General features: G+C 46.2%; 1 protein-coding gene across 1 annotated transcript; it reads left to right on the forward strand.

The window, feature by feature from the left end:
* The first annotated feature begins 9,981 nt into the window (after positions 1 to 9,981).
* On the forward strand, positions 9,982 to 65,647 carry LOC122940847 (tumor necrosis factor receptor superfamily member 14-like). The gene is made up of 8 exons (XM_044297670.1): positions 9,982 to 10,319; positions 47,464 to 47,551; positions 55,279 to 55,398; positions 58,046 to 58,213; positions 60,941 to 61,039; positions 61,764 to 61,783; positions 62,476 to 62,512; positions 63,719 to 65,647. Exons 1-8 carry the CDS (start codon positions 10,251 to 10,253, stop codon positions 63,865 to 63,867), a joined length of 750 nt encoding a protein of 249 aa, XP_044153605.1. The 5' UTR covers positions 9,982 to 10,250; the 3' UTR covers positions 63,868 to 65,647.
* The last annotated feature ends 78,532 nt before the right edge of the window (positions 65,648 to 144,179 follow it).

The raw sequence follows: 144,179 nt of genomic DNA on the forward strand, positions 1-144,179 counted from the left end.
GGGGTGCTTTGCTGGTGACACTGTTGGGGATTTATTCAAAATTGAAGGCATACTGAACCAGCATGGCTACCACAGCATCTTGCAGCGGCATGCTATTCCATCCGGTTTGCGTTTAGTTGGACCATCATTTATTTTTCAACAGGACAATGACCCCAAACACACCTCCAGGCTGTGTAAGGGCTATTTGACCATGAAGGAGAGTGATGGGGTGCTGCGCCAGATGACCTGGCCTCCACAGTCACCGGACCAGAACCCAATCGAGATGGTTTGGGGTGAGCTGGACCGCAGAGTGAAGGCAAAAGGGCCAACAAGTGCTAAGCATCTCTGGGAACTCCTTCAAGACTGTTGGAAGACCATTTCAGGTGACTACCTCTTGAAGCTCATCAAGAGAATGCCAAGAGTGTGCAAAGCAGTAATCAAAGCAAAAGGTGGCTACTTTGAAGAACCTAGAATATGACATATTTTCTGTTGTTTCACACTTTTTTGTTATGTATATAATTCCACATGTGTTAATTCATAGTTTTGATGCCTTCAGTGTGAATCTACAATTTTCATAGTCATGAAAAAAAAAAAAACTCTTTGAATGAGAAGGTGTGTCCAAACTTTTGGTCTGTACTATATATATGTACTCTTCCAAATACCGCAGCAGCACGGCTAGATGGTGTAAACTGGGTGCAAATCCTTCAGGAAGGTCGGCTTCTCCTCCACTGTATATATATCCCAAAAAGCGAGGCAGCACTCCAGATGAATGTGAAAGGCTGAAGACCCCCAAACTTTAATTCCCCAGCAACGTTTCGGCCTTCTCAATGAGGCCTTTGTCAAGCCAGTGGCGGATCCAGTGCCTGGTCTCGGGAGGGGCACTTTCAGATTATTTTCTGTCCGCCGCCACAAAACAATGGTGCTTATAGAACAGACTACACAGTGTAGCGGTATACTGTATATTGTGGGGCACAGTGTAGCGGTATACTGTATATTGTGTGGCACAGTGTAGCGGTATACTGTATATTGTGTGGCACAGTGTAGCGGTATACTGTACATTGTGTGGCACAGTGTAGAGGTATACTGTATATTGTGTGGCACAGTGTAGAGGTATACTGTATATTGTGGGCACAGTGTAGAGGTATACTGTATATTGTGGGGCACAGTGTAGCGGTATACTGTATATTGTGGGGCACAGTGTAGAGGTGTACTGTATATTGTGGGGCACAGTGTAGAGGTATACTGTATATTGTGGGGCACAGTGTAGAGGTATGCTGTATATTGTGTGGCACAGTGTAGAGGTATACTGTATATTGTGTGGCACAGTGTAGAGGTATACTGTATATTGTGTGGCACAGTGTAGAGGTATACTGTATATTGTGTGGCACAGTGTAGCGGTATACTGTATATTGTGTGCACAGTGTAGAGGTATACTGTATATTGTGGGGCACAGTGTAGCGGTATACTGTATATTGTGGGGCACAGTGTAGCGGTATACTGTATATTGTGTGGCACAGTGTAGAGGTATACTGTATATTGTGTGGCACAGTGTAGAGGTATACTGTATATTGTGTGGCACAGTGTAGAGGTATACTGTATATTGTGGGGCACAGTGTAGAGGTATACTGTATATTGTGTGGCACAGTGTAGCGGTATACTGTATATTGTGTGGCACAGTGTAGAGGTATACTGTACATTGTGTGGCACAGTGTAGAGGTATACTGTATATTGTGTGGCACAGTGTAGAGGTATACTGTATATTGTGGGCACAGTGTAGAGGTATACTGTATATTGTGGGGCACAGTGTAGAGGTGTACTGTATATTGTGGGGCACAGTGTAGAGGTATACTGTATATTGTGTGGCACAGTGTAGTGGTATACTGTATATTGTGTGGCACAGTGTAGAGGTATGCTGTATATTGTGTGGCACAGTGTAGCGGTATACTGTATATTGTGTGCCACAGTGTAGCGGTATACTGTATATTGTGGGGCACAGTGTAGAGGTATACTGTATATTGTGTGGCACAGTGTAGAGGTATACTGTATATTGTGTGGCACAGTGTAGCGGTATACTGTATATTGTGTGCACAGTGTAGAGGTATACTGTATATTGTGTGGCACAGTGTAGCGGTATACTGTATATTGTGTGGCACAGTGTAGCGGTATACTGTATATTGTGTGGCACAGTGTAGAGGTATACTGTATATTGTGTGGCACAGTGTAGAGGTATACTGTATATTGTGGGCACAGTGTAGCGGTATACTGTATATTGTGTGGCACAGTGTAGAGGTATACTGTATATTGTGGGGCACAGTGTAGAGGTATACTGTATATTGTGTGCACAGTGTAGAGGTATACTGTATATTGTGTGGCACAGTGTAGAGGTATACTGTATATTGTGTGGCACAGTGTAGAGGTATACTGTATATTGTGTGGCACAGTGTAGCGGTATACTGTATATTGTGTGGCACAGTGTAGAGGTATACTGTATATTGTGTGGCACAGTGTAGAGGTATACTGTATATTGTGTGGCCAGTGTAGAGGTATACTGTATATTGTGGGGCACAGTGTAGAGGTATAACTGTATATTGTGTGGCACAGTGTAGAGGTATACTGTATATTGTGGGGCACAGTGTAGCGGTATACTGTATATTGTGTGGCACAGTGTAGAGGTATACTGTATATTGTGTGGCACAGTGTAGAGGTATTGTGTGGCACAGTGTAGAGGTATACTGTATATTGTGTGGCACAGTGTAGCGGTATACTGTATATTGTGTGGCACAGTGTAGCGGTATACTGTATATTGTGTGGCACAGTGTAGAGGTATACTGTATATTGTGTGGCACAGTGTAGAGGTATACTGTATATTGTGTGGCACAGTGTAGCGGTATACTGTATATTGTGTGGCACAGTGTAGAGGTATACTGTATATTGTGTGGCACAGTGTAGAGGTATACTGTATATTGTGTGGCACAGTGTAGAGGTATACTGTATATTGTGTGGCACAGTGTAGAGGTATACTGTATATTGTGTGGCACAGTGTAGAGGTATACTGTATATTGTGTGGCACAGTGTAGAGGTATACTGTATATTGTGTGGCACAGTGTAGAGGTATACTGTATATTGTGTGGCACAGTGTTTTTCTAGCAGGAGCAGTATACTGTATATTGTGTGGCACAGTGTAGAGGTATACTGTATATTGTGTGGCACAGTGTAGCGGTATACTGTATATTGTGGGGCACAGTGTAGAGGTATACTGTATATTGTGTGGCACAGTGTAGAGGTATACTGTATATTGTGGGCACAGTGTAGAGGTATACTGTATATTGTGTGGCACAGTGTAGAGGTATACTGTATATTGTGGGGCACAGTGTAGAGGTATACTGTATATTGTGTGGCACAGTGTAGAGGTATACTGTATATTGTGTGGCACAGTGTAGAGGTATACTGTATATTGTGTGGCACAGTGTAGAGGTATACTGTATATTGTGTGGCACAGTGTAGCGGTATACTGTATATTGTGTGGCACAGTGTAGAGGTATACTGTATATTGTGTGGCACAGTGTAGAGGTATACTGTATATTGTGTGGCACAGTGTAGAGGTATACTGTATATTGTGGGGCACAGTGTAGAGGTATACTGTATATTGTGTGGCACAGTGTAGAGGTATACTGTATATTGTGGGGCACAGTGTAGAGGTATACTGTATATTGTGGGGCACAGTGTAGAGGTATACTGTATATTGTGGGGCACAGTGTAGAGGTATACTGTATATTGTGTGGCACAGTGTAGAGGTATACTGTATATTGTGTGGCACAGTGTAGAGGTATACTGTATATTGTGTGGCACAGTGTAGAGGTATACTGTATATTGTGGGGCACAGTGTAGAGGTATACTGTATATTGTGTGGCACAGTGTAGCGGTATACTGTATATGTGTGGCACAGTGTAGAGGTATACTGTATATTGTGTGGCACAGTGTAGAGGTATACTGTATATTGTGTGGCACAGTGTAGAGGTATACTGTATATTGTGTGGCACAGTGTAGAGGTATACTGTATATTGTGTGGCACAGTGTAGAGGTATACTGTATATTGTGTGGCACAGTGTAGAGGTATACTGTATATTGTGTGGCACAGTGTAGAGGTATACTGTATATTGTGTGGCACAGTGTAGAGGTATACTGTATATTGTGTGGCACAGTGTAGAGGTATACTGTATATTGTGTGGCACAGTGTAGAGGTATACTGTATATTGTGTGGCACAGTGTAGAGGTATACTGGATATGTGTGGCACAGTGTAGAGGTATACTGTATATTGTGGGCACAGTGTAGAGGTATACTGTATATTGTGTGGCACAGTGTAGAGGTATACTGTATATTGTGTGGCACAGTGTAGAGGTATACTGTATATGTGTGGGCACAGTGTAGAGGTATACTGTATATTGTGTGGCACAGTGTAGAGGTATACTGTATATTGTGGGGCACAGTGTAGAGGTATACTGTATATTGTGTGGCACAGTGTAGAGGTATACTGTATATTGTGTGGCACAGTGTAGAGGTATACTGTATATTGTGTGGCACAGTGTAGAGGTATACTGTATATTGTGTGGCACAGTGTAGAGGTATACTGTATATTGTGTGGCACAGTGTAGAGGTATACTGTATATTGTGTGGCACAGTGTAGAGGTATACTGTATATTGTGTGGCACAGTGTAGAGGTATACTGTATATTGTGTGGCACAGTGTAGAGGTATACTGTATATTGTGTGGCACAGTGTAGAGGTATACTGTATATTGTGTGGCACAGTGTAGAGGTATACTGTATATTGTGGGCACAGTGTAGAGGTATACTGTACATTGTGTGGCACAGTGTAGAGGTATACTGTATATTGTGTGGCACAGTGTAGCGGTATACTGTATATTGTGTGGCACAGTGTAGAGGTATACTGTATATTGTGTGGCACAGTGTAGAGGTATACTGTATATTGTGGGGCACAGTGTAGAGGTATACTGTATATTGTGTGGCACAGTGTAGCGGTATACTGTATATTGTGGGGCACAGTGTAGAGGTATACTGTATATTGTGTGGCACAGTGTAGAGGTATACTGTATATTGTGTGGCACAGTGTAGAGGTATACTGTACATTGTGTGGCACAGTGTAGCGGTATACTGTATATTGTGGGGCACAGTGTAGGCTATATTTGTATAACAAACATATTTCACATGAAAACTTACAATTACTTGACTTGGCCCTTGGGGATCTCGGACGCCACTTCCACACTTTGGCCGGGGGCTCGGCGGAGCTGATGTTGTGTTTTATCCTAATGAGAAAGATTTCATAATAAGGATTTGGAGAAGGGGCAGAGGGATAGCAGAGCAGGGAGAGGCCGGTGCTGCTACTAGGGGGTCATACCATGGGGGAGTAATAAAGCCCACCATAATACCCCCGAGTAGAAATAATTCGCCTTATAATGTGACAGTGCAAAAAATACCCCCTTGTAATGCCCCCAGTTGAGCTAATGTCCCCATAGTGCCCCAGTATAAAATACCCCTATATAGTGCCCCTAGTAAATGACCCCATAGTGCTCCACACCCAGTAATAAGAGCCCCCCTGTGCCAGTAATAACAGCCCCCAGTGATAACAGCCCCCTGTGCCAGTAATAAGAGCCCCCAGTGATAACAGCCCCCTGTGCCAGTAATAAGAGCCCCCAGTGATAACAGCCCCCCTGTGCCAGTAATAAGAGCCCCCAGTGATAACAGCCCCCCTGTGCCAGTAATAAGAGCCCCCAGTGATAACAGCCCCCTGTGCCAGTAATAAGAGCCCCCAGTGATAACAGCCCCCCTGTGCCAGTAATAAGAGCCCCCAGTGATAACAGCCCCCTGTGCCAGTAATAAGAGCCCCCAGTGATAACAGCCCCCCTGTGCCAGTAATAAGAGCCCCCGGTGATAACAGCCCCCCTGTGCCAGTAATAAGTGCCCCCAGTAATAAGAGCCCCCAGTGATAACAACCCCCCTGTGCCAGTAATAAGAGCCCCCAGTGATAACAGCCCCCCTGTGCCAGTAATAAGAGCCCCCAGTGATAACAGCCCCCCTGTGCCAGTAATAAGAGCCCCCAGTGATAACAGCCCCCCTGTGCCAGTAATAAGTGCCCCCAGTGATAACAGCCCCCCTGTGCCAGTAATAAGCGCCCCCAGTAATAACAGCCCCCCTGTGCCAGTAATAAGCGCCCCCAGTGATAACAGCCCCCCTGTGCCAGTAATAAGAGCCCCCATGATAACAGCCCCCCTGTGCCAGTAATAAGCGCCCCCAGTAATAACAGCCCCCCAGTAAAAGTATTGTATATAATAAAAAATAAAAAAACACATACTTACCTCCATGTCAGCGATGCGATGCGATGCAGGCCTCTTCTGGCCTGTGTCTCACGCTGTATGGCTCAGGCAGCGCGATGACGTCATCGCGCCGCCTGCGCCGGCCTCTGATAGGCTGCAGGCACTTGGCCGGCAGCCTATCAGAGGAAGGGAAAGGGACACGCCTCTCCCTCCCCTACCGCAGCACAGGCAGGCATCTGTATCGCTGTACTGAGGACGGCGATACAGATGCCTGGAGATGAGCGCTTCCACAATGGAAGCGCTCATCTCCCTGTGCCCAGCCGCCGCCAGCTCGGGGGGGGGGGGGCAATTGCCCCCCCCCCCCTGGATCCGCCACTGTGTCAAGCTTGACAAATGCCTCATTGAGAAGGCCGAAACGTTGCTGGGGAATTAAAGTTTGGGGTCGTCACCCTTTCACATTCATCTGGAGTGCTGCCTCGCTTTTTGGGATATATATATACATTACTCACAAAAATTTAGGGATATTTGGCTTTCGGTTAAATTTATGGAAAATTAAAAAAGTTCACACTACAGTGATATTATATCATAAAAGTCGGGCATTTAAGTAGAAGCAGCAATGGTGAATTCCTCATCTCAAACAATTTATTGAAACAAAAGCCAACACCAGTGCTGGGTATACCCCCACAAAATGTCAGTGTCCCAGTAACTTGTCATGTGGCCTCGAGCTTGACAACAACGTCTCAGGCTACTTTCACACTAGCGTTCAGAACGGATCCGTCTGCATTATATTGTATAAAATTTTCTAAGTGTGAAAGTAGCCTCAGACGGATCCGTCCAGACTTTTACATTGAAAGTCAATGGTGGACGGATCCATTTGAAGATTGAGCCACAGTGTGTCATCTTCAAACGGATCCGTCCCCATTGACTTACATTGTAAGTCTGGACGGATCCGCACGCCTCCGCACGGCCAGGCGGACACCCGAACGCTGCAAGCAGCGTTCAGGTGTCTGCCTGCTGAACGGAGCGGAGGCTGAACGCTGCCAGACTGATGCATTCTGAGCGGATCCGTGTCCACTCAGAATGCATTAGGGCTGGACGGATGCGTTAGGGGCCGCTTGTAAGAGCCCCTTCAAACGGAGCTCACGAGCGGACAGCCGAACGCTAGTGTGAAAGTAGCCTTATGCTGTTCACAAGTCAACATATTGTCTGTTGAGGCATGGCATCCCCTTCTTGAAGGGCAGCCCTCAGGTCGTTGAGGTTCTGGGGTACAGAATTACGAGCCTCTATGTGGCGACTCAGCCTATCCTATAGGTTTTCAATGAGACTCAGGTCTGGATAAAGTGAAGACCACTCCATTTGAGGTCCCCTGTCTCCAGGAGCCATTGCTTAATGATGCAACCTCGATAAGCTGGTGCATTGTCCTCCATGAAGATGAAATTAGGCCTGTGTTGCCCATGCAGAGGCACAATGACTGGATTAATAATGTTCTTCAAGTAGTATGGGCTTGTCACTGTACCATTCACAAAATGTAGGGCAGTTCTGTGCTGACTAGGTACACCTTCCCACACTGTAACACCACTACCACCAAAGGCTTGTCTGGTGACAACAGTGGCTGATGCATAGCGCTTTCCTTGACGTCTCCAACATCATTGGTGGCCATTATTTCTGCTTAGCATGAATCGACTTTCTTCAGTAACAGCACTGAGACCCACTGGTCCCTCATCCATCGTAGATGCTCCCTGGCCAATGCAAGAAGATGACGCCTGTGGTCAGGTACCTTTGCAGGCTGTTCAGCACACAGAAAAACGCTGATGTAAATGGTTTTGAATGATCTGACGTGACACTTGGGTGCCTCTCACCTCCCTTAAATGTGCCTGTAGGAGGTGGCCAAAGTACGTCCACTTCTCTGCCTTTCTGTGATTCTTACAGTCTATCTGTATCTCTGTGACAACCTGCTGATGACACTCTGTGACACTCTAAGATCAGTGGTCACTTACGTCTGAGAACATCCTGCTTGTAGCCACACAATAGTGAGGTACTGTTGATCAATTGTTAGGTGTCGTCTTGGTCTCATGATGTCAAAATGTGAACACCATGATGAGGAGGACTGTTTAAATACCAATTCTAATTGAACCATGAAATTTATTGGGCGATACATGGATCAAACACCTGTTGTGAATTTAGCCGTTAAGCTCCCTGTTAGAGAACAGCAAGTTGTGCAAAAAGTACTGAAACATTGAACAATTAGACATGTGCATTAAAAGTTTAAATAAAGTCACATTAAGTTTGCCTGTAAAGGCTAGAGGTCATTTTAGGTTCATCAATAGGCTTTTTCTTTTTATCTTAACTCCTTCTATTTGTTCTTTTTTTATTTTCCAGTCGTGTATACTCCCAAATTATTCTGGCTATTTGGAATCTGAATGTTATGACAGTGGTTGGACTTTGGACTATTCCTAAGGGGTTGTACTGGCAGTCCCATGGTTTTCAACCTATAACTCCTAAGCAGGGATTTGGACTTTGCTGCAGGGGAACCACCAGGCCACTACTTCCTGGAGTTGTCTCTGTACGAATGACTGCTAACCCAAGGAAAAAACATGGTCAGGGACAGAACCAAGGTCAGCACAGGCAGAGTACGAGCGATCCGATAGACAGTGAAGGGTCAATACGGTGGTCTGGTCAGGCAGCGGAGGGTCAGTATCTGGGAAAGGTCAGTACACGGGAAGATAATTGAACACATCACACCTTTGCAGCATACTACCAAGCTTGACAATCTATTGCTCAGGCGCCCCATTGGGAACGGTACCTACAGGTGACTAGCCACTGGCTGGTGAGAACTAGGGTGCATGGGCTGACCCTTTAAGAACTGGGGGCAGCCCTACAGGGCTGAGAAGTGGAGGCTTAGTCGACAGGTAGGCTACAGCCTGCATGGAGAGACAGAGCTACCCTGCTGGCCGGACCCTCCAGGAAGAAGAGAAGAGCGAGAGGCAGGTCTGTGCCACTGGAAGCTAGAACAGGTGAGAGGAGCAGCGGTGGCCATGATCCGACGCTGTAACACTGACATTGCCTTTTAATATGACTACCTTCGTATGTTCTTCAGTATGTCCTGGGCTACAAAAATTCTTAGTAACAGACAGGTAAATGTGTCTTTTTGGCTTTAATTGTGAGTTTTTCTCCAGCATAGAGACAATAATTTTTAGCAGAGTTTTTAATGGCATTTTATTCTGGCATTTTTCAAATGCTATACAGAAGACTATGGGAAAAATGCCAGAAACCCCCGCAAACACTAAAAACACTTAATAGCAAAAATGCAAACATTTAATAATGCATTTATACTTTAAAGTAACATCTACAGTTGGTGCTTACAACATGCTCCAAAATGTCCATAAAATGCAGGGAAAACAGAAAGTGATAGTAGCTCATTAAGTTTGTGCTGCCTTCCTGGGGATTCTCTGTTCTTACCGGTGACTTTTACAGAGGATAATCTGCAATCTGTGATAATCTGTCATGAATCAGATCTCATTAATGTCAGAAGAAAGTCATTTCACTGGTTTCATGGAGTTATATCATATTACATGACTGCCTGGTAGACATTGGCTGACATGTCCTTTCCCTTTAAGAAGTGCCTTTGGTTCCTCTAGCCCTCTGTCCCGCCCCCTGGTGATTCACACTCCAGTTTGTCACACACTTTACTGGAATAACAGGAAGCTTTTGCCAAATTAAAGGTGGAGATTGAAAGTAAATGATGACATTGAGACGGGGAAGACAAGATTTCTTGGAGACCCTGCAGAAGAAGTAAGCAGTGAGACTATTATAGGATTCTTTAAAGTGGAAGGCGTCTGGAGACACTTGTTTGGCAGCAGATCCGGAGTCTCAGGGGAGTCAAGAAAGAATCACAACTTGTACAATGCATCTGACTATGTGACCCTTTAAATCTGGGATCATGGAGCTGCGTCCGTACCCCCGGCTTGTTCCACTGTTCCTGGGAATTATTTTAGGGAATATCCTGCAGGTAAGAACTTGGAAGAGCAATGACTATGTGTTCTCATGTGCAATTATTAGGGACCTCATGATAACGTGGGTCTACGGAGTACGTCATTAGTGAAAGATATATCTATCTCGAGTCGCTCCATCCATGATCCTACAGTGCTCATCTAGAATATATTGGTCACTGAGCTTAGATCTGGGGGTACGGTGTTAAAGGTTAAATCTAGTGGGTGGTACTGGAGGTTAGATCTGGGGGATGATGTCTGAGGTTATATTTGGGGTGGTGTTGGATGCCAGATATGGGGATAAGGAGTTGGAGGTAAAATCTAGGGGGTGGTATTGGAAGTTAGATCTGGGGGGATGGTGTGGAGATTAGATCTAGGGGGTGGTATTGGAAGTTAGATCTGGGGGGATGGTGTGGAGATTAGATCTAGGGGACGGTGTTGGAGGTTAGATCTAGGGGGACGGTGTTAGACATTAGATCTGGTTGGACGGTGCTGGAGATTAGATCTAGGGGACGGTATTGGAAGTTAGATCTGGGGGAATGGTGTGGAGATTAGATCTAGGGGACGGTGTTAGACATTAGATCTGGTTGGACGGTGCTGGAGATTAGGTCTAGGGGACGGTGTTGGAAGTTAGATCTGGACGGATGGTGTTGGAGCTTAGATCTGGGGGAGGTGTTTGAAGTTAGATTTGGGGGACGGTGCTGGAGATTTAATCTAGGGGACGGTGTTGGAAGTTAGATCTGGGGGACGGTGTTAGAGATTAGATCTGGTTGGACAGTGTTGGAGTTTAGATCTGGGGGAAGGTGTTGGAGATTAGATCTGGGGGGCAGTGTTGCAGGTTAGATCTGGGGGGGGCAGTGTTGGAGGTTAGATCTGGGGGGGCAGTGTTGGAGGTTAGATCGGGGGGCAGTGTTGGAGGTTAGATCTGGGGGGGGCAGTGTTGGAGGTTAGATCTGGGGGGGCAGTGTTGGAAGTTAGATCGGGGGGCAGTGTTGGAGGTTAGATCTGGAGGGGCAGTGTTGGAGGTTAGATCTGGGGGGGCAGTGTTGGAAGTTAGATCTGGGGGGACAGTGTGGAGATTAGATCTAGGGGACAGTGTTGGAGGTTAGATCTGGGGGGGCAGTGTTGGAGGTTAGATCTGGGGGGACGGTGTGGAGATTAGATCTAGGAGACGGTGTTAGACATTAGATCTGGTTGGACAGTGTCGGAGGTTAGATCTGGGGGAAGTGTTTGAAGTTAGATTTGGGGGGACGGTGCTGGAGATTAGATCTAGGGGGCAATGTTGGAGGTTAGATCTGGGGGAAGGTGTTGGAAGTTAGATTTAAGGGGGACGGTGTTGGAGGTTAGATCTGGGGGGGACAGTGTTGGAGGTTAGATGGGGGGGCAGTGTTGGAAGTTAGATATGGGGGGGCAGTGTTGAAGGTTAGATATGGGGGGGCAGTGTTGGAGGTTAGATATGGGGGGGTAGTGTTGGAGGTTAGATATGGGGGGGCAGTGTTGGAGGTTAGATCGGGGGGCAGTGTTGGAGGTTAGATATGGGGGGGCAGTGTTGGAGGTTAGATGGGGCAGTGTTGGAGGTTAGATCGGGGGGCAGTGTTGGAGGTTAGATATGGGGGGGCAGTGTTGGAGGTTAGATCGGGGGGCAGTGTTGGAGGTTAGATATGGGGGGGCAGTGTTGGAGGTTAGATATGGGGGGGCAGTGTTGGAGGTTAGATATGGGGGGGCAGTGTTGGAGGTTAGATATGGAGGGGCAGTGTTGGAGGTTAGATATGGAGGGGCAGTGTTGGAGGTTAGATATGGGGGGGCAGTGTTGGAGGTTAGATATGGGGGGGCAGTGTTGGAGGTTAGATATGGGGGGGCAGTGTTGGAGGTTAGATATGGGGGGGCAGTGTTGGAGGTTAGATATGGGGGGGCAGTGTTGGAGGTTAGATCGGGGGGGGGGGGCAGTGTTGGAGGTTAGATATGGGGGGGCAGTGTTGGAGGTTAGATCTGCTTGTTTACTCACACAAATTTAGTAATGCGCAGATGTAGCAGAGCTGAATCTAATCTAGCAATGTTGCCTGCCCTATTCCCTTTTGGCAGTGTTCACAATGTGCAGCCAGCCTGAGAGCTCAGACCATATCACATGCTTAAAGGGATTCTGTCACCTCCCCTCAGCCAAAAAACGATTTTAAAGCAGCCATGCAGCACAGCTTACCTGGATTAGGCTGTGCTCTTTTATCTTGAAATCCGTCCAGCAGTTACTTCAAAAAACGACTTTGATCAATAAGGAAATGCGTCCTGAAGGTGCCCAGAGGGGCATTTTTTTCTTCTTAGTGAGCCCAGTACCGCCCCTCTTTCAGTGCCCAGCCCGCCTTCCTTGTACTGTCTAACCGCCCCCAGCCTGCCACAGCCTCCCCTCCCTCTCCTCCCCCTCCCTCACGCCGAACGAACTCTCGCACAGGCGCAGTACCCACTGAGGGCTGCGCCTGTGCGATCATCAGGAGACTGAGGGCGGCAGCTTCATCTTCGTCACTGGGCATGCGCCGAGCCCAGTGACGTCCGATATTAGCTCTTTCCCTCAGTCAGCCTGGTAGGAAGCGCAGAGGATTGCCGATCGGCTGCTGCACCCTGCGCTTTCTCCAGTCTGCCTGCCACAGTGAAGACGGCCAGCGATTTCTTTCCCCACCCTCCCTTCAGGAAAGAAATAAGTATTTGTTGGGGCGAATTAGGTCTTATTATATTAAGTAAAGGCAGGCAGAGTGGAGAAAGCGCAGGGTGCAGCAGCCGATCGGCAATCCCCTGCGCTTCCTACCAGGCTGACTGAGGGAAAGAGCTAATATCGGACGTCACTGGGCTCGGCGCATGCCCAGTGACGAAGATGAAGCTCCTGCCCTCAGTCTCCTGATGATCGCACAGGCGCAGCCCTCAGTGGGTACTGCGCCTGTGCGAGACTTCGTTCGGCGTGAGGGAGGGGGAGGAGAGGGAGGGGAGGCTGTGGCAGGCTGGGGGCGGCGGTTAGGAAGTACTAGGAAGGCGGGCTGGGCACTGAAAGAGGGGCGGTACTGGGCTCTCTCAGAAGAAAAAAACGCCCCTCTGGGCACCTTCAGGACGCATTTCCTTATTGATCAAAGTCGTTTTTTGAAGTAACTGCTGGACGGATTTCAAGATAAAAGAGCACAGCCTAATCCAGGTAAGCTGTGCTGCATGGCTGCTTTTAAATCGTTTTTTGGCTGAGGGGAGGTGACAGAATCCCTTTAACTAACAGATATTTGCATATGTTCCGTTCCGTTGATGCAGCAGAGTTCATTTTGTTATTTACTCTCCAGAGCAGCTCTGATAACTCTTGGGTTGAGATACAACAGTAGGTTGATCTGCAGTTGTTATGTTGCAGTTCAGCTAAAATGACAAAATGACCTCTGCTCTGTATATGATACATGCATAGAGGCCAATGTACACGGCAAACCCATATGTGCCATTATATGGCTGTATGTATGGAGTCTGCCAGCCATTCAGTCTGCTGTACAGCACAACATTCAGCAAAGTCCTCTCTACTACATAAAAGAGTCAATGGTTACTATATGACACACACTCCCATATGAATAGGAAACCAGAGAGTTTCAGTATCTGCTCCTTGTCTATCCTCCACTCTGTGCGGTTCCAGATATAAGTAACATGTCAGGACAACTTACCTAGGTAATATATGTGTATGTAGTAGTGCTGAGATTGTTAGATTTGAGTTTGTCATTTGGCAGGACTCGCTATTATATCTATAGACAGCGGATCTGCCTGTATGTACGGTATGTATGTACGGTATGTATGTATTCCCTGAATGTAACTTCACAGTTTACTAACAGATATCATCTACATACATGCCACATTATATGTTCATTGTATCACTTATCTTCTATTCATCCTGAGCCAGACTGAAAGTATCAGACAGCATTATAAGCCACCATAAAGTGTACAAATAATACTGCCACTCAGCATATAAATAGTGCTGTCATACAGTATATAAATAATACCAACATACAGTGTATAAATAATACTGTCATGCTCTAAATAAATATTACTTTCATACAGCATATAAATAGTGCTGCCATACAGTATATAAATAATACCACCATACAGTGTACAAATAATACCTTAATCTACTGAATAAATAAAACTGTCACGGCATATAAATAGTGCTGTTATGAAGTGTATAAATAATACCACCATACAGTGTACAAATAATACTGCTATACAGTCTTCAAATAATACCACCATACATTGTATAAATAACATCACCAAACAGCAGATAAATATTACTCCCAAGCAGTGTATAAATAATACCGTCATTTAAGATATAAATTGTGCCATCATCCAGTGTATAAATAATATGACAATACAATGAATAAATAATACTTCCATACAGCGTAAAAATAATACAATGCAGTGAATAAATAATACCATCATACAGTATAATATTACCATGCAGTATATAAAACTACCATCAATATAATGGATAAATAATATTACCATACAGTATGTAAATGATGCAATCAAACAGTGTATAAATAATACTGTTATCTAATGTATAAATAATACCGCCATTCACTGTATAAATAATACTGCAGAACCATGATGTCTGGTGGCTATACCATACATGTATAATACACGTCCTGCTATATATCAGTGGTGGTCCAATGCAGAACACGTAGGATGTCTATTATTGCAAAGTCCAAATTTCTGGGTGCAATGCACATCTTATTTCTCAGTCTGGACAGCTGGTGACCATACGATGCAGGACAAGGACATGTGGCTATAACGATGCAGAACTCTGATAGATAAGGTCTTTACCCTGCAGAATCTCAAGTGCAGAAGAGCATGCACACTGCAGAAGCCTGACCTGTGGGGGCTATAGAAATCCCAATTATTACATGTCATTGCACATGGGGCAGAAGGACCTCTTGGTCACTCCTCTTCAGGACCACAATCTCTGCACAATCCCTGGTGGTTTTATTATGCTGATCCAAGAGGTGCCTTCAATCCAGTAGCTGTGGACTTGTAGAGCAGATGTTGACAGCAGTCCAAGTCCTACCCGTCCAATCTTCAGTAGATATACGCCTGGAGACCATTAGAACGGCATCTGCTAATCTAGAAGTACCTTGTAGTTGTGATGTGGCAAGGAAACTTGATACACCCTGGCACTTGGCTTAGAGTCAAAGTGAAATGTATTCTGCTACTGATTTACTGGTATTGCTACCATCGCTTTACAAGTGCAATATGTTTGTAGCATTTAACCATTGAGACACAGGGCTGGGAGGAGCTGTGTACACAAAACGGCAGGAGATTTTTTAAACTAAGGTTGCATCTTCACCTTGGCATCTTGCATTGGGCATTGGATCTTAGATGTTGGATCTGTTGCTTCGTACAAAGCTCCAGCATATACCCTCAGATGGTGGTGCACAATGTTTAAGTTGCATGGCGCCCTGTGTGGTACCACCCGTTAGCGCCATATAGTGTACAGCACATATACCCATACCATCCAGTGTGTCATACAATAGGGTGCTTATTTGCCTAAATAACAATGATGTACAGTACCAACCACACAGTAAATACCGCCAAACAGTGCCCAAAAAACACCAACAGTAACCAAAAACAGCAAAGTGGTCTGGCGCCAGGGCTATCAATGTATAGATAATACCGCCATATAATTAGTATTAAGACTCGTGGTGCTTTAAAAGCCTCAGATACCTGTGGCACATGCTTCAGCCGGTGGTGACTGAGCAGGTTTCGCACCCTTAAGGTCAACTGCCAAGCGGAGAGTTCAGTACAACATGATGTGTCAATGTCACTTACAGTCTTAGCGTGGCTTTGTGGCGCCTGGACTGGTATAACTAGCAGGTAGTGATGGGACTTCTGCCAAATGTTAAAAAGTACCAGGGGTTGTGCCAACCAAGCTGCTCTACTAATATCGCAGGAAGGTTTTATGACAGTTTAGACCAGTAATAGTGTAGCAATACTATAGTGGTGGGTGGAGCGCCTCTGGTTAGGCCTGAGCTTCTCAGTGTGAATGGAATAACTGGGTGAAAAACCTTTCCCCTAAACTGCTAAATTGCGTAGGTCCGAGGCTTACACGGCGCCATCGAGTTACATATCGGCCTTTGTGCCGTGTAATCAACTCCATAATTCATTTTTATAAAAATCACTGGAAATGACAGTACTGCCAAATGGAGTGTACTGGACCCAGTGCAGTATATACTGGGTGGGTATACTGCCTATGTCTGCAATGATCTATACGCCACGAGGGTACTCCATCTTATTTGGGAATAAATTGAGGTTTCTTTTTTACCTTCTTTTTTTCGCACCTTATTGTTTAGAATGATTTCTTAATGGTATTTTACTTATATAATGCTCTGCATTGTATACTGTGCATTAGAATATCTTCTGCATTGTATACTGTGCATTAGAATATCTTCTGCATTGTATACTGTGCATTAGAATATCTTCTGCATTGTATACTGTGCATTTAGAATATCTTCTGCATTGTATACTGTGCATTTAGAATATCTTCTGCATTGTATACTGTGCATTTAGAATATCTTCTGCATTGTATACTGTGCATTAGAATATCTTCTGCATTGTATACTGTGCATTTAGAATATCTTCTGCATTGTATACTGTGCATTTAGAATATCTTCTGCAATGTATATCATTCATAGGGATGTTCGGGGGAGTTTATCCTGTTCCTTAGAATGTGCTCTGCATTGTATATTGTCTATTAGAATATCTTCTGCATTGTACACTGCCTGTCCCAAAAAAAAGTCGCCACCTGGATTGAACTAAGCAAATAGTTCTGAGCCTCCTATTGGATAATTACTGCCGGGCGATTATCTTTCAACCGGCAACAAGTTATTTAACCCCAACTGGTGCAATGAGTTGCTTCTCATTTCTTAAACAACCATGTCGAAAGACACATCTCGTGGTCGTGGAAAAGATGTCAGTCTGTTTGAGAAGGGTCAAATCATTGGCATGCATCAAGCAGAGAAAACATCTAAGGAGATTGCAGAAGTGACTAAAATTGGGTTAAGAACTGTCCAACGCATTATTAAAAACTGGAAGGATAGTGGGGACCCAACATAATCGAGGAAGAAATGTGGCGGGAAAAAAAATCCTGAATGATCGTGATCGGCGATCACGTAAAGGGGTTGTCTGAGTTATGAAAAAATATATATATAACACTGAAAATCTGATGGCCAGCAATATATAACCAAGCTAAGCAAGTTTTATGCAAAAATAATATATATATTTCCTCATTTCCCTGGTTCTTTTCTGGCCCTTTGCTTACATGCAATAAAAACAATCTCTGCCCCTCCCCCTGCTCTGCTAAGGGAGTGGATACAAGAGCTGCCCTGAGTGACATGTCTGCCTGTTGGGAGACTCTGCAGCATGTTGTATGTGTAGGACTACAAGTCCCAGCTGTATAATATAACTGCTAAAGGAGTGGATACAAGAGCTGCCCTGAGTGATATGTCTGCCTGCTGGTAGAATCAACAGCAACTTGTAAGTGTAGAACTACAAGTCCCAGCTGTACAATGACACTGCTAATACACACATGATCTTTCCCCTACCTTCTTGTGCAATGCTCTCTCTAGTATGTCAGTTCCAGTGCCCAGAATTGTCTCCTCACTGCGTGCTGCAGCTAGCCAGTCTGTGCAGCTGAAGGGGTTAAGAATCCTAGGAGAGAGAGCAGACGGCAGTGAAGGGGGGGGGGGGGTGGCCAGCACAGTGAAGTCTCGTTTACAGGCTTGTAAACAAACTTTATCAGAGCAGGGAGAGAAGCTGACATCACAGGTCATGTGACCCTCAGTGAAATCTGAGAAACCAGGCACTGCAGGTAAAGTGAGTAAATTGGAAAGCTGTTACATTTGCCCAGTTAGGAACATAGAAAGAACAAAAAAATAACTCGGATACCCCCTTTAAACATTTGGTGTAATCAAATTGAAGAAAAACAACAGTAGAACTCAGGGCTATGTTTAATAGTGAAAGTAAGAGCATTTCCACACGCACAATGCGGAGGGAACTCAAGGCCACAGCGAATGCGTGCTGTAATCAAAGATAAAGGCGGTCCAATGAAATATTGTGAACATAAGTCAGCATGAGGGCTCAAGCACGACCGTATTTTTTGTCCGCATCCGACCCGCACTTTTTCACTTCAATGGGGCTACAAAAAATGCAGACAGCCCACCATGTGCTGTCTGCATCTGTTCGTCCGTTCCGTGGCATCCGCAAAAATATAGAACATGTCCTGACGTTGCGTTCCACAAATTGCAGAAGACACACGGCTGGTATCTGTGTTTTGAAGATCTGAAATTTGCCACTAAACAAGCAACGGTGGTGTGCATGAGCCCTAAAGAAGAAGAAGGCGGCGCTGCAAGTATGAATATTCTCAGGATAATTTTGGAGAAAACTTTATTTTAGCACTGAAAAATTGTTATTTTAAAAATTAATGTTTGCACCAAAATAAAGCTTTTTCCAAACCCATCCTGGGAATCTTCATCCTTGCAGCGCCGCACACAGCCTTCTTCTTCTTCTCACTAAGGTATATTTACTTGACGCCACCACTGGAGGGGCTGCATGCAGTCGCAGCAATCAGGGATTCCACCAACATTCAAGGCTGGCTGGACCATTGTGTGCAGGCACAACGACATCTGGCGAGTAGCCCCTTGTCTACAGCGCCATACCATTCTTTCTAAGGTCCTACACACTTGCCCAGTGCTCTTCTCCCTGCTCAGGTTTCCACTAAAATCTGCCTGTGGGAGAAACAGGTTAATCAGAAGCGCATGACCAAAATGGAGACAGCCAGATCTCCAAACACAGACTGCAAAGAAAAAAACAAAGTTAGTCAGCATATCCCAGTGCACAGATATACATCACCATGGCTGAAAATACGAAAACGAACACAACAGCACTTTGCAAACACGAAAAAACAAGACACATAACAATGTCATACTCACCATAGAAAAGCTACTAGTGCTAATGCTATGCTCATTATATAGATGTGAGGTTCTTGACAAATACCATATTTTTCAGACTATAAGACGCACTTTTCCCCTCCAAAAAATGGGGGGGGGGAAAGTGCCAGTGTGTCTTATAGTCTGAATGCTAACGACCGCCTGCGGGAGGCATAGGCAAGTGAGGACAGCGCTGCACTGGCTGTACTGACCTCCCCTGGTCTCCTTTTGGGTCCCCCTCTGGTGTCCTGACCATGCACAACAGCAGGACGTAGTGCATGTAAGCGCGCACTATGACCTGGCGCTGTGTGCAGTCAGGTCACAGAACACAGTGGGACCCAGAAGAAGTGATGGAGCAGTCTGATGGGGACCGAGGGATCTGATGGGGGCTGATCTGAGGCATATGGGGGCTGGGGGGGCTGATCTGAGGCTGATAGTGTCTGATTGGGGGTCTGATCTGAGTCTAATGGGGAGTCTGATGGGGGCTGGGGGGGCTGATCTGAGGCTGATTTGGGCTAGGAGGTCTGATCTGAGACTGATTGGGGCTAGGAGGTCTGATCTGAGACTGATTGGGGTTTGATCTGAGTCTGACGGGGCTGATCTGAGGCTAATGGAGGCTGGGGGGGCTTTGATATGAGGCTGATGGAGGCTGGGGGAGATCTGATCTGAGACTAATTGAAGCTGGGGGGTCTGATGAGAGGCTGATGAAGGCTGGGGGGGTTCTGATCTGAAGGTGATGGAGGTTGAGGGGTCTGACTGAGGCTGATGGAGTTTGGGAGTCTGATTTTAGGGTCTGATCTGAGGTCTGATGAAGAATAGGGTTCTCATTTGGGGGTCTGATAAAGAATGAGGGTCTGATTTGGGGGTCTGATTTGGGGGTCTGCTCTGAGGTTTGATGGAAAATATTTTTGTTCTTATTTTCCTCCTCCAAATCCTAGGTGCGTCTTATAGTCTGAAGAAAATGGTAACTAGGGTTTATTAGAATGCAATCTGCATTGCATTTTGTTTGCCAGATATAGTTCTGCACTGTATATGTTTTGTAGACTGTGTACTGAATTGTATACTGTGCATTGCACATGGTTTATTAGAATGCGATTTATCTTGCATTTTTTGGGGGATTGAGGTGCACATTTCCTTCTGTTTTCCAGTTATACTATATAGAATTACATCAACCAGAATGTTTTAAGTAAGTAAAATCTTCTCCTGTGTCCAGTGGAATCAGATACATGTACTTTGCTCACAGGACATAGTTACTATAACCCCCTATTCGGGTCCCAGTAGTATATACGGTCCTTACTTTATGAAAGGCAAGAATAGAATGCCCCCTGGGGAACAACCATGTCTTGTATCTGGAACTTTTTGCTTTGTGCAAAGTCAGATGAACAAATCATTATTTTTTATTTAGAGATATATTCATATCACGCATGCGATAAATGCAGGACAAATGCAAATCAATCACTTATAGGTCAGAGAAAAGGTTGGTGCTGAACTCCTCCTTTATACATAAATCAGCACAGCATTTTTCGTCAGCAGCCACTAGGGAAGCCAAGTACATAGACATTTTACAGCTTCCATTGAGCTTGGTGGTAGCTCCCCCTAGTGGTGGCTTCAAGCAGACAGATTTTATAATAAGCTGTCTGAGGGGAAGCGACAAATATGTCAGTGTTTTTCAGCTAGATGTCAGGTGTAAATAGAATACGATCATCCATATTTCCACAGTTTTCCTGCAAACATCGGGTAAATTAGTTGAAGTGGAGGGCGAGTTATTACTTACAAAATGCCTTTACTTAATAAATTAAGAAATCTCACTGGTGGGGCCCATACTAAGTGTTGTCTTGGGGTCCCATGAGATCCGTGTAGGCCCCTGGCCACCTCATTCAGATGGGTCCCTACAATTACAAAGGCCTACAAAAATGCACTCAGGATCGATAGGAAACCAGCTTTATTCCATACAGCCTGATGGAAGCAGTGCACGCCAAGATGGAGGCAGCCACACATGTACTAGGCAAAAAACAACAACAATGAGAATGAGGATAAATATGTTCTATTTGCATAAATCTTAGTTTCCGCTTAGTGGTGAACCTTCAATGGAGGCAGGCCATGCAACTATTACGGGGTCCGGGCAGGGGAGAAAGGAGGCAGGCGCGAAATGTGAAAAAACTGCATTTTCATGGAGCAGCCACTAGGTGGAGCTCAGCGCAATCAGATTATTGCAGCTTCCACTTCAGTCAATGGTAACTGCATACATTCCTATGCACTGAGCTCCCCCTAGTGGTGGCTGCAGGCAGCCAGATTTATAACAAAAAGGAAGCAGGAGGCTTATCAATGTTTTTACGCCAGATGTCTGAAATATTTTGATCAGAATAAGTCAGGATAAGGCGGGTGATGCCATGGGTGACTTTTTTTTAATTCATTTTTTAAGTTAAAATTTATTCCATTTAATAAAGATAAAATAAATTCACCTGCAATCTGAGGCGTCGCATTTTGCGTTCCCTTAGATTGACTGACACACGTACTGGGGCAGGGGGCTCATACTGAGTATTGCTATGGAGCCCTATGGGATCTGTCTACGCCCCCGCTTTTGAATCTTTACATTCGATTGCTTTTGCACGGCGGTCCCAACACATCTGCCCATTTACTTCACTTTTTCGGAGGGGCTGGATGGCTCTGTCAGGATCCTGCAGGAACCCCATTATGAAAGAAAGAGTTCTGCTGCGTTCGGTGGGTCACGTGGAGCTGTAATTGCAGACTGTGTGAGTTTTGGAGCAAGGCCGGCGCTACCTGTAACCACACAAACAGATCATCATCACTGATGCCAGAAACAATCTAAATCCAGGTCTAGAAAAAGGGTAGAAAGCGGTAACTGTAGAAAGAAATGCAATAAGCCACAGTCATTATAGGGTTAAAAGGCCTTCCAGGACTTTGATTTTGATGGTCTGTCTTATATCAGAATGGTCTGACTCCTAGGAACAGCGCCATGAACTTCGCAGTGGCCGTGCTTGGTACTGAAGCTTTCTGCAACTCAGTCTCATTCCGGTGCATAGAACATAGCCATTACAAAAGTCCTGGAAAACTCGGCTTTGCATAGAAATAAAGCAACTCCCCCCGATACACATGCATGCTCGGCTTAGCCGTACATACATGTTGTCATTTTACAGGATATTGTCATGTATTAAGCGGGGCAGGTATGTGATATTACCACTTTACAAAGCGTTGGTGCGGCCCCATCTGGAATATGCAGTTCAGTTCTGGGCACCAGTACATAGAAAGGATGCCCTGGAGCTGGAGAGAGTACAGAGGAGAGCGACTAAACTGATAAGGGGCATGGAGGGTCTTGGTGAAGAGGAAAGATTAAAAGAATTACATGTATTTAGTCTTGAGAAGAGACGTCTAAGGGGGGACATGATTAACCTGTACAATTATATAAATGGGCCATTCAAAAAATACTGTGAAATACATGTTCCATGTAAAATGCCCTTAAAAGACGAGGGGGAAAGAGGAAAGAGTTCAGTCTCCGGAAGCGTCAAAGCTTCTTTACTGTAAGAACTGTGAATCTGTGGAATAGACTCCTCAGGACGTGGTCACAGCAGGAACAGGGGACGGGTTTAAAAAGGGTTTAGATGAATTCCTATAAGTACAGAAATCTGGGTCTCACTAACCTTTTTCTAAAATTCACATTCTCACCCATACTTTGTTTGAACTTGATGGATTTAAAGGGGATATTCCAGTTAGATCAGGGATGCTCAACCTGCGGACCTCCAGATGTTGTAAAACTACAACTCCCACCATGCTCTTCTGTAGGCTGATAGCTGTAGGCTGTCCGGGAATTATGGGAGTTGTAGTTTTCCAACAGCTGGAGGGCCGCAGGTTGGGCATGCCTGAGTTAGATTAAGTTATTCCCTATCTAAAAGAATACTGGAATACTCCTTTAAGTCTTTTTTTTAACCGTATTAATTATGTAACTTGGGGGACTCCATCCATTTGAAGGACTCACTGACCCACGTTCTCGTGATTCGGTGGTCGGACCCCGATACTTATTACCTATCCTGTGGAAACAAAAAGGACGAACACCCTTTGACTTTCACCACTAGTCACACGAGGGGCAAACTCCCAGCTCTTTATGTCGCCTTCACATTGGCTCTGTATGGAGGTATTATTTTGGCACTATAGTACGGTTTATTTGGTGCTGTCATTACCATCAAGATATTACAAAGCTACAGCCCCCGGCTTGCCCTGACAGCTTAGGAGTCACAGGTTGGGGGGGAAGGGCTGGTGTAATCTAATGTGATGCTTCCATCAGACTCTCGTAGACCTGTGCTGCACACGCTCAATGCAATGTTTCCATTCCATGACAGCAAACAGAGAGCGTGTTGGTAACGAGGTACACAGGCAAATGTCACCGGCCATTGCTTAGACAGCGATCTATTTGCTGTGAACCCCGGACAGTGGGCATCGCTATTTACTTTGCTGCCTGCAGCACAATATTGTCCAACTACAACTCCCAGCATCCGCGGCTCAACCTGACCTTCTGAAATCCCAGTTGTGCAGTTCTGAAGAAGGAAGTTGCGTTACTGAGGAACTATTTCACTCCCACGCTGCACGTGACACCGACCTTCGAGATGTGGGAATTTTTCACTTGCATATTTGTGACTGACGCTCCGGCCATCAGTGTTACTACTAGCGCTGCCGACATGTGCGCTTCCTCATTTCTTCATATTTGTATACTAAAGCCCGTGGGGTTAAGGGATGTCAAGTAAGCGCGGATGTCCCCACGTATCCCGGGCGGTGTCCCCAGAGACCACGGAGGGTGTTGCCTAGATTTAATGGGTTCCCTGGGCTGACGGCCTACCCTTAGGATAAGTCATCTATGGGTGATCGTGGACTAGAGATGAGTGAATCGAATCCGAATTTCCTCGTGCTTCGTGTTCGCGAATTGATTTAACCTGAAACAGTGTAAAAAAGAAAAAAATTATAACTTACCGCCTCCATTCGCTCGCGCCGGGCCGCCAGCCTCCATCTTGATTGAAGATCTCAGCCGAAATCCTGTGCGTGGTGGCGTATGATGTCATCACGCACCGCGCGAGATTTCAAGCCAGATCTTCAAGCCAGATCGTCGCGAGCAAATGGAGGAGGTAAGTTAGATTTTTTTAAAAAAGTTATGTTAATTTTACACCGTTTTTACACTCAAATGCCGCGATCATGTATGAAAGCGGCATCTGAGGGGTACAATGATGGGGGGCAGCGCTATCGCAGCGCCCTGTCATCGCACCCGCTACTTACAAAAAATGTGCTTCAAGACGAAGTAATTCCTCACGAAGCTAATTTTTGGGTAAAAATTTGGCAAATCAGCCAAATCTAACTTTAAAATAATTTGCTCATCTATAGTGGTCGGCGATCGAGCTCCATCCATCTTTGTATGGTTGATCTTGGTACTGCAACTTGGTCCCATTTAAAGGGTTGTTGAGTTTTAGGAGAAAACCGGACAACCCTCGTGATCCCCTTCTCTTAGCTAGGCTATATTCACCAGGCTGCAGCAGTAACATCATGTGACTGGTGCAGCCAATCACTGGCCTCAGCTGTGCACCTGAGGACACCAATGATTGGCTGCAACAGTCATGTGTTGTCGATGTGACATTACTAGTGTTCAGCGAATTGAAGCCAAATACATTGACTTCGACTCGAATTTCCGGAAAAATTTGATTCACCATGAGCCGAATTTCCTCGCGCTTCGTGGTAACGAATGTATTTTTTAACGAATGTATTTTTCCTGAAATGGAGGTAAAATAAAACAACTCACCACATCCATTTGCTCGCGGCCACCTTGATTGAAGATACAACGCAAAATTTTGCGCGCAGTGATGTCACCACGCCAGCGCACTGGTCGGGCATGGTAATGTCATCAGTGATGAGGTCAACACCCAGCCAGCACGATGAGGTCATGCGCAAGATTTGGTGCAATGTCTTCAATGAAGATGGCTGCAACGGCCTCTCCGCGAGCAAATGGATAAGACGAGTATGTTTTTTTTTAACCTGATTAACCCCTAAAAGGCTGAAATGATAGCATCAGATGCCACAATCAGCATAGAACGTGGCATCTGAGGGTTCAATGACGGGAAGGGGGGGGGGGGGGGCGCGATTGCTACAAAAGAATGCGCTTCATTACATAGTTGTCACGGCTGTGGCTCAGTCTCTGTGTTGGTTTCCGTGACACATTTGCCGTGCATGCTGGTTACCTGAGGCATCGTGTAGTTTATGCAGCATGTGTGTACATTTCTCCTTTAAAGTTTGTTTCCCTTCCCTGTCTGGTTCTTGTGGGGTTAACTACCTGACTGGGTGTGATCACTAGGTGCTTATATTGCCTGTGGTGGGTAGGCTGGAGTTTAGTTGTCCTCCAGCCTCTGTGGTGCTGGAGCTATGCTCCTGTCCTGGGTATTCCATCTGCCCAGTTATTGAGGGCCACCTAGTGAGACATCAATGTCCTCCCGTTGTTACCATGTCTTGTGTGATGTTCTAGGGGTTAGGTGGACACCTAGTTGAACATCAGTGAAAACTTGTTGATAGATGTTCTGGGGGTCAGGTGGACCCATGCTAGAACATGACAGTAAGTTATGTCTTCCTCTTTTCTTTGTTTCTAGGCCTGAACAAGATTCTGGTTCATTCTTCTGGTGTAGAAAAGGGTTGTCTCTAGTCCTGACACTATTACAAGGGTTATATAGGGTGAGTTAGGGCCCTAGGTTCTGGTGTATGAACTTCCCTACTATCGAGGCCTGTTCATACTTATAGTTAGTCAGGACTAGCATTAGGGTTGCTCTAGGAGTTGACCATCTCCCTTTCCCCAGTGTTTAGGCCTAGTTTCTGTTCCCGCTTCCCATCAGGGTTCGGTGTGGAGTCCCCCCCACACCACACCACACCGTGACAATAGTAATTCTTTACGAATCAAATTTCTTTTTTCGGAGAAGCAATCAAATTGAATTTGTCCGAACTTTGCTCATCACAACTGATCGAAGGGGCCAGGAGCTTGCTGGGTAACCAACACAGCGCCATCTGTGTGGCTGTTTCTGGTACTACAGCTGGCTGCCATTTAGTTACTCAGGAGAACATTGGCCCTCTGTCAGGTTGTGCAATGAAGCAGGTGTTTCTTTCAGCTAATTACTGAGGGTCCAAGTTCTGGTGTCATAGGAGTCAGGTCCATGGGGTCCAGTAACATAACGCCTATATGTGTGCATTCGAGTCTCGAGACGATTACTTTTTAATGCACTGTATATCCTGGACGGAGCATCAATGCTTGCTGGTGCGGGTTCACCCTATAGAACCTCCACCGAGTCTCAGATAATAGGGGTCACATCAATAAAATGGGGTGTGACTGCTACCTCTGCACCTCCTAAGCCTGTTCCTGCTCCAACAAACGTGAAGTGAAGAAGCCTGCAGAGGGAGGAGTATAATAAAAGAGGACCGATCCGCCTATGCATTTACCTGTAACCACACCCATTTCCCAATAAGCCCCACCCATCTCATAATTTGGAAATCAGGACAGACTCATTTAAAATAATTACTATGTTAATGTATAGTCCTTCTTCTAAGGGCTCATGCACACGGCTGTTGACCGGCCGTTCCAGTGTATTGGGGACAGCAAATGCAGGGGCAACCTCCATGCGGATTTCCGTAGATGCATCCAGACCCATTCAAATTGCACTACTTTTTTGTGGTGCGGAGCCACGGACAGAAACTCCATGGAAGCACTCGGCCTGATGTTTTCAGTATTTTCCACTCCAAATTGATCTGGAAATATCTAAAAGCAAAATGGCAAACTGAAGAAACAAAAAGAGGTGCAGGAAAGTCTGAGGTTGAGATAAACACTCTGCCTGGGAGAAGTAATGACCGCGCCGAGCAGCACTGCCAGGATTTATCACGGTCGGTGACTAAACAAAGGGGAAGCAGTTTATGAGATGCTTAGAGGGAGTCGGTGACTGCATTTTCACATCTTTTTAACAGATACCTTTTAAGCCTTATGCAAATTAGGTGAAATAAGTCCAGGGGGGGGATCCTCAGGGCTAAAGGTGCCCAGGCCCTCAATGTCTTCTCTCCACCTCCTGCAACTAGATCAGGAAGCCCCGAGATGAATTCCTGCGCAGGCGCAATGTTGGCCTTGAGTTCACTGCACATGTGCATCAAGCCCGGACTGCGCAGGCGCCAAACGAGTCCACCGTTGGACCTGCGTAGGATTTCAACAAGGGGCTTACTGATGTAGAAAGCCTAAGGAAGTGGTGAGAAGACATCAAAGGGGGGGGGGGGGGCAGGGCTCCGTGAAGATAGGTGGGTCTGGGCACCGTTAGCCCTGGGACTCTTTTCAATGAACTTGCATTTGGCTCAAAAGATGTTTTTTCTGGGGCTGTGAAAATGAACCAAAAGGTAAGAGTGTGATGTCACCTACAGGATGCAAGGATGTCTTTAATGGGTGACAATATAGACAAACTCCCTTTAATTATGCCTCTGAGCTGTGGCTTCAGACTTGGAGAAGGTCCCGTGGCTGAGTGGGGTTAGGATTAAATGGGTTATACAGGCTAAAAAAACAGGGCTGCTTTCTTAAAAAAAAAGAGCACCACACCTTCCTGTGCATGGGTAGTGTCTCGTATTTCAATGTAGCTCCATGGAAACTAATAAGATTGAGTTGCAGTACCACACGCCACCTGTGAAGAGGTGTGGCGCTGTTTCTTGGAAGAAAGGATTTATGTTTCTCTAAACTTGGACTATCTCTTTAATTATATGTCCATCTGAACAACAGTTTACATAGAGAAGTGATCTACAGAGTCAATGGAAACATGACTCTAACTTCATACTTCTGCTGGCTTCAGAGCTGAAAGCTTCCAGTATTCCCTGCTGCTTCAATATTTGCCCAGAGTTTTGGCTGCTGATTTGCATGTTTGCAAGTGTTCAGGAAAGGTGCAGTCATAGAGCTCAGAATGGGCCCCATCCGCCAAATGTTCAAGCCTTTTATTCATGTTTATGTGCATTGCTCTATTTTTCGCTCTGATTCATTTCATGATATATTAGTATCAGGAAGATCTGGTTCTCTGATGAATGATGTAATGCCACAGCATTTAGCCACCACTAGGGGGAGCTGAGTGCATAGCTTTATAGACAGCGAGTACTGAAGTGAATAGGAGCTGTGTGAATGTATTTTCAGTGGTCTGCCCCTAATGGCAGCAGAAGGTGACAGTTCTGGACACAGAGGGGAGGCTACCCAGTGGTGAGCCCCTGCCCCTGCCCACCGCAGCTACTTGCCCTGCCTATATGGTAAGGTACAGTAATGTGATGTCCCACACGTCTTTCAACAAGCATGTTTCCAGTAATAACCGGCACTACTGTGATTCCAGACCTGGAGTGTATTCCTAATTGCTGAATTTTATAAATTGGCTTCCGAGAATGAGATGTGTATTACAGTAAGTGCCTCCAAATGTTTTTTCGAGGCATTGGCAGTGCACGCCTCTTGGCAACATTGCTCCATCCCGTCTGTATGAACTCTTCCAGGAGAACAGAAGGTTTCCCCTTCTAATGGAATCCTTCCGGATGTACTGGAAGAGTTGTCAAGTATAACACAGGATGTAACTCAGGATCAGTACAGGATAAGTAATGTATGTACACAGTGACTGCACCAGCAGAATAGTGAGTGCAGCTCTGGAGTATAATACAGGATGCAACTCAGGATCAGTACAGGATAAGTAATGTATGTACACAGTGACTGCTCCAGAGGAATAGTGAGTGCAGCTCTGGAGTATAACACAGGATGTAACCCAGGATCAGTACAGGATAAGTAATGTATGTACACAGTGACTGCACCAGCAGAATAGTGAGTGCAGCTCTGGAGTATAATACAGGATGGAACTCAGGATCAGTACAGGATAAGTAATGTATGTACACAGTGACTCCACCAGCAGAATAGTGAGTGCAGCTCTGGAGTATAACACAGGATGTAACCCAGGATCAGTACAGGATAAGTAATGTATGTACACAGTGACTGCACCAGCAGAATAGTGAGTGCAGCTCTGGAGTATAATACAGGATGTAACTCAGGATCAATACAGGATAAGTAATGTATGTACACAGTGACTGCACCAGCAGAATAGTGAGTGCAGCTCTGGAGTATAATACAGGATGCAACTCAGGATCAGTACAGGATAAGTAATGTATGTACACAGTGACTGCACCAGCAGAATAGTGAGTGCAGCTCTGGAGTATAATACAGGATGTAACTCAGGATCAGTACAGGATAAGTAATGTATGTACACAGTGACTGCACTAGCAGAATAGTGAGTGCAGCTCTGGAGTATTATATAGGATGTAACTCAGGATCAGTACAGGATAAGTAATGTATGTACACAGTGACTGCACCAGCAGAATAGTGAGTGCAGCTCTGGAGTATAATACAGGATGTAACTCAGGATCAGTACAGGATAAGTAATGTAATGTATGTACACAGTGACTGCACCAGCAGAATAGTGAGTGCAGCTCTGGAGTATTATATAGGATGTAACTCAGGATCAGTACAGGATAAGTAATGTAATGTATGTACACAGTGACTGCACCAGCAGAATAGTGAGTGCAGCTCTGGAGTATAATACAGGATGTAACTCGGGATCAGTACAGGATAAGTAATGTATGTACACAGTGACTGCACCAGCAGAATAGTGAGTGCAGCTCGGGAGTATAATACAGGATGTAACTCAGGATCAGTACAGGATAAGTAGTGTATGTACACAGTGACTGCACCAGCAGAATAGTGAGTGCAGCTCTGGAGTATAATACAGGATGTAACTCAGGATCAGTACAGGATAAGTAATGTATGTACACAGTGACTGCACCAGCAGAATAGTGAGTGCAGCTCTGGAGTATAATACAGGATGTAACTCAGGATCAGTACAGGATAAGTAATGTATGTGCACAGTGACTGCACCAGCAGAATAGTGACTGCAGCTCTGGAGTATAATACAGGATGTAACTCAGGATCAGTACAGGATAAGTAATGTATATACACAGTGACTGCACCAGCAGAATAGTGAGTGCAGCTCTGGAGTATAATACAGGATGTAACTCAGGATCAGTACAGGATAAGTAATGTATGTACACAGTGACTGCACCAGCAGAATAGTGAGTGCAGCTCTGGAGTATAATACAGGATGTAACTCAGGATCAGTACAGGATAAGTAATGTATGTACACAGTGACTGCACCAGCAGAATAGTGAGTGCAGCTCTGGAGTATTATATAGGATGTAACTCAGGATCAGTACAGGATAAGTAATGTAAAGTATTTAAAAGTAACTGAAGTAATTATCAACATATCTATATGTAAACTGTAATGTTTCGCTCATAGGTGGGCATAGAGTTTAAAAAGTAAGGGGGGAAATTTCATAAGTCAATAGCACAAGTTAAGACCAGAGCCACACAAGGTGATCTTACCCACAGACCAGGGGGTAACATTACTTCTGCTGCGGTGGTGGGGGAGGCCAACGATTATTTTTGGTTGTCCTAAGTGACGGCGTTGAGCCATAGCATACTGTATACATACAGACAGGTGCGGCACGATGTCAGCACTAAGTGCAATGCTTCGGCTATCCCAGCTATTGAGCATTAGGATTATGCATGTTGCCACCGTTGGCATTGGTCCATACACCAGGCTGTTGTTCTATGACTCCACCGAGGCCTTCATTAATCCTTTAAAGGGAACCTGTCTCCATGGAATTCACTGCTAATCCTGGTACAATGCAGGGCTTGTTCAGCTAAATGAATCTTTCTGGAGAAAACGTACTTGTATTCCATATGCAAATGAGCAGTTATAAGTGCACTGAGGGCAGGTCCAAGCAACTCTGTGCACTCTTGTTGCCTCTGCCAGCAGCCAACTGTCCTTCTAGATTGACAGGTCCAGGTGTCATGACGTTTACACCGCCTGGTCCTGTCAATCAAAGTGCAGAGGGCGAGGCAGTTGCAGAGAGCGCAGAGCCTCTAGGTGTAACGGCAACACCCCCATTGCTCCTACAGGCATATATTAAAACTTCAGTGCAGGCACATATGAACATGGGACCAACACAGATGCCTTTAGCTGCAAAGCGCACATGTAACAGGTCAGCCAGTGTCATAGGTACAAAACTGCTGACAGATGCCCTTTAAGAGGAGCAAGGGTGCACACAGTGGCTCAACGGCTATGTACATTATCATTACATTGTACTCATTTTGAGCTAAAATAATTTTTTCAATTGGTCTTTATTAAAAATATGGATCCCCTTTTTTCTGTACAGAGCTGAGATGCTCTAGTAGCCGCCTAAGGATTTTCTGTCTTTTCCATCAGACCAGGAGCTGACGGACTCCTTATCTCTGCTCTCTGACCTCCTAGATACTCATTATAGCTCAATTCCTATCTTAAATAAGTGTTTATGACCTCTCAGTAGTTTAGAGATAAGGTTTATTAGATGACCGGCACAAAGTAAAAGTACCAGTCGCACAGTTAGAAAAACAGTTAACCCTTTGTGACAGAACGACTCAATATTTTTAATGAAGACCAATTGAAAATAAGATTTTTAGCCAAAAATGAATAGAATGCAATCATAAACAAAAATTGCCTCCGAAGGTGTACATAGCCTTTAACCCCTTAAGGACCGAGGACGTACCGGTACGCCCTATTTCCCGAGTCCTTAAGGACCGAGGACGTACCGGTACGTCCTGACTTAAAATCTGAATTCCGGCGCCACGGGGGTTAATCGAAACGGGATTTCGGCTGAAATCATTCAGCCGGCATCCCGTAACAACGCAGGGGGGGGGTCATTGGACCCCCCCGTATCGGCGATCGCAGAAAACCGCAGGTCAATTCAGACCTGCGGTTTTCTGCGTTTCCGGTCCATTCGGGTGTCCTGTGACCCGATGAACCGGAAAAAGACTGCGATCGGTGGCGTAATTTTACACCACCAATCGCAGTCCGAGGATTTGCAGAGGCGGAGCTGGCCCTGGTGCTGAACGCCGCTGTCCAGGGTGCTGATTGGTGCAGGGGAGAGAGGCGCGAGATTCAAACTTCCTGCGCTCCTCTCTCCCCTCCTCTTCCTGTCCAGCACCCTGACCGTGCAGCATCGTCCAGCACCAGCTCCTGTGTCCCCCTAAATCGGCATCCATCACCCTCCTGCACCCATCGCCACCCAGGTAGGTTAGGGTCAGTGAGGGAGAGGCACCTTTAGGCAGGGATAGAAGGGAAACGTTAGAAAAAAAAAAAAAAAAAAGCACATTTATTCCAAACTTTTTTTTTTCAACTTTCACACCCCAGACCCCCCCTGCCACTTGCCCCCCCCGCAACCCCCCCACCACCAGCCCCCCCCGCATCCCCCCCACCACCAGCCCCCCCCCCACCACCAGCCCCCCCCCCCACGCCCAACAGTTCGTCGCTCAAAACCCAGGCTCAGTTTTGGCTAGACCCGGTGGCTGGACGCCGGTCAGTGCAGCCGAGATGAGGACATTTTGGGGCCTCGTGCTGCATATGGGTCTAGTCCAAAAACCCAGTGTCAGGCAATACTGGAGTGGGGACGTCCTGTACCAGACCCCACTGTACAGTATGGTCATGACACGTCACCGGTTTGAGGCCATCCGGAAATGTCTGCATTATTCCGATAATGCAGCATGTCCACCCCGAGGTGATCCTGCCTATGACCGGCTGTACAAGATACGGCCGGTCATCGATCACTTTGGGGCCACATTTCAGCAGGCCTACGTACCTGGAAGGGAGGTCGCGGTTGATGAGTCTCTCGTTGCGTTCAAGGGGAGACTCAGTTTCCGCCAATACATTCCCACAAAGCGGGCGAGGTATGGCGTGAAGCTATACAAAATTTGTGAGAGTACCTCAGGGTACACTTACAAATTTCGTGTGTACGATGGGCGAGATTCCCGGATTCAACCACCAGAATGTCCCCCCACTCTGGGTGTTACCGGGAAACTCGTGTGGGACCTTATGTACCCACTGCTGGATAAGGGTTACCACTTGTACGTGGACAACTTTTATACCAGCATTCCCTTGTTCAGGTCCCTTGCCGCCAGATCCACGTTCGCTTGTGGGACCGTGCGGAAAAATCAACGCGGCCTCCCTGCCTACCCCCTCCAGGTACCTATCCCCAGGGGTGAGACCCGTGCACTTACCAGTGGAAACCTGTTGCTGGTCAGGTATAAGGACAAGAGGGATGTCCTTATGCTGTCCACAATCCACGGTAACAGCACCACCCCAGTCCCTGTGCGAGGTACCGCGGCAACGGTCCTCAAGCCCGATTGTATCGTCGACTACAATCGGTATATGGGAGGAGTTGATCTCTCTGATCAAGTCCTCACGCCATATAACGCCATGCGCAAAACCCGGGCATGGTACAAAAAAGTTGCGGTCTACATGGTGCAGGTTGCCATGTACAACTCTTTTGTACTATCCCGAAGCGCTGGCAGCACAGGGACATTCCTCCAATTCTATGAGGCAGTCCTCAAAGACCTGATCTTTTCGGACCGGGAAAGAGCAGGCCGGAGTACCTCGGGAACTGGAGGCGCCCGGATCGTCCCTGGCCAACACTTTCCAGGTGTGGTCCCCCATACTGGAAAGAAGGGACGAACCCAAAAAAAGTGCAGAGTGTGTCACAAGAGGGGGATACGGAAGGACACCACAACTCAATGTGACACGTGCCCCGATCATCCGGGCCTCTGCATTATCGATTGCTTCAGGGAGTATCACACTTCCATGGAGTACTAAATTTTTATAATCCCCAACAGTTCACTAGAGAACATAAAACACTATGGCTCTCAGACTTTGGAGACACGAAAACAATTTTTCTTTCCCCAAAAAATATTAGTTTTAGTGCAGGCATCCTCAAACTGCGGCCCTCCAGATGTTGTAAAACTATAACTCCCAGCATGCCCAGACAACCTACAGCCATCATCAGGGCATGGTGGGAATTGTAGTTTTACAACATCTGGAGGGCCGCAGTTTTAGGATGCCTGCTTAGTGTCTCCAAAGTCTGAGAGCCATACATATTGGGCATCGTCGCGTGCGTAAAAGTCGTCGCTATAAAAATAACTTTTTACCAAACGCCTCGGATGAACGGTGTTAAAAATATAAAATAAAAACGGTGCCAAAACACCTATTTTTGGGCAAAATTTAAATTTAAATCCATTTTGCCGGTAATAAAGCAAGGGTTAACAGCCAAACAAAACTAAACATTTATTGCCCCAATTCTGTAGTTTGCAGAAACACCCCATATGTGGTCGTAAATGGCTATATAGCCGCACGGCAGGGCATAGAACGAAGGGAACTCCATACGGTTTCTGGAAGGCAGATTTTGATGGACAGTTTTTTTTTTTTACACCATGTCCCATTAGAAGCCCCCCCTGATGTAGCCTAGACTAGAAACTCCAAAAAAGTGACCCCATCTAAGAAACTACACCCCTCAAGGTATTCAAAAATTACTTTACAAACTATGTTAACCCTTTAGGTGTTCCACAAAACTAAATAGCGAATGTAGAAACAATTTTAGAATTAAATTTTTTTGTTACATTGCCTCAAAAAAGAGTAATATAGAGCAACCAAAAATCTAATTTACCCCAAAAATTGTCCCAAAACAACAACCACCTTATCCCGTAGTTTCCTAGATGGGGTCACTTTTATGGAGTTTCTACTCTAGGGGTGCATCAGGGGGCTTGAAAGGGTACATGGTGTAAATAAACCAGTCCAGCAAAATCTGCCTTCCAAAAACCGTATGGCGTTCCCCTTCTTCTATGTCCTGCCGTTTAGCCAAACAGTAGTTTACGACCACATTTGGGGTGTTTTTGCAAACTACAGAATCAGGGCAACCCATTTTGAGTGTTGTTTGGCAGTTAACCCTTGTTTTACTCCTGGAAAAAATTGATTATATTGGAAAATTTTCCAAAAAATAGAAATTTCAAAATTGTTTCTCCATCTGCCATTAACTCTTGTGGAACACCTAAAGGGTTAACAAAGTTTGTAAACCCAGTTTTGAATACCTTGAGGGGTGTACTTTCTTAGATGGAGTCACTTTTTTGAAATTTCTATTCTAGGGGTGCAACAGGGGGCTTCAAATGGGACATGGTATAAACAAAACCAGTCCTGCAAAATCTGCCTTCCAAAACCCATATGGTGTTCCCCTCCTTCTATGTGCTACCGTTCGGCCAAACAGTAGTTTACGACCACATATGGGGTGTTTTTGCAAACTACAGAATCAGGGCAACCCATTTTGAGTGTTGTTTGGCAGTTAACCCTTGTTTTACTCCTGGAAAAAATTGATTATATTGGAAAATTTTCCAAAAAATAGAAATTTCAAAATTGTTTCTCCATCTGCCATTAACTCTTGTGGAACACCTAAAGGGTTAACAAAGTTTGTAAACCCAGTTTTGAATACCTTGAGGGGTGTACTTTCTTAGATGGAGTCACTTTTTTGAAATTTCTATTCTAGGGGTGCAACAGGGGGCTTCAAATGGGACATGGTATAAACAAAACCAGTCCTGCAAAATCTGCCTTCCAAAACCCATATGGTATTCCCCTCCTTCTATGTGCTACCGTTCGGCCAAACAGTAGTTTACGACCACATATGGGGTGTTTTTGCAAACTACAGAATCAGGGCAACCCATTTTGAGTGTTGTTTGGCAGTTAACCCTTGTTTTACTCCTGGAAAAAATTGATTATATTGGAAAATTTTCCAGAAAATAGAAATTTCAAAATTGTTTCTCCATCTGCCATTAACTCTTGTGGAACACCTAAAGGGTTAACAAAGTTTGTAAACCCAGTTTTGAATACCTTGAGGGGTGTACTTTCTTAGATGGAGTCACTTTTTTGAAATTTCTATTCTAGGGGTGCAACAGGGGGCTTCAAATGGGACATGGTATAAACAAAACCAGTCCTGCAAAATCTGCCTTCCAAAACCCATATGGTGTTCCCCTCCTTCTATGTGCTACCGTTCGGCCAAACAGTAGTTTACGACCACATATGGGGTGTTTTTGCAAACTACAGAATCAGGGCAACCCATTTTGAGTGTTGTTTGGCAGTTAACCCTTGTTTTACTCCTGGAAAAAATTGATTATATTGGAAAATTTTCCAAAAAATAGAAATTTCAAAATTGTTTCTCCATCTGCCATTAACTCTTGTGGAACACCTAAAGGGTTAACAAAGTTTGTAAACCCAGTTTTGAATACCTTGAGGGGTGTACTTTCTTAGATGGAGTCACTTTTTTGAAATTTCTATTCTAGGGGTGCAACAGGGGGCTTCAAATGGGACATGGTATAAACAAAACCAGTCCTGCAAAATCTGCCTTCCAAAACCCATATGGTGTTCCCCTCCTTCTATGTGCTACCGTTCGGCCAAACAGTAGTTTACGACCACATATGGGGTGTTTCTGCAAACTACAGAATCAGGGCAACCCATTTTGAGTGTTGTTTGGCAGTTAACCCTTGTTTTACTCCTGGAAAAAAATTTATTATATTGGAAAATTTTCCAAAAAATAGAAATTTCAAAATTGTTTCTCCATCTGCCATCAACTCTTGTGGAAGACCTAAAGGGTTAATAAAGTTTGAAAAAACAGTTTTGAATACCTTGAGGGGTGTAGTTTCTAGAATGGGGTCATTTTTGGGAGGTTTCTATTATCTAAGCCTCACAATATGACTGCAAACCTGAACTGGTCCATAAAAAGTGGGATTTTGAAGATTTCTCAAAAATTTCAAAATTTGCTTCTAAACTTCTAAGCCTTGTAACATCCCCAAAAAATAAAATATCATTCCCAAAATGCTACAAACATGAAGTAGACATATGGGGAATGTAAAGTCATCACAATTTTTGGGGGTATTACTATGTATTACAGAAGTAGAGAAACTGAAACTTTGAAATTTGCTAATTTTTCAAAATTTTTGGTAAAAAATGTATTTTTTTATGCAAAAAAATTAACTTTTTTGACCCAATTTTAGCAGTGTCATGAAGTACAATATGTGACGAAAAAACAATCTCAGAACGGCCTGGGTAAGTCGAAGCGTTTTAAAGTTATGAGCACTTAAAGTGACACTGGTCAGATTTGCAAAAAATGGCCTGGTCCTTAAGGTGAAAATGAGCCTGGTCCTTAAGGGGTTAAGACCACCCTTGTTGCATCTAACTGCTCATTTGCATATGTATTACAAGTACTTTTTCTCCAGAATAAAGCAACAGATCGCTGAGTGAAAGGTATCATTACATTTAGGTGAGCTAGCCCTACAAGGCAGCGTATCTGATGTAACAGTGAATTTCACGGTTCCAGACTCCATTTAGGCTACCTGCACAGGTTGCGGATTCCGCGCATATTTTTTTCCGACAGGATTCTCGTGTGGAAAAATCGCAGTGTAGTACAGTACCAGCAAAGTGTATTCGATTTTACAGGACCTGAACCTGCGATCCTGCCCCTTGCATTGCAATACACAGGTATTATCAAACTACAGTATTAGGCCCTGCCTTAGGCAAGTACTCATCTAAGGCCACTTTCACACTTGCGTTGTTAATTCCGGTATTGAGATCCGGCAGAGGTTCTCAATACCGGAATTAAACGGATCCGTTTTGAGTTTGCACATCAGGATGCATCTGTTCTGTTAGGATGCGGTTGTGTGACATCAAAACGGGAAAAAAAAAAAAGGATCAGTCACTAAATACATTTTTTAGGCTCCTAAAAAAACGGATCAGTCAAAACATTGTTTTCAGTGACGGATCCGTTTTTTTCCGGTTTTATAAACGGACACAAAACCGCAGCTAGCAGCGGTTTTGCGTTCAGTTACAAAACGGAATGCTGCTGGAACGGAAGACATCCAGATGCATCCTGAGCGGATCTCTTCCCATTGAGAATGCATGAGGACTAAACGGAAAATGTTTTATTCCGGTATTGAGATGCTCTGCCGGATCTCAATACCGGAAAACAATAATAATGCCAGTGTGAAAGTAGCCTTAGGCTGCTTTCACATTAGCGACAGCCTTCACCCACTGTAACAGCCTGCTGGATCCGTGCTGACGCTAGTGCAGACGTGCCGCCGGAAGTCTGCTCCGGCGCCATTTACTATAATGGGGGCGGGCCGTCCGCAGCACGGCAAACATACCGAGAGGCGGCCGGACAAAAACTACAACATGCTGCGTTTTTGTCCGGCCGCCTCTTGGCTTGTCATTATAATGAATGGGGCCGGAGCGGACTTCCCGCGGCACGGTGGTCTAGCGTTAGCACAGATCCGGCAGGCTGTAACCCTTCCGGAACAGCTTGCCGGACCCTGCTACCGCAAGTGTGAATATAGCCTAATGCTTTTTATTTACTGTGCAACCCCAAAGGGCGGAGGGTGGGTTGTCAGGTGATTCGGCCCCGTCACGTGACCGGCCCCTCAGCGATTGCGCCTTTGGCTTGCTGATGCGGTTCAATCCTGAATCCCACCCGGGTGCAGACGATTTAATACTAGTAGCTGCTTTCTATGACTTTCAATCACTATAATAATGAAACAGGTGTTATTTTGGTCAGGGGAGGTAATTACAAGACAGCGATTCACACCAGACATCCCAAGAATATTGCTGAACTGAAACAGTTCTGTAAAGAGGAATGGTCAAGAATTACTCCTGACCGTTGTGCACGTCTGATCTGCAACTACAGGAAACGTTTGGGTGAAGTTATTGCTGCCAAAGGAGGTTCAACCAGTTATTAAATCCAAGGGTTCACATACTTTTTATTGCAACGGTGTATCTGGTAGGTGTGCTCCACCTTTCTCTACCCCCTGAGAAAGCAACGCAAAACACGTGTTGGGGTTGGTTTGAGGCGCCATTTTGGGTCTGTATTATTTTATGGATGTGGTTTTGTATATTAATTTGGATGGTTTTATTTTGCCTTCATTATTGTGTCTTCTGTGACCACTTTTTGGCGTCTCATCTGTGGTATAAATGTGCAGTGTCCCACTCGGTGATGGTCGTGGGGCTCTGTATAATTTTGCCTATTTGTAGTATGCATATTAATATATTTCTGTGTGAACTGTAATTCCTTATAACAGGCTGTTTTATTTGAGCATGTTATTACAACCATTCACCCCTAGCGGGGCCGGCTCCACGTTCATGTGGGTCCTTGGGCGATAAATCCCAGTGGGCCCCCTTGTGGCATTTTTTGACATTTACATGTCCCCCTGTGGCTCACACATTGTATAATGACCCCCCAGTGGCCCCCATACAGTATAATGACCACTAGTGGCCCTCCACACAATATAATGACCCCCCCGTGGCCCCCCACACAGTTTCCATTCAGAATATTGACTCTAAGTCGCCCCCCCTTTCAGAATAATGACCCCCAGTGGCCCCCACGCTGGGGGTTATACTGTATGGAGGGGGCGCTGGGGTCATTATACTGTGTAAGAGGCCCTCACTAGCTAGAACTGACTGGGCCCCACAGCAAATGTTTGTACGACCCCCCCCCCCCCCCCCCCCCCTAGTGGGTTCACATCACAGTATAATATACTAGAATCTATATACTACAAAGATATTATCCCTACCCTGGAATAATAATATAATAATACAATTAGGGGGTCATTCATTAAATAGAAATACGTCTATGTTAGGCGTATTTCTGACGCAGATTGTGGCGCAAAGGTCCTTAGCACCACAATCTGCAAATTTCCCCCACTCATGCCAGGTCTAAAAAAGGTGGCGTGGGCAGGGAAAGGGATACAGTTATTGGATAACACCGCCATACAGTGACTGGATAACACTGCTATGCATTGACTGGATGAAAGGGTATAATGGGGCACAGTACATAGAATGACGAGGGGCACTGTACAGGGTATGGTAAGAGGACACAATGCAGGGTATAAGGGGGCACAATACGGGGTGGGGGGCACAGTCACGTGACCCTGTGACGTTAGAAGGTCCTTATGGTGCATGCGGTTTGGACATCACCATAATGAGAGGCATAGTAGTGAGACAGGGGCCCGGGGCCCTGGATGGACAGGAGCGGTGCACACAGCAAGTAGGTGGAAGGGGCTATGAGGGGGATTCAAGAAGTAGTGGCAGGAGGTCTGTGCAGGGCAGCAACAGGAGATAGGAGGGTGGAACAGGAGCTCTGGATACATGAGGGAGGAAAGGAGACAGCAGGGGCCCCATGAGGATGAGAGGGGGGACAGGTGTCATGGAGGCAAACTGCTTAATGAGGCAGTAAAACAACTAAATAGCATGAAGTTGCTGCTCTACTACAGCATCCAGCAGCAGCTCGAAGAGTTCCCTGCCCCCCCCCCCTCCTGTCCCACAGAGAATAGACAGTCACAGTGCAGACTCGCTCACAGACTGTCTTTACACTGCTGCTCCAGCCCTGCGGTCTCTCTCCTCCTCAGGCAGCAGGTCCTGTGTAGAGGGGGCTGTCTGAAGCTTCTCAGGCAGGACGTCCTGCTCTGCTGAACGGAGTAAAGAGGTGGCGTGTCTGAAGCTCCGCAGCACAGGAGCTTGTAAGGGGGACAGCAGCAGCGGGCCTCTCGATGCTGTTGATGCTCCTTGCTCTGACACTGCGGCCCTGCTACTGCTCCCGGGCCCCTTCTGCCCTCAAGGCCCGAAGCAGTGGCTTCCACAATAGCTACACCCCTGGAGCTGCGGTTAGTGAATGAAATGACCGCAGCTCCCTGCGCTACAGCAATAAGTGCTTCCATCTGTATTGATGGAGGCGCTCAAAGCAGCACAGTGGGCCCCCCTAGGAGCAGTGGGCCCCGGCACTTGCCTGGGTATGCCGGGTGCTGACGCCGGCCCTGACCCCTAGGTAGTGCTGGCACCACACACATATATATATATATCTCTTAGGGTGTGTCAAGTCAGAGGTAGAAGGAAGGAAGTTAGCTGAGGAGTGAGGTAGTGATGTGTGAGGAGCAGGAGAAGCAAAGTCCAATCTGTAGCTGCCATCTTAGCCCCTTGGCCCTGGCCAAGCTGAGGGAGTAGGGAGAACATCCTTACAGCGGCCCAGCACAGACCAGAGTAAACTGTGGATATAGAGAAAGTCTAGTGGAGATAGAAGCAGCATTAGCTTTTGGACTCCACATCACCAGTGACCAGGAGAAGCCTAAAAGCACTTAAATACAGCGCAAGGTTGTCCATTACCACATACCTCTAAGGATATTGTGGACCAGTGTTTCTGAAAGCAACCAGTGCAAACAATGTAGCAGAGGACTCATGCCTGCCGTTAGGGAGACCGCCCTGTGGGTTGCCAAACACAAGTCAGAGTCATTATTATATCCAGTATCTGGCAGCTAGAGTGTGGACACAGTGAGGACGGTTAGAAAGGAGCGCTCTCACACCAGCCAAGGGAAAATCTCACTGCACCTATTGTCAAGCCTGGTATTAGTATTGTAGCTAAGCCAATCGTATCTGCATCACGTGGGTCGTCACCCTCGACATGGAAATGTACTGCACTAAATACCTCAAGGCAATTGATCAAGTAAAAAGTTCTGTTGTTTAGAACCATTGACTCCTCATCCTTTCTACAACCTTCCTTTGCACCTAACAGTGCTGGCGTCACAAACACCAGGGACCCTGCCTTCACGGCACCCTAAACCATTCGACCAAAGGCACCTCAACCACCATCTGATGGGAGTCCCTGGACAACAGAGTGTGCCCCGAAGGAACTGGTGCTGTCCGTCCATTCACTGCACACCGACCCAGGGAGCTCTACAGAACAGTGAGCAAACTACTACTACCCCCATCGGCCCAACACACACATATTGCCTCTGCGGCCCGGTCGTTGCAAATGTCAATACCTTGTATTTGTATTTTAATCCTTCAGTATATTAAAGTGTTTCACTACGATGACTTCTCACTGTAAATGTCCTGTATTCATTTCATACCCTAATCATCTATTCCAGGAAGAGTATTTCCTGTTCTCATTGTTGACTCTTGTTAAATAATGAAGAGTAATTGATATGAGAAAGGAAATGACAATAACAAAAGAATACTACATGCTTTATACAATTACCCATATATCCCTATGTACAAGAATATAACTACTATAATACTGCTCCTATGTACAAGAATATAACTACTATAATACTGCTCCTATGTACAAGAATATAACTACTATAATACTGCCTCCTATGTACAAGAATATAACTACTATAATACTGCTCCTATGTACAAGAATATAACTACTATAATACTGCTCCTATGTACAAGAATATAACTACTATAATACTGCTCCTATGTACAAGAATATAACTACTATAATACTGCCTCCTATGTACAAGAATATAACTACTATAATACTGCTCTTATATACAAGAATATAACTACTATAATACTGCTCCTATGTACAAGGATATAACTACTATAATACTGCTCCTATGTACAAGAATATAACTACTATAATACTGCTCCTATGTACAAGAATATAACTACTATAATACTGCTCCTATGTACAAGAATATAACTACTATAATACTGCCTCCTATGTACAAGAATATAACTACTATAATACTGCTCTTATATACAAGAATATAACTACTATAATACTGCTCCTATGTACAAGAATATAACTACTATAATACTGCTCCTATGTACAAGAATATAACTACTATAATACTGCCTCCTATGTACAAGAATATAACTACTATAATACTGCTCTTATATACAAGAATATAACTACTATAATACTGCTCCTGTGTATAAGAATATAACTACTATAATACTGCTCCTATGTACAAGAATATAACTACTATAATACTGCCTTCTATGTACAAGAATATAACTACTATAATACTGCCTCCTATGTACAAGAATATAACTACTATAATACTGCTCCTATGTACAATAATATAACTACTATAATACTGCTCCTATATACAAGAATATAACTACTATCGGAACCTGAAAAAGCGTTTATCCTCACACACTCGCACGGATTCAACCGCTGCATTACGATTCAAGCTACCGTATTTTTCGCCGTATAAGACGCACCGGCCTATAAGACGCACCTAGGTTTTTGAGGAGGAAAATAAGAAAAAAAATATTTTGAACCAAAAGGTGCACTTTTGGTGGGTTTTGAACTAATTGTGGTCTGTGGGTGATGCACTGTTATGGGGGATCTGTGGGTGACACTTATTGGCTGATCTGTGGGTGACACTTATGGGGGATCTGTGGGTGACACTTATGGGGGATCTGTGGGTGACACTTATGGGGGATCTGTGGGTGACACTTATGGGGGATCTGTGGGTGACACTTATGGGGGATCTGTGGGTGACACTTATGGGGGATCTGTGGGTGACACTTATGGGGGATCCTCTCTGGATGGCACTGTTATGAGGATGAGGATCTGTGAATGACAGTTATGGGGGGGATCTGTGGATGACACATATATAGCATCTTATGCTATGTGTCATCCACAGATCCCCTCCATAAGTGTCCCTGTAGTGAGTGACCCTCAATACAGGGGGTGGGGGTCGCATCTGCTTTAATAATGACAGCGGGGCCCGTGCAGTGACTATTCTACTACACGGGCCCCGCTCACTGTATAATCATATCTCTCTAATAGTTAATTGTTGTATGCATGTAATCGCATAATGAGCGCTAATGAGCGCTGTGTATTACCGTACTTAAAACTAGCAGCGCTCGCCGTTCGGAGCAGAGAGGAGGCAGGAGGCAGGCCGGGAGGACGGGCGCTTGCAACGTGAGTCATACGTCACGCGCCTGCGCCGCCTGCTTCATTCATAAGTGGGCGGTGCAGGCGCGTGACGTATGACTCACGCTGCTAGTGCCCGTCCTCCCGGCCTGCCTCCTGCCTCCTCTCTGCTCCGAACGGCGAGCGCTGCTAGTTTTAAGTACGGTAATACACAGCGCTCATTAGCGCTCATTATGCGATTACATGCATACAACAATTAACTATTAGAGAGATATGATTATACAGTAAGCGGGGCCCGTGTAGTAGAATAGTCACTGCACGGGCCCCGCTGTCATTATTAATGCAGATGCCGCCCCCAGCCCCTCCTCCCTCACAGCTGATGCACCCGCCGCACGGCATCGCGGCGGGTGTATCATTGAAAACTGGGCAAAATCAGCTACATTCGCCGTATAAGACGCACTGCTATTTTCCCCCCACTTTTGGGGGGAAAAAAGTGCGTCTTATACGGCGAAAAATACGGTAACTCTTATAAATTACTTACAAGATGGTACAAAACGCCAGAATTCCTTCACAAGCTTAATCCCGCCATCCCGGACAATTGCTGGAGGTGTGGAGGAGGTCCCGGTTCTTTATCTCACATCTGGTGGAGTTGCGAGAAAATCAAGCCTTTCTGGGTAGAAGTGGTGGCAGCTATTAATAAGATATGCAATACTCAGGTTAAGTTAGATGCAAAGCTTCTGTTACTTTGGTGCCCTAATAGCACGCTTACCCCTTCAAAGTCAAACCTACCAACCATGCTTATAACAGCGGCCCGATTACTGGTCCCTCTCCTCTGGAAGAATGACGCGGCTCCCTCGCATGTGATGTGGACCGAGAAAATTGATCAAATATACCGGTTTGAAGAGCTGGCCCACTGGGAAATTCACTCTAGAGCGAAATTTGTCAAAATATGGTCCCCCTGGAAGCAATATCGCAAGTTCTAGGCTTCGTCATGACAAACTGTAAGCTATATGATTGACATCTACCTGACCCTATCCCCCCCCTCCCCCTGTCCCATCTTCCCCTTGTCTTGTCGACCCCCCCCCTCCCCCCACCAGATATCTGTTTGCACAGGTTATTAATGTTCGGAGTTATGTATGCCACCATTGAGAAGTATTGTGTATGCTCATTAAGCTTATACCCAGCTGCGTCTGGTACACAAGATGTATGTTCTTTTACATAACTTTGTGCCTTTCTCAAATAAAAAGAAATTTGACAAAGAATATAACTACTATAATACTGCTCCTATGTACAAGAATCTAACTACTATAATACTGCTCCTATGTACAAGAATCTAACTACTATAATACTGCTCCTATGTACAAGAATCTAACTACTATAATACTGCCTCCTATGTACAAGAATATAACTACTATAATACTGCCTCCTATGTACAAGAATATAACTACTATAATACTGCTCCTATGTACAAGAATATAACTACTATAATACTGCTCCTATGTACAAGAATATAACTACTATAATACTGCTCCTATGTACAAGAATATAACTACTATAATACTGCCTCCTATGTACAAGAATATAACTACTATAATACTGCTCCTATGTACAAGAATATAACTACTATAATACTGCCCCTATGTACAAGAATATAACTACTATAATACTGCTCCTATGTACAAGAATATAACTACTATAATACTGCTCCTATGTACAAGAATATAACTACTATAATACTGCTCCTATGTACAAGAATATAGCTACTATAATACTGCTCCTATGTACAAGAATATAACTACTATAATACTGCTCCTATGTACAAGAATATAACTACTATAATACTGCCTCCTATGTACAAGAATATAACTACTATAATACTGCTCCTATGTACAAGAATATAACTACTATAATACTGCTCCTATGTACAAGAATATAACTACTATAATACTGCCTCCTATGTACGAGAATATGACTGCTATAATACCGCTCCTATGTACAAGAATATGACTGCTATAGCTATAATATAATATGAGGGGCAGTACGATGTTATGGGATGAGGCAGATGTAGGGTGTGCCGGATTTATTTTTGACATTTGTTTTGCATCGTCTCCAGAGTCACAACATTTGGTCGGGGATTTCTGGTTAACTGGAATTCATGAAGTCCATTAGTTTCTTACTATGAGCTGGCTCTTCCTGCAGTGGTCACTTCTTGCAGGGAAGAGGGGGGCATTTTATTAACTATTTAAGGCTTTCTAGCTTTTGTGAAACTACAACTTCTTGCATGGTACGATAGCCTGTTGCCATCAGTCTATGCTGGGAGTTGTAGTTTCACAACAGCCGGAGATTATTGGTAGCAGCTGTACATCTATAGCTTGGATCATGTAATATGTCAGGGCCAAAAAACATACTGTATCATGTGGAAAAAGTTCTGTATTGGCTCCCTTCCAGCCAATATCAGCCTCCCCACACCCCCACCAATATGTCTTCAGTGAAGAGGAGTTTATCTGGAGTGGCATAGGGCCCCGGGTGAGAGGGGGTCCAGTACTGAACTCCTTCTCCTGCCTCCTGACATACCTGCACTACATTTTTTTTGCATTCGTCACTAGATGGCGCTCACTGAAAATTTTACAGCTACTTGGGTTCAATTGTAGCTGTATAAATTCCTCTGGACTGAGCTCCCCCTAGTGGTGGCTGCGGGCAGACAATTTTATCATGGGAAACAGAGGGTTTAGAGTTATATGGGTAGATGTATCAGTGCATTTATGCCAGTTGCCCGGATAGAACACATTCCACTTTTTCTCACAGCTGGGTAAAATGGGTGAGATGGAGTGTAAGTTTTTAGTTTTTTTAATTAAAAATTCCTTCAGTTAATAAAAAATTTCACTGAGATCTCACTTACTAAATTTTATTATGGGTTCCTATGATTTCTGTGCACGCCCCCGTTTGTGGGTGAACCCCCTCAATACCCAAAGTCAGGACAGTATATCAGTGTATATATAGTGTATGAGCCCCACAATCCACTTAAACACCACAGCTGATGGCATTGCCCTGTACTGATATGGCGTCATGTAGTGGTGGGCATCATATGGCACTATTACTTATGCATCATACGACAGTATTACGGTATGTTCTCACTTTACTGTTCGGTGTTCACTGTGTGGCACAGTTATGTAAACGCTGTATGGCAGTTTTAGGTGGATACTTTATTGCACTATTCCAGTATTCAGGTGTTATATGGAAGCATTCTGTGGCTGCTTTATGGCACTATTATATATGGATCCTGTGGCAGTATTATGTGGCTACTGTATGGCACCATTTTGTAAACACCGTATGGCAGTACCATGAGGGCGCTCAGTATGTGGCGGTATTATTACAGTTCATCCTCCCAGTCACTGCACTGCTGATGGGGTGAGACCTTCTAGTGATGTGCACAGGAGAGGAGACATCGCTGCGACCATGGACCAGTGTCCGTCAGTGTGAGAGGGTTCTGTTCTAATAGAAAAGCTGAAAGTCAGATCGTCACCTAATGTCACGTTTTCTTATTATTCAGATCGCTGCTCGTGAAAACCAAGTTTCCTGCAATAACTTCCAGTATCTAGAAGAAGAACTGAACAAATGCTGCGCGCGCTGCCCCCCAGGTGAGAGGTCGTACAACTTACCGGTCGTCTGGAGGATCTTATATCATTATTTCCATAATATCTATCTATCTATTATATATCTATCTATCTCATATCTATCTATCTATCTATTTATCTATTATCTATCTATCTCATATCTATTATCTATCTACAGTATCTATCTATCTATCTATCTATCTATCTATTTCATGTCTATCTATCTATTTATCCATTATCTATCTATCTATATATTTATTATCTATCTAATTAGCATCTATCTCCTTAATAACTATCTAGCTAAATATCTATCCGTCTCTATATCTATCTAATCTATAATCTATCTAATAACTAAAATCTATTTAATATGTATCTTAATTCTGTCTAATTATCTATCTAAGTAATAGCTACCCATCTATCTAATATCTATCTTATAACTATCAAAGTATCTATCATCTAATTATCTATCTATCTATCTATCTATCTATCTATCTCTCTCTCTCTATCTCTATATCTATCTATCTATCTATCTATCTATCTCTCTCTATCTCTATATCTATCTATCTTTCTATTTATCCAAAAATAGATGGGAGCCCTCTCCAGTAAGTGTCAAGAAGTGCATGGATAACTTACACTTCACCTGCCAGAGTCTACAAGATCTGTGGGGGGTGGGGGGGTGGGGGGGGGGGGTGGGGGGGCATTTTGGACATAAGATGATTGATACTTTGTTTAATTAAAGATAAGTAAAAGTTGTACAGTGACTTGAATGGGGCTGAGCAGCAATACCAGGCACAGCCCTTAATCCAAGGCGGTGCTATGATCTAATCTCGGACATCCCCTTTAAGAACACATGACCGGTCTAAGGCTACTTTAACACTCGCGTTTTGTGCGGATCCGTCATGGACGGATCCGTTCAGATAGTACAACCGTCTGCATCCATTCAGATAGTACAACCGTCTGCATCCGTTTATATTATCTGTAAGATAGCCAAGATGGATCCGTCATGAACTCTATTGAAAGTCAGTGGAGGACGCATCCGTTTTCTATTGTGCCAGATTGTGTCAGTAAAAACGGATCCGTCCCCATTGACTTACATTGTGTGTCATTACGGATCCGGCTCAGTTTCATCAGACGGACACCAAAACGCTGCAGGCAGCCTCCAGAGCGGAATGGAGACTGAACTGATGCGTTCTGAGCGGATCCTTTTTAATTCAAAATGCAAACTGATCCGTTTGGACCGCTTGTAAGAGCCCTGAACGGATCTCACAAACGGAAAGCCAAAATGCGAGCGTAAAAGCAGCCTAAGAACAGGTGTCCTGCCCAGTGCAGGCTCCCAAGGGCGTGCATACTTTCGAGGCGGAGCACGTGAGTGCTATGGTGTCTGCTGTGCATGTCGCCGCCGCGTTAATAATTGACGGATCAAGGAAGTCTTCTAACTTTAGCTTCGGAGGAAGAATCCGTTTAAAGGGGGATGAGGGCAAAAAAATACTGAAAAAAAATCAACCCCTGCGGCTACAACCCCTGCACCTCACGTCTGTAGGACTGGACGGTGGTGAAGGGGGAGGAGGGGGTTACCCTTCCCTTACTGCAGAATCTCTATAAAACGTGGGCAATCCCCTTATGGCAAGTAACAGAAAACCCTGGCGGAGAAACCGTCCGAGCCGGAGAATTCATACTTCCTTATCTGAAAGAGGAAATCTTCACTTCTACATAGTGGGGGAGGGGGTTGTTGGCTGCTGAGGGTTCCAGAGAAAGAGGCAGTGAGCAGTGGATTGCTGAGTCTGGCACTGCGCAATGGTAGAGGTCCCACCTCCAGTGCTGCGCTGCTAGATTACACAGTTAACCCCTTGATGCCCCGCGTCAGAACTGGACGGTGCCCAGTGTTGAACATTTGCCATTTAACCCCGTGATGCTACCACGATCCATAGTTGTTCTGCAGTGGAGAGAAGTTCGCTTCCCCCCCCCCTGATGTTCTTCTTCAGATTGATTTTAAGGGACCGCCATGGGCCTAACAAGTGCCCCCCACAGCTGTCCTAAGGGAAATCTCTATTAGGACATTCCTGAGCTATAACCGAATGGCTGAGAGTGAATTTTAAATACACATCCAGTACTGGAATACATAGCTTTTTCAATGCAACAGGATATAAATAATCTATTGTAGGTTAAAAATAAATTGGGGCAAAAAAATTTAATAAAAAGTTTAATAAAATAATCTTGGAAAACAGGCAGAACCAACAACTATTTATAAAGAAAAAGTTTTTATTAAACAAAAGCAATAAAGCATACAAAAAGCATATAATGTTTATTCTTTTAAGGCACAATAAATGTAAAATATCACTTAAAATGTTCTGATTAATGAAAAAAACAAAAAACAGGATGTTATGTTGAAATATTTTTTTTTTACATATTCTGCTAAAAAATAATTGAATAAAAAACTGCATTTTACGTACCAAAACAGTATAAAAAAAAGCATATCTGAAAAAGAAAAAAAGGAACAGAACAGCACGGGCAATGTAAAATAAAAAAAGTTTTAACATATTGAGGCAAAAACTGAAAAATCTACTGAATCCTCAAAGCCATAATAAGCCATGTTATTAAGGAGTTAATAATGTTCATTTAGTTTTTAACAATCTCCTGTGTGTAAACAATGGAGGGGCCGCAGCTGTTGAGGGTGTGATGGCTGCCGTTACCAGTCTGCTGCCGGCAATGACCAGACAAGAGGAACGTTGTAAAAATCTGAGCTTCAGACATGAGAGAGCATAGGTTTTTTCTCATAAACAGTGCCACTTGTGGCTGTCTTTGGTATTGCAGCTCAGCCACATTTATGTAAATAGAACCAAGACTGTAAAAAGGATGGTCTGGCTTTAGGACTCGGTCATCAGGGAATCAGTTGCGTGAAAGAGACAAGTCAATCCAGCAAGTACTATGTAAAATTCACGATTTACCAGACACAGTACTGGACGTTTTGTGGCACCTATGTGGTGTGAATGGGTCTGAGCTGTAGTACCTGGCACAGCCACAACTGTGTAAGCAGCACTGAGATTGGATTAATATTGAAGGACCCAGTGAATCACTGCTAAAGGGTTAATATTGCAATTAACTGTTAAAGAGGTAATACTAAGGTTCATCATATATTTACTGAGATGATGTTTGTGCACAGTGAATCCCAGGAGGCGATATAAAGTAAGGAGATAGTTTGATGAGCTGGGCCCACTCCCCTGGTTAGGAGGTTTCGGTGATCAGGCCTAAAGGAAGGACCTGGATGTGTGAGCTGCTCATAACTAGGCCTAGTCCACGGAACCATCATCCCTGAGACTGAAAAGCTGCCAGAGAAGCAAATGAACAGAGAGACTACACATAAAAGAAAGAGAACAGAAATTTGCGGATACTATAACAGATAATGGAAGATAGTGCTGTGCTGTGTTACCATAGTATAACAGATAATAAAAGGGAGCGCTGTGCTGTGTTACCATAGTATAACAGATAATGGAAGGGAGCGCTGTGCTGTGTTACCATAGTATAACAGATAATGGAAGGGAGCGCTGAGCTGTGTTACCATAGTATAATGGAAGGGAGCGCTGTGCTGTGTTACCATAGTATAACAGATAATGGAAGGGAGCGCTGTGCTGTGTTACCATAGTATAACAGATAATGAAAGGGAGCGCTGAGCTGTGTTACCATAGTATAACAGATAATGGAAGGGAGCGCTGTGCTGTGTTACCATAGTATAACAGATATTGGAAGGGAGCGCTGTGCTGTGTTACCATAGTATAACAGATAATGGAAGGGAGCGCTGTGCTGTGTTACCATAGTATAACAGATAATGGAAGGGAGCGCTGTGCTGTGTTACCATAGTATAACAGATAACGGAAGGGAGTGCTGTGCTGTGTTACCATAGTATAACAGATAATGGAAGGGAGCGCTGAGCTGTGTTACCATAGTATAACAGATAATGGAAGATAGTGCTGTGCTGTGTTACCATAGTATAACAGATAATGGAAGGGAGCGCTGTGCTGTGTTACCATAGTATAACAGATAACGGAAGGGAGTGCTGAGCTGTGTTACCATAGTATAACAGATAATGGAAGGGAGCGCTGTGCTGTGTTACCATAGTATAACAGATAACGGAAGGGAGTGCTGTGCTGTGTTACCATAGTATAACAGATAATGGAAGGGAGTGCTGAGCTGTGTTACCATAGTATAACAGATAATGGAAGATAGTGCTGTGCTGTGTTACCATAGTATAACAGATAATGGAAGGGAGCGCTGTGCTGTGTTACCATAGTATAACAGATAATGGAAGGGAGTGCTGTGCTGTGTTACCATAGTATAACAGATAACAGAAGGGAGTGCTGAGCTGTGTTACCATAGTATAACAGATAATGGAAGGGAGCGCTGTGCTGTGTTACCATAGTATAACAGATAACAGAAGGGAGTGCTGTGCTGTGTTACCATAGTATAACAGATAATGTAAGGGAGTGCTGTGCTGTGTTACCATAGTATAACAGATAATGGAAGGGAGTGCTGAGCTGTGTTACCATAGTATAACAGATAATGGAAGATAGTGCTGTGCTGTGTTACCATAGTATAACAGATAATGGAAGGGAGCGCTGTGCTGTGTTACCATAGTATAACAGATAATGGAAGGGAGTGCTGTGCTGTGTTACCATAGTATAACAGATAATGGAAGGGAGTGCTGAGCTGTGTTACCATAGTGTAACAGATAATGGAAGGGAGTGCTGAGCTGTGTTACCATAGTGTAACAGATAATGGAAGGGAGCGCTGTGCTGTGTTACCATAGTATAACAGATAATGGAAGGGAGCGCTGTGCTGTGTTACCATAGTATAACAGATAATGGAAGGGAGTGCTGTGCTGTGTTACCATAGTATAACAGATAATGGAAGGGAGTGCTGTGCTGTGTTACCATAGTATAACAGATAATGGAAGGGAGTGCTGTGCTGTGTTACCATAGTATAACAGATAATGGAAGGGAGTGCTGTGCTGTGTTACCATAGTATAACAGATAATGGAAGGGAGTGCTGTGCTGTGTTACCATAGTATAACAGATAATGGAAGGGAGTGCTGAGCTGTGTTACCATAGTATAACAGATAACGGAAGGGAGTGCTGAGCTGTGTTACCATAGTATAACAGATAATGGAAGGGAGTGTTGTGCTGTGTTACCATAGTATAACAGATAATGGAAGGGAGCGCTGAGCTGTGTTACCATAGTATAACAGATAATGGAAGGGAGTGCTGTGCTGTGTTACCATAGTATAACAGATAATGTAAGGGAGTGCTGTGCTGTGTTACCATAGTATAACAGATAATGGAAGGGAGCGCTGTGCTGTGTTACCATAGTATAACAGATAATGGAAGGGAGCGCTGTGCTGTGTTACCATAGTATAACAGATAACGGAAGGGAGTGCTGTGCTGTGTTACCATAGTATAACAGATAACGGAAGGGAGCGCTGTGCTGTGTTACCATAGTATAACAGATAATGGAAGGGAGCGCTGTGCTGTGTTACCATAGTATAACAGATAATCGAAGGGAGCGCTGTGCTGTGTTACCATAGTATAACAGATAATGGAAGGGAGCGCTGTGCTGTGTTACCATAGTATAACAGATAATGGAAGGGAGCGCTGTGCTGTGTTACCATAGTATAACAGATAACAGAAGGGAGTGCTGTGCTGTGTTACCATAGTATAACAGATAATGTAAGGGAGTGCTGTGCTGTGTTACCATAGTATAACAGATAATGGAAGGGAGCGCTGTGCTGTGTTACCATAGTATAACAGATAATGGAAGGGAGTGCTGAGCTGTGTTACCATAGTATAACAGATAATGGAAGGGAGTGCTGAGCTGTGTTACCATAGTATAACAGATAATGGAAGATAGTGCTGTGCTGTGTTACCATAGTATAACAGATAATGGAAGGGAGCGCTGTGCTGTGTTACCATAGTGTAACAGATAATGGAAGGGAGCGCTGAACTGTGTTACCATAGTATAACAGATAATGGAAGGGAGCGCTGAGCTGTGTTACCATAGTATAACGAAAGGGAGTGCTGAGCTGTGTTACCATAGTATAACAGATAATGGAAGGGAGCGCTGTGCTGTGTTACCATAGTGTAACAGATAATGGAAGGGAGCGCTGTGCTGTGTTACCATAGTATAACAGATAATGGAAGGGAGTGCTGAGCTGTGTTACCATAGTATAACAGATAATGGAAGGGAGTGCTGTGCTGTGTTACCATAGTATAACAGATAATGGAAGGGAGCGCTGTGCTGTGTTACCATAGTATAACAGATAATGGAAGGGAGCGCTGTGCTGTGTTACCATAGTATAACAGATAATGGAAGGGAGTGCTGAGCTGTGTTACCATAGTGTAACAGATAATGGAAGGGAGTGCTGAGCTGTGTTACCATAGTATAACAGATAATGGAAGGTAGTGCTGAGCTGTGTTACCATAGTATAACAGATAATGGAAGGGAGCGCTGTGCTGTGTTACCATAGTATAACAGATAATGGAAGGGAGCGCTGTGCTGTGTTACCATAGTATAACAGATAATGGAAGGGAGTGCTGAGCTGTGTTACCATAGTATAACAGATAATGGAAGGGAGTGCTGAGCTGTGTTACCATAGTATAACAGATAATGGAAGGGAGCGCTGTGCTGTGTTACCATAGTATAACAGATAATGGAAGGGAGCGCTGTGCTGTGTTACCATAGTGTAACAGATAATGGAAGGGAGCGCTGTGCTGTGTTACCATAGTGTAACAGATAATGGAAGGGAGCGCTGTGCTGTGTTACCATAGTATAACAGATAATGGAAGGGAGCGCTGTGCTGTGTTACCATAGTGTAACAGATAATGGAAGGGAGCGCTGTGCTGTGTTACCATAGTGTAACAGATAATGGAAGGGAGCGCTGTGCTGTGTTACCATAGTATAACAGATAATGGAAGGGAGTGCTGAGCTGTGTTACCATAGTATAACAGATAATGGAAGGGAGTGCTGAGCTGTGTTACCATAGTATAACAGATAATGGAAGGTAGTGCTGAGCTGTGTTACCATAGTATAACAGATAATGGAAGGGAGTGCTGTGCTGTGTTACCATAGTATAACAGATAACAGAAGGGAGTGCTGTGCTGTGTTACCATAGTATAACAGATAATGGAAGGGAGCGCTGTGCTGTGTTACCATAGTATAACAGATAATGGAAGGGAGTGCTGTGCTGTGTTACCATAGTATAACAGATAATGGAAGATAGTGCTGAGCTGTGTTAGGCTAGTTTCACATGTATTAAAGGGGTTGTCAGGGTTCTGAGCTGAATCCGGACATACCTCCATTTCCACCCCGGCAGCCCCCCTGACTTGAGCATCGGAGCAGTTCATGCTAAATCGCGCGGGGCTATGGCATTTTTTGGAGATCTGGTGACGTCACCGGCACTGACTGGCAGGATTTAGCTCTGCCCTAGCCAGTAAAATGAAGGACAACCCCTTTAAGTACTGTACGTGCGCCAGATGGAACAAGGAAAGGTGTTGAACATGTCTAGGAGCAGTGCGATACTTCATGCACCAAATGTTGATCAATTTGATGCAATTTGCACTATGATTCCTTGTTTGAAAATATTGATACCCCCCCCCCCCCACACGCACGCACACACACTTTGAAGAATTATGTACTTATGACTGGTATGTTTTATTTAACCTCTTCCATGTTGAAAGTATTGTCTCCTATTTTTTTTTCCACAGGTCAATATCGGAAAGAGAAATGTACAATCTCGACAGAAACTGTCTGCCTGCCGTGTGGCAATAGGACCTACTTGACAAACTGGAACTATGCCTCTTCCTGCAGAATATGCTATCCTTGCAGTAAGAAATGCTCTAACCAGGGGCACACTCGGGCCTTGGAGAATTGTCAGCCAAGCTACACACTATATATCTTTATGGGGTTTCAGAGCATTGTAGAAATCGATATGCAAGGAGCTCCCTCTAGTGGTGGTTCCTGGTTGCCAACATTTCCCCATTAAACTCTAGGGATGTGTAAAGCACATAGATCTGTAGTAGAAAATACAAGCTCTGACCCCCTATAATGATACATGGTGCCTTTTTTAGGGACACAGCAAACCTGCCAACTGAATGCTAAGGCTCAAGGTTGTAGACCATATTGATGTTACATACAGTGACCTTTTATCTCTAGGGATGGGAAGATGACCATGTTTTGGTGGGTTGCCACTAGACTTGTCCTAAAAAAGGAGAGTGGGGGAGTCAGTTTTGGAATCAGGGTGTTCATGACTTGTGCCCTTGTGAACTGGATAATTCTTACACCTATGGGTGAACTTACTGTGGACTACATGGACTACATTTACCAATACACTGCAGCACTTACCCCCAAACTGAAAAGCACAGTAGCAATTGCAAATTTGTACCATGTCTTGGCACCAAAAATTGGAAAAATAGCCCAAAATGAGGCAGTTTTTAGAGGTACATAAGTTGGGGGATTCCAACCCAACTGGTGCCTACAGAGAAGATGACAAATCATCATATAAACTGTCCCAAAATTTACCAATGATTGGTAACCCTGGTGAATACTGATTATATCTAGGGTTTGGAGTGGTACGGGGGTCAAAAGAACTCTCCAGTTCAAGAAAACAAAAAGCACATTAACTTGGCAACGAACAGGACACTTACATGGTGCCCTCCTTTTCAGCTGCAGATCCGATTCTCTTCTGCCACCCACGATGGCCGCACCACTTCCCAGACTACCTGATACACTCTGTGAAACATTGGTCCAAACACCTCCTGCTTGTCCAGCCCTACTCTTGGATTGGTCAGCACTGCTCCTATGAACAGTGCTGGCCACTCCGAGGACAGCAGGAAGTGTCTTGGACTACCAAATGCGCAGTGTGCAACAGGCAGTCTGAGAAGTGGTGCGGCCATCTTGGATGTCAGAAGAGGAGCCTGGTAATTGTTGGATCTGCACCAGTTAAGTGTTCCATTCATTGCCCAGTTAATGTGTTTTTTTTCTTGAACTAAAGGGTCACTTTAAGGCCTCCTGCCCATGACTGTATCCGCGGTCCGCAAAACATAGATTCTGCCCGTGTGCGTTCCGCATTTTGCAACATAGACAAGAATAGGACATGTTCTATCTTTTTTGCGGGGCCGCTGAACGGACATACAGATACGGACAACACACGGAGTGCTGTCCACATCTTTTGCGGCCACATTGAAATGAATGGGTCAGCATCCAATCTGTAAAAAATTGGATGCAGACCAAAACTACGGTCGTGTGCATGATGCCTAAGGGAGATGGTTTTGAGCAGAAACATGTACACCCTACACCACAAGAGGGAGCTCACTGCATACACCCTTATTGGACCCTATAATAAATTGACCCGCTGTCAGCATCCCCTACTGGCAGCAGAAATAATTTTGGCACTTGAAGGGGTTTTCTGACACTTTAGCAAAATTTACAGGGGAGCAGCCAGGCAAAGAAGATGAACTCACCTGCTACAGGTCCCTTTTGATAATCACGGTGGGTCAGGTCCCCAGACCTCTGACCAGAAGTGATGATGTCACATTCATTATTCTCGTGAACGCTCAGCCAATTACTGGCCTCAGTAGTCACCAGTGCATGAACGCATGTGATTGGCTGACCGGTCATGAAAACGGCTGCTTCGCCGAACTTCGAGAAGAAATTCGATTAGTTGCGATTTACTTAATCACGAATCACCTTTCTATTCTTTTAGGGGTTTATCAGGGGTTTAAAAAATTGATACTCACCTCATCCACTTGCTCGTCCGCTCCTGTCTTGTTCAAAGAAAACCAATCAAAGGACCTGCGGCGAGCGTGATGATGCCACCACGTGATCAGGCTGGGGGCGCTCGGTGACATCATCACTGATGGTGGATGAGGTGAGTATAATTTTTTTTCCAGCCACCATTGATTCGTTCTCACGAAGCTTGAGGAAATTCGGCTTCGCAACTGATCGAATTTTTCCTGAATTTTGGATTGACGTCCGCTTCGGATACGCAGAGAATGTAGATTGGCCTATCTTCTCAAGCCTGGCTGCTCCCCTCCAAAGTTTTCAAAAGTGTTGGACAACCTCTTTAACTAAGCTTCTCAGGTGGGGGTTTCCATGCACTAGGAGCACCCATGTTCACCTAAGTGCAATATTAGTACATGACACCAAAGTGTTCCCTTCAGAGGGGTTGTCCACTGGATATAGACAAGAGCCATCTCCGGCAGCCCCCTAGAGATCTATGTACTGGCAGCATGCATGACCACCATTCATGGGGAACACAGGGACCCCCACTGATGAGACAGCTATGTTTGTCATAGGACAATCCCTCTAATTAAAATGTGCTTCTTCTCAACATGTTTTCCAGCGAGTCCATAATGTGAAGGACTAGTTAATGCTTGTAATTACAGAAGACTTTGTATGTTAGGTATTCCTCCTCTCCCCGCGCCAGTGCTTTAGTTATCCCCGAGTAACTCCTCCAATCCTCCTCTCCTGCAGGCCAGCACCTAGTAGAGAGAGAGCCATGCTCGGCCACCAAGGCCACAGTCTGTGGCTGTCCAGATGGGTATTCCTGTATCCAGCATGATGCAGTGGGCGTATGTCAGATCTGTACTCCCGATGAGCCTCCTGTCTTAAAAGTGCCCGAACCGACTGAAAGTCCACCAGGTGAGTACTTTGTAATATTGAAAATTTTCACCTCTCTTGGTGATAATATTGCTGGTACCAGAGGTCACCCCCCAACACTTATAAGACTCTTCTTATCTATCTGGCCAAGAGTAATAAACCAGTATATTGTATCAGTAATTTCTAGTAATAGTAAGCCAAAAACAGAGATAAAATGTCATGGAAATATTTGCATCTCTTCTGTGTTTTGGACCCACTCCTGCTTTTGGCTTACAAATACTGATACAAAATACTGACTGTGGTCCTGAGGTTACAATATTAGTATCTGGCAGTGCAGGGCTTTATTAGTAGATGTCAGGGTGCTTTTTTGCAGATGCGCCGCTCCATTCCCCCACTGTGCTCGCCATTCAATTTTGCCATCCTGTATGCTAATTAGTAGCAATCGGTACAGGCGGAGGGGACTGACGGGTTTCTCAAGGGGTGTCTCCGTTCTCTATTGCAACAGGGAGCGTCACAGCCGGGGAGAAGGAGACACCCCTTGAGGAACACGGCAGTCTCCTCCTCCCTGTACCAATGCTACTAATTAGCATACAGGGCGGCAAAAGAGAACAAGGGGCACAGCGGGGGAACCGAGCAGACAATCTTAAAAAAATAAAAAAAGCGCCCCGACATCGACTAATAAAGCCCTACACAGCCAGATACTAATATTGTAATGTCAGGACCAGTGAAAGGTCTTCTTTAAGAGGATATTGGGACCGGTTTAAAAAGGGTGACAAAATGAGCAGTTGCCCAGGGCTCTTTTTTTAGGGGCATCATGGGAATAAACTAAAACTACCAAGCGTGCTTGAGCGGTATTATATGGGAATTGAATTGCAGTATTGGAACTATATAGCAGTGTTATATAGGCTCTTTAAGGGAGTATTATTCTGTAAATTATTTGGCCACTGTATGGTGGTATTATGTGTGTTGCATATAGCAGTATTGTCTTTGTCACTATATGGCGGTGCTATTTGGGTGACATTATGAGACAAGTTGCCTAAAGGGGTATATAAATCTAGCACCGGTTTCTGCTTTGGCATTATTTCCAGAAGAAAAATTCCAGAGAGCGGCTCAGTGGTTTGCATTGTCTCCTTGAAGCACTGGGGTTCCCCCCTCGTTTGGGTGGGCTTCCTCCAGATTCTTCCCACACTCCATGCTGATAGTATTTTGTCCCTGTGTGCATGTGGTTGTCCAAAGTAAACAAGTCCTTACCAAAAACAAGCTTTTATCTTAACAGATTAGTTTTTCATTGGCGGCTTGTATTGAGGAGCCTTTATGGTGCAGCACCCTCTAGTGGCATCCTGGGACAAAAGCCGTTTAAGTGGGGTTAGCGATTTTCATTTCCTATTAAATCATATGTTTCTGATTTTATCTTTCTTTTATAAAAAAAAAAGGAAGCCCTGGATGAAGCTGTGTGATACAGGCCCATCTTGTGGCCTTAGCAAAATGAATTTATCTGATATTAATGTGTTTTATTTTTACTGTGTTTAACAATGGAACAGGGCGTCTGTCTGGGAAATGTTTTGTTATGATTTATGTGTCTTTCTAGCATTTTGTGGTTTTTTTCCACAATTAGGAAAAGCTATCAATTCTGTACTTTATTGGTGAAGGTTTGACTTCTGACCAACTGACTGAAGGGCCCATGACATTTCAGCAAGTGCCGTGTCCTCTTCATCGTTTAATTTTGTAGGATATACCTAGTATTTCAGCTTGTGTAACAGCTGCCAGGACTCACAAAGGATGCCTCTGAGACATGCTTCTACTACCCACTCATAGAGAAACCCTGTGAGATGTCCTCCAACTACTCATTTATAGACAAATTCTGCGAGTCCTGCATCCTCCACTTCCTCATAGAGAAAGCCTGTGAGTCCTGCACCCTCTACCCCCTCATAGAGAAAGCCTGTGAGTCCTACATCCTCAACCCCTCATAGAGAAAGCCTGTGAGTCCTGCATCCTCAACCCCTCATAGAGAAAGCCTGTGAGTCCTACATCCTCAACCCCTCATAGAGAAATTCTGTGAGTCCTGCATCCTCAACCCCTCATAGAGAAAGCCTGTGAGTCCTGCATCCTCAACCCCTCATAGAGAAAGCCTGTGAGTCCTGCATCCTCAACCCCTCATAGAGAAAGCCTGTGAGTCCTGCATCCTCAACCCCTCATAGAGAAAGCCTGTGAGTCCTGCACCCTCCGCCCCCTTATAGAGAAAGCCTGTGAGTCCTGCACCCTCCGCCCCCTCATAGAGAAAGCCTGTGAGTCCTGCACCCTCCGCCCCCTTATAGAGAAAGCCTGTGAGTCCTGCACCCTCCGCCCCCTTATAGAGAAAGCCTGTGAGTCCTGCATCCTCAACCCCTCATAGAGAAATTCTGTGAGTCCTGCACCCTCCGCCCCCTTATAGAGAAAGCCTGTATTTTGCATTCCGAACTTCCCTCATAGAAAAAGCCTGTGAGTCCTCCTTTCTCTGCCTTTATAAAGTGATTTACAGCTCTCCTTGAAAACAAACGAAAAGCTGACAGTTACAGTGTTTGAGGAGGCAAGCAGGTTTCACAGATGGAGGATGCAGGACTCACAGGATTTCTCTATGAGGGGACAGATGATGCAGGACTGACAGGCTTACTGTATGAGGGAGTGGGGGAAGCAGGACTCACAGGTTTCTCTATGAGGGGACAGATGATGCAGGACTCAAATGATAGCATTAAAAACAGCATTCACTTTAAGGAATGCATTTCTTTGCAGATATGAGGATCATCTGGATCATCATTGGTGTGGCTCTTTTCTTGGTGACTGCTGTTGTGGTGATCCTATGTGTTAAAACATCACTGTTGAAGAGGTTTGGTGCGTATATTGTTTTATATTTCTCTTTAGTCAGGGCTTCTTTTATTTTTATTTTATTTCAGTCCTATTCAATTTACCTGCTATGTCTGGTGAGGGAACTTTTCTCGTTAGGGTTAGGTAATTTTGGATACCTTTTTATGACATCGTCATCAGATCACATTTATTTCTATGGGTAGAGAGTTGCATGAGAACGGCATGACCATCCTACTCTTTGTTAGAGAATACCTGCATCTGAATATACGAAGAACCCATTCCTCAACAAGGCGTTGCCTGTGTGCTTAAAACACCTCCTCCGTTTGCCCACTTTTTATGCATGCCATATGTCACCCAAAGTGCACATTGATGGGTCTAGTGCAAGCCTTTTCTGAAAAGAGAAGGACCTCTGATCTATTCCTTAACCCTCTAAGCCACAAGGGCTTTCAAGGACCAGGTGGCCTCCACTAGGCCCCCAAAATTTAGGAAGACCTGTCTGTATTCCAGCATTTGCCTTGGTCACCACTCAAGCGTCGCCTAGACCTTGTAAGTATAAATTTGGCATTATGGGCAAGATCCCTAATTAGGAGGATGCACCTTGTTCATTTTCTCAGGTTCATGGGACTATCCTTAAAAATAAATAGGACTGTTAAGCAAGTAGGATGTTCTGAGCTGTTGTATTATAGTGTTATGTTCCTGCTTTGGTATTTCCATGTTTCATGGATTTTCTCACTTTTTCTTTGTTTTCCAGGTCGCATGATAAAAAACAGGGTGAGATTCTGTCCTCCATGATGTATAACATTATTGTGTACTATGACCTTGGTGATATGAAAGCTTTTAGTGATGATGAGGGAGATTTAATGGCTTGTTGGTATCCATCCCATCTGGTAATTACAGAAGGGTCCTAATAGAGCATGACTGGAAGGCCTTGTGATAGATTTTGCATTGATACCTTGAACCTCTAAATAACCAGGGACTGTGAGCCCACCAAACAGGGTACGGCATATATATTAAAGTGGGGACCTCTAATTACATGGCAGAGCCATGTGCATGGAGCCTGGCTGACAGGAGGCCAGATATACACATAAGATAGCTGCCAGACAACATCATGTTCGGCTCCACAGCCTACTCTTATGCACATGTATATTCTGCTTGGCTGACCATACATGTGGTGTCTATGGAGAGCTGAGAGGTCCCCGTACACATTATATGGTACCTGTAATGTGCAGGTTCATCTGACAGTTATCCAAAATGTACGATCATTCATTGCTCCACACAATTTTAGGGAACATGGCGTTAATAAGGCATAATGTGCGCAGGAAGCATGACCAAAGTCTTCTAGGAGGGCCTCTCCAAACATAAACATTGATGGTGTCTCCTCAGGATAGACCTTCAGTGTTTGTCTCAAAGAACCTTCATTAGGTTTGTTCAATGTGCTGAAATATTTTCTTCTCAATTTATAGAGATCTTCAGAGACGACTCCTCAGTCGGAGACTATGGGTAAGTCAACAGCATCACCTACCTGTGCATTATAGAATGTAGTCCAGCTGTATCTGAGTAACTACATCTCCAACCACTTGTGACCAATGTCCACGCTGTCTTCATTCTCTTCATCTAAAGTAGAGTAGATTACCCCTTGCAGTTTTTGTTTTTCGAGTCTACTTGTCCAAAGATAAAAGCAGGGTCACCCACGTGTCAGATGATGCCCTGTGGTGTACCTACTGTTCCATACTTACCAACATGTATCTTGGTAAATTCAGGGCAATTAAACCTTGCCCCTGGGTCCACTACAAACCTGCCCAGAACAACCACTTCTAGGTGGGCCTTACATAAACCTTGGTCATATTTTGAGCCGGACTAAGATGAATTTGCCCGAATGATTTCCCAAAACTCAAGACAATCCCAGCAAATTTGGTATTGTTGCTAACTATGTTCTACCAGCCAATAAAGAGAAGCATTGAGATGGGTGAACTGGAGCAGATTCGTGTTCTTGAGATGTATGCAGGAACAAGTCCCCAAATCATATTGGGTTCCAACTCTTGGTTCCAGTTCATGGTAGACATCGGTCATATACCCCTTTCCATCCCAGGATAGGGCGGCCTAGTGCTGTGACAGACCCTCAGTGACCTTAAGATTCAGGATAATGTTGGGGGGCCTGGAGAGAAGGGGAGCTGTGCTTCTAATGAGCTGAGTAAGCAAACGTGGTGGAGAATAAAAAGTGCCCAACTGTCTGCATCTATTACATCATTCGTTGTTATACAGGGTGGTTTAGCCTTTAGTAATAGTATTCCAGTAATACTCCTGGTGGTCTAGAGCATTTTATTATCCCCGGTGGTCTAGGGTAATGAAGGGTTACTAATCTTATCCATTAGTTCTGGTTGTCTAGAGTTATTATGGGTTACTTTTGAATACTCTTGGAGGTCTAGGTTGGAACACCAAATATTCCTGGTGGTTTGGCTTGGTGAAGGGGTCAATAGAGGTGGTCTAGGGCAGAAAAGTGTACCCATAATTTAATGTTATTTCATTTTAATAATACATCCATGTGTTCAGCTCCCCCTAGTGGTAACAGCAAGAAGTGCATAATTTAAGTCCATGGTACTAGGAAACCCTTCATCAGCTGCCCTTTCTGTGTGACTGTCCCCCCAATGGAGGATTAGTCTATAGTCTTCTATGTATGAATTCACAGCAGATATCTTTCTTCTGCAGTGGCTGTGGTTGTAGCAGTCCATGGAGGTCCGGATTCCCCTCTTTTGAAGGAGATCAAGATGCCCTTGCAAGAGGAAGGACCATATCTGAATTATCCTGTTGAAGAAACTGATGCAACTCAAATTGGAGAATTTGCTGTATCCAAATAAAGTGAGCAGCGTCAGATCTGCGGCCGCCAACCTCAAAATCCACGTACCCCCGGGGATAGGTTATAGACATGACTGAACGACATGTAATATGTGTCCCCCTTCCAACTGGACTTAGCAGGTCTACACTTCCATTTATCCAGTGGTCATCATTGAAAATTTTGGAAAACCCAGAAATTGTAAAATAATTGTGTTGGGTTCTTTGTAGGAAACTTCAGCACAGACACAGGTCAGGACTGTTCTTTATGAACCAAACCAAGAACACTCCAGGACTGTACTGTGACTGGACATTGCTGACAGGATCTACTGGTCCAGCTGTAATATTTCCTCCACAAGACAGAGAGTTAGAAAACCTGTGCAACTCCAGCCGTGAGGAGACTACAGCTCCCATCATAAGTTACCTAGGTGCTGAAGATACGCTAATTGTCAGCTATTCACAAGGGCTAATACCACTGGTAAGCAAGCATAATGCTGCTATGCTAGTTATATTCAGGGATAGTGTGCTGGTATGCCTATGGATTTTACATATATGTATATATTTATATATGTTGTTGCCTATAGTATGATGATAGTTTCGAAGACACGACATGGGGGTTCTAGGTTTTCAGCACTTTACTGGGTGCATGAAGCACAAACATCTTGAAGACATATCGTGGATACTAAAAGAACTTCAAGCACATCTGTCTTGGTCCTGTGTTCACCATAACTAAGGCTCTCCAGGCTTGAAGAACAGACCTCTGGAGCATTTTTTGGCCAACATCAAATACAACGTCTTATTTTAGTCCATTAAGAATTGCCTCCTTGTACCTGCATGGTCCAGTAGACCAGTGTTGGTAGCGGCCAGCAAGGAGCAATCGCCAGAACATGGATCTACTTTGGAAATATTTTCAAAAAAGTTTTTAATTCCTCTTGAAGAGGTCCTCAAAGTCACGTGATGTGAAGACCCCATGTGTAGTGGATGCTGATGATCCTCTACAGCTCAAACTGGCGCCTTACACCAACTCGCCCTAAAAGTTGGAGTAGATGTTTTCCTAATCTCCTAATGATTTCCCAGGGAAAGCTGATTGGATGGTAGCAAAATGGATAGAACAGAATATATGCACGGACATGGGAAACTCTCTGCAAATTTTTGAAATGCTGTACAACAGCAACAGAAATGGTGAAGCGTGTACAAATTTGCATCTAAGACTTGTAAAGTTTGTTATAAAGTTTCTCATATGGGGGAAAGGGGGCCCTCTGCTACACCTCCGGCCACAAATCATCATACGTTTACTAGCTGCTTAGCTTCTGCACTAAATATGGAGAGAAAAAAAATCGCCCTATGGGTCAATGAACTTTTTGAATGCAAGTTGTATGTGATGAGCCATTTCCTCTCCTAGACATCCATACGTTGGTCTTCTAAGGAACATGTAAAGCAGAATCCAAAAACTGTGAATTGCTCTCTGGGTCACTCGGAAAATTAGGCTTTGTTCACATCTCTGTCGTGAAAAACAAAATGCAAGCCCAAGACTAATACTTTCATATGACGGAGCCAGACAGACTGACTACAATGGGGTCTGTCAGGTCATGGTGTTTGTCATTTCACCAGACAAAATAGCGCAAAAATGCTGCAATATTTTGTCCGTGTTTCGACAGAACCTGTGGAGCTTCCGATGCACATGTGAACGAAACCTTTAAGAGCATTAAATGGGTTCCCCGTATCTTAAAAATAAATCAGGACAGCTCTGTGATCTCTGTGGTCAAACCAGTTGCTCAGGCTTTCATAAATAGTTTTTTTCCAGTTTGTTATTGTGATGATTTCAGCATTAGGCTTTACGCATATTACACTTAGCCACCAGGTGGCGCACTTGTAACCTTCATGAATAATATGTGACGGGTGTGACCTCTAGTGGATGAATATAAGAACTGCTCAGCCATTTTACCTGATACTGCTATATGTAGTGAATGACCACCTTGAGTTTATTAGCCTTTCTAACTTTTTTTTTTTTTATTGAAATCTTTTATTGAAGTCTAAATACTGTGCTGATTCATTTCTGGACATTTCTATACATTGGTTGGATGCTCTTTTCTTCTAATACAGAGCTCCAAAACCTGTGCATAACAATATCATGCGAAATACCCCCAGCCACCACTAGAGGGAGCATAGGAGCTTATTGCACACTTTATACATTAAGCTCAGTAAAGACACAGTATGCAGAAAGCCCTGAGCTCCCCCTAGTGGTGGACAGAAGACGGGCAGTGGATTATATTATAAATCTATATCTTTGCAGGGGATTTGGAGCTCTGTATCAGAAAACAGAAACTGAGCTGAGATCACCATAAAGAAATAAGAAATTAATCAGCACAGAATTTGTGACCTAAACATGAGAAAAATTATGATAAAAACCAGAGATTCACTTTAAAGGGGATGTTCGGCTTCTTTTACAGACCCCTAATGTGGGCTGACCCACGGTGGTAATCATACTTATCTGATCCCCGCTTCCTGGGTTCGGGCTCCATTGCTGCTTTGTTGGCTTGGGTCTCCCAGCATTAACATCTGGCTTGACGCTGAGTCGTGTGACCACTGCAGCCAATGACTGATGTATGAATGTGAACCAGTGACACATGTGGGACATGTCACCGCTGCAGCCATGTCAGTGGGTGACAGGACGCACAGATGACACATCAGTTATTGGCACATGACCCGGAATCAGAACGGAGGTTGGGACCTGTGCAGCCGGCAGGGCAGCGATTGAGATGGAATACAATGGTGGGTATCAGGCAATTATGATCACCACCACAGGTCCGGCAAAGATCGGAGGGTCTGGAGAAAAGGTGAAAAACCCCTTTAAGGGGACAATAAATATGTAAAAATCTGGCATTTTAATTACTAGTTGTGACACTTCTGACATCAAAGGGGCTCAGGTTGAAGATCTCTGTAATATGGAGTCTGATGACAAAACCATAAATGCAAGCCTTGGAATCTCTTCATACAAGAAGCCAGAGCCACCAACCTCAGAAAACTGAAAAGACATGGCTGCTTATTTTTCCCAAACAGCACCACACCTGTCTGCAGGTTGTGCCAGGTATTGCAGCTCAACAGCCATCACTTCAATGCAATACCGCACACAACCAGGGGACAGGCGTGGGGCTGTTTTGGGGTACCGTGGAAGCAAACCCGAGTTCGGGAAATGTTTTTTTACAGTACAAATTAATTTCTGAAGTTATTGCGCGAAGTCTCACGTGACTTTGTGAAGCAATAACTTTGGCTCATCTGAGCCAATACATTCTAATACTGTACGGAGCTCCCTGAGAATAAAGGGCACACAGCGACGCTGCATTATATATAATGTTTCCCTGCACAGCATCGCTCCCAGCTGTATAGGGAACTGCAGCCAGCTTCAGGCAAGTATTATGTTTTTTTTAATGATTTCAAATGAAAAATTGTTACGCTTTGCTCAATATAATGGAGAAATATAATCTTTTATTATCGGACAGTCCTAAGAACCGTGAGCATGTCCCCATTGACTTTACAGGTTGACAGGAGCAGGTTCACGTGATGACTCTGCGGGTGCTGGCTGTGTAATAAAGCTGACACCTGAACACAGCGACTGGGATCAGAGAGAACTCCAATCCTGTCATTTTACCCCTCATATGCCGTGGTCAAAATTGTGGGGATGCAATCGGTTACTAAGACAGCATGTGTCCTCGTAAAGCCTCCGAGGACTACCACAGAAAACTGGCCCTGCCTGCGCCATGACTTAACAGGAATCCTGTTAAAATGCCATAGACTCCAATAGCTTTAAAAAGTATAAAAAAAACTAAAATAATAAAAAAATATTATAAAATGAACCCCCCCCCTACATTTTTCACATACAAATAAACAATAAAAAAACATAATAGGTATCACAGCATCCAAAAATGTCTGAACTATAAAAAATATAAAAATATTTATTCTGCCCAGTGAACGCTGGGGAAAAACAAAAAACTAAATGGCCAATTTGTTTTTTTGGGTCTCCAGACCCCCAAAATAATTGTATAAAGACTACAGCTCGCTCTAGAAAAAAATGAGCCCTCACGTAGCTCTGTAGACAGAAATATAAAATCTTTTCTTTTTTTTTTTTAAAGAGGACCTGTCACCGCTCCTGAGGAATGCAAGTACGGTAGATACATAAACCCATTAAAGCATAGGGTGGAAATAAATCCCCGGTGCTGTCATGGGCTCATGGAAAAACGATTACCGGTAAGTGTAATCCTGAATTTCCCTTACGCACCGGGGTTATCCCACTTCGCCTATTTATACTTACCTGCTGCCAGCGCGCCGTTCACTTCCTGGATTCTGGCTGGGGACGGGCTTCATCTTGATTAAAGTCTTTTCCCGGCCAGGCCGCGCGCTGAACTGAACGCGCAAGCCGCCGCGCATGCACCATGGTGACTTATTCCCGTTCGCGGCTCTGTACTATGGGATTATAAATCATATGAATGTACCATAAGATTACTTACACATCTTCAACTCTATAAATAAGTAATAAAACACGTGGACACAATATTTTTGGGTGGAATAAATTAGGCCACGGCCGGCTTTATTAAAGATTAACTTAATCCAAAATTAAACTGTATCAATATATACCAATAACTTCATAAACAATAATTAGACCAGCCATAAGCTCGGCCTAAACTTCAGACTTAACTCGTCCGCTCACCATTTCAGTGAGTGACTTTACACCCACCGGACCATGCCGGCTAACAAGGCGGCGTGGGCCCCACCCCACCCATAACTATCTCAATTATAGCTTGCATGTCCAAATTGAAAATGTCCAAACCAATCTCTGACAAATGAATCTTGTCCGAAAAATAAAGGCCGGGCAAACCACCTTCAAGGTCCACGTGTCGAAACGAAAACCCCCAAATTAATGGCATAAAACGAGCCATAATTCTATTCAAACGTATCCTAATCTTATCCAAATATTTAAAATTAGAACAGGATAACCAAAGTAAACGTGGAATCATTTCCGAAAAAAAAAAACTAAACGTGCATCAGGGAACAATCGCCTTCCCCTTACCATCGTACGTTTCATACAGAAAGCCAATTCAATGGTGCCAAATTTGCCCACATCATTGGCCCCTGCATGAAAAATTATTATATCAGGATCAGGGTATAAATCACGCATTTCTAACAGTACATCCATCAAACCTACCCAACGAAGACCCCTGACCCCATTCCAGTATATTCGAACCGTATCTGTGGACCAAGAGAGGTTGTCACCGTACGATCTTTCTACAGCTCTGCGATGGGCCCAGTATACGAAAGAATGGCCGATAGTCCATACGGTGAGACCTGTAAAAACTATAATATAAAGAATCATTAGATCACAGAAACATCAGGACGCACATACATTTTAAAACAATTAGACGACCATCTTCCAATCCGTTTAATCACTGACGCACTCAAACCCGACCGAGCCGCCGCAGTGGCGGCTCCAATCCGGAAAGAATGTGACGTAATCCGGACACCATCTAAACCCAATTCCTTTAAACATTTCCTTAGCACGGACCTAAATTGATATTGTGTTAAAGGAGAAGTATTCGCATGCACAAAGAAAGCAGTACCACCCCCTGGTCTGCGAAGCCAATACTGAGAAATCATACTCACCGGACAAATACCACCCGACCCAACTCTGTTCACTCGGATCCAGGTACCCTTACCTGATTGATCCATCTTTGACGTCGGAAGGAAAAACAAAACATAATTAACATGAACATGGACATGCTTCAAGGCCAATCCCAAACCTGCCTCACAATTTCTTGGAAACAACTCACTAATTCTAAAAGCACCAAAAAACATGCAACAAAACGCAGTGGAAAACAGCAACTCTTCAAAACTATCAAAACAAACTAAAGAAGTAGCTTGACATAATGATAATAACAGCGTGGGAGAAATAGGACATCTATCGTCAGGAGAACAATTACCACGTTTGTAACCCTTTAACATCTGCTTAATCAAGAAATAATCTAATAAAGAAGGAGAACCTAAAACCCGAAGAAAAAAGGAAACACCTGACAAAATCCTTAAAACAGTAGAGTAAGCCAGACCCTCCCTAAACAATGCCACACAGAATGCTAATGCAGCAACCTCGCCACTACCATGAGAAGACCAACCTCTATCAGCTGTAAAACTGCACCACCTAAGCCACGAACGGCTATAATCCGACCATGTCGCCGGAGCCACAGAAGACTGTAAGTAAGACATACCTAGGACCAAATCAGATTCCACAGGTACGCAGGGCACGATTCCCCTTTCAGATCGGCCCCTTCCGTCAACTGCCGGAATGTCTGAAACTGAAAACGGGAAAGCGAATCAGCAATTGAATTATCTATCCCAGGGATATGGCGAGCTTTCAACCAAATATTTAATTTTAAACAGAGAAGCACCAGATGACGTAACAATTTAACTACTAACGGACATTTTGATGATAAACAATTAACTGCAAATAAAACACCCTTATTGTCAGTATGCAAAATAATTCTCTTATTGGAAAAACAACTCCCCCATAAAACTAGCGAAACCACCACAGGAAACAGTTCTAACAAAACAATATTCTTAGTCACCCCATTCAAAATCCAAGCAGGATGCCATTCTGATGCACACCAATGTCCGTTCCAATATGCACCAAAACCGCAAGAACCAGCAGCATCCGTAAACAAATCCATAGAAGAAGCCAAAACAAAATCTTCCTGCCAATACGACCTGCCATTATATAGCTGAAAGAATTCCAACCAAATCATAAAATCTTCCTTAACCTCCTTAGATAGACTAACATGAAAACCAGGGTTCCTCACACCAGAAATCTTTGCAGACAATTGCCGACAAAACACCCGGCCCATTGGCATAATCCTACTGGCAAAAGCTAACATACCCAAGACCGACTGAATCTCTTTCACCTTAGCTGTACGCTTACTTAGCAATGAAGATAAAGCCATACAGATTTTTGACACTTTCTGTGGTGGAAGACAAAATTCGCCCTTCACAGAATCTATGACAATCCCCAAATATTCCAAACAATTAGTAGGGTACACCGTCTTATCCTCAGCTAACGGAACACCAAACTCAGAACAAACTGCAAAAAAGGATTCCAAACTTTCTAAGCATGCTGAAGACTCCGCTGGACCAATGAACAGGAAATCGTCCAAATAGTGCGTCACTGCACCCCGCATACACCTGACTGCTACTACCCATTCAATAAACGAGGAAAAAACTTCAAAATAGAAACAAGACAAAGAACAACCCATTGGAATACATTTATCAAAATAAAATAAACCCTGAAAATGAAAACCAAGTGAGTTAAAACAAAAAGGATGTACAGGTAGCAGGCGAAAGGCGGACTGAACGTCCGCCTTTCCCATCAAAGCACCTTTACCAAAACTACGTATCAGGTCAATTGCTGAATCAAATGTGGCATACTTGACCGAACACAATGCTTTATCAATTTCATCATTCAAGGATGCACCATAAGGAAAGGATAAATGATGAATTAAACGAAAAGCATTGGGTTCCTTCTTCGGAACAACTCCCAATGGAGAAAGACGAAAATTAGCGAAAGGCGGAGAGGAAAAAGGACCAGCGATCCTGCCTAACTCCAGTTCCTTTGCCAATTTATCCCTCACAACCACAGGAAATTGATCAACCGAAAACAAATAATTAACCCATTCACAACCAAAGCCAGAAAACGATGGCAACTGAAAACCCAAAGCAAAACCGTCAAGTAGCAGCTCCGCCATCTTGCAATTTGGGTAACGCTCTAACCAGGGACGCATGGTCACCAGCTTTACTGGTGTCCATGCTTTTTGCAATAAACTCTTTTGTGGTTGGCATGGTAGGCATGTTAGCTCTTTTATAACAGCGAACCATCGGGTGACTGCCCCCGCAAAAGGCACATTCATGGCGATATTTACATGACGCAGGCAACCTACACTGTGCTTCATTAAACGCAAAGCAGGTGCCCTTTTTTAACAATTGAGACTGCGGTGCTGCAGAGGCTGGCTGCTGTTTAGGGGCAGAATAAGATGAACGCTGTGGCAACAATAAATTAAGCCACAGCCCAACATCCTTTGTGCCCCACCGCATGCTAGGATAAACGGACAGCCTCTGTCTGAAATTTTCATCATACACAAACCAACCTATCCCCCCAAAATTCTTATACGCCTCTAAAACATTATCTAAATGTTGAAAAAGCCCTGAACATTTTGCAGGGAATTTCTCACCCATCACGCTGCAAAAGATACAATATGCCTGCAACCAATTATTAAAAGTACGAGGGATCGGGCGCCTCCTATCCTCTTCAGACTTATCCTCCCTTTTATCTAATTTAGCAACAAAATCTTTTGAAGCAGGCAACAGCGACAAAATGTCCACAAATTCATTTCTCCATATCTTTTCTTTAACCGACATGGAGAGATGAAAGCCTAAAGGCGAAATATCACATGGTAACATTTCTTTATAACATGACTCCGACACTCCTCCACGTTTAGCCACCGCTGGAAGATGGAGAGAGTCATCACTATCATAATCCCCTCCCGTCCCCCGACCGCTAAAACGCCAAGCATCAGAAAAATCGCCTGCCGTACCAGCCGGTTCAGGAGCAGGGGGGGGAAGAGGAGCAAAACTCTGTAAAGAAGAAAGTACAGAAGACAAGGATGCAATAACGGTGCCCAGATCCCTGAGGAACTCACCACCCGCTGGAGTAGCACTCCGGACACCAGAAGAAGATGCGGATGCCTCTTGTCTCTGCGTCACGCTTTCCAAGCACACACCGTCCCGCTGCTCAACACCGGAGCGGAGCGGCAGAGACTGGTGCTGCACAGGCTGTGGCTCAATTCTGCGTCGTCTACGTCCATGTTGCCGCGAAGGATGTACAGGGGGCTCAAGCGATGCTCTTCTCACAGCAGGACCTTTCTGGGAACCAAAATGCTGCAGGGCAGAAGCGGAACCAAAAAGCTGCTCCAAGTTTCCTGGGGACGCAGATTCAGGACGGACTTCAGCCTGTGATGTCATCCCCAAGCGGCCACTTCCGGTTTCTTCTACAGCAGCACTCCGTCTCTCCAATCTTCTCCTCTCCGGAACAGACCTACAGGGGGAAGGAGAGAAACGGGTGCGCTGCCTCTTCTCTCTTCTTGAAGAGCGCAGCGCAGGCACCACAGGGAGACCTTCAGATAAGTCAGCCGCAGACACCGCCGGGACCGGGACATCGCCAGGATCGCACACTACTGCCGGAACAGCCACCGATGCAGACCAGTCAGCTAAGCAGGATTCCAGCCAGGACGCCGTCTCTCCATCTCCCGCACGCCTCCGCAGCTCAGCCACGAACTCCTCCATCAGGTATGCAGACAGGCAGCACCTCCTCCAGATGCTGTTGAGATGACAGCCTAACACTGCCCGCTACCGCTACTATATAGCCCTAACTATGGGGGGCCTTGAAACTGTCCCACCAATGACCTAACTGTTGCTGGGCATCTCAGGCCACTCTGCCCAGCAACACTACCCCATAGGTCACTTAATGACCCAATGACTGACCTCTGCCCCAGACCCCCAGTAACCAACTATTCTTAGCTCACCTAACACACTTTTAGGCGGGAAATTTTCCCGCCACAAACTAATAAAAGCTAATGGGATGATTATAATCCCTTGCGGATCCCTCTATATAATTTCGGGATCCATACATTCTGGCCAGGAAGAAGTCACCATCACGCATGCGCGGCGGCGTGTGCGTTCAGGACATTCCGGAGAAGAGCGGTGGCCGTAACCACGGGAGACCGAAGGACAACAACGAGGTAAGTGGGGATAAATTTTATCCTAAACGGTGGGAATTTGTTAATCGAATATATTTACAAAAATGATCACTGTCAAATCCTTAACAGATTTAACAGTGATCATTATGAGGGGAATACCCCTTTAAGAGAAGACTAGAATAATAACGTAGTCTAGGAGGGGGGGGGGCTGCCTGCAAAACCTTCCTTCAGAAGGATAAAAGGTCATTGGAGCTCAAAACTAATCTATAGTGTCGGAAAAAGGTACAAGGGGACTTACAAGTGGCCGCCCTACAGATTTATTCTATTGAAGCGTCCGCTTTTTCTGCCTAGGAGGTAGAGATGGATCTCGTGGAGTGAGCCCCAAACCCCAACGATGGGGATTTACCTGCTGAAATATAAGCTAACAAAATGGCCCCCACTATCCACCTGACCAAAGTTCTAGAGGACACCTCTACCTCCAAACTGCACAAAAAAGACAAGAAGACTTTCTCCACTGACTAGTAACGTTGAAACTCTCAAAAAGGCATCTTTTAACATCTAGACAATGGAGCTTTCTTTCCTTATCATTTTTAGGGACCTGACACAAAGATGGTAGGACAATCTCTTGGGATGAAACAGGGAAACCACTTTGGGAAGAAAAGCGGGATCAGGTTTAATGAATACTCTATCCTCCAAGATGTTTTGTTCCGCATCCGAGCCGCATTTTTTTGCAGCTCGGATGTGGACCCATTCACTTCAATGGGGCCGCTAAAGATGTGGACAGCACTCCGTGTGCTGTCAGCATCCGTCGCTCCGTTTCGTGGCCCCGTAAAAATTAAGAGTTATGTCCTATTCTTGTCCATTTTGCGGACAAAAATAGGCATTTTTATAATGGGCCTCCTATTCCATTCCGCAAATTGCAGAAGGCACATGGGCGGCATCCGTGTTTTGCAGATCCGCAATTTGCAGACTGAAAAACACGGCACGGTCGTGTGAATGTACCCTAAGGGGGAGAGGCAGTAAGAGCTGTGAATTCTCCAACCCTCCTGGCCGAGGTGATAGCAATGTACCCTAAGGGGGAGAGGCTACTTTCCACCTTCTAGAAATGCCCCATTCTTCTTCCTGTCGGCCGCGGTACTGCGTCTGCGCGATCATTTAACTCCTGAGGCAACAGCGCTCAGATTACGTCACTGGGCTCGGCGCATGCCCAGTGAGACTTTTGAGGCTGTTGCCCTCAGGAGCTTGATGATCGCGCAGGCGCAGTACCGCGGCCGACAGAAAGAAGAACGGGGCATTTCTTGAAGGTAGAAGATGACATAGGGAGGGGGCGGAAGCATTTGCCGGGGCTGTGGGAGGTTATTTCAGGATCAGGAGGCGTTCTTGGGCTTCAAATTAAGGCGGGCTGGGCACTGCAGGGGGCGTCACTGGGCTCCAGAGAGGAAAAAAAACGCCCCTCTGGGCACCTTGGAGCTTCATTAGCATATCAGAAAAAGAGCTTTTTTTTAATCAAAATGACAAAACAAAATAAAGTAAGAAGAAGACTGCAGGAAATAAGGTACTTTATTGAACATGGCAATGTTAAAAGCTTAAAACGCTAAAAGCAGGTGACAGATTCGCTTTAAAGAGGAACCCCTTTGCCTTTTTTACTTTTATTCTCCCTCCAGTTATTTTGTTTTCTAAAGGGTCTAATGGTGTGTGGCAAGAATTGTGAAGTAACTTGTTAGCCAGAAAAAATTATGTGACGTTGAGTACTTTTGCGTAAATAAATACAAAAGTATTAAGGGAGCGATACCTTTATAGGCTAACCAGAAAAAAAACCATATATATGCAATCTTCCAGAGCACAAAGGCTCCTTCTTCAATCTTGCCAGAATTGTCAACAGGGGTCTAACATGGCCCCGGTTTACACTAACATATATATGCTATTTTTTGAAGAAACACAGACTTCCATCATGTGAGGGGCTGGATGAGATATATCGATGACATTTTCTTCATTCGGACTACTGTGGTTGATGGTCTACTAGAATTTGGTAACTTCCTTAACAGCATATGTCTGGAACTACAGTTTACAGTAGTTTTCTCACAAGAAAAACTCAAATTTCTTGATACTCTGGTAACCAGCTATACACTGAACTGTTTGTTAATCCAACGGACAGGAGTAACGTCCTGAGGTTTGACAGTTCACACCCCAGGGGGATGGTGGAATCACTTCCTTACAGCCAACTACTGAGGGTCAAGATAAGAGTGACAGAAGAAACATTAGCCTCTAAGAGACTGGATGAGATGGGTCCTGAGTTTTTAATAGAGGATACCCCAGGACTCTTGTTACAAGACACAAGGACCGAGTTAGGAGCATGAGACGGGACATTATACTGGTAAGTACCAGATCTGAAAAGAAAAATGAAAGGATTCCCTTCGTCTCCAACTATACCCACCTTCGTTGGAAGATACCAAGTGTCATCGAAAAGAACTAGCGGATCCTCTCACAATCTTTTCCCACAGTTGAAGACTTTAAGTCATCTCCCCTAATGTCGTACAGACGTACAACAAATCTCTTAGATCGCTTACTACATGCCAGCCAACCTGAAATTAGGAATGCTCAATACAAAACAGTCTGTTTCCCTTGTCTCAAATGTTGCCATTGCAACAGCATGATGAAGGGAAACACCTTTGTACATTCCCGGACAGGGAAACGTTACAAAATTAAACAAAGATACACTTGTGATTCCTCTTATTTCATATATATTCTTCAATGCTCTGGTGGCCTCTTGTGTTGGTGAAACGGCACAAGAGTTTAAAAAAAGACTTATCACCAACATAAATCTAAAATACGTAATAAAAAGGTGGAACTACCGGTTACAGATCATTTTCACAAGGCCGGACATAATATTTCACAACTTCACTTCACAATCATTGATGGGGTCTCCACACTCAAAATGGGTGGAGACAGAGAGAAGTTGCTCAAGAGACGAGAACTTGGATGGATTTATGAACTTGATACACTTGAACCAAAAGGGTTAAACAGGGAGTTTAGCCTGAGTAGCTGCCTCTATACAGAATAGGGCACGCGTTCAGAATTTGTATAGACTAAGGTATTTTCTAGGTATTTTATTTTAAGTTGAGCCCAACCTATGGTTGAGTATTTAGTCTTTTTGTCTTTTATTATATTCTCACTTCTTTCATGTCCTCTTTGCACAGACCCTCAGGATGCCTGCATGCCGTTTCCTTTCTCTGTACTTTTATTCCTCTGGACACCCTTAAAGGGGTTCTCCAGAAATTAAGAAAATGAAAATACCTAAATATAACTTTATTATAAATATATTGCCAAATACCTTTCATTAGTTATAATGGTTAATACAAACAACCCCAACTTCCCCTTCCCTCCCCCACATAATATCATGAAGATGCGCTCCATCCGCCACACCCCTCACCTCCCGACCACACCATCATTTCAGCGTGCCAAATTCATGCTCCTCCCCTCCACAGCTCCCATCAAGACACGTGAATGAAAACATTGATCATATTGATAAGAGAACGCCAATCACAGAACCAAATACATACACCATACATTAGTACCCTCACACCAGTCCCAAGCGGTATCTCTGAAGTTCCCTGGATGCCAGCCCTGGGGCATCGATCCAGGGAGCCCAGAGCTTTTCAAATTTGGTTAGAGCACCCCTTTTCCTATAGACCCCACGTTCCAAATTGACCAACCAATTAATCTTATATATATATTCAGTTCTACTAGGACTACTCTCGTCCAGCCAATGTTGGGCAATCAGTTTACGAGCCATATATAACATTCTGGCCGCTCAGTGATTGGCAGGTCTTCCACGTATCCCAATACACAAACAAACGGGGTCACGTCCAATGTAACTTCATATAGAGAATCAATAATGTGCAGCACAGCTCGCCAAAAGCCCTCCAGGGCCGAGCACGACCACAGTATGTGCAACATGCCCGCATCCTCCTCCCTACATCGAGGACATTTGGAGCCCAAATGGAGTCCTATATTAAATAGAAACTGAGGGGTTTTGTAAAACCTCCGGTAGGGACTCCCTAGCCTCGGCCAGAAACAGCAAGGCATCATCCGCATATAATGCAATTTTCTCCTGTGACCCGCCTCGGCTAAACCCTGTGGTCCCGTCATGACTCTTAATAAAAGTTGCCAATGGCTTGATGGCCAGGGCAAACAACAATGGAGATAAAGGGCAACCTTGCCTGGTTCCCCTGTACAGCCGGAATCCCTCTGATAGACATCTGCGAACCCGTACCCACGCTGTAGGCCTACCATATAACAGCCGCACCCAAGCTATGAAACCGTGCCCCACCCAAACCTCTCCAGCACCTCCCATAGATACTCCCACTCAATGCTATCAAATGCCTTAGTGGCATGGGAACAGATGACCCTATCACCTGGGTTTTCCACTGGAATCTGCATATTAAAATATAGTCGTCTGATATTAACTGCCGTGGACCTATCTGGCAAAAATCCAGACTGATCCATATGTATAATGGAGGATATGACCTTAGAGAGGCGCATAGCCAACACCTTAGCCAATATCTTTATGTCTGTGGGCAACAATGATATAGGTCGGTATAAATCCGGGAGGAGAGGGTTTTTTCCCGGCTTAGGGAGAACAACTATAATAGCCTCCTGCATGGATGCCGGAAGTGCCCCCATCTCTGAGGCTTCCTGGTAAACCTTCAGCAACTGAGGTAGTAAAACGTCTCCAAACTTCTTATAAATTTCTACCAGCAGTCCATCAGTACCCGCTAATTTATTACTAGCCATGGAACATACTGCTTCCTCAATTTATGACAGTTGTAGCGGACCATTAAGGTACATTATATCTGAATCTGACAACCTATACATGACTGATACAAATCAGCATAAAAGGAGCCAAAGACAGACACTATTGCCTGGCTATCCACAATTTCCGTTCCATCCGCCCCCTGTAAAGCAGTGACATATGCCAACGTTGACTGTGCCCTAGCCACAAGGTCTAGTAGGTGGCCCGCCTTCTCCCCCTCATCATGATACTTCTGTCGCTGAAAGGATTGCTTTGTGCGAGCAAGTTCCACAACATGTGAGTTATATGCATCCTGTGCCTCCTTCCAGACAACTGATCGCCCTTCTCCACAAAGTTCGCCTCTGTCACTCCAACTTGGTCTCTCAAGAAATCTCCAAACTGTCGACTTTAAAGTTTGGCTCTACTAATTCCCTGAATGAGCACCCCTTAGGCAAGTCTTCATGGGTCCCATACCACCCCACCCGCGGCTGAGCCTGCATTCAGATTAAAATACTCCTGTATAGTAGAACTAATATATGAACAGTCAATTACCTGTAACCAGAAGGAATTAAATGTCCATAGCCGTTGAGAGATGGGAGCCACGGGTGAGGCGGACAGCCGCAGAAGCAAAAGGGGAATGGTCAGACAAAGTCCTAGCCAAATACTTCACCTCCACCACCTGTCTGCCCACCAACTCAGATCCCAGTGCCAGATCAATGCGTGATAAAGCCTCGTGCGATCTGGTATAGCAAGAGAACTGGAGTACATTGGGATGTCGGGTACGCCACAAATCTATCAGAGCCACCTCCTCCAACAATCTACCAAAGGCTGATACAGGACCCTCGGCATCCGTCCGTGCCTCCCCATATCTGTCCCAGTAGGGGTGAATAGTATTGTTAAAATCTCCCACCGTAATAACAGGTATATCAGGGTTACCATTAATAAATGTCAAGGCACCTCTTAACGCTACACTGCTATAAGGTAGAGGTATATATATCGATACTAACAGATATTCCTGCTTGAGGATAGTAGAGCGCATGCAAATAAAGCGACCTTCAGGGTTGATTCTGAACAACTGAACCTGGAAGGGAATTGATTTATGGACCAGGACACTAACCCCTCGGGAATAGCTAGATAACGCTGAGTGGAAAATATGACCCATCCATGACCTATGAAATGCCAGCGCCTCCTTCTTTCGCAAAATGGGTTTCTTGCAAACATACAATATCGGGGAAATGCAGGCGCAGATAATCCATCACAGCAAAACGTTTTGATGGGTCACCCAAGCCACGCACATTCCAGCTACAATATTAAATACATTAGTCATACTTAGACATCAGAACTATGACCCAGCTGATAACTTAATAGGAGCATTGTAGATGGAAGCAATACAATGGAGGTGCGGTACCAATAAGTAGGCATGATATCACAGATACAGAGCATCAATACGAACATAGAAACATAGAATGTGTCGGCAGATAAGAAACATTTGGCCCATCTAGTCTGCCCAATATACTGAATACTATGGATAGCCCCTGGCCCTATCTTAGGGCTCTTTCACATCTGCGTTCTTTTCTTCCGGCATAGAGTTCCGTCGTCGGGGCTCTATGCCGGAAGAATACTGATCAGGATTATCCTAATGCATTCTGAATGGACAGTCCGTCCTTCAGGATGCATCAGGATGTCTTCCATTCCGGAACGGAACGTTTTTTGGCCGCAGCAAATAGCGCAGCATTCTGCGCTTTTAGCTCCGGCCAAAAATCCTGAAGACTTGCCGCAAGGCCGGATCCGGAATGAATGCCCATTGAAAGGCATTGATCCGGATCCGGCCTTAAGCTAAACGTTGTTTCGGCGCATTGCCGGATGCGACGTTTAGCTTTTTCTCAATGGTTACCATGGCTGCCGGGACACTAAAGTCCTGGCAGCCATGGTAAAGTGTAGCGGGGGAGCGGGGGAGCAGTATACTTACCATCCGTGCGGCTCCCGGGGCGCTCCAGAGTGACGTCAGGGCGCCCCAAGCGCATGGATGACGTGATCGCATGGATCACATGATCCATGCGCATGGGGCGCTCTGACGTCACTCTGGAGCGCCCCGGGAGCCGCGCGGACTGTAAGTATACCGCTCCCCCGCTCCCCACTACTACTATGGCAACCAGGACTTTAATAGCGTCCTGGCTGCCATAGTAACACTGAAAGCATTTTGAAGACGGATCCGTCTTCAAATGCTTTCAGTACACTTGCGTTTTTCCGGATCCGGCGTGTAATTCCGGCAAGTGGAGTACACGCCGGATCCGGACAACGCAAGTGTGAAAGAGGCCTTATATGAAGGATGGCCTTATGCCTATCCCATGCATGCTTAAACTCCTCCACTGTATTTGCAGCTATCACTTCTGCAGGAAGGCTATTCCATGCATCCACTACTCTCTCAGTAACCTTTGCCCCTCTAATTTAAAACTATGTCCTCTTGTAGCAGTTTTTCTTCTTTTAAATATTCTCTCCTCTTTTACCTTGTTGATTCCCTTTATGTATTTAGCAGTTTCTCTCATATCCCCTCTGTCTTGTCTTTCTTCCAAGCTATACATGTTAAGGTCCTTTAATCTTTCCTGGTAAGTTTTATCCTGCAATCCATGGACCAGTTTAGTAGCTCTTCTCTGAACTCTCTCCAAAGTATCAATATCCTTCTGGAGATATGGTCTCCAGTACTGAGCACAATACTCCAAATGAGGTCTCACTAGGGCTCTGTAGAGCGGCATGAGCGCCCCCCTCTGTCTACTGGTAATGCCTCTCCCTATACACCCAAGCATTCTGCTAGCATTTCCTGCTGCTCTATGACATTGTCTGCCTACCTTTAAGTCTTCTGAAATAATGACCCCTAAATCCCTTTCCTCAGATACTGAGGTTAGGACTGTATCACTGATTGTATATTCTGCTCTTGGGTTTTTACGCCCCAGGTGCATTATCTTGCACTTATCAACATTGAATTTTAGTTGCCAGATTTTTGACCATTCCTCTAGTTTTCCTAAATCCTTTTCCATTTGGTGTATCCCTCCAGGAACATCAACCCTGTTACAAATCTTTGTGTCATCAGCAAAAAGACACACCTTACCATTGAGGCCTTCTGCAATTTAGCTGATAAAGATATTAAACAATATGGGTCCCAGAACAGATCCCTGAGGTACCCCACTGGTAACAAGACCTTGGTCTGAATATACTCTATTGACTACAACCCTCTGTTGTCTGTCCCGCAGCCACTGCCTAATCCATTCTACAATATGGGAGTCCAAGCCCAAAGACTGCACTTTATTGATAAGCCTTCTATGTGGGACAGTATGAAAAGCCTTACTAAAGTCTAGATAAGCGATGTCTACTGCACCTCCTCCATCTATTGTTTTAGTCACCCAATCAAAAAAATCAATAAGATTAGTTTGACATGATCTCCCTGAAGTAAACCCATGCTGTTTTTCATCTTTCAATCCATGGGATTTTAGATGTTCCACAATCCTCTCCTTAAGTATGGTTTCCATTAATTTCAACACTATTGATGTCAGGCTTACTGGCCTATAGTTGCCCGATTCCTCCCTACTACCTTTCATGTGAATGGGCACAACATTTGCTAATTTCCAATCTTCTGCTAATTTCCATATTGTAAAAAGTCCCCAGAAAAAAAGAGCAACAAAAATGAAAACCAGAACCAGAAAAACGTGCCTGCATTACATCATCCAACAGGCCGAGGCATAAGTCCTCCTTGAAACCAGACATATAACTCTCTACAGCTGCTGAGCGGGATTGTCCCCCGCTATTAAAGGATACACGTGCTCCGTGGGCAGTTCAGTAGTAGAATATTAGAGGGTTAACCTCCCAACAGGTCGCTTAGTGATAAGGGTACAAACTTGAAATAAACGGACGTCATTCATCTCTCCTCCTGTCGCAGCTGACGTTCATGCTGGTCAATCCACGAGGCCGCATCTTTTGGTGTACTGAAGAAATGAACAGATCCCAGAGCAGCCACCCGCAGACGTGCAGGGTACATCATAGAATAGGACACTTGCAAGGAACAAAGTCGCCGATTGACATCCAAGAACTGGCTCCGCTTTTTTTGGGCCTCTGAGGAAAAGTCCTGAAATAATGCAATTGTTTGCCCCTTAATGGTGATGTCAGGGCGATTTCTGGCTGCCCGTAAAATGGCATCCCGGTCTCTGTAATGAAGTAACTTAATCAGAACGGGTCGTTGAGGCGATCACTGCAGTGGCGGTCTGGTTGGGACTCGATGTGCCCTTTCCACCGCATATAGTTGGGAAAGCACCTCAGTGCCGGAAAAAAACATTTAAGCCAGCTTTCAAAGTAGGACGTAGGATCTTGTCCCTCAACTTTTTCAGGGATCCCCAGAAGTCGTACATTGTTGCGTCAAAGGCGGTTCTCTAGATCGTCAGTCTTGGCGATTAATGCTGAGATCTGCTGTTCATGGGTGCGGGATGCCCTGGTTAGAGGGGGCAACTTACCTTTCACCTCACTGACTCGGCCCTCCACCTCTACAATTTGTTCATTAACTTTCTGTAAGTCATGGCGAATAAAGGAGAACTCTGGCTTCAGGGACCCCATTTGCTGTTGTAATGCTGTCAGGGCCACTCCACACTGGGTAACTGCCCTGAAGACATCTTTTAATGTTGGCTCTGCACTCTGGGGGGATATGGACCCCTCCTCCCCTGCCACCACTGCCTCCTCAGCCCCTGCTGCACCAACCTCCATATTGTCATCCTGGGCTCCTCCTGCAGTAGTCTTCTCCTCAGTGGGAATCGCCTCCTCCACCTCAAAATCTTCTGCCATATAAGGCCCCTGCAGCTCTGGCATCTTCTGTGGTGCCCTGGAGCTCACCAGACTCTGCGCCGCTACCGGTACACCTCCTGCTCTACCTTGTTTCTTCACTGCGAGGAGCGCGTCGGCACCATCTTGTGCAGCGTGCTCGGCACCTCCCGCTGTCTCCCTGCTATTTTTAGCGGCGCCTCTGGCCATGGGACCCCTCCAGAAGGACACTGGGCTATGAAGGCTGAACTGGGGACGCTGCGATCATCCCAGGGAAGCTCAGTTAAGCCCATGGAGCAGGCTTTTGGAGTAAGGTGGCGGGAGCTAACTCTCGCTGCTGCCGCTCACATCCCCGGTCAGGCCACGCCTCATAATGGTTCATTTTATCTGGGGAGCAATCATTAGGAGAAATAAAATGTCCGCCATCCTATTATTACACACAAAACCTGTCCTAATCACACATCAGGACACAGCCACATCCCCACCTCCTCTCTGTACTTCATGTCTTCTCATGAACTCCATTCCCACAGAGATTCAGCTGAAGATCATCTATATTCAGGATCATAATCCCTGACAAGCAGAGCAGAGAGGAAGATGAGGCAGCTCTTTAGCTCAGTGCTCTGAAGTAACTTGTCCTCCTGTGGATTAGGACAGGTTCTGTGTGTACTAATAGGACGGCAGACATTTTATTTCTCCTAATGATTGCTCCCTAGACAAAATAAGCCATTATAACTAATGAAAGATATTTGGGAATTTATTTATGATAAAGTAATATTTACGTATTTTCATTTTCTTTTTTCCTGGAGAACCCCTTTAAATGACTCCTGGTGAGGAATTCCTCCGATCTGCAATAACTTTATTTTGATGTACAGTGCTCATACCACCATCGTCATGGTCAGCTCGGAAGGCATGGCGCAGGTGCAGATACCTGTAGAAATCAGAAGTCGGCAAACCAGAATCTGTCTGAAGCTGCTCATAGGTTTTCAATACATTATCAAGAAGCTGATGAACTCTAGTAAGACCCCTTCATCGCCATCCCCCCATACCCTGCAGAGAGCACATATGTGGTAGCCAGGGGGTGTCCCATATCGAAGTATACTGAGTAATGCCTTTTATACCTTGCTGGTCTCTCACTTTCCACCATGCCTTATGCAGTAGAAGTATAGTAGGGAACGCCAGACCCAACACTTTCAACTTATTTGCCTTTAATGCTTCGTATAAATTAGATACCTTCAGAAGCTCCTCAATAGCCGGCCTTGGGGATCCCCCCCTCCCCGCCCCGAATGTGCTGAAGCTGAGCAGAGAAGAAGTACACCCAGGGGTTTGGGAGGGCTAGTCTCCCATCTATCTTACTCCTCTGAAGTTTCTCCAGTCCCAAACGTGCCAAGCCTCCACACCATATAAGCTCCCTAAAGATTCTATTAATTGAATGGAAAAAGATGAGAGGTAACCATATGGGAGCATTATGCAACAGATGAAGTAACTGTGGCATCCATACCATCTTAATAAGATGACTCCGTCCCACCACCGACAGTGGCAGCTTAGACCAGACATGCAGCTTCTGCTTAAATCTACCTATGAGAGGGGACAGATTCAGTTTCTCATACAGTTTCCTAGACACAACTACCCCCAAATACTTAAACTCACCCACCACCTGAAGTCCTGCCTGGGCATAAACCCTGGGGTCATCTACATTATCTAAAGGGAGGAGGGATAATGTATTCCAATTTATAACCAAGCCGGAATAGCGCCCAAAGGTACCAATCACATCCATAACAATAGATAGGGGGTCCCTAGCATCGGCTAAGAACAACAGAGTGTCGTCCGCATACAATGCTATTTTCTCTTGAGACCTCCCCCGACCAAACCCAGTGATCCCAGCATGATCCCTGAAAGAGCCGCTAAAGGCTAAATGGTCAGAGCAAACAGCAATGTGGATAAATGACAATCCTGCCTGGTTCCCCTATATAACCAGAATCCTTCTGATAGGCACCCATTCACTCGTACCCGTGCTGTAGGCCTACCATATAACAACCGAACCCAGGCAATGACTCAATCTCCCCCAGACCAAACCTCTCTAGTACCTCCCAGAGATACTCCTACTCAAAGCTGTCAAACCCTTAGCGGCACTAAGGAGCAGATGACCCTAACCCCTGGATTTTCCACCGGGATTTGCAAATTAGGATATAGGCGTCTGATATTAACCGCCGTGGATCTGGCCGGCATAAATCTGGACTGATCAGTGTTTATAAGGGAGGTGATAACCCTAGAGAGGCGCACAGCTGGCACCTTAGCCAGTATCTTAATGTCTGTGGGCAACAAGGATATAGGCCGCTATGAGTCCCTTGTTTGTGAAGAACGCCTATAATAGCTTCCTGCATAGACGCAGGAAGGTTCCCCATTTCTGAAGCCTCCTGATAAACCTGCAACAACTGGGGTAGTAAGAGGTCTCCAAATTTCTTATATATTTCCACCGGCAACCCATCAGTCCGCGGCGATTTATTGTTCACCATAGAAGACACTGCTTCCTTGATCTCTAGCAACTGTAATGGGCGTTAAGATATTCTCTATCCGTATCTGACAACACAGGCAAGGATACCCCTGTAGGTAAGATGAGACGTCTTCCCTGGTGCAAGCGAGCCCGGACCAATACAGATCAGTGTAGAAGGAGCGAAAAATGGACACTATCACTTGCGTATCAAAAACCTCCGTCCCATTCAGCCCCTTCAAGGCAGTAACATACGCCGAGGCAGAATGGGCCCTAGATACGAGAGCTAACGGGTGGCCTGCCTTCTGCCCCTCATCGTAATACTTCTGACGCTGAAAGGATTGTTTCGTGCGGGCAATTTTCACAACATGGGAGCTATATGCATCCTGTGCCTCCTTCCAGACAAAGAGAGCTGGTCGCCCTTCTCCACAAACTCACCCTGCGTCACCCCCACCCGCTCCCGCAGAAAATCCCCAAACTGTCAACTTTTAAGTTTAGCCCTACTAATCCCCTGAATAAGCGTTCCCCGCAGGCAAGCCTTCAAGGCGTCCCACACCACCCCGCTCATTGCTGAGCCTGTATTCAGACTGAAATACTCCTGTATAGTATGAGTAATATACGAGCAGTCAATCACCTGTAGCCAAAAAGAGTTAAGTGCCCATAAACGCTGCGAGGGGGGTACTATAGGCGAGGTGGACAGGCGCAGGAACAGACGGGAGTGGTCAGACAAAGCCCTGGTCAAGTACTTTGCCTCCACCACCTCAAATTTGGACCCCAATGCCAAATCAATGCGGTATAAAGCCTCATGTGACCTGGCGTAGCAAAAAAAATTGACATACGATGGGATGCCGGACGCGCCACAGATCCACCAGAAACACCTCTTCCAATAATCTCCCAAATAAGGACAATTGGCCACCTGCTTCTGCCTGTGTCCCCCCATATCTATCCCAGTATGGGTGAATGGTGTTATTAAAGTCACCCACCATAATGACTGGCACATCAGGGCCCCTCTCAACGTCACACTGCTATAAGGAGGAGGTATATATAGTGATATTAACAGATACTCCTGTGTAAATATTGTACAATGCACATATACAAAGCGGCCATCATGGTCAACTCTAGACAACTGCACCTGACAGGGGATGGACTTATGGACCAGGACACTAACCCCACGGGCATAGCTAGAAAAGGCACAGTGAATAGTATGGCTCATCCACGGCCCGTAAAAACATCTGTGCCCTATCCATCGAAAAATGTGTTTCCTGTAAACATACAATAGCGGGAAGGTGCGGGTGTAGATAATCGATGACGGCAAAACGCTTTGATGGGTCAACCAGATCAACTGTGTAACAGAGTGGGAGCAGTGCAACATGAAGCCACAAGATGGCGAGATAAGATCAATAATTAAGCTTAGTGTCACAGATATAGAGCATCAAAATGGAAAAGCTGTAAAAAATCCCCTGAAATAGAAAACTGTAAAAACAGAAAACAGGACCAAAAAAAAGTGCCTGCATAATGTCATCTAACAGGCCGAGGCATAAGTCCTCCATGAAACCAGACAACAATCAGAACTAGCTAGATGTTATCTTCCTCCACGCGTGCTCCATGGGCAGTTCGGTAGTAGAACAGTAGAGTCCCGACTGGTCACTCAGTAGAAACCAAGGGAGCAAACTTTGAATAGACGGACGGCCATCATCTCTCCTTTTGTCGCAGTTGTCGCTCATGCTGGTCGATCCATGTAGCCGCATCTTTAGGAGCATTAAAGAAATGAGTAGATCCCAGAGCATTGTGTAGGGCACTTGCAAGGAGCGAAGTCGCCGCTTTACATCCAAGAACTGGTATCGCTTCTTTTGGACTTTGAAGAAAAATCTTGAAAGAACGCAATTGTTGGCGCATTAATACAGTGCTGCCCATAATTATTCATACCCCAGGCAAATTTTGACTTAAAATTACTTTTATTCAACCAGCGAGTAATTTTTTGATGGGAAATGACATAGGTGTCTTCCAAAAGATAATAAGACGATGTACAAGAGGCATTATTGTGGGGAAAAAAAAAATATTTCTCAGCTTTTATTTACATTTGAGCAAAAAATGTTCCGCACTGGAAAATCTCAGAGGACGTGGTCGGAAGCCAAAAGTGACACCTGTGCTGCCAGGAGGATAGTTAGAGAGGTGAAAAAGAATCCAAGGATCACCACCAAGGCCATCCTGGTGAATCTGGGCTCTGCTGGTGGCAATGTCTCAAGGCGGACAATCCAACGGACACTGCACACTGCAGACCAAGGAGGATGCCACTTCTCCAGATAAGGCACACAAAAGCTCGCTTGGCCTTTGCAAAAGCTCATCTGGACAAAGAAGAAGACTTCTGGTCTTCTGTGTTATGGTCAGATGAAACAAAAATAAAATTGTTTGGTCACAATGATGTTTCCTTCATTTGGCGTTATATCGGAGAAGCCTTTAACCCAAAGAACACCATCTCCACTGTCAAACATGGTGGTGGGAACCTAATGCTTTGGGGGTGTTTTTCAGCCAATGGACCTGGAAACCTAATCACAGTAGATGGCAGCATCAAAAAAGAGCAATACATGAGGATTCTCACCGAGAACATCAGGCAGTCTGCAGAGAAACTTGGCCTTGGGCACCAGTGGACATTTCAGCATGACAATGACCCAAAACACACAGCAAAAGTGTTGAAGAAATGGTTAGCAGACAACAACATTAACGTTTTGGAGTGGCCCAGCCAGAGTCCAGACTGGAATCCAATTGAGAATCTGTGGAGGGAGCTAAAGATCAGGGTGATGGCAAGAAGACCCTCCAACCTGAAACATTTGGAGCTCATTGCTAAAGATGAATGGGCAAAAATACCTGTGGAGACATGCAAAAAGCTGGTCTGCAATTATAGGAAGCGTTTGATTGCTGTAATAGCCAATAAAGGATTTCTATTGATTATTGAGAAGGGGATGAATAATTTTGGACTGGACACTTTTTGCTCAAATGTAAATAAAAGCTGAGAATTCCCCCCCCCCCCACAATAATGCCTCTTGTACATCGTCTTATTATCTTTTGGGAGACGCCTATGTCATTTCCCGTCAAAAAATTACTTGCTGGTGGAATAAAAGTAACTTTAAGTCAAAATTTGCCAGGGGTATGAATAATTATGGGCAGCACAGTTATTTCAAGGCGATTCCTGGCTACCCGTAGAATAGTGTCTCGGTCCCTGTGGTGAAGTAGCTTAATCAGCACGGGTCGCGGAGGCGCCCCTGGTGGTAACGGTCTGGTAGGGATCCGGTGCGCCCGCTCCAAAGCATATAATGGGGAGAGCACCTCTGTGCCAAAGACGTCTTTAAGTCAATTCTCAAAATAGGACGTAGGGTCCTGTCCCTCTGCCTTCTCAGGGACCCCCAGGAGTCGGACATCTAAGGCATCTCTAGGTCGTTGGATTTGGCTATTAGCGCTGAGATCTGCTGCTCATGGGTGCGGGACACTGGTTATTAGGTAACTTATCTTCCACCTCGCTGACACGGCCCTCCACCTCTACAATTCTCTCATTGACTTTCTGCAGGTCATGTCGGATAAAGGAGAACTCCTGCTTCAGGGACCTCATTTGCTGCTGCCACTCCACACTGGGTAACTGCCCTGAAGACATCCTTCGGTGTAGGCTCTTCACTCTAGGGAGAAGTGTCCCCCCTCCTCTGCCATAACTGCTTCCTCTGCCACAGCTTCACTGACCTCCATTGCCTGGGCTTGCTTACCTCCTGCAGAAGCCTTCTCCTCCCTTGCATGGTCCGCCTCCTTCACCTGCAGCTCTTACTCCACAGAGGGCCCTTTCAGCCCTGGCATCTTCTGTGAGGCCTTAGAGCCAGCCAGAGCCTGCGCTGCAGCCGACACAGCTCCTGCCCTGCTCATTTTCTTCACTGATGTAACCCGTGTATCGGGGAGGGCTCCCCAGGATACAGCGAAGTCACGAACGAGGAAAGCAACTCCAACACCGGCTTTGCCAAAACAGAATTTTACTTAAATATGGTAATGAACACAACCACAAATGCTGGGAACACACAATAAATTTACATACACCCAGTCCAAAGGCTGAGACCCTTGTGCTGCACTGCGCGGCGCCCTCCGGTGGATGTTGGAGGTAAGAGCAGTAATTTACCTACTGGCGGGCACAACTAAACATCCACGCTTTACCTGTTATCCTAACAAAATCAGGAACAACTGTTTGGGTGTGTAGTGCGGGCTAGCCTGCGGTGCAGCATAACAGCTTACAATCTTACAGTGCTCTACAGTATTCCCCCTCCCATAACTGGTCCTGTAGCACGTGCCTGAGTATTGCTTCTGAGCAAACCTCCAGCCTGGCTTGAGTTTTTGGGAAGTTTATGAGCTCTCCAGTGTGAAGAGTCCCTGCAATGAACAGCCAGCAACAGTTGTGGCCTGATACAAACAGAAACCCTATCTAACCAACTACAGGCCTGGTCTCAGTCTCTAGGATCCTAGGCGCCAACACTGTAATGAGGTGCGTGCACGATTAGTCTTACCGACCTGTGTCTGCTCTGCCTCCGCTGGGGACTGTGAACTGACCAAAAGCTTCTTCAACAAGCATGCGGTACCGTGAAATATGTTGCTTTGCTTCTCATTTCTCATCAGCATTCCTGGAAGCAATTCTCGTTCCTCTGGACAGGATCAGGGCCTCGGACACGATCATGTTCACTGGGCTGTAGTTCACCGAAGGGTGCTCCCACACCTGGATGTCGACCGATTCTCCTCACACACAACACAGCCCCTGGATCCTCTGCCAAGCTCTGCCCAAGATAGCTGCTCTACCTCTTCCTGTTTAGGATTTGTAACTCCACTTCTCATAAATATGGAAAATATGCAGCCTGTTAGCTGTGTTTAGGAAACAGCGGCATCTTGTGGCCAAACAGCAGAATGTCAGTCCAGATAATTTTACTTAATTTAGGCAAACAGTGTTCACACATTGAGAGCTGTTTCACACTGAGAAGAGCGTCTTGGCGCCATCATGTGCCCCACGCTCCGCACCTCCCACCACCTCTTTACTCTTTTTACCAGCCCATCCGGCCATCGGGAGGACACCGGACAGGTAGGGCAGCAATAACTAAGGGGTGATCTGCCCCAGGGATGCCACAGTGAGCCCACGGAGAGCAGGATACAGGCTCTATTAGCGGGAGCTCAACCTCAGTGCTGCTACTCACATCTCCGGCCAAACCACGCCCCTGCTCCCCAATATCTCCTCCATCACACAGACTGCTCCCCAATATCTCCTATCAGACAGACTTATGGTGGCTACTCATAACACCCTCAAAGGACGGACTTTATAACACCGCCCCCAGCTCAGTTAAGCAATGCCCCGACCCAGTTAGGTCACGCACCCACCCAGCCCGCAGCTGACGGAGATTTAAAAAGTGAAAGGCAGTATTAACTTCAGGTCAGCTGCCAAGGCGGGAGGGAGACTTTATCCCTGCATCTCACACTCAGACAGCACAGTGCTGCTGAAAAAAATAGAGGGCCACAGCAGCATATCCACCAATTCTTCTTTATTCAAACGATCACCTCACAACAGGGCATAAAAGTAGCAGCAACGTTTCGGCTACGAATAGCCTTTATCAAGCATATTTTACAACTAAAATCACAGCATATAAATCCAATATACTGGAACCACCCACAATTCTAACCATCCAATAGACCGTGATGCCATAGGTCACACCTACCTAGCATAGGGTCACCATCACATTGAATCACATTAATCAGCTGATACAAATGTGTAACAATTGTAATCACAAGTAGAGTTGAGCGAACACCTGGATGTTCGGGTTCGAGAAGTTCGGCCGAACATCCCGGAAATGTTCGGGTTCGGGATCCGAACCCGATCCGAACTTCGTCCCGAACCCGAACCCCATTGAAGTCAATGGGGACCCGAACTTTTCGGCACTAAAAAGGCTGTAAAACAGGCCAGGAAAGAGCTAGAGGGCTGCAAAAGGCAGCAACATGTAGGTAAATCCCCTGCAAACAAATGTGGATAGGGAAATGAATTAAAATAAAAATTAAATAAATAAAAATTAACCAAAATCAATTGGAGAGAGGTTCCATAGCAGAGAATCTGGCTTCCCGTCACCCACCACTGGAACAGTCCATTCTCAGATATTTAGGCCCCGGCACCCAGGCAGAGGAGAGAGGTCCCGTAACAGAGAATCTGTCTTCATGTCAGCAGAGAATTAGTCTGCATGTCATAGCAGAGAATGAGGCTTCACGTCAGCCACCACTGCAACAGTCCATTGGCATATATTTAGGCCCAGCACCCAGGCAGAGGAGAGAGGTCCCGTAACAGAGAATCTGGCTTCATGTCAGCAGAGAATCAGTCTGCATGTCATAGCAGAGAATGAGGCTTCACGTCACCCACCACTGCAACAGTCCATTGTCATATATTTAGGCCCAGCACCCAGGCAGAGGAGGGAGGTCCCGTAACAGAGAATCTGGCTTCATGTCAGCAGAGAATCAGTCTGCATGTCATAGCAGAGAATCAGGCTTCACGTCACCCACCACTGCAACAGTCCATTGTCATAAATTTAGGCCCAGCACTAGTGTTGAGCGGCATGTCCCATATTCGAATTCGCGAAATTTTGTGAATATTCGAAAGAATATTCGTAAAATATTCGCGATTATTCAAATTCGTTATTATTTCGCATATGCGATAATTCGAATTTTCGCATCGCATAATACATATGCTATGCAAAATTCACATGTGCGCTAATGAAATCGCCTTACGAAGATTCGCAACTCAATTCAATCACTAATGTATGAATGCAATGCCCTTTGCCTCTGTTCTGGGACAAGTGTAGATATTCGCATGTGCGCTAATAAAATCGCCTTACGAAGATTCGCACCTCAATCACTTTCTAGGGAATGTGAGACTTTTGGGAATCAATCGAGATACAGTGGGGGGTGATGACAGTAGTTGACAGAGTACAGATCAATGTAATCTGTAAGGTGGAAAGTAAAATAAAAAATACGAATATTCGTAAATCGAATTTTACGAAGTTCTACGTATTCGCGAATATGGTGCTATACTATATGAATGCACAGGCCTTTGCCTCTCTGTTCTGGGGACAAGTGTAGATATTTGCATTTGCGTTAATAAAATCGCCTTACGAAGATTCGCAGCTCAATTCAATCACTAATGTATGAATGCAAAGCCCTTTGCCTCTGTTCTGGGACAAGTGTAGATATTCGCATGTGCGCTAATAAAATCGCCTTACGAAGATTCGCAACTCAATTCACTAATGTATGAATGCAAAGCCCTTTGCCTCTGTTCTGGGACGTGCCGATATTCGCATGTGCGCTAATAAAATCGCCTTACGAAGATTCGCGCCTCAATCACTTTCTAGGCAATGTGAGTAAGATCTGAGCTGTTGGACCTTTGGGAAACAATCAATTATATGTGTACTGTAATTTTGTGGGGGGGGGGGGGAAAAACAAAAAACGAATATTCGTTTTTACGAATATATAGCACTATATTCGAAATATTCGCGAAATCGCGAAGTTGCGATATTCGCGAAAAAAATTTGCTTTTCGAATATTCGCGCTCAACACTACCCAGCACCCAGGCAGAGGAGAGAGGTCCCGTAACAGAGAATCTGGCTTCATGTCAGCAGAGAATCAGTCTGCATGTCATAGCAGAGAATGAGGCTTCACGTCAGCCACCACTGCAACAGTCCATTGGCATATATTTAGGCCCAGCACCCAGGCAGAGGAGGGAGGTCCCGTAACAGAGAATCTGTCTTCATGTCAGCAGAGAATTAGTCTGCATGTCATAGCAGAGAATGAGGCTTCACGTCAGCCACCACTGCAACAGTCCATTGGCATATATTTAGGCCCAGCACACACACAGGCAGAGGAGAGAGGTCCCGTAACAGAGAATCTGGCTTCATGTCAGCAGAGAATTAGTCTGCATGTCATAGCAGAGAATGAGGCTTCACGTCAGCCACCACTGCAACAGTCCATTGGCATATATTTAGGCCCAGCACCCAGGCAGAGGAGGGAGGTCCCGTAACAGAGAATCTGGCTTCATGTCAGCAGAGAATCAGTCTGCATGTCATAGCAGAGAATGAGGCTTCACGTCAGCCACCACTGCAACAGTCCATTGGCATATATTTAGGCCCAGCACCCAGGCAGAGGAGGGAGGTCCCGTAACAGAGAATCTGTCTTCATGTCAGCAGAGAATTAGTCTGCATGTCATAGCAGAGAATGAGGCTTCACGTCAGCCACCACTGCAACAGTCCATTGGCATATATTTAGGCCCAGCACACACACAGGCAGAGGAGAGAGGTCCCGTAACAGAGAATCTGGCTTCATGTCAGCAGAGAATCAGTCTGCATGTCATAGCAGAGAATGAGGCTTCACGTCAGCCACCACTGCAACAGTCCATTGGCATATATTTAGGCCCAGCACACACACAGGCAGAGGAGAGAGGTCCCGTAACAGAGGATCTGGCTTCATGTCAGCAGAGAATCAGTCTGCATGTCATAGCAGAGAATCAGGCTTCACGTCAGCCACCACTGCAACAGTCCATTGTCATAAATTTAGGCCCAGCACCCAGGCAGAGGAGAGAGGTCCCGTAACAGAGAATCTGGCTTCATGTCAGCAGAGAATCAGGCTTCACGTCACCCACCACTGTAAGAGTCAATTTTCATAAATTTAGGCCCAGAACCCAGGCAGAGGAGAAAGGTCCCGTAACAGACAATCTGGCTTCATGTCAGCAGAGAATCAGTCTTCATATCATAGCAGAGAATCAGGCTTCACGTCACCCACCACTGCAACAGTCCATTGGCATATATTTAGGCCTAGCACACAGGCAGAGCAGAGAGGTCCCGTAACAGACAATCTGGCTTCATGACAGCAGAGAATCAGTCTGCATGTCATAGCAGAGAATCAGGCTTCACGTCAGCCACCACTGCAACAGTCCATTGTCATAAATTTAGGCCCAGCACCCAGGCAGAGGAGAGAGGTCCCGTAACAGAGGATCTGGCTTCATGTCAGCAGAGAATCAGTCTGCATGTCATAGCAGAGAATGAGGCTTCACGTCAGCCACCACTGCAACAGTCCATTGTCATAAATTTAGGCCCAGCACCCAGGCAGAGGAGAGAGGTCCCGTAACAGACAATCTGGCTTCATGTCAGCAGAGAATTAGTCTGCATGTCATAGCAGAGAATCAGGCTTCATGTCAGCCACCACTGCAACAGTCCATTGGCATATATTTAGGCCTAGCACACAGGCAGAGGAGAGGTTCATTCAACTTTGGGTAGCATCGCAATATAATGGTAAAATGAAAATAAAAATAGGATTGAATGAGGAAGTGCCCTGGAGTCCAATAATATATGGTTATGGGGAGGTAGTTAATGTCTAATCTGGACAAGGGACGGACAGGTCCTGTGGGATCCATGCCTGGTTCATTTTTATGAACGTCAGCTTGTCCACATTGGCTGTAGACAGGCGGCTGCGTTTGTCTGTAATGACGCCCCCTGCCGTGCTGAATACACGTTCAGACAAAACGCTGGCTGCCGGGCAGGCCAGCACCTCCAAGGCATAAAAGGCTAGCTCTGGCCACGTGGACAATTTAGAGACCCAGAAGTTGAATGGGGCCGAACCATCAGTCAGTACGTGGAGGGGTGTGCACACGTACTGTTCCACCATGTTAGTGAAATGTTGCCTCCTGCTAACACGTTGCGTATCAGGTGGTGGTGCAGTTAGCTGTGGCGTGTTGACAAAAGTTTTCCACATCTCTGCCATGCTAACCCTGCCCTCAGAGGAGCTGGCCGTGACACAGCTGCCTTGGCGACCTCTTGCTCCTCCTCTGCCTTGGCCTTGGGCTTCCACTTGTTCCCCTGTGACATTTGGGAATGCTCTCAGTAGCGCGTCTACCAACGTGCGCTTGTACTCGCGCATCTTCCTATCACGCTCCAGTGCAGGAAGTAAGGTGGGCACATTGTCTTTGTAGCGTGGATCCAGCAGGGTGGCAACCCAGTAGTCCGCACAGGTTAAAATGTGGGCAACTCTGCTGTCGTTGCGCAGGCACTGCAGCATGTAGTCGCTCATGTGTGCCAGGCTGCCCAGGGATAAGGACAAGCTGTCCTCTGTGGGAGGCGTATCGTCATCGTCCTGCCTTTCCCCCCAGCCACGCACCAGTGATGGACCCGAGCTGCGTTGGGTGCCACCCCGCTGTGACCATGCTTCATCCTCATCCTCCTCCACCTCCTCCTCATCCTCGTCCTCCTCGTCCTCCAGTAGTGGGCCCTGGCTGGCCACATTTGTACCTGGCCTCTGCTGTTGCCAAAAACCTCCCTCTGAGTCACTTCGAAGAGACTGGCCTGAAAGTGCTAAAAATGACCCCTCTTCCTCCTCCTCCTCCTCCTCCTCCTGGGCCACCTCCTCTTCCATCATCGCCCTAAGTGTTTTCTCAAGGAGACATAGAAGTGGTATTGTAACGCTGATAACGGTGTCATCGCCACTGGCCATGTTGGTGGAGTACTCGAAACAGCGCAACAGGGCACACAGGTCTCGCATGGAGGCCCAGTCATTGGTGGTGAAGTGGTGCTGTTCTGTAGTGCGACTGACCCGTGCGTGCTGCAGCTGAAACTCCACTATGGCCTGCTGCTGCTCGCACAGTCTGTCCAGCATGTGCAAGGTGGAGTTCCACCTGGTGGGCACGTCGCATATGAGGCGGTGAGCGGGAAGGCCGAAGTTACGCTGTAGCGCAGACAGGCGAGCAGCAGCAGGATGTGAACGCCGGAAGCGCGAACAGACGGCCCGCACTTTATGCAGCAGCTCTGACATGTCGGGGTAGTTGTGAATGAACTTCTGCACCACCAAATTCAGCACATGCGCCAAGCAAGGGATGTGCGTCAAATTGGCTAGTCCCAGAGCTGCAACGAGATTTCGCCCATTATCACACACCACCAGGCCGGGCTTGAGGCTCACCGGCAGCAACCACTCGTCGGTCTGTTGTTCTATACCCCGCCACAACTCCTGTGCGGTGTGGGGCCTGTCCCCCAAACATATGAGTTTCAGAATGGCCTGCTGACGTTTACCCCGGGCTGTGCTGAAGTTGGTGGTGAAGGTGTGTGGCTGACTGGATGAGCAGGTGGAAGAAGAGGAGGAGGAAGCCGAGAAGGAGGAGGTGGCAACAGGAGGCAAAGAATGTTGCCCTGCGATCCTTGGCGGCGGAAGGACGTGCGCCAAACAGCTCTCCGCCTGGGGCCCAGCTGCCACTACATTTACCCAGTGTGCAGTTAGGGAGATATAGCGTCCCTGGCCGTGCTTACTGGTCCACGTATCTGTGGTTAGGTGGACCTTGCCACAGATGGCGTGGCGCAGTGCACACTTGATTTTATCGGATACTTGGTTGTGCAGGGAAGGCACGGCTCTCTTGGAGAAGTAGTGCCGGCTGGGAACAACATACTGTGGGACAGCAAGCGACATGAGCTGTTTGAAGCTGTCTGTGTCCACCAGCCTAAATGACAGCATTTCATAGGCCAGTAGTTTAGAAATGCTGGCATTCAGGGCCAGGGATCGAGGGTGGCTAGGTGGGAATTTACGCTTTCTATCAAATGTTTGTGAGATGGAGAGCTGAACGCTGGCGTGTGACATGGTTGAGACGCTTGGTGACGGAGGTGGTGGTGGTGGTGTTGGTGGTACATCCCCTGTTTGCTGGGCGGCAGGTGCCAACGTTCCTCCAGAGGCGGAGGAAGAGGCCGAGGCGGCAGCAGCAGAATAGGCCGAGGCGGCAGCAGCAGAAGAGGTAGCAGGGGGAGCCTGAGTGACTTCCTTGGTTTTAAGGTGTTTACTCCACTGCAGTTCATGCTTTGCATGCAGGTGCCTGGTCATGCAGGTTGTGCTCAGGTTCAGAACGTTAATGCCTCGCTTCAGGCTCTGATGGCACAGCGTGCAAACCACTCGGGTCTTGTCGTCAGCACATTGTTTGAAGAAGTGCCATGCCAGGGAACTCCTTGAAGCTGCCTTTGGGGTGCTCGGTCCCAGATGGCGGCGGTCAGTAGCAGGCGGAGTCTCTTGGCGGCGGGTGTTCTGCTTTTGCCCACTGCTCCCTCTTTTGCTACGCTGTTGGCTCGGTCTCACCACTGCCTCTTCCTCCGAACTGTGAAAGTCAGTGGCACGACCTTCATTCCATGTGGGGTCTAGGACCTCATCGTCCCCTGCATCGTCTTCCACCCAGTCTTGATCCCTGACCTCCTGTTCAGTCTGCACACTGCAGAAAGACGCAGCAGTTGGCACCTGTGTTTCGTCATCATCAGAGACATGCTGAGGTGGTATTCCCATGTCCTCATCATCAGGAAACATAAGTGGTTGTGCGTCAGTGCATTCTATGTCTTTCACCGCTGGGGAAGGGCTAGGTGGATGCCCTTGGGAAACCCTGCCAGCGGAGTCTTCAAACAGCATAAGAGACTGCTGCATAACTTGAGGCTGAGACAGTTTCCCTGGTATGCATGGGGGTGATGTGACAGACTGATGGGGTTGGTTTTCAGGCGCCATCTGTGCGCTTTCTGCAGAAGACTGGGTGGGAGATAATGTGAACGTGCTGGATCCACTGTCGGCCACCCAATTGACTAATGCCTGTACCTGCTCAGGCCTTACCATCCTTAGAACGGCATTGGGCCCCACCATATATCGCTGTAAATTCTGGCGGCTACTGGGACCTGAGGTAGTTGGTACACTAGGACGTGTGGATGTGGCAGAACGGCCACGTCCTCTCCCAGCACCAGAGGGTCCACTAACACCACCACGACCATGTCCACGTCCGCGTCCCTTACTAGATGTTTTTCTCATTGTTATGGTTCACCACAACAACAAATATATTATTTGGCCCAATGTATTGTATTCAAATTCAGCGGGATATAAATTTGAGGCCTAGTATTTAGGCGCTGGGTGACCGGTATGGATTTAGTGACAGAATTAGACTTGGAAATACACAGTAGCGGGTGTGTGTGAAGTTATTCTGAATGACCCTATGTGCACCTTCAATATGATCTACCCTTTTAGGGATAGATTTCAAATAGCTCTGATATAGCAGAAACCACTAAATTATGAAATTGCTAAATTGGGAATTGTATTTCAACCCAGAACAAGAAATGTGCTTGAACGGACACTAAATAACTCGCCCAGCTACAGCACTAAGGACAGATTTAGCGGGATATAAATTTGAGGCCTAGTATTTAGGCGCTGGGTGACAGGTATGGATTTAGTGACAGAATTAGACTGGGATATGGCCAAAAAATAAACAGACTATTGCTGGTTAAATGCACTTGGTGTGACAGCTTCACCCTGATGTAGGCTTTAGCCAAAAAACAACCACACCATTGAGGGTTAAATGCACTTGGTCGCAGCTTGTGCTGGCGCACCACAAGACACAAAATGGCCGCCGATCACCCCAGAAAAATGTGACTGACAAACGGTCTGTGCAGCCTAAAAACAGTGAGCAATTGAGGATCAGCAGCTCAATGATCCACAGCTGCAGATCGATCAGTTAATCAAGTCCTTTGGAGGAGTTAATCTGCCTAATCTCGCCCTACTGTCGCAGCCGCAACCTCTCCCTACGCTAATCAGAGCAGAGTGACGGGCGGCGCTATGTGACTCCAGCTTAAATAGAGGCTGGGTCACATGGTGCTCTGACCAATCACAGCCATGCCAATAGTAGGCATGGCTGTGATGGCCTCTTGGGGCAAGTAGTATGACGCTTGTTGATTGGCTGCTTTGCAGCCTTTCAAAAAGCGCCAAGAAAGCGTCACAAAAGCGCGAAGAAAGCGACGAACACCGAACCCGAACCCGGACTTTTACGAAAATGTCCGGGTTCGGGTCCGTGTCACGGACACCCCAAAATTCGGTACGAACCCGAACTATACAGTTCGAGTTCGCTCATCCCTAATCACAAGTTCACCTGTGTGGGGTTATGGCGTGTGAACATCCACAAAGTTGTTGGCGTCTCACGATGGAGAGTGCGCATGTCCGTAGATGTCATCAAAGGGCGGCACATGTAAAACATCCCCGCAATCACATATGACGTATATACCAGCACGATGGTTGGCGTCCCGATGTAGAGGCAGCGCAGGTCCATGAGCGTCATCAGGGGGCGGCCGGTTTACGTCACAATGCCGCACCTCCTTGTGACGCACCAGGCTGACGTATGATTGGGGAGGTAACATGGCTACCAATAAAAAATGTCCGCACCGCTAAGGTAAACAAACAGCGTGCAGGGCGTTTATCGGAGGAGGCCCTAACACATAATAGAAATCTAATGCGCAGCATAGCTCAATTTGAAGAAGAATCAACATGCCGATGTTAAAGCGCGATCCCCACACAGGTTTACATATAAAATACAGTACAAAATACCAATGCTGAATAAAAAGCAAATATAATTGACACGAGGCCTCATCTACACAGAGATCGTCATGTCAAATAACCTATCAATGGAGGCTGGTGACCAGATAGGTGTATATTGATAATCATGGAGCAATTCATTGTGGTATATTCAAAACATTTACAAATACATAAAAACAATACAATGTAACAGATCTCGAGATTCAGTCCGAAAGGTTGTAGAGACCTTCGCAACTGGTTAAGGGCCCTTTCACACCTGCGTTATAGTCTTCCGGCATAGAGTTCCGTCGTCGGGGCTCTATGCCGGAAGAATACTGATCAGGATTATCCTAATGCATTCTGAATGGACAGTCCGTCCTTCAGGATGCATCAGGATGTCTTCAGTTCCGGAACGGAACGTTTTTTGGCCGCAGCAAATAGCGCAGCATGCTGCGCTTTTTGCTCCGGCCAAAAATCCGGAACACTTGCCGCAAGGCCGGATCCGGAATGAATGCCCATTGAAAGGCATTAATCCGGATCCGGCCTTAAGCTAAACGTCGTTTCGGCGCATTGCCGGATGCGACGTTTAGCTTTTTCTCAATGGTTACCATGGCTGCCGGAACACTAAAGTCCTGGCAGCCATGGTAAACTGTAGTGGGGAGCGGGGAGCAGCATACTTACCATCCGTGCGGCTCCCGGGGCGCTCCAGAGTGACGTCAGGGCGCCCCAGGCGCATGGATGACGTGATCGCATGGATCACATGATCCATGCGCATGGGGCGCTCTGACGTCATTCTGGAGCGCCCCGGGAGCCGCACGGACTGTAAGTATACCGCTCCCCTGCTCCCCTGCTCCCCGCTCCTACTATGGCAACCAGGACTTTAATAGCGTCCTGGCTGCCATAGTAACACTGAAAGCATTTTGAAGACGGATCCGTCTTCAAATGCTTTCAGTACACTTGCGTTTTTCCGGATCCGGCGTGTAATTCCGGCAAGTGGAGTACACGCCGGATCCGGACAACGCAAGTGTGAAAGAGGCCTTATCTATGTTAATTTTGCGTATAGTGCTTTTGTGTTTATTAATGCGTTCCCTAACTTCCATAGTGGTCTCACCCACATAGGTGAGGCTACAGGGACACTGGATGGCATATATCACATCCCGTGACCTGCAGGTGTAATAGCCATTAAGTTTTATATTTTTAACCGCTATAGGGATGGAAGAAGTGATCACCTTTGAGCACAGTGCTGCTGTCTGAGAGTGAGCTGTTCAAAAGAATATCTCTGCGTCCGTCCAGGCCCTGTGCCGAACGGAGGACAGGGAGTTTGATAGCCGGACTGTCCTGCCTAAAACCGGACCTCTGGCCACTCTACACAGACTGCTCCCCCATATATCCTCTCACACGCACAGACTGCTCCCCCATATCTCCTCCATCACACAGACTGCTCCCCCATATCTCCTCCATCACACAGACTGCTCCCCCATATCTCCTCTCTCTCACACAGACTGCTCCCCCATATCTCATCTCTCTCATAGACTGCTCCCCCATATCTCATCTCTCTCTCACAGACTGCTCCCCCATATCTCATCTCTCTCACAGACTGCTCCCCCATATCTCATCTCTCTCATAGACTGCTCCCCCATATCTCATCTCTCTCTCACAGACTGCTCCCCCATATCTCATCTCTCTCATAGACTGCTCCCCCATATCTCATCTCTCACACAGACTGCTCCCCCATATCTCATCTCTCTCACAGACTCTTCCTCCATGTCTCCTCTCACATAGACTGCTCCCCCATATCTCATCTCTCTCACATAGACTGCTCCCCCATATCTCATCTCTCTCACAGACTGCTCCCCCATATCTCCTCTCTCTCTCACAGACTGCTCCCCCATATCTCATCTCTCTCATAGACTGCTCCCCCATATCTCATCTCTCTCTCACAGACTGCTCCCCCATATCTCATCTCTCTCTCACAGACTGCTCCCCCATATCTCATCTCTCACACAGACTGCTCCCCCATATCTCCTCTCTCTCACAGACTGCTCCCCCATATCTCATCTCTCTCACAGACTCTTCCTCCATGTCTCCTCTCTTACACAGACTCTTCCTCCGTGTCTCCTCTCACATAGACTTAGGGTGGCTACTCATACCATGATTTACTGCCTGAAAAAGAGCTCTTAAAAACTGTTTTATTTAATACTTTGTGGCTATCCGCCAAATTACTAAATCCGGCTGCGTGCAGGAGGGTGACTACTATCAGTTTCATTATCACATAGTCGTCCTTCTGTCACACATAAAGTATTGTTGCCCAATCTGGAGATATATAGAGACATATATTGTACGTGTATTGTATCCTTCAATGCTATATACAGTATCTCCACACAATGTATCTCTCTTCATTTATACTATGGATAACAATTAGATCTTGGGGAGCTATTCTGGGATGTTATGTACGGCGAGTGCTATCATTTTTCATTCACAAAACCTCCCGTAACACAAAGCCCCAATCACTCCCACACGTCACTGTATTGCTTCCTCATAAACCCTTGTAGAATTCTGCGTCTGCTCGACGCGTTTCTATATAGGCATGTCATCAGGAGCAGAAGGAGCAAAGTACAAGGTTAGTTGAGCACTGCACGCCCATATACTTGGCGTGTACCAGCACATAGTTACATATTTAATATGGTTCAAAACAGACATGTCTTTCCCAGAAGGAAGTGAGACTCAGATTTCGACACGTTTTCATAAGCATTAATGTTGTTTACTTTTAAGAATTTATCTAAACCCTTTTTAGACCCGTCCCCTGTTCCTGCTGTGACCACGTCCTGAGGAGTCTATTCCACAGATCCACAGTTCTTACAGTAAAGAAGCTTTGATGCTTCTGGAGACTGAACTCTTTCTGCTCCAGTCGGAGGCAGCGCCCCTCATCTTCTGAGGGCCCGTTTATATATTTGTACAGGTTAATCATGTCCCCCCTTAGACGTCTCTTCTCAAGACTAAATAAATTCAATTCTTTAAATTTTTCGTCATAACTAAGACCCACTCAAAAAAGAAACCAAAGAAGGACGCTGCACGCCTCTGATGGCGGGCGCGCAGCAACAATAATGTTTAGCCTCCGGCGCTGTATTAGCCGTAGCGCCGCCGCCAACAGCCGCTGCTTATATAGCTGAAGCCACGCCAACCGGGCAGAGCCCAAACAGCGAGGAGCGAGCGATTAATGAGGAGGAGTGATAAGTTCTTTCTCCACCCTGCCTCCTATATATGCTGATATGCTTTAGTGGGTACATTTTAATTGGCATCACGTAACTTTTAATGTCTGGGGGCATAATAGGATGAACCTGTCTAACCCTTACTAGTATTCATTCCGCCACAATAACAAAATATCCAATAGTTTCATTAGAAACCTACAATAATTATGTCGCTACACAACATCATTATCTTATCAGAATCATTGTTAGTATTACTCCGATTATAATCATGTAGGGGCCACTTACCATTCTACGGGTGATAGCATGTTTCTGCCTACTAGTGTTGAGCGAGCATGCTCACCCGAACTGGTGTTCAACTCGAGCATATATTATTATATATTTAGACTATATAATATATTATAGTATATGTAAATATATTATGGCTAAAAACATCAGTAGTAGTTTCCTACATATTATGCATTCATACACTACGTGCAGAATTATTAGGCAAATGAGTATTTTGACCACATCATCCTATTTATGCATGTTGTCTTACTCCAAGCTGTATAGGCTCGAAAGCCTACTACCAATTAAGCATATTAGGTGATGTGCATCTCTGTAATGAGAAGGGGTGTGGTCTAATGACATCAACACCCTATATCAGGTGTGCATAATTATTAGGCAACTTCCTTTCCTTTGGCAAAATGGGTCAAAAGAAGGACTTGACAGGCTCAGAAAAGTCAAAAATAGTGAGATATCTTGCAGAGGGATGCAGCACTCTTAAAATTGCAAAGCTTCTGAAGCGTGATCATCGAACAATCAAGCGTTTCATTCAAAATAGTCAACAGGGTCGCAAGAAGCGTGTGGAAAAACCAAGGCGCAAAATAACTGCCCATGAACTGAGAAAAGTCAAGCGTGCAGCTGCCAAGATGCCACTTGCCACCAGTTTGGCCATATTTCAGAGCTGCAACATCACTGGAGTGCCCAAAAGCACAAGGTGTGCAATACTCAGAGACATGGCCAAGGTAAGAAAGGCTGAAAGACGACCACCACTGAACAAGACACACAAGCTGAAACGTCAAGACTGGGCCAAGAAATATCTCAAGACTGATTTTTCAAAGGTTTTATGGACTGATGAAATGAGAGTGAGTCTTGATGGGCCAGATGGCTGGATTGGTAAAGGGCAGAGAGCTCCAGTCCGACTCAGACGCCAGCAAGGTGGAGGTGGAGTACTGGTTTGGGCTGGTATCATCAAAGATGAGCTTGTGGGGCCTTTTTGGGTTGAGGATGGAGTCAAGCTCAACTCCCAGTCCTACTGCCAGTTTCTGGAAGACACCTTCTTCAAGCAGTGGTACAGGAAGAAGTCTGCAAGGTAAGAAAAACATGATTTTCATGCAGGACAATGCTCCATCACACGCGTCCAAGTACTCCACAGCGTGGCTGGCAAGAAAGGGTATAAAAGAAGAAAATCTAATGACATGGCCTCCTTGTTCACCTGATCTGAACCCCATTGAGAACCTGTGTTCCATCATCAAATGTGAGATTTATAAGGAGGGAAAACAGTCCACCTCTCTGAACAGTGTCTGGGAGGCTGTGGTTGCTGCTGCACGCAATGTTGATGGTGAACAGATGAAAACACTGACAGAATCCATGGATGGCGGCTTTTGAGTGTCCTTGCAAAGAAAGGTGGCTATATTGGTCACTGATTTGTTTTTGTTTTGTTTTTGAATGTCAGAAATGTATATTTGTGAATGTTGAGATGTTATATTGGTTTCACTGGTAAAAATAAATAATTGAAATGGGTATATATTTGTTTTTTGCTAAGTTGCCTAATAATTATGTACAGTAATAGTCACCTGCACACACAGATATCCCCCTAAAATAGCTAAAACTAAAAACAAACTAAAAACTACTTCCAAAAATATTCAGCTTTGATATTAATGAGTTTTTTGGGTTCATTGAGAACATGGTTGTTGTTCAATAATAAAATTAATCCTCAAAAATACAACTTGCCTAATAATTCTGCACTCCCTGTATATATCAGAAGTATGAATCTACATACATATATATATATATATATATATATATATATTTATTTTTTATTTTTTCTTTACACATTTATTTTGTGCCATACATTTTTTACAATTACTAAAAAAAATATAAAATATATAAATTTAATTTAGCTTTTATTTAATTTAACTTTCTGAGCGAAAATGTGGTCCCATTTGTCCTCACATAATGGATTGTGATGGAACTGCTTGAATTCATTCTGACTCATAATATTTTCACCTTTGATCGCAAAATATACCACCAGCTCAGGGGAGTGGCAATGGGGAGCCCATGTGCCCCTACTTTTGCCAATCTCTTCCTGGGCTGGTGGAAAAGAGAACATGTGTTTTGTGAGGCAATGGAAAAATGGACCCCTTCAATTGTCTTATGGCTAAGATTTATTGGCGATGTCTTTATACTATAGAACAACACGTATACGGCGTTTAAGGAATTTGTCTCACAACTCAATAATAATGAACTTGGTCTTTTCTTGACTAGTGAAATCAGTGAGACCCATCTGGCATTCTTGGACCTCTCCATTAGTATTGATAGATCTAGAAAAATAACAACTAAGATGTTTCGTAAACCCACTGGCACGAACACCTTGCTCAGATGGGAGAGTGCGCATCCTAATAGGCTGAAAGATGGATTACCAAACAAAGCTTATCAACATGCTGCTATGAGTAACAGGGATGAACTTCTACATCCGAAAAAAACGGGACATTAGGGATACAAAAATTCGGATTATAGGTACTTAGGATCTGGCAGACGAGGAGGTCTGAGATAAACTAAGAGACCACTGGAGAATCCTCAAATCGGACCCCGTGGTGGGACATCTAGTAGGAGATCATCCCCTCAATACATACAGAAGAGGAAACAACCTGAAGGACAAACTAGTCCACAGTTAGTACAATTCTCCTATTAAATCAACTTGGTTAAACTACCAGGTACGTTCAAATGTGGGAACTGTGTTGCCTGTAAGTCAATAAAAAATGGCAACAAAGTTACAAGTACAACCACAGGACGAGTTTACAACATCAGGTCGTGTATTAACTGTAAGACGATACGAGCGGTATACGTGGCTACATGTATCTGTCCAAAACAATATGTAGGGAAGAGAAAACGAGAATTTAAGAGGCGTATAGGAGAGCATTTATTGAGTATCGACAAGCAGGATGATACCCCTATAGAGCAACACATACTGAAATTCCATCCTGGAATGAAGGATTGTATCAGATTTCAAGGAATGGAAAAGCATGTGAGAGGCCAAACCGAGAGGAGGAGACGTTGAGAATTTATCATTGTGCAAAGAAGCTCAGTAGACGTTCACATTACAGACAGTAAAACCATTTATGTCACACACGTGCTTTATCTATCCACAATAGACATTATCTATAGATCTTACGTCGATTACTCAGCTTCATTTATGTTTTACTCTTTTTATGAGCGCTACATGTGGTGAATGTACACATTAAGGTGAGCAACATAGTCTTTGTCACAAACTATGCTGTAATAGTCCAGATTTCTGCTAAGTTGTCCCTACTGCTGCTGTGACCTTTCCTTTGTGATTTCTTACTATTAATATTAACATTGGTCATTGTGTGGGTTGAAGGGTCTAATGCACCGCACTAGTAGGTAGAAACATGCTATCACCTGTAGAATGGTAAGTGGCCCCTACATGATTATAATCGCAGTAATACTAACAATGATTCTGATAAGATAATGATGTTGTGTAGCGACATGAAACTATTGGATATTTTGTTATTGTGGCGGAATGAATACTAGTAAGGGTTAGACAGGTCCATCCTATTATGACCCCAGACACTAAAAGTTACGCGTTTACTTTGCTCCTTCTGCTCCTGATTACACAGCAATATAAATCTAGGGAGCATAGAATGCAATACAAGTATGATATATGTCTCTATAAATCTCCAGATTATGCAATAACACTTTGTGTGACAGAAGGGCGACTATTTGATAAAGAATGAAACTGATAGTAGCCACCCTCCTGCACGCAGCCTGCGGATAGCCACGTAGCTTTAATGATCTAAATAAAACCGTTTTAAAGCGTTCTATTTCAGGCAGTAAGTCATTTTTTGTTTTGCTGGTGACGCAAACTGATGTTTTATTTCTAAGTTAATCCCCTGGCTACTCATACCACCCTCAAAAGACGGACATTATTACACCCCCCAGCCCCGCTAAGCCACGCTCCGACCCTGTTAGGTCACGCACCCACCCAGCCCGCAGCTGACCAGGATTTAAAAAGTGAAAGGCAGAATCAACTTCAGGTCAACTGCCAAGAAGGGAGGGAGGGAGACTTTATCCCTGCAGATCACACTCAGACAGCGCTGCTCACTGAGCTGTTCAATAGAATATCTCTGTGTCCTGTGCCGGACGGAGGAGAGGGAGTTTAAAAACAAGACTGTCCGGCCTAAAACTGGACCTCTGGCCACCCTACACAGAATGCTCCCCCATATCTCCTCTCTCACACAGACTGCTCCCCCATATCTCCTCTCTCACACAGACTGCTCCCCCATATCTCCTCTCTCACACAGACTGCTCCCCCATATCTCCTCTCTCACACAGACTGCTCCCCCATATCTCCTCTCTCACTCAGACTGCTCCCCCATATCTCCTCTCTCACACAGACTGCTCCCCCATATCTCCTCTCTCACACAGACTGCTCCCCCATATCTCCTCTCTCACACACAGACTGCTCCCCCATGTCTCCTCTCTCACACAGACTGCTCCCCCATATCTCCTCCATCACACACAAACTGCTCCCCCATATCTCCTCTCTCACACACAGACTGCTCACCCATATATCCTCTCTCACACACAGACTGCTCACCCATATATCCACTCTCACACAGACTGCTCCCCCATATGTCCTCTCTCACAGACTGCTCCCCTATATCTCCTCTCTCACACAGACTGCTCCCCCATATCTCCTCTCACACAGACTGCTCCCCCATATGTCCTCTCTCACACAGACTGCTCCCCCATGTCTCCTCTCTCACACAGACTGCTCCCCCATATTTCCTCTCTCACACAGACTGCTCCCCCATGTCTCCTCTCTCACACAGACTGCTCCCCCATATCTCCTCTCACACAGACTGCTCCCCCATATGTCCTCTCTCACACAGACTGCTCCCCCATGTCTCCTCTCTCACACAGACTGCTCCCCCATATGTCCTCTCTCACACAGACTGCTCCCCCATGTCTCCTCTCTCACACAGACTGCTCCCCCATATTTCCTCTCTCACACAGACTGCTCCCCCATATCTCCTCCATCAAACTGCTCCCCCATATCTCTTCTCTCACACAGACTGCTCCCCCATATCTCCCCTCTCACACAGACTGCTCCCCCATATCTCTTCCATCACACAGACTGCCCCCACATATCTCCCCTCTCACACAGACTGCTCCCCCATATCTCTTCCATCACACAGACTGCCCCCACATATCTCCCCTCTCACACAGACTGCTCCCCCATATCTCCTCTCTCACACAGACTGCTCCCCCATATCTCCTCTCTCACACACAGAATGCTCCCCAATATTTCCTCTCTCACACAAATTGCTCCCCCATATCTCTTCCATCACACAGACTGCTCCCCAATATCTCCTCTCTCACACAGACTGCTCCCCCATATATCCTCTCTCACACAGACTGCTCCCCCATATCTCCTCTCTCTCACACACAGACTGCTCCCCCATATATCCTCCATCACACAAACTGCTCACCCCTAATCTGCTCTCTCACACACAGTCTGCTCCCCCATATTTCCTCTCTCACACAGACTGCTCCCCCAAATCTACTCTCTAAAACAGACTGCTCCCCCATATATCCTCTCTCACACAGACTGCTCCCCCATATCTCCTCTCTCACACAGACAGCTCCCCCATATCTCCTCTCTCACACAGACTGCTCCCCCATATATCCTCTCTCACACAGACTGCTCCCCCATATCTCCTCCATTACACAGACTGCTCCCCCATATCTCCTCTCTCACACAGACTGCTCCCCCATATGTCCTCTCTCACACAGACTGCTCCCCCATATTTCCTCTCTCACACAGACTGCTCCCCTATATCTCCTCCATCAAACAAACTGCTCCCCCATATCTCCTCTCTCTCACACAGACTGCTCCCCCATATATCCTCTCTCACTCAGACTGCTCCCCCATATCTCCTCTCTCACACAGACTGCTCCCCAATATCTCCTCTCTCTCACACAGACTGCTCCCCCATATCTCCTCTCTCACACACATACTGCTCCCCCATATCTCCTCTCTCACACACATACTGCTCCCCCATATCTCCTCTCTCACACAGACTGCTCCCCCATATCTCCTCCATCACACAAACTGCTCCCCATATCTCCTCTCTCACACACAGTCTGCTCCCCCATATTTCCTCTCTCACACAGACTGCTCCCCAATATGTCCTCTCTTTCACACAGACTGCACCCCCATATCTCCTCTCTAACACAGACTGCTCCCCCATATATCCTCTCTCACACAGACTGCTCCCCCATATCTCCTCCATCACACAGACTGCTCCCCCATATCTCCTCTCTCACACAGACTGCTCCCCCATGTCTCCTCTCTCACACAGACTGCTCCCCCATATCTCCTCCATCACACACAAACTGCTCCCCCATATCTCCTCTCTCACACACAGACTGCTCACCCATATATCCTCTCTCACACACAGACTGCTCACCCATATATCCACTCTCACACAGACTGCTCCCCCATATGTCCTCTCTCACAGACTGCTCCCCTATATCTCCTCTCTCACACAGACTGCTCCCCCATATCTCCTCTCACACAGACTGCTCCCCCATATGTCCTCTCTCACACAGACTGCTCCCCCATGTCTCCTCTCTCACACAGACTGCTCCCCCATATTTCCTCTCTCACACAGACTGCTCCCCCATATCTCCTCCATCAAACTGCTCCCCCATATCTCTTCTCTCACACAGACTGCTCCCCCATATCTCCCCTCTCACACAGACTGCTCCCCCATATCTCTTCCATCACACAGACTGCCCCCACATATCTCCCCTCTCACACAGACTGCTCCCCCATATCTCTTCCATCACACAGACTGCCCCCACATATCTCCCCTCTCACACAGACTGCTCCCCCATATCTCCTCTCTCACACAGACTGCTCCCCCATATCTCCTCTCTCACACACAGAATGCTCCCCAATATTTCCTCTCTCACACAAATTGCTCCCCCATATCTCTTCCATCACACAGACTGCTCCCCAATATCTCCTCTCTCACACAGACTGCTCCCCCATATATCCTCTCTCACACAGACTGCTCCCCCATATCTCCTCTCTCTCACACACAGACTGCTCCCCCATATATCCTCCATCACACAAACTGCTCACCCCTAATCTGCTCTCTCACACACAGTCTGCTCCCCCATATTTCCTCTCTCACACAGACTGCTCCCCCAAATCTACTCTCTAAAACAGACTGCTCCCCCATATATCCTCTCTCACACAGACTGCTCCCCCATATCTCCTCTCTCACACAGACAGCTCCCCCATATCTCCTCTCTCACACAGACTGCTCCCCCATATATCCTCTCTCACACAGACTGCTCCCCCATATCTCCTCCATTACACAGACTGCTCCCCCATATCTCCTCTCTCACACAGACTGCTCCCCCATATGTCCTCTCTCACACAGACTGCTCCCCCATATTTCCTCTCTCACACAGACTGCTCCCCTATATCTCCTCCATCAAACAAACTGCTCCCCCATATCTCCTCTCTCTCACACAGACTGCTCCCCCATATATCCTCTCTCACTCAGACTGCTCCCCCATATCTCCTCTCTCACACAGACTGCTCCCCAATATCTCCTCTCTCTCACACAGACTGCTCCCCCATATCTCCTCTCTCACACACATACTGCTCCCCCATATCTCCTCTCTCACACACATACTGCTCCCCCATATCTCCTCTCTCACACAGACTGCTCCCCCATATCTCCTCCATCACACAAACTGCTCCCCATATCTCCTCTCTCACACACAGTCTGCTCCCCCATATTTCCTCTCTCACACAGACTGCTCCCCAATATGTCCTCTCTTTCACACAGACTGCACCCCCATATCTCCTCTCTAACACAGACTGCTCCCCCATATATCCTCTCTCACACAGACTGCTCCCCCATATCTCCTCCATCACACAGACTGCTCCCCCATATCTCCTCTCTCACACAGACTGCTCCCCCATATATCCTCTCTCTCTCTCTCTCACACACAGACTGCTCCCCCATATCTCCTCTCTCTCACACAGACTGCTCCCCCATATCTCCTCTCTCTCTCACACAGACTGCTCCCCCATATCTCATCTCTCTCTCACAGACTGCTCCCCCATATCTCATCTCTCTCATAGACTGCTCCCCCATATCTCATCTCTCACACAGACTGCTCCCCCATATCGCATCTCTCTCACAGACTCTTCCTCCATGTCTCCTCTCACATAGACTGCTCCCCCATATCTCATCTCTCTCACATAGACTGCTCCCCCATATCTCATCTCTCTCACAGACTGCTCCCCCATATCTCCTCTCTCTCTCACAGACTGCTCCCCCATATCTCATCTCTCTCATAGACTGCTCCCCCATATCTCATCTCTCTCTCACAGACTGCTCCCCCATATCTCATCTCTCACACAGACTGCTCCCCCATATCTCCTCTCTCTCACAGACTGCTCCCCCATATCTCATCTCTCTCACAGACTGCTCCCCCATATCTTATCTCTCTCACAGACTCTTCCTCCATATCTCCACTCTTACACAGACTCTTCCTCCATGTCTCCTCTCTTACACAGACTCTTCCTCCATGTCTCCTCTCTTACACAGACTCTTCCTCCGTGTCTCCTCTCACATAGACTTAGGGTGGCTACTCATACCATGATTTACTGCCTGAAAAAAAGCTCTTAAAAACTGTTTTATTTAATACTTTGTGGCTATCCGCCAAATTACTAAATCCGGCTGCGTGCAGGAGGGTGACTACTATCAGTTTCATTATCACATAGTCGCCCTTCTGTCACACATAAAGTATTGTTGCCCAATCTGGAGATATATAGAGACATACAGTCATGTGAAAAAATTAGGACACCCTTTGAAAGCATGTGGTTTTTTGTAACATTTTTAATAAAAGGTTATTTCATCTCCGTTTCAACAATACAGAGAGATTAAAGTAATCCGACTAAACAAAGAAAACTGAAGAAAAGTCTTTTCAAGATCTTCTGTAAATGTCATTCTACAAAAATGCCTATTCTAACTGAGGAAAAAGATAGGACACCCTCACATGTATTCCCTCTTAAATTGGCTCAGATCTCACACAGGTATATCACACCAGGTGCACATAATTAGTAGATCGTTACTCTGCATGTTGAATGAGGCTTGCCCTATTTAAACCTCAGACATTTAGTTTGGTGTGCTCCTGACTGTTGAAGTGAGAGTGAGCACCATGGTGAGAGCAAAAGAGCTGTCAGAGGACTTCAGAAAAAAGATTGTAGCAGCCTATGAGTCTGGGAAGGGATTTAAAAAGATCTCAAAAGATTTTGAAATCAGCCATTCCACTGTCCGGAAGATAGTCTACAAGTGGAGGGCTTTCAGAACAACTGCCAACATGCCCAGGACTGGTCGCCCCAGCAAGTTCACCCCAAGAGCAGACCGCAAGATGCTAAAAGAGGTCTCCAAAAACCCTAAAGTGTCATCTCGAGAACTACAGCAGGCTCTGGCTACTGTTGATGTAGAAGTACATGCCTCTACAATCAGAAAGAGACTGTACAAGTTTAACTTGCATGGGAGGTGTGCAAGGAGGAAACCTTTGCTTTCCAAGAGAAACATCGAGGCCAGACTGACATTTGCCAGAGATAAAGTTGACAAAGACCAGGACTTCTGGAATAATGTTCTTTGGACAGATGAGTCCAAAATTGAATTATTTGGACACAACAGCAGAGGACATGTTTGGCGTAAACCAAACACAGCATTCCAAGAAAAGAACCTCATACCAACTGTGAAGCATGGAGGTGGAAGTGTCATGGTTTGGGGCTGCTTTGCTGCAGCAGGACCTGGTCAGCTCACCATCATAGAATCCACGATGAATTCTACTGTGTATCAGAAGGTGCTTGAAGAACATGTCAGACCATCAGTTAGAAAATTAAAGCTGAAGCGGAACTGGACCATGCAACATGACAATGACCCAAAACATACTAGTAAATCAACCAAAGATTGGCTGAAAAAGAAGAAATGGAGAGTCCTGGAATGGCCAAGTCAAAGTCCAGATTTGAATCCCATTGAGATGCTGTGGGGTGACTTGAAAAGGGCTGTACGTGCAAGAAACCCCTCAAACATCTCACAGCTGAAAAAGTTCTGCATTGAGGAGTGGGGTAAAATTTCCTCAGACCGATGTCAAAGACTGGTAGATGGCTACAAGAACCGTCTCACTGCAGTTATTTCAGCCAAAGGAGGTAACACTCGCTATTAGGGGCAAGGGTGTCCTATCTTTTTCCTCAGTTAGAATAGGCATTTTTGTAGAATGACATTTACAGAAGATCTTGAAAAGACTTTTCTTCAGTTTTCTTTGTTTAGTCGGATTACTTTAATCTCTCTGTATTGTTGAAACGGAGATGAAATAACCTTTTATTAAAAATGTTACAAAAAACCACATGCATTCAAAGGGTGTCCTAATTTTTTCACACGACTGTATATTGTACGTGTATTGTATCCTTCAATGCTATATACAGTATCTCCACACAATGTATCTCTCTTCATTTATACCATGGATAACAATTAGATCTTGGGGAGCTATTCTGGGATGTTATGTACGGCGAGTGCTATCATTTTTCATTCACAAAACCTCCCGTAACACAAAGCCCCAATCACTCCCACACGTCACTGTATTGCTTCCACATAAACCCTTGTAGAATTCTGCGTCTGCTCGGCGCGTTTCTATATAGGCATGTCATCAGGAGCAGAAGGAGCAAAGTACAAGGTTAGTTGAGCACCGCACGCCCATATACTTGGCGTGTACCAGCACATAGTTACATATTTAATATGGTTCAAAACAGACATGTCTTTCCCAGAAGGAAGTGAGACTCAGATTTCTACACTTGTGGTCGTGGCAACCAGGAGAGCGCCCCCGCCCTACCTAACAACCCTGTACCCTAGGCGGTTAGAGTTATGCCGCAACCGCGCCGTAGTGGGGATGCCTGAAAGAGGGCAAAAGACACACTGGTTAGCAGAAATAATTTATTACAACATAACTCACAAAACCAAACTTTGAAAAGCCATAGACATCTCAGCTTTAGGATGAGGTACATAACGGCTAAAACACGCGGAGCGCCAACGCCCTAACTTCTGGATGACGTGCGCCGGCACCTGATTCTTAGAGGCCGCAGACGCGGCACCTATGCGAAATGAGTGTCCTGAGATCACAGCTGGATCGCCTCCCAAGCTGGCCACCAAGGAGCGTACATGGGACACAAATTGATGAGTGGTGAGTGGCGTTACTCCGAACGGCAATAAGGGACTATCCGGACCATACCCAGTTAATGCTGACTGCAGCTGACGGAAGACTGTGACGGGGCACCACTGGTGAGACGTGGGAAAAAAGGACACAGGAACTGGGGGACCCACCTGCGAGGTCTTGGACGTCCTGAGTAGTAGCACGTAACCCTCAGTGCTCGGAACCAACTGGCTGACCGTGAGAAACCTGCCACTACCAGGAGAACAAGTAAACTCCCCAGGTCTCAGGAAGCCATAGAAAGCTAAATAGATGGCAGATTTCAGCACCAGGCTGGGCAAGGCCCCGAAAGGGCTCCTGTCTAGGACATCGGACAAGTTACGGAAAAGGAGTCCGGTGACAGCTTGTCTGCGCACTAGGCCTCCAGATCCACATCTACCCAGACCTCTCAACGCAGCTTTGACAGCATGTATAGAGAAAACCGATGCCCGTTCAGGATGACTGACTGCGAGGAAATGTTGTACCCCCGACAAATATGTCTTCACTGTGTTGAGAGACAGCCTAAGCTCTGAGTGGCAGTAGCCAATGAAAGCAAGGATATACTCCATGAAATTGGACTCCCCCCTGAGCACACTCCTGCTGAAACCTGCAAAATACCCTCCACCCGGTGTTATATGCCCTGGTTGTGTTTAGTGAAAGGGACTTGGCTATTAAAGCGTGGGCCGTCTCAAGGTGGCTGGTCACATTAGTGTTAACGATTCGTGGGGAGGGACGGTAGCGCCCACGACATCTGCCTCTGGCATGACCTGTAAGAAAAGGGAGAAGTTAGCCCTAGACAAAGCGTCGGCAGCCACGTTCTGTGAACCTGGTACATGCGTGCTGTAGACACGGAAATGATAATGAAGGGACAGTTGAACTAAACGTCTCAGGAAACACATGACTTGCGAGGATTTAGACAACCCACTATTCAACACGTCTACCAGCGCAGCGTTATCTGTAACGAATAAGACAGAGCGGTTTACCCAGTTACTGCCCCACACATGGGCGGCCACCACGATGGGGTACAGTTCGAACAGCGCTGAGGTTTGTAGGAAACCTGGGATCTGTCTCACCTCAGCCGGCCATACGTCAGCGACCCAGTGGGTGCCAAAAATAGCAGCAAACCCTGAGCTGGCAGCCGCATCTGAAAACACTACCGGGGATTGACTGGACAACTCAGGGATAAACAAAGACACCCCATTCCACTGGCAAAGAAAGTGGTCCCACATGTGAAGGTCTGCCAAGGCTTGACTGTCCAGCCGCACTGGGCTGTCTTGTTCCGGGGCCGTGGCAAGGAGCACCAGCAAGCGAGAGATGAATGACCTGCCCTGCGGGATAATGCGCATGGCGAAATTCAACATGCCCAGTAGCGACTGTAAGTCCGCCTTGGTGACCACCGTTGTGACGGAAAACCTGTGGATGACTTCCCTAATTCTAACCAACTTGTCAGATGGCAACCTGGCTAACATGTCCTGTGAGTCTAGCTCAATGCCCAGGAAGGTGATGACAGTGGACGGGCCTTCGACTTTCTTGGGGGAGACTGGTACACCTAACTGGGAGAAACACCTCAGTAACTTCCCCAAACCCAGGGGAGCTGCCCCTGGCCTCTCAATCAGCAGGAAGTCGTCAAGATAATGGATGACGAACTCGCAGCAGACTTTATGTTCCAGGATCCAGTGAAGGGCCTGAGCCAACTGATCAAAGAGCCAGGGGCTGCTCTTAGAACCAAAGGTGAGCTTGGTGGAGAAATAATATTGGTCCTTCCACTTGACGCCGTGCCACTGCCAGAGCGCTGGCATAATGGGAAGTAACTTAAAGGCGTCTGAAATATCAGCTTTGGACAACATCGCTCCGGGCCCTAACTGCAAAATGATGGCGATGGCCTGATCGATGGAAGAATACCTCATGCCCACTTCCTCAGAAGGGATAAGGGAGTTAAGACTAGGGACATGGGAACCATGTGGGGCTGACAGATCGATAATCAGTCTCTCCTTTTTACTAAATTTGCCCGTGACCACCCCCACGGGACTGACTCTCCACCGCTGAAAGGGGGGCACTGCGAAAGGACCGATCAAGAACCCTTTACCCAACTCGGACTCTATTAGTTTGTCTACAGACTGAGGATTCCTGTCGGCAGACTGGAGGTTCTTGCACTCATACGTGTGTTCGGGAGTCGTGATTAACCCCGTATGAAAACCCTTGCAGAATCCAGCAACTAGAAACTGCACGAACCCTGAATTATGGTGTCCTAGCAGAAACCTTTGTAAACAATCGGTATTGACCACACTCATGTAGGCTTTGACTGATTTTAATGAGCATGAGACTCTGGGGTGGGCCCTAAAGCAATTGGTACAGATATGTAACAGACGGCATTGGCCAAAATTACAAGACCCGAAATTATAATTATTACAAATCTGGGCCCTACCCAACTGGACAATGGGCCGGCCTAACTTGTCGACTGAGCTAGGAGGTCTGAACACATCGAGTGGCCCAGCCGACGAGCCAGAAGGGTATGACGGTGTACCGGCGGCTGATTTGTGGCACCACTCGGTGGCATGGAAAATGGACTGACAGGCCGAACAGGAGGGAGCTTTAAGACCTGCAAAATGCCGACAAAATAATTCCGTATCCAAGTTGGACCAATCCGTGACATAACCGAACTGGGTAAAAGCCGCTGCTGCCTTGGCTGCAAAAGAACAATGATAATCATAGAACGAAACCCCTCCGTACTTATGACCCAATTCTGTTACGCGGAAAAGGTACAGATCAAGCTCCTCCCTCCTGTCCGGCCTAGCAGAACATATAACATCTCTGAAAAGGCTAAAAGCCATTACAAATTCCGGGATGGTTAATTTGCGGTTAAGCCTGTGGTCACGGCTTCTCAGTACCACCGAGACTTCCCCGCAAGCTATCACCTTATTCTCGGACAAATCCCTGGAGGCAATTAGTAAAGAAGCAAGGTTGACATCCCTACCCTCTAGGATGTCTTTCCTGACGTTGGTCGGGACAAAATGAGAGGGGGCCACGTTGGGAACAGCCAGGGTATTACGGGTTTCCCCTGCAGCAGAGGTAGTAGCGACCGGAACCTCAGGGGGGGGGACGGGAACGACCGAGTCGCGAGACTCAACTGACTCCAACCTTGCTTGAATGGAAGTAACAGCTGCCGTCAGGCCGTTCAACATGACGTGCAGCTGCGCGAGCGATGTTTGCACCGTGGACATGGGGAGAACGTCTTGGCTGGACGTCACAGAGTCTTTCCATAATCGGTATAATTCCGCCTTCTTGGCGGCAGCCGGGAAGGGGATACCCTTCTTTGACAGTTCCGACATGAGTCTAGGTATAGTCCATGCTCTCAGCGACAGTACACTGCCCCCTTCAGACATCCCTGCCACATTCTCGTCCACAGACGCCTCAACGATATCCGATGCGTGCGACATCACAGCTGTGGAAACAGTAACTTAAATGACCGACTGCACTGGACTACCGCCAGCACCAGTGACCTGCTCAGCCGTGTATAGAAAGGTGACCCGCTCCCGTGTAGCTCCATACGCTGAAACCAGAAGGACCGTGAGGAAGAGGACCGTAACCGACACTCAGAAGTACCACACAGAGAGAATGTGATATACTTACCAGCTTAGAAACCTACAGAATGACCACCGCGGGGAGCTTGTGAAACAATGCAACCTGAACGTGAGACAGTGCATGAGACACAACCCCGCTTGTACGGCCACTACTCCCCCTTCCCCCACATGCACCCCAACTACCTTGCCGACAGGCCTCAACCTCGGACGTAAGTAACAGATTAGGACCTGGAAGCAAAACGATAAGCATCAACTCTGTGCATGCGGAGCAAAGAACCAGGCGAATAAGTAAAACATGAAAACGTGGTAGTGAACCATATGAGCAGCCGGTAGGAGGAGGCTAGCATTTGTGCACTCTAGTATATCACGGATCCCTGCCTACCTATGCGGCACGGCGGCCCGTGCCAGACTTTAATGTAGGTAGGGGGCAGGGCCACCGCGTCGCCCACACCTCCCAATGACAACCGCGTGGGGAGCGCGAAGCTCCCTGGCATCTTGGGACAGCACATGGGAACCTTCCTGCGCGGTGGCCCCCCACCCCACACCAACACCGTACGTGAGCCACGTGGGGAGCATACGCGACTCCCTGATAGAGCGCCCAGTGCGGGGGTGCCCTCCAACACCTATGGGCCGACCCACCTGCCGGCTGAGCGTTTCTATCACGTGGGGAGCGGCGTAGTTCCCTGGCATGAACCGGTAAGGGGGGAGCCCCTGATTAACGTGGACCCCGCCCCTACCGGTCAGTGAAATGTTGCCACGTGGGGGGCCGCACCGCTCCCTGGCAGAGCGCCCAGTGCGGGGGAGCCCCCATCGCCTAGGGCTGACCCTCCGCCGGCTGAGCACTCCACCACGTGGGGACACGGCGCAACCCCCTGACATAGAGCCGGGCAGGGGGAGGCCTTGACGTCGTGGCCCCGCCCCCCGCCGGAAATCAGCCGGAAACATGTGTGCCACGAGGGGGACCGCGCTGCTCCCTGGCAGGGTGCCCAGTGCGGGGGGGCCCCGTTTGCTCAAGGGGCTGACCCCCCGCCGGCTGGGCACTCCACCGCGTGGGGAACCAGCGCAACCCCCTGACATAGGGCCGGGTAGGGGCGGTCTTAACATCCCGGCTCCGCCCCCTGCCGGAAAATATGCGAGCCACGTGGGAGGCCGCACTGCTCCCGGCAGAGCGCTCAGTGCAGGGGCGCCCCCCTTCGCCTAAGGGCTGACCCACCGCCGGCTGAGCGCTGCGCCACGTGGGGAACCAGCGCGGCCCCCTGGCTAATACCGGAGCGGCGAGCTCCCCAGCATGCTCCGCCCCCGGCTGCCGCAACTCTCCGGCACCCAGAAGGGGGGCGGAGGAGAGCCCCTGTCTTGATACAAGTGCGTCCGGAGCACGGGGTCCCACTCACCAAGGGACCGACCGTGCTGACCGGACCCGAACGGCTCCTCACCTTCAACCGCAGGAACGAACCCAGGTACGTGCGCTCAGGAACACTGGCACGACGTACGAGGTGGGAGGGGCGCTAGCCGTTGATGTAGGCAGTCCAGCCCCTCCCACAAATCCAGGCCAATGAATCGGCCTTATACGTTTTCATAAGCATTAATGTTGTTTACTTTTAAGAATTTATCTAAACCCGTCCCCTGTTCCTGCTGTGACCACGTCCTGAGGAGTCTATTCCACAGATCCACAGTTCTTACAGTAAAGAAGCTTTGACGCTTCCGGAGACTGAACTCTTTCTGCTCCAGTCGGAGGCAGCGCCCCTCATCTTCTGAGGGCATTTTACATGGAACAGTTTTTCACCGTATTTTTTATATGGCCCGTTTATATATTTGTACAGGTTAATCATGTCCCCCCTTAGACGTCTCTTCTCAAGACTAAATAAATTCAATTCTTTAAATTTTTCTTCATAACTAAGACCCACTCAAAAAAGAAACCAAAGAAGGACGCTGCAAGCCTCTGATGGCGGGCGCGCAGCAACAATAATGTTTAGCCTCCGGCGCTGTATTAGCCGTAGCGCCGCCGCCAACAGCCGCTGCTTATATAGCTGAAGCCACGCCAACCGGGCAGAGCCCAAACAGCGAGGAGCGAGCGATTAATGAGGAGGAGTGATAAGTTCTTTCTCCACCCTGCCTCCTATATATGCTGATATGCTTTAGTGGGTACATTTTAATTGGCATCACGTAACTTTTAGTGTCTGGGGTCATAATAGGATGAACCTGTCTAACCCTTACTAGTATTCATTCCGCCACAATAACAAAATATCCAATAGTTTCATTAGAAACCTACAATAATTATGTCGCTACACAACATCATTATCTTATCAGAATCATTGTTAGTATTACTGCGATTATAATCATGTAGGGGTCACTTACCATTCTACAGGTGATAGCATGTTTCTGCCTACTAGTGTTGAGCGAGCATGCTCACCCGAACTGGTGTTCAACTCGAGCATATATTATTATATATTTAGACTATATAATATATTATAGTATATGTAAATATATTATGGCTAAAAACATCAGTAGTAGTTTCCTACATATTATGCATTCATACACTACGTGCAGAATTATTAGGCAAATGAGTATTTTGACCACATCATCCTCTTTATGCATGTTGTCTTACTCCAAGCTGTATAGGCTCGAAAGCCTACTACCAATTAAGCATATTAGGTGATGTGCATCTCTGTAATGAGAAGGGGTGTGGTCTAATGACATCAACACCCTATATCAGGTGTGCATAATTATTAGGCAACTTCCTTTCCTTTGGCAAAATGGGTCAAAAGAAGGACTTGACAGGCTCAGAAAAGTCACAAATAGTGAGATATCTTGCAGAGGGATGCAGCACTCTTAAAATTGCAAAGCTTCTGAAGCGTGATCATCGAACAATCAAGCGTTTCATTCAAAATAGTCAACAGGGTCGCAAGAAGCGTGTGGAAAAACCAAGGCGCAAAATAACTGCCCATGAACTGAGAAAAGTCAAGCGTGCAGCTGCCAAGATGCCACTTGCCACCAGTTTGGCCATATTTCAGAGCTGCAACATCACTGGAGTGCCCAAAAGCACAAGGTGTGCAATACTCAGAGACATGGCCAAGGTAAGAAAGGCTGAAAGACGACCACCACTGAACAAGACACACAAGCTGAAACGTCAAGACTGGGCCAAGAAATATCTCAAGACTGATTTTTCAAAGGTTTTATGGACTGATGAAATGAGAGTGAGTCTTGATGGGCCAGATGGCTGGATTGGTAAAGGGCAGAGAGCTCCAGTCCGACTCAGACGCCAGCAAGGTGGAGGTGGAGTACTGGTTTGGGCTGGTATCATCAAAGATGAGCTTGTGGGGCCTTTTTGGGTTGAGGATGGAGTCAAGCTCAACTCCCAGTCCTACTGCCAGTTTCTGGAAGACACCTTCTTCAAGCAGTGGTACAGGAAGAAGTCTGCAAGGTAAGAAAAACATGATTTTCATGCAGGACAATGCTCCATCACACGCGTCCAAGTACTCCACAGCGTGGCTGGCAAGAAAGGGTATAAAAGAAGAAAATCTAATGACATGGCCTCCTTGTTCACCTGATCTGAACCCCATTGAGAACCTGTGGTCCATCATCAAATGTGAGATTTATAAGGAGGGAAAACAGTCCACCTCTCTGAACAGTGTCTGGGAGGCTGTGGTTGCTGCTGCACGCAATGTTGATGGTGAACAGATGAAAACACTGACAGAATCCATGGATGGCGGCTTTTGAGTGTCCTTGCAAAGAAAGGTGGCTATATTGGTCACTGATTTGTTTTTGTTTTGTTTTTGAATGTCAGAAATGTATATTTGTGAATGTTGAGATGTTATATTGGTTTCACTGGTAAAAATAAATAATTGAAATGGGTATATATTTGTTTTTTGCTAAGTTGGCTAATAATTATGCACAGTAATAGTCACCTGCACACACAGATATCCCCCTAAAATAGCTAAAACTAAAAACAAACTAAAAACTACTTCCAAAAATATTCAGCTTTGGTATTAATGAGTTTTTTGGGTTCATTGAGAACATGGTTGTTGTTCAATAATAAAATTAATCCTCAAAAATACAACTTGCCTAATAATTCTGCACTCCCTGTATATATCAGAAGTATGAATCTACATACATATATATATATATATATATATATATATATTTATTTATTTTTTATTTTTTCTTTACACATTTATTTTGTGCCATACATTTTTTACAATTACTAAAAAAAATATAAAATATATAAATTTAATTTAGCTTTTATTTAATTTAACTTTCTGAGCGAAAATGTGGTCCCATTTGTCCTCACATAATGGATTGTGATGGAACTGCTTGAATTCATTCTGACTCATAATATTTTCACCTTTGATCGCAAAATATACCACCAGCTCAGGGGAGTGGCAATGGGGAGCCCATGTGCCCCTACTTTTGCCAATCTCTTCCTGGGCTGGTGGAAAAGAGAACATGTGTTTTGTGAGGCAATGGAAAAATGGACCCCTTCAATTGTCTTATGGTTAAGATTTATTGGCGATGTCTTTATACTATAGAACAACACGTATACGGCGTTTAAGGAATTTGTCTCACAACTCAATAATAATGAACTTGGTCTTTTCTTGACCAGTGAAATCAGTGAGACCCATCTGGCATTCTTGGACCTCTCCATTAGTATTGATAGATCTAGAAAAATAACAACTAAGATGTTTCGTAAACCCACTGGCACGAACACCTTGCTCAGATGGGAGAGTGCGCATCCTAATAGGCTGAAAGATGGATTACCAAACAAAGCTTATCAACATGCTGCTATGAGTAACAGGGATGAACTTCTACATCCGAAAAAAACGGGACATTAGGGATACAAAAATTCGGATTATAGGTACTTAGGATCTGGCAGACGAGGAGGTCTGAGATAAACTAAGAGACCACTGGGGAATCCTCAAATCGGACCCCGTGGTGGGACATCTAGTAGGAGATCATCCCCTCAATACATACAGAAGAGGAAACAACCTGAAGGACAAACTAGTCCACAGTTAGTACAATTCTCCTATTAAATCAACTTGGTTAAACTACCAGGTACGTTCAAATGTGGGAACTGTGTTGCCTGTAAGTCAATCAAAAATGGCAACAAAGTTACAAGGACAACCACAGGACGAGTTTACAACATCAGGTCGTGTATTAACTGTAAGACGATACGAGCGGTATACGTGGCTACATGTATCTGTCCAAAACAATATGTAGGGAAGAGAAAACGAGAATTTAAGAGGCGTATAGGAGAGCATTTATTGAGTATCGACAAGCAGGATGATACCCCTATAGAGCAACACATACTGAAATTCCATCCTGGAATGAAGGTTCGTATCAGATTTCAAGGAATGGAAAAGCATGTGAGAGGCCAAACCGAGAGGAGGAGACGTTGAGAATTTATCATTGTGCAAAGAAGCTCAGTAGACGTTCACATTACAGACAGTAAAACCATTTATGTCACACACGTGCTTTATCTATCCACAATAGACATTATCTATAGATCTTACGTCGATTACTCAGCTTCATTTATGTTTTACTCTTTTTATGAGCGCTACATGTGGTGAATGTACACATTAAGGTGAGCAACATAGTCTTTGTCACAAACTATGCTGTAATAGTCCAGATTTCTGCTAAGTTGTCCCTACTGCTGCTGTGACCTTTCCTTTGTGATTTCTTACTATTAATATTAACATTGGTCATTGTGTGGGTGGAAGGGTCTAATGCACCGCACTAGTAGGTAGAAACATGCTATCACCCGTAGAATGGTAAGTGGCCCCTACATGATTATAATCGCAGTAATACTAACAATGATTCTGATAAGATAATGATGTTGTGTAGCGACATGAAACTATTGGATATTTTGTTATTGTGGCGGAATGAATACTAGTAAGGGTTAGACAGGTCCATCCTATTATGACCCCAGACACTAAAAGTTACGCGTTTACTTTGCTCCTTCTGCTCCTGATTACACAGCAATATAAATCTAGGGAGCATAGAATGCAATACAAGTATGATATATGTCTCTATAAATCTCCAGATTATGCAATAACACTTTGTGTGACAGAAGGGCGACTATTTGATAAAGAATGAAACTGATAGTAGCCACCCTCCTGCACGCAGCCTGCGGATAGCCACGTAGCTTTAATGATCTAAATAAAACCGTTTTAAAGCGTTCTATTTCAGGCAGTAAGTCATTTTTTGTTTTGCTGGTGACGCAAACTGATGTTTTATTTCTAAGTTAATCCCCTGGCTACTCATACCACCCTCAAAAGACGGACATTATTACACCCCCCAGCCCCGCTAAGCCACGCTCCGACCCTGTTAGGTCACGCACCCACCCAGCCCGCAGCTGACCAGGATTTAAAAAGTGAAAGGCAGAATCAACTTCAGGTCAACTGCCAAGAAGGGAGGGAGGGAGACTTTATCCCTGCAGCTCACACTCAGACAGCGCTGCTCACTGAGCTGTTCAATAGAATATCTCTGTGTCCTGTGCCGGACGGAGGAGAGGGAGTTTAAAAACAAGACTGTCCGGCCTAAAACCGGACCTCTGGCCACCCTACACAGAATGCTCCCCCATATCTCCTCTCTCACACAGACTGCTCCCCCATATCTCCTCTCTCACACAGACTGCTCCCCCATATCTCCTCCATCACACAGACTGCTCCCCCATATCTCCTCCATCACACACAAACTGCTCCCCCATATCTCCTCTCTCACACACAGACTGCTCACCCATATATCCTCTCTCACACACAGACTGCTCACCCATATATCCACTCTCACACAGACTGCTCCCCCATATGTCCTCTCTCACAGACTGCTCCCTATATCTCCTCTCTCACACAGACTGCTCCCCCATATCTCCTCTCACACAGACTGCTCCCCCATATGTCCTCTCTCACACAGACTGCTCCCCCATGTCTCCTCTCTCACACAGACTGCTCCCCCATATTTCCTCTCTCACACAGACTGCTCCCCCATGTCTCCTCTCTCACACAGACTGCTCCCCCATATCTCCTCTCACACAGACTGCTCCCCCATATGTCCTCTCTCACACAGACTGCTCCCCCATGTCTCCTCTCTCACACAGACTGCTCCCCCATATGTCCTCTCTCACACAGACTGCTCCCCCATGTCTCCTCTCTCACACAGACTGCTCCCCCATATTTCCTCTCTCACACAGACTGCTCCCCCATATCTCCTCCATCAAACTGCTCCCCCATATCTCTTCTCTCACACAGACTGCTCCCCCATATCTCCCCTCTCACACAGACTGCTCCCCCATATCTCTTCCATCACACAGACTGCCCCCACATATCTCCCCTTTCACACAGACTGCTCCCCCATATCTCTTCCATCACACAGACTGCCCCCACATATCTCCCCTCTCACACAGACTGCTCCCCCATATCTCCTCTCTCACACAGACTGCTCCCCCATATCTCCTCTCTCACACACAGAATGCTCCCCAATATTTCCTCTCTCACACAAATTGCTCCCCCATATCTCTTCCATCACACAGACTGCTCCCCAATATCTCCTCTCTCACACAGACTGCTCCCCCATATATCCTCTCTCACACAGACTGCTCCCCCATATCTCCTCTCTCTCACACACAGACTGCTCCCCCATATATCCTCCATCACACAAACTGCTCACCCCTAATCTGCTCTCACACACACAGTCTGCTCCCCCATATTTCCTCTCTCACACAGACTGCTCCCCCAAATCTACTCTCTAAAACAGACTGCTCCCCCATATATCCTCTCTCACACAGACTGCTCCCCCATATCTCCTCTCTCACACAGACAGCTCCCCCATATCTCCTCTCTCACACAGACTGCTCCCCCATATATCCTCTCTCACACAGACTGCTCCCCCATATCTCCTCCATTACACAGACTGCTCCCCCATATCTCCTCTCTCACACAGACTGCTCCCCCATATGTCCTCTCTCACACAGACTGCTCCCCCATATTTCCTCTCTCACACAGACTGCTCCCCTATATCTCCTCCATCAAACAAACTGCTCCCCCATATCTCCTCTCTCTCACACAGACTGCTCCCCCATATATCCTCTCTCACTCAGACTGCTCCCCCATATCTCCTCTCTCACACAGACTGCTCCCCAATATCTCCTCTCTCTCACACAGACTGCTCCCCCATATCTCCTCTCTCACACACATACTGCTCCCCCATATCTCCTCTCTCACACACATACTGCTCCCCCATATCTCCTCTCTCACACAGACTGCTCCCCCATATCTCCTCCATCACACAAACTGCTCCCCATATCTCCTCTCTCACACACAGTCTGCTCCCCCATATTTCCTCTCTCACACAGACTGCTCCCCAATATGTCCTCTCTTTCACACAGACTGCACCCCCATATCTCCTCTCTAACACAGACTGCTCCCCCATATATCCTCTCTCACACAGACTGCTCCCCCATATCTCCTCCATCACACAGACTGCTCCCCCATATCTCCTCTCTCACACAGACTGCTCCCCCATGTCTCCTCTCTCACACAGACTGCTCCCCCATATCTCCTCCATCACACACAAACTGCTCCCCCATATCTCCTCTCTCACACACAGACTGCTCACCCATATATCCTCTCTCACACACAGACTGCTCACCCATATATCCACTCTCACACAGACTGCTCCCCCATATGTCCTCTCTCACAGACTGCTCCCCTATATCTCCTCTCTCACACAGACTGCTCCCCCATATCTCCTCTCACACAGACTGCTCCCCCATATGTCCTCTCTCACACAGACTGCTCCCCCATGTCTCCTCTCTCACACAGACTGCTCCCCCATATTTCCTCTCTCACACAGACTGCTCCCCCATATCTCCTCCATCAAACTGCTCCCCCATATCTCTTCTCTCACACAGACTGCTCCCCCATATCTCCCCTCTCACACAGACTGCTCCCCCATATCTCTTCCATCACACAGACTGCCCCCACATATCTCCCCTCTCACACAGACTGCTCCCCCATATCTCTTCCATCACACAGACTGCCCCCACATATCTCCCCTCTCACACAGACTGCTCCCCCATATCTCCTCTCTCACACAGACTGCTCCCCCATATCTCCTCTCTCACACACAGAATGCTCCCCAATATTTCCTCTCTCACACAAATTGCTCCCCCATATCTCTTCCATCACACAGACTGCTCCCCAATATCTCCTCTCTCACACAGACTGCTCCCCCATATATCCTCTCTCACACAGACTGCTCCCCCATATCTCCTCTCTCTCACACACAGACTGCTCCCCCATATATCCTCCATCACACAAACTGCTCACCCCTAATCTGCTCTCTCACACACAGTCTGCTCCCCCATATTTCCTCTCTCACACAGACTGCTCCCCCTAATCTACTCTCTAAAACAGACTGCTCCCCCATATATCCTCTCTCACACAGACTGCTCCCCCATATCTCCTCTCTCACACAGACAGCTCCCCCATATCTCCTCTCTCACACAGACTGCTCCCCCATATATCCTCTCTCACACAGACTGCTCCCCCATATCTCCTCCATTACACAGACTGCTCCCCCATATCTCCTCTCTCACACAGACTGCTCCCCCATATGTCCTCTCTCACACAGACTGCTCCCCCATATTTCCTCTCTCACACAGACTGCTCCCCTATATCTCCTCCATCAAACAAACTGCTCCCCCATATCTCCTCTCTCTCACACAGACTGCTCCCCCATATATCCTCTCTCACTCAGACTGCTCCCCCATATCTCCTCTCTCACACAGACTGCTCCCCAATATCTCCTCTCTCTCACACAGACTGCTCCCCCATATCTCCTCTCTCACACACATACTGCTCCCCCATATCTCCTCTCTCACACACATACTGCTCCCCCATATCTCCTCTCTCACACAGACTGCTCCCCCATATCTCCTCCATCACACAAACTGCTCCCCATATCTCCTCTCTCACACACAGTCTGCTCCCCCATATTTCCTCTCTCACACAGACTGCTCCCCAATATGTCCTCTCTTTCACACAGACTGCACCCCCATATCTCCTCTCTAACACAGACTGCTCCCCCATATATCCTCTCTCACACAGACTGCTCCCCCATATCTCCTCCATCACACAGACTGCTCCCCCATATCTCCTCTCTCACACAGACTGCTCCCCCATGTCTCCTCTCTCACACAGACTGCTCCCCCATATCTCCTCCATCACACACAAACTGCTCCCCCATATCTCCTCTCTCACACACAGACTGCTCACCCATATATCCTCTCTCACACACAGACTGCTCACCCATATATCCACTCTCACACAGACTGCTCCCCCATATGTCCTCTCTCACAGACTGCTCCCCTATATCTCCTCTCTCACACAGACTGCTCCCCCATATCTCCTCTCACACAGACTGCTCCCCCATATGTCCTCTCTCACACAGACTGCTCCCCCATGTCTCCTCTCTCACACAGACTGCTCCCCCATATTTCCTCTCTCACACAGACTGCTCCCCCATATCTCCTCCATCAAACTGCTCCCCCATATCTCTTCTCTCACACAGACTGCTCCCCCATATCTCCCCTCTCACACAGACTGCTCCCCCATATCTCTTCCATCACACAGACTGCCCCCACATATCTCCCCTCTCACACAGACTGCTCCCCCATATCTCTTCCATCACACAGACTGCCCCCACATATCTCCCCTCTCACACAGACTGCTCCCCCATATCTCCTCTCTCACACAGACTGCTCCCCCATATCTCCTCTCTCACACACAGAATGCTCCCCAATATTTCCTCTCTCACACAAATTGCTCCCCCATATCTCTTCCATCACACAGACTGCTCCCCAATATCTCCTCTCTCACACAGACTGCTCCCCCATATATCCTCTCTCACACAGACTGCTCCCCCATATCTCCTCTCTCTCACACACAGACTGCTCCCCCATATATCCTCCATCACACAAACTGCTCACCCCTAATCTGCTCTCTCACACACAGTCTGCTCCCCCATATTTCCTCTCTCACACAGACTGCTCCCCCAAATCTACTCTCTAAAACAGACTGCTCCCCCATATATCCTCTCTCACACAGACTGCTCCCCCATATCTCCTCTCTCACACAGACAGCTCCCCCATATCTCCTCTCTCACACAGACTGCTCCCCCATATATCCTCTCTCACACAGACTGCTCCCCCATATCTCCTCCATTACACAGACTGCTCCCCCATATCTCCTCTCTCACACAGACTGCTCCCCCATATGTCCTCTCTCACACAGACTGCTCCCCCATATTTCCTCTCTCACACAGACTGCTCCCCTATATCTCCTCCATCAAACAAACTGCTCCCCCATATCTCCTCTCTCTCACACAGACTGCTCCCCCATATATCCTCTCTCACTCAGACTGCTCCCCCATATCTCCTCTCTCACACAGACTGCTCCCCAATATCTCCTCTCTCTCACACAGACTGCTCCCCCATATCTCCTCTCTCACACACATACTGCTCCCCCATATCTCCTCTCTCACACACATACTGCTCCCCCATATCTCCTCTCTCACACAGACTGCTCCCCCATATCTCCTCCATCACACAAACTGCTCCCCATATCTCCTCTCTCACACACAGTCTGCTCCCCCATATTTCCTCTCTCACACAGACTGCTCCCCAATATGTCCTCTCTTTCACACAGACTGCACCCCCATATCTCCTCTCTAACACAGACTGCTCCCCCATATATCCTCTCTCACACAGACTGCTCCCCCATATCTCCTCCATCACACAGACTGCTCCCCCATATCTCCTCTCTCACACAGACTGCTCCCCCATATATCCTCTCTCTCTCTCTCTCACACACAGACTGCTCCCCCATATCTCCTCTCTCTCACACAGACTGCTCCCCCATATCTCCTCTCTCTCTCACACAGACTGCTCCCCCATATCTCATCTCTCTCTCACAGACTGCTCCCCCATATCTCATCTCTCTCATAGACTGCTCCCCCATATCTCATCTCTCACACAGACTGCTCCCCCATATCGCATCTCTCTCACAGACTCTTCCTCCATGTCTCCTCTCACATAGACTGCTCCCCCATATCTCATCTCTCTCACATAGACTGCTCCCCCATATCTCATCTCTCTCACAGACTGCTCCCCCATATCTCCTCTCTCTCTCACAGACTGCTCCCCCATATCTCATCTCTCTCATAGACTGCTCCCCCATATCTCATCTCTCTCTCACAGACTGCTCCCCCATATCTCATCTCTCACACAGACTGCTCCCCATATCTCCTCTCTCTCACAGACTGCTCCCCCATATCTCATCTCTCTCACAGACTGCTCCCCCATATCTCATCTCTCTCACAGACTCTTCCTCCATATCTCCACTCTTACACAGACTCTTCCTCCATGTCTCCTCTCTTACACAGACTCTTCCTCCATGTCTCCTCTCTTACACAGACTCTTCCTCCGTGTCTCCTCTCACATAGACTTAGGGTGGCTACTCATACCATGATTTACTGCCTGAAAAAAAGCTCTTAAAAACTGTTTTATTTAATACTTTGTGGCTATCCGCCAAATTACTAAATCCGGCTGCGTGCAGGAGGGTGACTACTATCAGTTTCATTATCACATAGTCGCCCTTCTGTCACACATAAAGTATTGTTGCCCAATCTGGAGATATATAGAGACATACAGTCATGTGAAAAAATTAGGACACCCTTTGAAAGCATGTGGTTTTTTGTAACATTTTTAATAAAAGGTTATTTCATCTCCGTTTCAACAATACAGAGAGATTAAAGTAATCCGACTAAACAAAGAAAACTGAAGAAAAGTCTTTTCAAGATCTTCTGTAAATGTCATTCTACAAAAATGCCTATTCTAACTGAGGAAAAAGATAGGACACCCTCACATGTATTCCCTCTTAAATTGGCTCAGATCTCACACAGGTATATCACACCAGGTGCACATAATTAGTAGATCGTTACTCTGCATGTTGAATGAGGCTTGCCCTATTTAAACCTCAGACATTTAGTTTGGTGTGCTCCTGACTGTTGAAGTGAGAGTGAGCACCATGGTGAGAGCAAAAGAGCTGTCAGAGGACTTCAGAAAAAAGATTGTAGCAGCCTATGAGTCTGGGAAGGGATTTAAAAAGATCTCAAAAGATTTTGAAATCAGCCATTCCACTGTCCGGAAGATAGTCTACAAGTGGAGGGCTTTCAGAACAACTGCCAACATGCCCAGGACTGGTCGCCCCAGCAAGTTCACCCCAAGAGCAGACCGCAAGATGCTAAAAGAGGTCTCCAAAAACCCTAAAGTGTCATCTCGAGAACTACAGCAGGCTCTGGCTACTGTTGATGTAGAAGTACATGCCTCTACAATCAGAAAGAGACTGTACAAGTTTAACTTGCATGGGAGGTGTGCAAGGAGGAAACCTTTGCTTTCCAAGAGAAACATCGAGGCCAGACTGACATTTGCCAGAGATAAAGTTGACAAAGACCAGGACTTCTGGAATAATGTTCTTTGGACAGATGAGTCCAAAATTGAATTATTTGGACACAACAGCAGAGGACATGTTTGGCGTAAACCAAACACAGCATTCCAAGAAAAGAACCTCATACCAACTGTGAAGCATGGAGGTGGAAGTGTCATGGTTTGGGGCTGCTTTGCTGCAGCAGGACCTGGTCAGCTCACCATCATAGAATCCACGATGAATTCTACTGTGTATCAGAAGGTGCTTGAAGAACATGTCAGACCATCAGTTAGAAAATTAAAGCTGAAGCGGAACTGGACCATGCAACATGACAATGACCCAAAACATACTAGTAAATCAACCAAAGATTGGCTGAAAAAGAAGAAATGGAGAGTCCTGGAATGGCCAAGTCAAAGTCCAGATTTGAATCCCATTGAGATGCTGTGGGGTGACTTGAAAAGGGCTGTACGTGCAAGAAACCCCTCAAACATCTCACAGCTGAAAAAGTTCTGCATTGAGGAGTGGGGTAAAATTTCCTCAGACCGATGTCAAAGACTGGTAGATGGCTACAAGAACCGTCTCACTGCAGTTATTTCAGCCAAAGGAGGTAACACTCGCTATTAGGGGCAAGGGTGTCCTATCTTTTTCCTCAGTTAGAATAGGCATTTTTGTAGAATGACATTTACAGAAGATCTTGAAAAGACTTTTCTTCAGTTTTCTTTGTTTAGTCGGATTACTTTAATCTCTCTGTATTGTTGAAACGGAGATGAAATAACCTTTTATTAAAAATGTTACAAAAAACCACATGCATTCAAAGGGTGTCCTAATTTTTTCACACGACTGTATATTGTACGTGTATTGTATCCTTCAATGCTATATACAGTATCTCCACACAATGTATCTCTCTTCATTTATACCATGGATAACAATTAGATCTTGGGGAGCTATTCTGGGATGTTATGTACGGCGAGTGCTATCATTTTTCATTCACAAAACCTCCCGTAACACAAAGCCCCAATCACTCCCACACGTCACTGTATTGCTTCCACATAAACCCTTGTAGAATTCTGCGTCTGCTCGGCGCGTTTCTATATAGGCATGTCATCAGGAGCAGAAGGAGCAAAGTACAAGGTTAGTTGAGCACCGCACGCCCATATACTTGGCGTGTACCAGCACATAGTTACATATTTAATATGGTTCAAAACAGACATGTCTTTCCCAGAAGGAAGTGAGACTCAGATTTCTACACTTGTGGTCGTGGCAACCAGGAGAGCGCCCCCGCCCTACCTAACAACCCTGTACCCTAGGCGGTTAGAGTTATGCCGCAACCGCGCCGTAGTGGGGATGCCTGAAAGAGGGCATCCCTTCTGGGAGTAGAAGATAATAAGGGTGGGTGGGTGGGGAACACTGGCACGACGTACAAGGTGGGAGGGGCGCTAGCCGTTGATGTAGGCAGTCCAGCCCCTCCCACAAATCCAGGCCAATGAATCGGCCTTATACTTGTGGTCGTGGCAACCAGGAGAGCGCCCCCGCCCTACCTAACAACCCTGTACCCTAGGCGGTTAGAGTTATGCCGCAACCGCGCCGTAGTGGGGATGCCTGAAAGAGGGCAAAAGACACACTGGTTAGCAGAAATAATTTATTACAACATAACTCACAAAACCAAACTTTGAAAAGCCATAGACATCTCAGCTTTAGGATGAGGTACATAACGGCTAAAACACGCGGAGCGCCAACGCCCTAACTTCTGGATGACGTGCGCCGGCACCTGATTCTTAGAGGCCGCAGACGCGGCACCTATGCGAAATGAGTGTCCTGAGATCACAGCTGGATCGCCTCCCAAGCTGGCCACCAAGGAGCGTACATGGGACACAAATTGATGAGTGGTGAGTGGCGTTACTCCGAACGGCAATAAGGGACTATCCGGACCATACCCAGTTAATGCTGACTGCAGCTGACGGAAGACTGTGACGGGGCACCACTGGTGAGACGTGGGAAAAAAGGACACAGGAACTGGGGGACCCACCTGCGAGGTCTTGGACGTCCTGAGTAGTAGCACGTAACCCTCAGTGCTCGGAACCAACTGGCTGACCGTGAGAAACCTGCCACTACCAGGAGAACAAGTAAACTCCCCAGGTCTCAGGAAGCCATAGAAAGCTAAATAGATGGCAGATTTCAGCACCAGGCTGGGCAAGGCCCCGAAAGGGCTCCTGTCTAGGACATCGGACAAGTTACGGAAAAGGAGTCCGGTGACAGCTTGTCTGCGCACTAGGCCTCCAGATCCACATCTACCCAGACCTCTCAACGCAGCTTTGACAGCATGTATAGAGAAAACCGATGCCCGTTCAGGATGACTGACTGCGAGGAAATGTTGTACCCCCGACAAATATGTCTTCACTGTGTTGAGAGACAGCCTAAGCTCTGAGTGGCAGTAGCCAATGAAAGCAAGGATATACTCCATGAAATTGGACTCCCCCCTGAGGACACTCCTGCTGAAACCTGCAAAATACCCTCCACCCGGTGTTATATGCCCTGGTTGTGTTTAGTGAAAGGGACTTGGCTATTAAAGCGTGGGCCGTCTCAAGGTGGCTGGTCACATTAGTGTTAACGATTCGTGGGGAGGGACGGTAGCGCCCACGACATCTGCCTCTGGCATGACCTGTAAGAAAAGGGAGAAGTTAGCCCTAGACAAAGCGTCGGCAGCCACGTTCTGTGAACCTGGTACATGCGTGCTGTAGACACGGAAATGATAATGAAGGGACAGTTGAACTAAACGTCTCAGGAAACACATGACTTGCGAGGATTTAGACAACCCACTATTCAACACGTCTACCAGCGCAGCGTTATCTGTAACGAATAAGACAGAGCGGTTTACCCAGTTACTGCCCCACACATGGGCGGCCACCACGATGGGGTACAGTTCGAACAGCGCTGAGGTTTGTAGGAAACCTGGGATCTGTCTCACCTCAGCCGGCCATACGTCAGCGACCCAGTGGGTGCCAAAAATAGCAGCAAACCCTGAGCTGGCAGCCGCATCTGAAAACACTACCGGGGATTGACTGGACAACTCAGGGATAAACAAAGACACCCCATTCCACTGGCAAAGAAAGTGGTCCCACATGTGAAGGTCTGCCAAGGCTTGACTGTCCAGCCGCACTGGGCTGTCTTGTTCCGGGGCCGTGGCAAGGAGCACCAGCAAGCGAGAGATGAATGACCTGCCCTGCGGGATAATGCGCATGGCGAAATTCAACATGCCCAGTAGCGACTGTAAGTCCGCCTTGGTGACCACCGTTGTGACGGAAAACCTGTGGATGACTTCCCTAATTCTAACCAACTTGTCAGATGGCAACCTGGCTAACATGTCCTGTGAGTCTAGCTCAATGCCCAGGAAGGTGATGACAGTGGACGGGCCTTCGACTTTCTTGGGGGAGACTGGTACACCTAACTGGGAGAAACACCTCAGTAACTTCCCCAAACCCAGGGGAGCTGCCCCTGGCCTCTCAATCAGCAGGAAGTCGTCAAGATAATGGATGACGAACTCGCAGCAGACTTTATGTTCCAGGATCCAGTGAAGGGCCTGAGCCAACTGATCAAAGAGCCAGGGGCTGCTCTTAGAACCAAAGGTGAGCTTGGTGGAGAAATAATATTGGTCCTTCCACTTGACGCCGTGCCACTGCCAGAGCGCTGGCATAATGGGAAGTAACTTAAAGGCGTCTGAAATATCAGCTTTGGACAACATCGCTCCGGGCCCTAACTGCAAAATGATGGCGATGGCCTGATCGATGGAAGAATACCTCATGCCCACTTCCTCAGAAGGGATAAGGGAGTTAAGACTAGGGACATGGGAACCATGTGGGGCTGACAGATCGATAATCAGTCTCTCCTTTTTACTAAATTTGCCCGTGACCACCCCCACGGGACTGACTCTCCACCGCTGAAAGGGGGGCACTGCGAAAGGACCGATCAAGAACCCTTTACCCAACTCGGACTCTATTAGTTTGTCTACAGACTGAGGATTCCTGTCGGCAGACTGGAGGTTCTTGCACTCATACGTGTGTTCGGGAGTCGTGATTAACCCCGTATGAAAACCCTTGCAGAATCCAGCAACTAGAAACTGCACGAACCCTGAATTATGGTGTCCTAGCAGAAACCTTTGTAAACAATCGGTATTGACCACACTCATGTAGGCTTTGACTGATTTTAATGAGCATGAGACTCTGGGGTGGGCCCTAAAGCAATTGGTACAGATATGTAACAGACGGCATTGGCCAAAATTACAAGACCCGAAATTATAATTATTACAAATCTGGGCCCTACCCAACTGGACAATGGGCCGGCCTAACTTGTCGACTGAGCTAGGAGGTCTGAACACATCGAGTGGCCCAGCCGACGAGCCAGAAGGGTATGACGGTGTACCGGCGGCTGATTTGTGGCACCACTCGGTGGCATGGAAAATGGACTGACAGGCCGAACAGGAGGGAGCTTTAAGACCTGCAAAATGCCGACAAAATAATTCCGTATCCAAGTTGGACCAATCCGTGACATAACCGAACTGGGTAAAAGCCGCTGCTGCCTTGGCTGCAAAAGAACAATGATAATCATAGAACGAAACCCCTCCGTACTTATGACCCAATTCTGTTACGCGGAAAAGGTACAGATCAAGCTCCTCCCTCCTGTCCGGCCTAGCAGAACATATAACATCTCTGAAAAGGCTAAAAGCCATTACAAATTCCGGGATGGTTAATTTGCGGTTAAGCCTGTGGTCACGGCTTCTCAGTACCACCGAGACTTCCCCGCAAGCTATCACCTTATTCTCGGACAAATCCCTGGAGGCAATTAGTAAAGAAGCAAGGTTGACATCCCTACCCTCTAGGATGTCTTTCCTGACGTTGGTCGGGACAAAATGAGAGGGGGCCACGTTGGGAACAGCCAGGGTATTACGGGTTTCCCCTGCAGCAGAGGTAGTAGCGACCGGAACCTCAGGGGGGGGGACGGGAACGACCGAGTCGCGAGACTCAACTGACTCCAACCTTGCTTGAATGGAAGTAACAGCTGCCGTCAGGCCGTTCAACATGACGTGCAGCTGCGCGAGCGATGTTTGCACCGTGGACATGGGGAGAACGTCTTGGCTGGACGTCACAGAGTCTTTCCATAATCGGTATAATTCCGCCTTCTTGGCGGCAGCCGGGAAGGGGATACCCTTCTTTGACAGTTCCGACATGAGTCTAGGTATAGTCCATGCTCTCAGCGACAGTACACTGCCCCCTTCAGACATCCCTGCCACATTCTCGTCCACAGACGCCTCAACGATATCCGATGCGTGCGACATCACAGCTGTGGAAACAGTAACTTAAATGACCGACTGCACTGGACTACCGCCAGCACCAGTGACCTGCTCAGCCGTGTATAGAAAGGTGACCCGCTCCCGTGTAGCTCCATACGCTGAAACCAGAAGGACCGTGAGGAAGAGGACCGTAACCGACACTCAGAAGTACCACACAGAGAGAATGTGATATACTTACCAGCTTAGAAACCTACAGAATGACCACCGCGGGGAGCTTGTGAAACAATGCAACCTGAACGTGAGACAGTGCATGAGACACAACCCCGCTTGTACGGCCACTACTCCCCCTTCCCCCACATGCACCCCAACTACCTTGCCGACAGGCCTCAACCTCGGACGTAAGTAACAGATTAGGACCTGGAAGCAAAACGATAAGCATCAACTCTGTGCATGCGGAGCAAAGAACCAGGCGAATAAGTAAAACATGAAAACGTGGTAGTGAACCATATGAGCAGCCGGTAGGAGGAGGCTAGCATTTGTGCACTCTAGTATATCACGGATCCCTGCCTACCTATGCGGCACGGCGGCCCGTGCCAGACTTTAATGTAGGTAGGGGGCAGGGCCACCGCGTCGCCCACGCCTCCCAATGACAACCGCGTGGGGAGCGCGAAGCTCCCTGGCATCTTGGGACAGCACATGGGAACCTTCCTGCGCGGTGGCCCCCCACCCCACACCAACACCGTACGTGAGCCACGTGGGGAGCATACGCGACTCCCTGATAGAGCGCCCAGTGCGGGGGTGCCCTCCAACACCTATGGGCCGACCCACCTGCCGGCTGAGCGTTTCTATCACGTGGGGAGCGGCGTAGTTCCCTGGCATGAACCGGTAAGGGGGGAGCCCCTGATTAACGTGGACCCCGCCCCTACCGGTCAGTGAAATGTTGCCACGTGGGGGGCCGCACCGCTCCCTGGCAGAGCGCCCAGTGCGGGGGAGCCCCCATCGCCTAGGGCTGACCCTCCGCCGGCTGAGCACTCCACCACGTGGGGACACGGCGCAACCCCCTGACATAGAGCCGGGCAGGGGGAGGCCTTGACGTCGTGGCCCCGCCCCCCGCCGGAAATCAGCCGGAAACATGTGTGCCACGAGGGGGACCGCGCTGCTCCCTGGCAGGGTGCCCAGTGCGGGGGGGCCCCGTTTGCTCAAGGGGCTGACCCCCCGCCGGCTGGGCACTCCACCGCGTGGGGAACCAGCGCAACCCCCTGACATAGGGCCGGGTAGGGGCGGTCTTAACATCCCGGCTCCGCCCCCTGCCGGAAAATATGCGAGCCACGTGGGAGGCCGCACTGCTCCCGGCAGAGCGCTCAGTGCAGGGGCGCCCCCCTTCGCCTAAGGGCTGACCCACCGCCGGCTGAGCGCTGCGCCACGTGGGGAACCAGCGCGGCCCCCTGGCTAATACCGGAGCGGCGAGCTCCCCAGCATGCTCCGCCCCCGGCTGCCGCAACTCTCCGGCACCCAGAAGGGGGGCGGAGGAGAGCCCCTGTCTTGATACAAGTGCGTCCGGAGCACGGGGTCCCACTCACCAAGGGACCGACCGTGCTGACCGGACCCGAACGGCTCCTCACCTTCAACCGCAGGAACGAACCCAGGTACGTGCGCTCAGGAACACTGGCACGACGTACGAGGTGGGAGGGGCGCTAGCCGTTGATGTAGGCAGTCCAGCCCCTCCCACAAATCCAGGCCAATGAATCGGCCTTATACGTTTTCATAAGCATTAATGTTGTTTACTTTTAAGAATTTATCTAAACCCGTCCCCGGTTCCTGCTGTGACCACGTCCTGAGGAGTCTATTCCACAGATTCACCGTTCTTACAGTAAAGAAGCTTTGACGCTTCCGGAGACTGAACTCTTTCTGCTCCAGTCGGAGGCAGCGCCCCTCATCTTCTGAGGGCATTTTACATGGAACAGTTTTTCACCGTATTTTTTATATGGCCCGTTTATATATTTGTACAGGTTAATCATGTCCCCCCTTAGACGTCTCTTCTCAAGACTAAATAAATTCAATTCTTTAAATTTTTCTTCATAACTAAGACCCACTCAAAAAAGAAACCAAAGAAGGACGCTGCAAGCCTCTGATGGCGGGCGCGCAGCAACAATAATGTTTAGCCTCCGGCGCTGTATTAGCCGTAGCGCCGCCGCCAACAGCCGCTGCTTATATAGCTGAAGCCACGCCAACCGGGCAGAGCCCAAACAGCGAGGAGCGAGCGATTAATGAGGAGGAGTGATAAGTTCTTTCTCCACCCTGCCTCCTATATATGCTGATATGCTTTAGTGGGTACATTTTAATTGGCATCACGTAACTTTTAATGTCTGGGGGCATAATAGGATGAACCTGTCTAACCCTTACTAGTATTCATTCCGCCACAATAACAAAATATCCAATAGTTTCATTAGAAACCTACAATAATTATGTCGCTACACAACATCATTATCTTATCAGAATCATTGTTAGTATTACTGCGATTATAATCATGTAGGGGCCACTTACCATTCTACAGGTGATAGCATGTTTCTGCCTACTAGTGTTGAGCGAGCATGCTCACCCGAACTGGTGTTCAACTCGAGCATATATTATTATATATTTAGACTATATAATATATTATAGTATATGTAAATATATTATGGCTAAAAACATCAGTAGTAGTTTCCTACATATTATGCATTCATACACTACGTGCAGAATTATTAGGCAAATGAGTATTTTGACCACATCATCCTCTTTATGCATGTTGTCTTACTCCAAGCTGTATAGGCTCGAAAGCCTACTACCAATTAAGCATATTAGGTGATGTGCATCTCTGTAATGAGAAGGGGTGTGGTCTAATGACATCAACACCCTATATCAGGTGTGCATAATTATTAGGCAACTTCCTTTCCTTTGGCAAAATGGGTCAAAAGAAGGACTTGACAGGCTCAGAAAAGTCAAAAATAGTGAGATATCTTGCAGAGGGATGCAGCACTCTTAAAATTGCAAAGCTTCTGAAGCGTGATCATCGAACAATCAAGCGTTTCATTCAAAATAGTCAACAGGGTCGCAAGAAGCGTGTGGAAAAACCAAGGCGCAAAATAACTGCCCATGAACTGAGAAAAGTCAAGCGTGCAGCTGCCCAGATGCCACTTGCCACCAGTTTGGCCATATTTCAGAGCTGCAACATCACTGGAGTGCCCAAAAGCACAAGGTGTGCAATACTCAGAGACATGGCCAAGGTAAGAAAGGCTGAAAGACGACCACCACTGAACAAGACACACAAGCTGAAACGTCAAGACTGGGCCAAGAAATATCTCAAGACTGATTTTTCAAAGGTTTTATGGACTGATGAAATGAGAGTGAGTCTTGATGGGCCAGATGGCTGGATTGGTAAAGGGCAGAGAGCTCCAGTCCGACTCAGACGCCAGCAAGGTGGAGGTGGAGTACTGGTTTGGGCTGGTATCATCAAAGATGAGCTTGTGGGGCCTTTTTGGGTTGAGGATGGAGTCAAGCTCAACTCCCAGTCCTACTGCCAGTTTCTGGAAGACACCTTCTTCAAGCAGTGGTACAGGAAGAAGTCTGCAAGGTAAGAAAAACATGATTTTCATGCAGGACAATGCTCCATCACACGCGTCCAAGTACTCCACAGCGTGGCTGGCAAGAAAGGGTATAAAAGAAGAAAATCTAATGACATGGCCTCCTTGTTCACCTGATCTGAACCCCATTGAGAACCTGTGGTCCATCATCAAATGTGAGATTTATAAGGAGGGAAAACAGTCCACCTCTCTGAACAGTGTCTGGGAGGCTGTGGTTGCTGCTGCACGCAATGTTGATGGTGAACAGATGAAAACACTGACAGAATCCATGGATGGCGGCTTTTGAGTGTCCTTGCAAAGAAAGGTGGCTATATTGGTCACTGATTTGTTTTTGTTTTGTTTTTGAATGTCAGAAATGTATATTTGTGAATGTTGAGATGTTATATTGGTTTCACTGGTAAAAATAAATAATTGAAATGGGTATATATTTGTTTTTTGCTAAGTTGCCTAATAATTATGTACAGTAATAGTCACCTGCACACACAGATATCCCCCTAAAATAGCTAAAACTAAAAACAAACTAAAAACTACTTCCAAAAATATTCAGCTTTGATATTAATGAGTTTTTTGGGTTCATTGAGAACATGGTTGTTGTTCAATAATAAAATTAATCCTCAAAAATACAACTTGCCTAATAATTCTGCACTCCCTGTATATATCAGAAGTATGAATCTACATACATATATATATATATATATATATATATATATATTTATTTTTTATTTTTTCTTTACACATTTATTTTGTGCCATACATTTTTTACAATTACTAAAAAAAATATAAAATATATAAATTTAATTGAGCTTTTATTTAATTTAACTTTCTGAGCGAAAATGTGGTCCCATTTGTCCTCACATAATGGATTGTGATGGAACTGCTTGAATTCATTCTGACTCATAATATTTTCACCTTTGATCGCAAAATATACCACCAGCTCAGGGGAGTGGCAATGGGGAGCCCATGTGCCCCTACTTTTGCCAATCTCTTCCTGGGCTGGTGGAAAAGAGAACATGTGTTTTGTGAGGCAATGGAAAAATGGACCCCTTCAATTGTCTTATGGTTAAGATTTATTGGCGATGTCTTTATACTATAGAACAACACGTATACGGCGTTTAAGGAATTTGTCTCACAACTCAATAATAATGAACTTGGTCTTTTCTTGACCAGTGAAATCAGTGAGACCCATCTGGCATTCTTGGACCTCTCCATTAGTATTGATAGATCTAGAAAAATAACAACTAAGATGTTTCGTAAACCCACTGGCACGAACACCTTGCTCAGATGGGAGAGTGCGCATCCTAATAGGCTGAAAGATGGATTACCAAACAAAGCTTATCAACATGCTGCTATGAGTAACAGGGATGAACTTCTACATCCGAAAAAAACGGGACATTAGGGATACAAAAATTCGGATTATAGGTACTTAGGATCTGGCAGACGAGGAGGTCTGAGATAAACTAAGAGACCACTGGGGAATCCTCAAATCGGACCCCGTGGTGGGACATCTAGTAGGAGATCATCCCCTCAATACATACAGAAGAGGAAACAACCTGAAGGACAAACTAGTCCACAGTTAGTACAATTCTCCTATTAAATCAACTTGGTTAAACTACCAGGTACGTTCAAATGTGGGAACTGTGTTGCCTGTAAGTCAATCAAAAATGGCAACAAAGTTACAAGTACAACCACAGGACGAGTTTACAACATCAGGTGGTGTATTAACTGTAAGACGATACGAGCGGTATACGTGGCTACATGTATCTGTCCAAAACAATATGTAGGGAAGAGAAAACGAGAATTTAAGAGGCGTATAGGAGAGCATTTATTGAGTATCGACAAGCAGGATGATACCCCTATAGAGCAACACATACTGAAACTCCATCCTGGAATGAAGGATTGTATCAGATTTCAAGGAATGGAAAAGCATGTGAGAGGCCAAACCGAGAGGAGGAGACGTTGAGAATTTATCATGTGCAAAGAAGCTCAGTAGACGTTCACATTACAGACAGTAAAACCATTTATGTCACACACGTGCTTTATCTATCCACAATAGACATTATCTATAGATCTTACGTCGATTACTCAGCTTCATTTATGTTTTACTCTTTTTATGAGCTCTACATGTGGTGAATGTACACATTAAGGTGAGCAACATAGTCTTTGTCACAAACTATGCTGTAATAGTCCAGATTTCTGCTAAGTTGTCCCTACTGCTGCTGTGACCTTTCCTTTGTGATTTCTTACTATTAATATTAACATTGGTCATTGTGTGGGTTGAAGGGTCTAATGCACCGCACTAGTAGGTAGAAACATGCTATCACCCGTAGAATGGTAAGTGGCCCCTACATGATTATAATCGCAGTAATACTAACAATGATTCTGATAAGATAATGATGTTGTGTAGCGACATGAAACTATTGGATATTTTGTTATTGTGGCGGAATGAATACTAGTAAGGGTTAGACAGGTCCATCCTATTATGACCCCAGACACTAAAAGTTACGCGTTTACTTTGCTCCTTCTGCTCCTGATTACACAGCAATATAAATCTAGGGAGCATAGAATGCAATACAAGTATGATATATGTCTCTATAAATCTCCAGATTATGCAATAACACTTTGTGTGACAGAAGGGCGACTATTTGATAAAGAATGAAACTGATAGTAGCCACCCTCCTGCACGCAGCCTGCGGATAGCCACGTAGCTTTAATGATCTAAATAAAACCGTTTTAAAGCGTTCTATTTCAGGCAGTAAGTCATTTTTTGTTTTGCTGGTGACGCAAACTGATGTTTTATTTCTAAGTTAATCCCCTGGCTACTTATGCCACCCTCAAAAGATGGACTTTATCACACCGCCCCCAGCTCAGCTAAGCCACGCTCAGACCCTGTTAGGTCACGCCCTCACCAAGCCCGCAGCCCATGGGGATTTAAAAAGTGAAAGGCAGAATCAACTTCAGGTCAACTGCCAAGGAGGGAGGGAGGGAGACTTTATCCCTGCATCTCACACTCAGACAGCGCTGCTCACTGAGCTGTTCAAAAGAATATCTCTGCGTCCGTCCAGGCCCTGTGCCGGACGGAGGAGAGGGAGTTTAAAACAAGACTGTCCGGCCTAAAACCGGACCTCTGGCCACCCTACACAGAATGCTCCCCCATATCTCCTCTCTCACACAGACTGCTCCCCCATATCTCCTCTCTCACACAGACTGCTCCCCCATATCTCCTCCATCACACAGACTGCTCCCCCATATCTCCTCCATCACACACAAACTGCTCCCCCATATCTCCTCTCTCACACACAGACTGCTCACCCATATATCCTCTCTCACACAGACTGCTCCCCATAT

The sequence above is a fragment of the Bufo gargarizans genome, chromosome 6, assembly GCF_014858855.1.
Source record: "Bufo gargarizans isolate SCDJY-AF-19 chromosome 6, ASM1485885v1, whole genome shotgun sequence".
NCBI lineage: Eukaryota > Metazoa > Chordata > Amphibia > Anura > Bufonidae > Bufo > Bufo gargarizans.

Excerpts from the sequence above, each read along its gene's own strand:
- LOC122940847 (XM_044297670.1), top strand. The coding sequence starts at position 10,251 with ATGGAGCTGCGTCCGTACCCCCGGCTTGTTCCACTGTTCCTGGGAATT. Across the intron at positions 10,320-47,463 it reads TTTTAGGGAATATCCTGCAG|ATCGCTGCTCGTGAAAACCA; the intron begins GTAAGAACTTGG and ends CTTATTATTCAG. Across the intron at positions 58,214-60,940 it reads ACCGACTGAAAGTCCACCAG|ATATGAGGATCATCTGGATC; the intron begins GTGAGTACTTTG and ends ATTTCTTTGCAG.